At 40.1% G+C, this 128,286-nt stretch overlaps 7 protein-coding genes across 12 annotated transcripts; 2 read left to right on the top strand and 5 right to left on the bottom strand.

The window, feature by feature from the left end:
• Window positions 1–6,034: 6,034 nt before the first annotated feature.
• Window positions 6,035–17,146, bottom strand: sms (spermine synthase). Of its 2 annotated transcripts, XM_080040627.1 has the most exons (12): window positions 16,998–17,146; window positions 16,282–16,402; window positions 15,489–15,576; window positions 14,853–14,917; window positions 14,551–14,726; window positions 14,165–14,319; window positions 13,958–14,047; window positions 13,472–13,586; window positions 11,681–11,760; window positions 8,400–8,515; window positions 7,790–7,861; window positions 6,035–7,065 (listed from the first exon to the last, which is right to left on the bottom strand). In XM_080040627.1, exons 1-11 carry the CDS (start codon window positions 17,041–17,043, stop codon window positions 7,831–7,833), a joined length of 1,083 nt encoding a protein of 360 aa, XP_079896753.1. In that variant the 5' UTR covers window positions 17,044–17,146; the 3' UTR covers window positions 6,035–7,065; window positions 7,790–7,830. The 2 variants fall into 2 exon arrangements, with proteins under 2 accessions (XP_079896753.1, XP_079896752.1); XM_080040626.1 differs by having other exon boundaries at window positions 6,039–7,861.
• Window positions 17,147–36,454: 19,308 nt separating this feature from the next.
• LOC307260309 (ryanodine receptor 1-like) lies at window positions 36,455–84,126 on the bottom strand (the record flags this gene model as incomplete). The annotated part of the gene is made up of 107 exons (XM_080040511.1): window positions 36,455–36,688; window positions 36,812–36,863; window positions 36,963–37,063; window positions 37,142–37,206; window positions 37,335–37,491; window positions 37,586–37,720; window positions 37,809–37,955; window positions 38,043–38,103; window positions 38,189–38,316; window positions 38,404–38,446; window positions 38,574–38,704; window positions 38,784–39,059; window positions 39,830–39,916; window positions 40,031–40,190; window positions 40,511–40,572; window positions 40,704–42,025; window positions 42,124–42,205; window positions 45,800–45,904; window positions 45,989–46,117; window positions 46,497–46,585; window positions 46,701–46,781; window positions 47,866–47,883; window positions 48,693–48,766; window positions 48,891–48,967; window positions 49,058–49,137; window positions 49,258–49,357; window positions 52,032–52,118; window positions 52,221–52,272; window positions 52,386–52,495; window positions 52,693–52,789; window positions 52,891–53,003; window positions 53,555–53,689; window positions 53,786–53,845; window positions 54,364–54,534; window positions 57,021–57,035; window positions 57,523–57,615; window positions 57,715–57,802; window positions 57,950–58,190; window positions 58,298–58,618; window positions 58,723–58,853; window positions 58,938–59,019; window positions 59,129–59,240; window positions 59,366–59,492; window positions 59,595–59,655; window positions 59,872–59,921; window positions 60,149–60,270; window positions 60,373–60,440; window positions 60,568–60,683; window positions 61,163–61,286; window positions 61,386–61,461; window positions 61,543–61,620; window positions 61,707–61,847; window positions 61,942–62,031; window positions 62,273–62,351; window positions 62,443–62,606; window positions 62,698–62,838; window positions 62,937–63,027; window positions 63,118–63,338; window positions 63,646–63,815; window positions 64,239–64,359; window positions 64,454–64,565; window positions 64,673–64,859; window positions 64,978–65,113; window positions 65,192–65,286; window positions 65,390–65,522; window positions 65,661–65,775; window positions 65,880–66,153; window positions 66,673–66,816; window positions 66,917–67,028; window positions 67,519–67,719; window positions 68,006–68,557; window positions 69,102–69,540; window positions 69,984–70,210; window positions 70,324–70,410; window positions 70,499–70,661; window positions 70,772–70,932; window positions 71,617–71,746; window positions 71,849–72,204; window positions 72,315–72,523; window positions 72,631–72,805; window positions 72,895–73,100; window positions 73,257–73,404; window positions 73,502–73,661; window positions 73,783–73,866; window positions 73,955–74,058; window positions 74,142–74,246; window positions 74,322–74,538; window positions 74,637–74,829; window positions 74,977–75,218; window positions 75,563–75,696; window positions 75,813–75,931; window positions 76,304–76,399; window positions 76,524–76,659; window positions 76,752–76,938; window positions 77,165–77,286; window positions 77,411–77,575; window positions 77,669–77,825; window positions 77,916–77,990; window positions 78,288–78,384; window positions 78,476–78,575; window positions 78,664–78,776; window positions 78,893–78,971; window positions 79,123–79,197; window positions 79,465–79,485; window positions 79,610–79,708; window positions 79,812–79,931; window positions 84,082–84,126. The coding sequence occupies 107 exons, from the start codon at window positions 84,124–84,126 to the stop codon at window positions 36,593–36,595; spliced, it is 15,213 nt and encodes a 5,070-aa protein (XP_079896637.1). The 3' UTR covers window positions 36,455–36,592.
• Window positions 84,127–85,392: 1,266 nt separating this feature from the next.
• Window positions 85,393–97,930, top strand: nfrkb (nuclear factor related to kappaB binding protein). The gene is made up of 26 exons (XM_080041187.1): window positions 85,393–85,426; window positions 85,799–85,955; window positions 86,085–86,286; window positions 86,401–86,528; window positions 86,616–86,787; window positions 87,162–87,266; window positions 87,355–87,428; window positions 87,513–87,594; window positions 87,711–87,906; window positions 88,012–88,123; window positions 88,267–88,393; window positions 88,580–88,657; window positions 88,753–88,829; window positions 88,951–88,997; window positions 89,885–89,945; window positions 90,058–90,232; window positions 90,347–90,453; window positions 90,828–90,951; window positions 91,297–91,376; window positions 91,578–91,774; window positions 92,230–92,494; window positions 92,596–92,775; window positions 92,882–93,592; window positions 94,607–94,713; window positions 97,413–97,548; window positions 97,781–97,930. The coding sequence occupies exons 2-26, from the start codon at window positions 85,827–85,829 to the stop codon at window positions 97,919–97,921; spliced, it is 3,813 nt and encodes a 1,270-aa protein (XP_079897313.1). The 5' UTR covers window positions 85,393–85,426; window positions 85,799–85,826; the 3' UTR covers window positions 97,922–97,930.
• A 671-nt stretch (window positions 97,931–98,601) lies between these two features.
• tmem45b (transmembrane protein 45B) lies at window positions 98,602–103,066 on the bottom strand. Its single transcript, XM_080041188.1, has 6 exons — window positions 102,970–103,066; window positions 101,340–101,537; window positions 100,708–100,920; window positions 100,132–100,316; window positions 99,610–99,752; window positions 98,602–98,716 (listed from the first exon to the last, which is right to left on the bottom strand). Exons 2-6 carry the CDS (start codon window positions 101,527–101,529, stop codon window positions 98,605–98,607), a joined length of 843 nt encoding a protein of 280 aa, XP_079897314.1. The 5' UTR covers window positions 101,530–101,537; window positions 102,970–103,066; the 3' UTR covers window positions 98,602–98,604.
• Window positions 103,067–103,741: 675 nt separating this feature from the next.
• On the bottom strand, window positions 103,742–104,398 carry gng8 (guanine nucleotide binding protein (G protein), gamma 8; the record flags this gene model as incomplete). The annotated part of the gene is made up of 2 exons (XM_080041055.1): window positions 103,742–103,867; window positions 104,315–104,398. 2 exons carry the CDS (start codon window positions 104,396–104,398, stop codon window positions 103,742–103,744), a joined length of 210 nt encoding a protein of 69 aa, XP_079897181.1.
• Window positions 104,399–107,547: 3,149 nt separating this feature from the next.
• Window positions 107,548–119,609, top strand: brd8a (bromodomain containing 8a). Of its 5 annotated transcripts, none has more exons than XM_080040567.1 (20): window positions 107,548–107,615; window positions 108,440–108,536; window positions 109,059–109,128; window positions 109,246–109,295; window positions 109,466–109,588; window positions 109,718–109,798; window positions 109,975–110,039; window positions 110,791–110,933; window positions 111,675–111,866; window positions 112,740–112,830; window positions 113,051–113,209; window positions 113,427–113,569; window positions 114,006–114,438; window positions 114,561–114,607; window positions 114,747–115,012; window positions 115,544–115,636; window positions 115,768–115,836; window positions 116,442–116,727; window positions 118,090–118,134; window positions 118,394–119,609. In XM_080040567.1, the coding sequence occupies exons 1-20, from the start codon at window positions 107,591–107,593 to the stop codon at window positions 118,451–118,453; spliced, it is 2,538 nt and encodes an 845-aa protein (XP_079896693.1). In that variant the 5' UTR covers window positions 107,548–107,590; the 3' UTR covers window positions 118,454–119,609. The 5 variants fall into 5 exon arrangements, with proteins under 5 accessions (XP_079896693.1, XP_079896692.1, XP_079896696.1 ...); XM_080040566.1 differs by lacking the exon at window positions 107,548–107,615 and adding an exon at window positions 107,631–107,954; XM_080040570.1 differs by lacking the exons at window positions 107,548–107,615; window positions 109,246–109,295 and adding an exon at window positions 107,631–107,954.
• A 437-nt stretch (window positions 119,610–120,046) lies between these two features.
• Window positions 120,047–126,368, bottom strand: dnajc18 (DnaJ (Hsp40) homolog, subfamily C, member 18). The gene is made up of 8 exons (XM_080040509.1): window positions 125,909–126,368; window positions 124,945–125,113; window positions 124,286–124,431; window positions 123,451–123,657; window positions 122,857–122,972; window positions 122,427–122,536; window positions 122,168–122,340; window positions 120,047–121,710 (listed from the first exon to the last, which is right to left on the bottom strand). Exons 1-8 carry the CDS (start codon window positions 126,033–126,035, stop codon window positions 121,586–121,588), a joined length of 1,173 nt encoding a protein of 390 aa, XP_079896635.1. The 5' UTR covers window positions 126,036–126,368; the 3' UTR covers window positions 120,047–121,585.
• Window positions 126,369–128,286: the final 1,918 nt, after the last annotated feature.

The following is a 128,286-nucleotide window of genomic DNA, read 5'->3' as shown; positions in this document are numbered from 1 at the left end:
GATGTACCGTGCTGATCTGCTAATATCACTGGATTCACTTCAGGGGTGTCGGCTAAAACAGCCAAAAACGTCAGACTATGAAGCATGAGACGATGAGAGGAGAGGATTTATCCTGTTTATTTCCTTCTTTAACATGCACAGCAGCATACAGATCCCAGGAAAAGAACAATAGCAATATTCGGCTCGTGATGACACGCTAAACAGCTGATGCAACCGGCGAATCGCGGCCGTTTAATAACGTGCATAAATTACAATTTATAGAGATCGGGAAACTCCATGCACTTACTCACAAGTGCGATGCAAACAAACTCAGGGAGAGCACGTTTCAACCGTGGATTGATAGGTGGTTAGTGCGGCAACGTGCAAGCTCACACAACAGAGAGAGAAAGAAAAAGAAACTTCACTTAACAGGCGCTCCGGCTGACTGACGTGACGGCGCTAACTGACAGTTATAATGTCATCCACACTGAATAAAACACACCGGTCTCCTCACTAGCAGTTTGTGTAGTATGGAGCCAGGGGTGCGTTCGGATTACACAGTTTATTCAATCAATTCATAGTAACGCACCGCATTTAACGTTCAGTAACGATAACGGCGTTGTAACGACGGAAAAAGTAATTAGTTAGATTACCCCGTTACTGAAAAAAGAACGGCGTTACCTAACGCCGTTATTTTAAACGGCGTTATTCCCAACACTGCATATATTTCAGGGTGTTGTGCATCCCTGGCAATAAAAACTTTGGATCTGGAATAAACTGTTGAAGAAATATAGCTTTCGGAAAAAAAGTTGTCTTGATGCACAACTTGCGCCATTGATATATATCTCATAAACTGTAATGCAAGACAAATCCATTAGACACTCACTTATTTAAGGTGTATTTAAAGTAAATAGTTGACAAAGATTGAAGGACAATTTTCTTAAACAAGGCCTAGCAGATCTAACGGTTTTACCTGCAAAGCTCACAATGACAAAGTCACCATCATCATCTTTCTGGCCATCTGAACTCTCATCAGTGGTGTCGTTAAGTGGAATTGAGATGTCACTCCCTTCTAAGCTACTGTAGACAATCACTTTCTTTTGGTGACCAGCGTATACAGCCATGCCACTGGCACAACTCTCAGAAATGTACTTTGCACTAGTTGCTCCGTGCTTGTGGAACCAACTGCCACCTGACAAATGTGATTGCCCTACATTTCTGCCTTTAAATCAAGGCTCAAAACCCATATGTACACCCTGGTGTTTCCTCCCCATTAACTATCTTACCTCTGCACTACTATCTGTGTTTATGTGGATGTATGGGCTTTACATCTTTTATTTTGGTTATTGTTATTTTACCTTCATTGTTTACCTACTGAATGCACTATGTACAGCACTTTGGACAGTGCAAACTGTCATACATGTGCTTTTATAAATACATTTTACTTACTTACTTACTTATAACTCACCCAGGCCCTTTGGCACAAATCACCCCAATCCCAGACATTTGGATAATAAGCATGATGCAGCAGTTTAGGGCTGACATCGTGCTAACTGTATAGACTCAAAATGTAGCATATCAAAGCACTAAAACATGTGTCAAATGTTTTCAAACTTGTATATAATTGTTCAGACACAATAATCAAAAATCTTTGATCATGGAAATTTTACTTTGAAAGGCAAAACACAGTTTTATTTAGCTTAAATGTGCTTATATCTTATTCCTTGTGTCTCCCTTCTTTACAGGATGAGTCAAATGGATGGCTCTTCTTAAATATGTGGTCACATTTCCAATTTCTTCCACGGTTTTCTAGAAACAAGGGGTGGCACAACTTCCAAAATGCACAACTTAGGCCACTCTCCCCTATTTAGGTCTGGACCTTGACTAGGGCTGGGTATCGTCAAGGACTTTGCGATACGATACGTATCTCGATACGATATATCACGATATATTGCGTATCTTGATATATCACGATATATTGCGATATTCCATAAACAAGTTGCCTTGTCAAACATAACAGCACAATATATTGATAATTGCAAAGACAAATGAAGTCAAAACTATTTCATTCACAACTTCCTTTACTATTTTTCTTCCTTTTTTTTGGTTTTGGCAAATGATCAAACACTGCTGCAGCTGCCATAACATCAAAATAACAAATCCAATTCACTCTTGTACTGACTGTACAGGACACAATGAAAATGAAAACACATCAGTGTGCTTTTGTGACACAGTGAATCTTAAATGTTCTTATAAACAAAACTGATCTAACTTCAATAGTCAGTATCCTAGAGGCTCAGGCCTGACAGCAGACATGGGTTTGAACAGTACTCGAGTTGTAAAAAAAAATCAGGGGGGATGGTGGATTGGATTTAACATTTAGGGACAGATCATTTGTGCTGATGACAGCGCATATGATGGGAGACCAACGGTGTACCCTTATGATTATTGTTTAAGCACAGATAGAGATAATTGTTCAGTGCTTGAAATGGGGGGGAGGAGGGGGAGTGCCAGTAGCCTACCATAGATAGTAAATGGCCAGTACTCCCTTATTGACATATTAGCTTGCAAATCACTAAACCATTGTAATATTCTGAATCTTTAGTGAAGATGCAAAGATTCCACAGCCTCTCCATTCAGGTGTTGTGCTGGTACAAATAGGCCTAATAGGTTGGCAAAGATAGGCTAACTAAGATGTGAAGCAGGCACGCGAGCAGAATTTTTTTGCCCTTGCAATATCTTTGCGCTTGCTTTATGCCACAGTTACTGTAGGCCTATGTAAGGTTTAAACTAGAGGTGGGCATAGATTAATTTTTTTAATCTAGATTAATCTAGATTAATTTTGGAATTAATCTAGATTAAAATGGCTCATTTGAATTCATTCATAATATGTGTGTGCTCCCTAAATAATGACTCAAAGTAAGTCTTTGAGAACGTGTTTCTCAAGCCAGGTGGCGCATCAGACCAGGGGCTCATCTCCTGTGCAGGTGCACACCTAATGCATCAAGTTAACTTGCGTGCAGAAAGAGGATGTCACGGAACTCATGTCCGTTAGCTTTTCAATATAAGACTGTCAAAATAAAAGTCCCGCAAAACAATCGTTATTTTGGGGATTAACTTCTCCGCGTGAGAAATTTGAGTTGTAGGCTAGCGTGTGAGAGTGTGAGCTGGTTGATATGAGTGTGTCTGAGTCGAGGCTATGCATTGGCTTTGGCGATTTCCCTTGCCTCTTTTTTTTCTCTCCACACAAAGCTCTCCCATTGCACACACGCATGCCCCGGCCGCTTCCGAGAGCACAGACTGTTAGAACTCCTACAGTAAACCAATTCCGCATTGCACAAGGTGCAAACAACCTTGGTCTTGTCGAGGTTTCCATTGGGAAGCTTCTTAAAAATACATTTTCCCTGAAGCAAACCCGGCGGCTTCCTAGCTGCATCCATGTCAGCACGTTACGTTTGATGTGGTAGGCTACACAGGTGCGAAGTCGGACTCGTTCTGACTCGTGCACTACAGTGCAATTCGGCCAGGTATATATCCGCGCTAAAATAAGAGGAACAAGAGATTAACGGCGATATTTTTTTTATCGCCGATAAGAGTCTGGCGTTAACGCAGCACGTTAACGCCGTTATCGGCCCACCACTAGTTTAAACACATCAATATTGTATGGGGGGTTTACCATGATAGCACTGCTAAGCTTTCCACATCAGTACAACAACCATCTGCCACCTTCTATGAAAAGCAGAAATATTACATTTTCAAATGTTCTTAGGAAATAGTAGATAATTATGATGAGAGTATCTCTCAATCAAAAATCCACTTCTGCTGTCAGAAACACTGATATTAAGGAATGTTCCAGACAACTAGTAAAATTGCAAGAGGGAAAAATCTAATTTTTGTAAAATAAAACCTGTAGAAGGCAATATGCAATCGACTTTGATAGTCCCTGAGAGATTTCATTCTTTCTGTTTTGTTTCCAAATGTTTCATGAATAAAAACCTTTTTTTTTTATAAACATCACCCTTTAGTTTCTTTTTTTAATTCGCCCCTTGCATCAAACTGAAAACATTTACAGTAGGCTGCCTGAGCCGATAGAAGGGAAGTCCTCGGGGGAGCGCTTGCTGAGAGGAAGAGACAGTGACCCCGATGTTGCAGCAGCAGCATCGTTGGAGGCGGAAGCAGCACTAGGCTTGTTTACAGGCTTAAATAAGCGACACGCTAAGCAAAAAGTTGTGTAAGTCGGTTTGGATGAAGTAGGAAGTGAATAAGCTTTTGCGCACAGCATTTACTATCCGAAAGAACAAGTTAACGTGTGATAAAAGTCGCCGAGTAGCCTACTAACTGCCTTTGCAAAGGGGAGACTGCGCTCTGTGGACGTGATTGACGGTTGACCACAGGAAAGCAGGTGGTGATGCGATGGGTGATTTTGGAGGCGGGCTTTCGCCGTGTCCATCCAATCAGAAGCTAGGAATGGTAATGGTATATTATATACACATTTTTTTTTAATTGGCTGAAAAAAATTAAATACATTTCCCCTGCCCTGGCAAGCGCCGGAATCGAGTGCAGAGTGGAGTACCGGCAGCATATGCGCCGGTGTTGCTAAATGTTGAAATAATGGAAATATTTCCACATTCATTGATACAATAACAAGGGATGGGTAGGGGGGATGGCCGTTTTAGAAGGGGGATGATTTTGCAATCTTTATTTCCAAGGGGGGATGCCATCCCCCCTCATCTCGAGTACTGGGTTTGAATCTGACCCGTGGTTGTTCTGTGCATTTCATTCCCTCTCTGCCCCATTTCATATCTGTATCTCTGCACTGCCAATAAAGCATTGAAAAGCAAAACAATAAATACATAAAAAAATATAGATTTTTTGTTATAAAAATCGATACTGATATCGCAAAACTAAGTATTGCGATATATCGATTTTATGACACAGCCCTAACCTTGACTGGGCCATTCTAACACATGACTATGCTTTGATCTAAACCATTCCATTGTAGATATGGCTGTATGTTTGGGGTATTTAACCTTCTGGAAGGTGACCTTCCACCCCACTCTCAAGTCTTTTGCAGACTCTAACAGGTTTTTCTGCCCTGTATTTGGCTCCATCCATCTTCCTATCAACTCTGACCAGCTTCCCTGTCCCTGCTGAAGAAAAGCATTCCCACAGCATGATAAAAAAACGAATGCACCACCATGTTTCACGGTGGGGATGGTGTGTTCAGGGTGATGTGCAGTGTGAGTTTTCGGCCACACATTGCACTTTGCGTTAAGGCCAACAACTTCCTTTTTGGTCTCATCTGACCAGAGCACCTTCCTCCAACCCCTTGCCACAAGCCATGCTCATATTCAGATGAGACCAAGCTTGAAGTTTTTGGCCTGAATGCAAAACGCAATGTGTGGCGGAAACTAACACTGCACATCACCCTATAAACCCCATCCTCACCGAGTTGAGACTGCGGTGGCGGTTCACCTTCCAGAGGGACAACTACCCTAAACATACAGCCAGATCTACTATGGAATGGTTTAAATCAAAGCATAGTCATGTGTTAGAATGGCCCAGTCAAAGTCCAGACCTCAATCCAATTGAGAATCTCTGGAAAGACTTGCAAATTGGTGTTCACAGACGCTCTCCATCCAATCTGATGCTAAATCTGAAGCTCAAGCTATTTTTTAAAGAAGAATAGGCAAAAATGTCAGTCTGTAGATGGGCAAAGCTGGTAGAGACATACCCCAAATAGATTTACAGCTGTAATTGCAGGGATAGGTGGTTCTACAAAGCAATGACTTGGGGGGCTGAATACTTTTGCACACCACACGTTTCAGTTTTTAATTTATAAAAAAAAATGTAAAACCACGTTTCATTTTCATTCCACTTCACAATTATGCGCCACTTTGTGTTGGTCTATCACATAAAATCCCAATAAAATAAATGTACGTGTGTGGTTATAACGTGACTAAATGTCCAACATTTCAAGGGGTATGAATACTTTTGCAAGGCACTGTAGCTGTGAAATAACCAATATCATACAATGTTTTATGACATTGTTATCATGTAGACTGCTTTTGTTTATGTTTGATACCGAACAGCCAACATCATTTTTGAAAGATGTGATGAAGTGCTTGGAAAAAACTAAATTCTCAGAGACAATGCGATTAGATTTGTTCTATTTGATATGGCAACCTCTAAACAAGATACACACAGGACCAAGTCTAAAAAAAAAAAACCTGACCAATCAACACATATTCATGTTTGTCTTCATAGCTTATTACCAACTCGAATCTAGTTTTTTTTTACCTTTATTTATACAGGTAAATCCCATTGAGACCGAAGACTCTTTTGCAAGGGAGACCTCTTTTCCTTTCCCACGTTACCATTCACACACCATTCAGACACCGATAGCAGACTAACTATCGACATTCACACCAGGCAAGGTGGGTGAAGTGTCTTGCCCAAGGACACAACAACCATGACACAAGTGGCAGGGCGGGGATCGAACCTCCAACCCTTTGATCATCGGCCGACACGCTCTACCACCTGAGCCACAGTCGCCCCAAAGTTACATGTTCAGCAGATAATTGTCCCAGGAAACACACACAACCATGCTGTATCCATCTACATTGTTTCTTTGCTCACTATTCATACAGATAGGCTTTATCCAAAGGGTGACCTTCATTATTATGATCAATTCCATTTATTTTGAGAAAAAAAAAAAAAAAAAAAAGCCTAGCCAAAAACACTTTAATTGTATGATCACAAAAAATATGTCAAGTGGGACAGAACAGCATTTGGTGAAATTATATAGAATAAATAAATGTAACTCAGTCCCACAGGGTCGGTCACGTGTAAACGTGCTGTGTACTATATATGCAAGCTACATTCACTGTCCTTTACATGCACCTAATACAGTCTTAAAAAACTTAAAATATATCAGGAGAAACCAAAGGTGCTAATAAAACATGACATATAAACAGCACAAGCACAGAGGTGGCATTAAAGTGATGGAAATGTTTCCCTTTTAAAACACATTTGGACTTCAACACTTCCGTCCCACTGGACATGATCACATTGCCTTGATAAAACCTGAAAAAAAATCAAATCACATATAAGAGGCAGTAACAGAAACTTAAGAACTTAAAAGCACCTCAGTTCAGCTTTGCTGAGCCTATAGATTGCCCTATCACACAATTTGAGCTCAAAACTCAAGCGTACAGAGTAAACCTAAAGAAAATGAGATAACACACGCCTGTTGTAAGGAGTTACACCACATCATCAGTGTATCAAACCACGGTTTAAACATCTAACAGTTCCATCAGAGTACATGCAAATGGACATTCCAAGCAAAGTAACACCAACAAAATACAACTCATAAGTTGTAGCAAACAATGGTGAAACAAACTAAAACAGGGAGAGAGAGAGCAGGAAGATTGGGGTTATTTGAGAGGGGATTATTGTGCCACCAAAGACGTGCTCAGACTGAATGCAAAGATCATTTTCATCTTAATTCACACTTAAGTTACCGCTGGAGTGTTTGCAGTCCATGCTTATTACCAAAAATCAGCCAATTACAATACAGACGTTAGCTGTAGCTCATTAATATTAGACAGACTGCTTTGTGTGTGTGAGGAAAGCGCTGTGTAAATCTGAACTGCTCACACTTACAATGTGGCTAATTTGACCTTGGAAGGAAATAACCCCTTTAAAAGATTACATACCTGTAACAATGCATTCATTCAAACTTTTGTTTTGCTCGCGATCAGTCTGAACACACCTTTTAGGCTACAGCAGAAATAGGAGTAGCATTTACATTCCAGCCGCTGGGGTTTCACGCAGAGAAAAACTGGAGGTTTACTTCTTCCATATGGTGTAGAAAACCCATCTGATCCAGAAGAATGAAGGATTAAACAAAACCAAATATGAAACTATTTAACTAGATGAGTTACCAATAGAAATAAAGGGCCAAACCTAAACAAAACTGGATCCAGACCATAAGGTCGTGTTCACACCCAATAGTCCGCTTCTTTGGTGTGCACCAGTTGAGAGCAGTTACATTGTTTGGTTTTTCAGATGGTTCTGTTCACATTCACAAAGACAAAACTCAAACTTACCATACATTGTAAAGAAATGTCACGCGCCCACCTCTTCAAGCGGCGCAGAGTCTGGTTGTTTAATACGCACCAGTCTCGGACTGTGTTCAAACCAACCCTAATGATCTGCACCAAGGGGCTTAAACGCTCCAGGGTTAGTTTCAACCGCACTTAACACAGCTGGTGTGAACACGCCCAAAGCAGACGGTCAAATACTATCATGTAAAAACTATTTTATACGTATATTTATTCACTGTCGTTTGTTTTATATAAACATCATCACATTACACCATTCACACATCAAAACCCTTCAATCTGACAAAAGGATACAGCTCCAAGTAGGAGGGCACACACACCACCTCTTTGGAGAAGTCCACGGGACACGAGAGCGTTCCCAGCTGCTCCTCATACTGACTCAGTGTCTCTGTCAGATTCACACTGTTTCCCTGGTGACCAGTGGCAGAAAAGAAGAATGCATATTGTAGCTAAAGATAGTTTTTGACCATCACAGGAGGGGTTATGAGAGAAGTGAAGTGTACATCCCAATGCTAAGCCACAATAAAACATCTATGTTGCTTATTTCCCATACAGTCCCCTCCAATAGTATTGGAACGGTGAGGCCAATTCCTTTATTTTTGCTGTAGACTGGAAACATTTGGGTTTGACACCAAACGATGAATATGAGACAATAGCTCAACATTTCAGCTTTCATTTCCAGGTATTCACATCTGGATCCGATACACAACTTAGAAGATAGCATTTTTTGAAAGGGAACGCCAAATTTTTAGGCGAGCAGAAGTATTGGAACAGATAGACTTTAAAGAAATTAAAGTGAATAAACCGTAATATTTTGTCGCAAATACTTTGCTTGCAATAACCACATCAAGCCTGTGACCCAATGACATCACCAAACTTTTGCATTCTTCTTTTGTGATGCTTTTCCAGGCTTTCACCGCAGCCTCATTCAGTTGCTGTTTGTTTTGGGGGGGGTTACTCCCTTCGGTCTCCTTTTTAGCAGGTAACGTGCATGCTCTAAAAGGTTTAAATCTGTAGATTGACATGGCCAGTCTAAAACTTTCCACTTCTTGCCCCTGATGAACTCCTTTGTTGTTTTTGCAGTTTTTTTGGATCATTATCTTGCTGCATGATGAAGGATCTTCCAATCAGTTTGGTTGCATCTTTCTTTAAATTGGCAGACAAAATGTTCCTGTAGACTTCCAAGTTAATTTTGCTGCTGCCATCATGTGTTACTGTGTTGTTGTCAAGATGCACCTTTACCAAAGTGATGGAAAGGCTAAAGTTTAGAGAAAAAAAGAATCTGCTCATGATCCCAAACATACAAGCTCATCTGTGAAACACGGTGGAGGCAATGTCATGGCTTGGGCTTGCATGGCTTCTTCTGGGACGGGCTCATTAATCTTCATTGATGATGTAACACATGATGGCAACAGCAAAATGAACTCTAAGTCTACAGAAACATTTTGTCTGACAATTTAAGGAAAGATGCAACCAAACTGGTTGGAAGATCCTCCATCATGCAGCAAGATAATGACCCAAAACACAACAAAGGAGTTAATCAGGGGCAAGAAGTGGAAGGTTGTAGACTGGCCAAGTCAATCTCCAGACTTAGACTATAGAGCAGGGGTGTCAAACTCATTTTGGTTCGAGGGCCACATACAGCCTCTCTGATCTCAAGTGGGCCGGACGAGTACAATAATGGCAAAATAACGTACATCAACTCCAAATCTCTAGCTTTGTTTTTCAGTAATATGCTTTATCACTCAGTCTACATTTGTAACCTACATTATCACGGATCACAAGGGATCTCTGTACCCCCCAGGAAATGTCTTAGTAAAGGTTGCTGCTGGCCATGGGAATAGGAGGTGCGGCGCGCAGCGCCGCAGCAAAAATTTGGGGGGTATTTTGCTCAAAGATGCCAATACGCACTAATGAAATAAACAACTGTTTATTTGAATACACAAATACAACAGGCACTGACCTTACAGTTGTCCAATTTTGTTTACTATATGTACAGGGACACATTTTGTGCAAACATGCAGACAGTACAAAATAAAATTTAATAAAAGTGCAACTTCTACTGTTTTGATTTATTTTTAAATACAGAGGTTATTGGTTGTTTTGGAATTCGTTTTTCCCAATTTAAAACATAAAAATAAAGCAGCATGGAAAATTAGGAAATAAATCTTGTAGGCCTACACTAGCATGCTCCTGCTCGTTTCGCACGTGCAGAGCCGCGGACACATCGCGCTTGCTAGTACATTAATTGTTCAGCACTAAAAATAAAAATTGTTTTATTTATTTTTTATTTTTTTGGTTTTTACTTTGCCATAAAGCACTGGAGGAAACATTAATAGCGGTGAAGCAAGATTGCTATTTACCATTTCCCACGTTGCTAAAATGTGCTTTTTTTTTATTTAGGCTGCCCCCTAGCGGCTGGAGTGAGCATTTTGGTTATTTCTTTAAAAATTCATATCTCCTCACAGGAATGGGCTAGAGACTTACTTTTTTTTTTGAAATGCTCATAAATGTGTGCTCTACAAGTCGCGGGCCGGATTAAATCATCTCGCGGGCCGCATCCGGCCCGCGGGCCGTATGTTTGACACCACTGCTATAGAGCATGCATTTTACCTGCCAAAGAGGACACTTAACAGAGTAACCCCCTAACACAAACAGCAACTGAATGAGGCTGCGTTGAAAGCCTGGAAAAGCATCACAAAAGAAGAAGTTTGGTGATGTCAATGGGTCACAGGCTTGATGCAGTTATTGCAAGCAAAGGATTTGCGACAACATATTACGTTTTATTCACTTTAATTTATTTAAAGTCTATCTGTTCCAATACTTCTGCTCGCCTAAAAATGTGGTGTTCCTTTACAAAAAATGCTATCGTCTAAGTTGTGTATCGGATCCAGATGTTAATACCAGGAAATGAAAGCTGAAATGTTGATCTATTGTCTCATATTCATCGTTTGGTGTCAAACCCAAATGTTTCCAGTCTACAGCAAAAATAAAGGAATTGGCCTCACCGTTCCAATACTATTGGAGTTGACTGTAGGTGGCAATACAATATTACTGTTTGACAATTTGAAACTTCTTTTTAATTAAAAATTGGCCATAAAGTTTTGGATCCAAGGACAATCTCATCCCTCCCAACACATAACACTGACATTCTTTTTCTTGGATGATATTATACTGGTTCAAAGGTGGAGTCAGTGATTCGGGAGAAAGCTTGTTATCAAAATCACTTTGTCAAAATCAGTGAATATCTCCTCATGATCCGACCGCTACCTTTACGTATTGTGTGTGTGCTGAAAAGAAATCTGATGTAAATACACAGCCTGGGTTCTGTAAACTGGTATGCAAAATAAGGGTATATAAACAAAGGGGGCCCACCATACCTAGCAACATGCCCGTTCACAGAGCCTAGGCTGTGTATTAACAATGGATTTTTTTCCAGCGCACACAGATTTTTAGGAGATATTCACCGATTTTGGCAAAAAGTTTCTCGACAACAATCGCATATCGTCTCAGAAACGTTGCATTAGTTTTTTTAGGAAAAACTGGTAAAAAAGGACAAGAAGTACAAGACTCACCTGTGTGAAATATTTCCCAGCAGGATGCAGGACTTTAATTGACAGATCTAAGATGAGACGCAGGAACTCCCATGTTGAGTCTAAAACAAGGAGTTAGACAGGTTCAGACACAAGTTGAAGAATGAAAAGTGGTTTGCCTGGCTGCATTGGACATTGAGGATGTTGAAGATGTATACATCTTTGCTGGCATAACGGTGGGGATGCTTGCTTTGGGATTTGCTTTGTATGTCCTGTATCGCAAACTGAAGAAACTCATTGTTGCACAAGCGGAAGGGAGAGATGGAAGATGTACAGCTTCGAAAGATATGGATGGAACAAAACAGGCTATTACTGCTGTTCGGGAGGGGATAGCAAAAATTGTATCCAGTATTGCATCTATCAAAGGAGACATCACAGCTATCAAAGGAGAAATCGCTGGAATCGCGGACATCAAAGGAGACATCGTAAAAATGGCTACAGTGGAAAGAGAGAATAACGATGAGTAATTAAAATTCATCGGGAAAATGGAAAGCATGTCAGTTGTGCAAGGTCAATGAATAATGAGAATGAAAATTGACTGTGTATTGGACTGCAGCTGCTTAACGAAAAAAAAAATAGCAAAATCATCAAAAAAAAAAACAACAACAAAATTGTGTGTTTTCTTTCTTTTTTACTTTTATTTTCTGTAACAGTAAATGTGTATCTGAATCTGATGAAAATGGGGGCGGGACCCGATAAGCCTTAGGCTTCTTCCGTCACCCTTCGGACAACACAAAGTAAGATGTATGATGTGAAAGAGATAATTGTGTATTGTGTGGAATTGTCCGAAAGAATAATAAATAAAATAAATAAATAAATAATTAACAAATCTCTGTTGTGCACTTATTTAAGCCCCCAGGCTCGTGATACACTCGTAGGCCACTTTCTTAGGTACACCTGTTCAACTGCTTGTTAATATGTACTCAGTGAATCACATAGAAGCTAATCACATGGCAGCAACTCAAATGCATTTAGGAATGTAGACATGGGCTGAACATCAACCAAGCACCAAAGTGGGAAAGAAAGATAACTTAAGTGACTTTGAAGGTTGTGTTGTTGTCATTGCCAGACTGAATGGTTTGAGTACTTAAGAAATTGGTAATCTACTGGAATTTTAACGCAAGACCATCTCTACGGTTTACAGAGAATTGTCAAAAAATAATAATTCTCTTGACGAAAATGCCTTTCTGGGGGCAGTGTACCGGAGTATTGTTGCTGACCATGTCACTCCCTTTATGACCAGAAATGTCATCATCTTCTGATTAGGCATGGGCTGGTCCCTGGTTTCAAGGTATAAAACAAGTTGAACATTTTTCAAAACCACAAAGTTTTTTTCATCATGCCGTTCCTGAGGTATCAGCTGTTCAGCTGTTCAGCTGTCAGGTCACGACCCCTCTGGCTACCTCTGGCTACTTCCAGCAGGATAATGTGCAATGTCACAAAGGTCAAATTCTCTCAAACTTTTTTCTTGAACACGTTTCGAGTCAAACAGCCTCCACCGTCACTAAAAGTCAAACCAGTGGAGCATGTTTTGGGTGTGGTGGAACAGTAGATTCACAGGATTGCTGCACAGCCAAAAGCAGTTATTGGGATGCTGTCCTGTCAACATGGAACAAACACCCTCAGGAATGTTTCAAGCACCTTGCTTAATCTATGTCACAGAGAACTGAAGCAGTCAAAGGCTCAACACAGCACTAGCAAGTTGTACCCAATAAAATGGCCGGGGAGTGTTTTTATGTTTATGCATACAAAACAATAAACAAATACAGAAACCTTCTTCTGGCTCAGTGGATATTGGGACTGCAGTGAGGTCATTAATAACGTAATCAAACGTCCTTCCTTCCTGGACATACTTCTTCAGCACGGGGACACAGTCCTCAACTAGTACCTGTGATGCAAGAGACAAGAACAATCCACTTAAAATCCCTGTTTGTATTGCATTCTCTGTATAAGATGTTATTTTAAAATGTTCTGCTTTAGTTTAAATTCTTTCCACCTATGGTATGGTTTTTGGCGCATGGTTCTTCATAAAACATTTGCGCTATACAAGAATATTATATCTAGATGAACAGATTTTTTTATTTTCATGTATTGGTTACACAGCCATCTTGGGGCTTCACTCCTTCCTAGTATCATGAATGAGAAACCTCACAGCACTTTTAACACACTTTTGACAACCGGTGTCATGATACTGGTAATTCCGGGTCACTAATGTTGGATTTTACAGCAGTAGCATATGAATTTCTATTAAGCACTCACTTGGTAACAGTCTCCCTTCAGGTTGTCAAGGATATTGCCGCAAGTTTCTCTCATGTGCGTTCTGCACGCATCTATCACCTTCTGGTCAATGTGCGCACTTTGTTAAGGAACGATCATTCTCATGCAGAGAGAGAGAAAACTACTTTTGTTTTGGGGCAAAAATAAGATTTTAAAAGATTCAATAGGGCAGAACATATAAAAGGATATCTCCAACATGGTGATCATCTTTGGCTTTTGCTTGACCACCTCAGCAAGGATGCCTCCATCACCTCCTCCTAGTATCAGCACCTCTTTTCCAGCATAGTTCTCTTTTCCACTACCTATGATGGCTTTGGTGTAGGCAAAATCACTATCTGCCAGGTCTGCAAGGTAAAATAAATAATTTACACACTACAGTTCGTATGAATAATATACACTAGAATTGCCATTAAATGCAGTGATGGAACTTTCATTTAATACGTTGCAAATTTTTAGGTCAGGTTAATTCACTTGTTAGACATTATTTATTTACCATCAACTGATGGAGCCAAACTGACCGTTTTGTCTCAAAATAAAAAAATCATGCCGTGCACTGTAGTGTCGTATACACTTACTAACGTCTTCATCGAGAACTAGGATATTTCCAAACTGCCGTGAGTGCAATATTTTTATGTTTTGGTATGCAGAATCTTCTTCGTACACCACCCGGTCAAAGTCATACTCGATCAGTCGGTCATCTGCTGTGGGCAAGTAGCGGTCAATTTTTGCTCCTCGTACGAGCGCTGGGAGCCTTTGGGTGAATTGTGAAGAATGCAATTAGTTAAGGAATGAATACCACTGCAACACATACACTTAGCCAAAAACGCCAATCTCTTTCCAACAACGTGAGCAAACTCAGAATAATCCAGATACTCACCTCTTAACCCGTGTAATATTGCCACTTAAGAGAACTTTCAGCTTCTTTTCCAGTGCATTTAAAAGCTGTGGAGAAACAATTGAGTATGAAATATATCAAACACTTAAGTGCACAATCTTTTTCATCAGCAAACTGACACACTTTATTGGACTACACAGTCAGCTGCAACACAATAACATCAAAACACACAGGCAGTGAACAATTCAGCAGCCATATAATTTTACTGTGCTCTGTGTGTATTTACTGGTCTTGCACAGCAATTACAGTTCTCAGTTGTGTTTTTAAGAAGAATGCCAGATCAGGTCTATTGGGAAATGCTGTGTTTGGACCCTACATAGACAACAGGCAATGATGCAGGACACTGGCCCTTACCCATGAGTCTGTCACATATCCAAAACCTATGTAAGAGGCCAAAAGTTCTGTTAACACTGTTGTTACTATCATTATGTCCTTGCAATACTTTTTTTTTTTTTCACAGGAAATGCTGGGGTTTACAAATGAATACAAAAGATATTTTATTCCCCTGACAAGCTAAAGAAGCGAGCAACATCACATGACGTACTGCATTGTGGGAATTGCAGTGTATTTTTGCTTGATTATTATTAGTATTGTGTTTTGTTTTATTTAGTCACCTACATTGTCTAGTTGTGCAATGTTATCCTCTTCATAACACTGCAGATCAATGGTGACCAAACCATGGGAGTGCACACGCAGAATGACAAGCCTGAGAAATGAAACAGACAAGATAAAAGAGATGGGGACAAAGAAAGAAAGTGAGTAGAACAATTTATTTTATTAGATTTATACCACACCCAAAATTCAATATTTTCAACAAGCTCTTGCTCTCAAAAAGTGGCTGTAAGGTTTGTTGTTTCCTTGGAATAGGAAAGACTTTAGAAACACCACTCCAGTAGCCTAATCCACCTCTCTGGATACCTCATGATACATTTCAAATTACCCAGAAGCAGTGTATTTAGCGGTACTTCCGAATATAGCTAGCAAATGGGCCGTTAAACTGTTTTCAGTAGCTTTCTTCCATTGTCAAACTCTGTGGAATATAAACTTCAACGGCTGATATTTTCAGGATTGTTAAATCTACAAATGTTCAACAAAGTGCTTGTCACTGATTTTCCCACGTTCTCATTGTACAATCATACAACTGGGTCCGTAATATTCACGCATACAAAAAAAATTCCTATGTCTAAAAGTAGAGGTTGAACTCATCTTGACTACGTAAACCAGAAAAGCCAGTTTAGCTCTGAAGAACTGGTTTCTGAATCAGTTTGTGGTCACAGCCAACCTTTTTGTAATTTTGTCATGTTTTTTTTTCTTAATATCACTCCAACAGTGTCAGTATAAAAACAGTCCTAGGTCTTACATGCATCCCAAAACTTTGTGTGACAACAGTACTCTACTTTTTTGTTCTTACCGGCCATTCTTGCCAACAAAAGTAGCCAGATACCCATGCCCATCCGTCTCATGGACAGTCTCTGTCATTTCCTGCTCATGAAATATGGACAGTAGACCGGGAACTGTCGAAGCAGAGTCAACTGGGAGAAGGCAAGGGTTGGAACAATGAAATAATGCAAATGCTTCGGTAACAGTACAGAAGTAAAAGTACAAACACATTTGATGCATTGTAATGGATTAAACTGGGTGTCAACACACTCAGCATCAGCCCACTACTGGCCTTTACCATTGACTGTATTAAGAGTTTTAACCCACAAAACTACAAAAATGGCGGAAAAAGCGCTACTTCCTGTGCGACAGTGATTGAACATACTTTATTGGCATTGTTAGCCAGAGGGGTATTGAGCATGGTATTGAGCCGCTCGAGAGCAATTTGACTGAATAGACAAGTTTTAAAAAAGTGTAACGTATAACTACATACAACCTTTTCAATGAAATCAAAATTATGTCCTTTACTTTGAGCTTTAAGTCTCAAATAGTCAGACTCACATGTATTCGTGCCATGTTCAGCCATGCCCCACGGAAATCAATGCGGCATTACTGTTCTGAAGGGCAGTGACAGACTAGCAGGTTGATGTTAGCAGACTAGCCCGCTAGCTAGCATGCAGCCTTGATGCAGTGGCTGTAACCTGAGTGCAATGACTATTACTCAGCCGCGGCTCACGCTCATCTTACCTGGAGTAGAGAGGCTGAAGTCGAGAGTGTAATGTCGCAGTGCCATGTCTGAATGCAACCGTCATCCATGCCTGGAATAGACAGGCTGCGAGTATTTGGTATTTATATGCAGAGACAGAAGGAGGGCCCTGCTACCACTGCTGCTACCACTAGGCTACACACTCCACAGACCAGGCAGGCGTGGCTACTGTACTGCCAGCGGACCGGTGATAGTGCAGAGAGTCAAGAACGAGACGAGAGAGAAATCTCCCGGCGTTATCTTTGCAATGGCCTTTGCAGACCAAGGGGTGTCTGAAAGTTATCCCCGGAGGGATAACCACTAAATCGCAAAGCGACTACAGGGAAGGGGAGAAAACAAAAAAGCACAAAGCTGTAAAGGGCCACACAGGCTATACCTTTTAATAATACAAACTAAAGCTGAAAGGGTACACAAGTAAAACAGTTGACTTAACACAGAGCGCACTCGGAGACAACCTCTCACTACCGTAATGCATGGTTGTATTAAAGAACTACACTTATCTGATATATGGAGACACCTGAATTCATCAAAGAAAGAATTGTACTGTTACTCAAACTTTAAAAAATCTATTCAAGACAAGATTATTTTTTTAGTGTTCAAATTAAATGGATGCAGGGCTCAAACTTCCCACAATTTCTGGGAGAACAAATTTATATTCATTTTGAGATAAACACATCCCGAATCTTTGCCACAACAAGATTGGAAGCCTACAAGGCACATACAGTATATTAAGCCCAGTTCAGACCAAAGATTCGCCTTGCAACTGTTTGCAACTGCAACTCCTTGCGACGAGACCGCCGAAACGTTCTAAAACTGGACCTTGCGATTTGACATGTTAAATCTTCTGCGACGCCTTGCAACGGCTTGCAACACGCTGCAACGAGCAGTTCACACTGCTGCGATTTCTCCCCCGCGACGTTCTAAAACCGTCTCGTCGCAAGCAGTTGCAAGGCGAATCTTTGGTCTGAACTGGGCTTTAACAGTAAGAGGTAAAATTATAAGTAATACAAGTTCCCTGGCCAACCTTCCTCTCACCAGCAGTCAGATTACTCAACAGCTGCAACTCCGGACTCTGCAGCTTTTTTCACACCCCAGACCGTCTCATATCTCCAACTGTCACTTTTCCAACCATTTAAACGGGGGAATGTGAGCCATCGGGTAATGTGAGACACCCCCTGTATCTAGGCAATGGAACACATTTTTGGTCATGTGAGATATATGTTTTCAAGCCCTTCTCATTTTCCCTTGGCCATGAAAGAGAGGACCTCATGGTGATGTTGTAAGCATGTTTTTTTCACAAAAATGTATTTTTTGCATGTAAAAGTAAATTTTCTTGCTGTCAACTTAATCGATTGTTGTGCCAAAGCAAATTGATTCAGGTAGAAAAACTTCTATCATACATGTTGATGAACTGCCAACATATGAAACCATGTGATAATGATAACTGAAGATTAAGGCTGTTACATACTCCGCGAGAAGAAAGAACAAAGTTCTCGGTGACAGAGCTGCGAGAAGAAAATTACGTCATTTTCTTCTCTCAGCTCTTGTTTAGCTGTTCTCGCAGCTTGTTCTCGACACATCACCCGGGCCGAACTTTCTTCTCGCAGCTTGTCCGAGAACTATTGTGTGATTGGTCAGTCTGAAGTCAATGAGGAAAGCGAAGTGAAATCAGCTGGCGCTACTGAGTCAATTACCATGGTAACAATGCGCCGCGGTGAGGAGTTCGGCAGTTGAGTTCTCGTGAAGTATGTAATGTCAGACCAGAAAGAACTTCTCCCAGCTCTGTCACCGAGAACTTTGTTCTTTCTTCTCGCGGAGTATGTAACAGCCTTTAGTCTGATTTGCTGAGAGAGTTAGTTTTTTCTCAAATTGTGGCAGTGGGGTAAGGTGAGACAAATGCTGTGGGGTAAAGTGAGACAGTGATTGTGCCCTCTTTTAATGAATCCATTATATTTGAGGTAGCAAGGTGACTAGTTTGAAAAGACAAAAGACAATGTGGGCTGGCGGTGGGGGTTGATGGTTGAAGGGGTGTCAGCAAGGGCATGGTTTGGCACATATGTATGTGGGGGACAGGAGAGTGACCTTTAACATCAATTAGTCCAGGCATTATATAACCTGACCTCTCAAAAATTGCAACAGAAACCATTCCAACTGTTTTTGACTCATGAATATGTAATACATAACTTACTAAAAGTCTTAAGGAATCCAAGTGGTGGAAAGTTATTTTCTAAGGGTTTTCTTAACCATACCTTTATGTCAATTTTCGGCTTCCTAAAGTACCGTTTTATGGTAGAGGGGATATGTGCAAAATTGTTAACCCCTTCAGAAAAGCTTGAAACTTGGTACACTTAAACAGTTTGGGGCTCTGAACATTTTCAGATATTAAGCCATTGCAAAATTGAATCATGGTTGCCATGGAGACCATTTTACTTTCCGCCATAGCCTAATTATGCATTTTTCATCATAACTCCTGAACCAAACATAATACCACATAACTAGTGATGTCTAACCATATGTTTTCATGGTCAGGGATTACTATGATACCACATACAACATCAGAGACAGTTAAGGTCAATAGTAAAGGGTGAATCCAATGTTAATTATTTTTTTAATTCATACATTCTTTTCTGATATCCACACAAATCGTTCATTACTGTCCATATCAACCGACAACTTTGTTTAACAAGAGATATGGTACAATGTATGTGCAAATAAATGATTAACTATGAAGTCATAATATTAATTTGATTTAATTTTCTTGCCATACATTTATGAAACGTTTAAGATAACAATGTCAAGTTATTTTTGGGTAATTTTTGCCTTTATTAGTTAGAGAGAGAGATCAGAACCATATGACCCGACAGCAGACCTGGAACTCATATGGAAAACTGCCATCCTGTTTGTCTCACAAAGGCAAGAGGAAGTGATAATGATTTTCTATGCAGCCGTTGTGCACATTATGACAGGGAAGATGCTAGGATTGGATTTGCATTGAAAGAGTCCCTAATTGCCTGATTCTGCCCGATGCACTTGTTGTAACTCCCCATTAGCTGCAAGGAGATCCAAAATACTATGATGAAGAGATGTCATCAGCAGACGATACCTGCTGGAGATCGTTTATAAAACTCTGGTGTCAATTAAGTTGCTGCAATATATGCAAAGCTGATAGACGATGTCTGCAGAGAAGGCGTGCCATTCTGATGTGATTCTCAGAATAAGATGACTTCTCGAATGCAAAACTGAATCCTTAAAATCCATTGGTAGACATATTTTGCAAGGTTCTGAGAATTGGGAAACAATATCAGAAATGCTTCCTTTCATGGCAGTATCAGGGCATAATCTCTACACAAAATCAGCTCACATCTACAGTATGTGCAGACAGGGCCGCCCATAAGGGGTATACAAGTGTGAAAGCTTTCTAGGGCCCAGCCACTTGGGGGGCCCATGGTCTTTGGAAGCCAAGAACCTACCTAGATAACCTTTATTTTTAGATTTTTAGATATTTATGTCAATATCTATTCAAAGTTGGGTGTTTACACAGAGCCGCGGCTCCGCTTAAGGCCATTTAAAAAGCAGTAGAAAAGCTACTTGTGTCTGGGTGTGGTTGTGAAAAGTATTTGGACCCCATGAAAAAACAGGTTGGGTACCTTTTGTAGTTCTTCTACATTCTTATAAACAGGACAGGCTAGGCCCTGGAAAGCTTTCACACGTGTATACCCCTTATGGGCGGCCCTGTCTGCACATACTGTAGATGTGAGCTGATTTTGTGTAGAGATTATGCCCTGATACTGTCATGAAAGGAAGCATTTCTGATATTGTTTCAAGGTGAAGTTCCCAATTCTCAGAACCTTGCAAAATATGTCTACCAATGGATTTTAAGGATTCAGTTTTGTATTCGAGAAGTCATCTTATTCTGAGAATCACAACAGAATGGCACGCCTTCTCTGCAGACATCGTCTATCAGCTTTGCATAGATTGCAGCAACTTAATTGACACCAGAGTTTTATAAACGATCTCCAGCAGGTATCATCTGCTGATGACATCTCTTCATCATAGTATTTTGGATCTCCTTGCAGCTAATGGGGAGTTACAACAAGTGCATCGGGCAGAATCAGGCAATTAGGGACTCTTTCAATGCAAATCCAATCCTAGCATCTTCCCTGTCATAATGTGCACAACGGCTGCATAGAAAATCATTATCACTTCCTCTTGCCAGCATCAACCATAACATGCCCAATGGACCCCAACAACTAATATCAGTGTGGAAGCCCCCATGTCACTAACCTCTGGCTCAGCTGCTTTCATAAGAAATGCCTTCCACCAGTGGTTGATAAAATTTGATGATTGGGGTGGAATTGTGGCAGTGGGCATGTTCACATAGGAACTTACATGCGGAGTAGATGCATGTAGGGTCACTACGTCTCATATCAACCAATGGGGTAAACACAAAGGATGTTTTCCCCAGGTGATTGCCATGCTGTGCAAATTGCATCATACTAGACCATGCTGGCCTTTGTGAGACAAACAGGATGGCAGATTTCCATATGAGTTCCAGGTCTGCTGTCGGGTCATATGGTTCTGATCTCTCTCTCTAACTAATAAAGGCAAAAATTACCCAAAAATAACTTGACATTGTTATCTTGAAAACGTTTATGGCAAGAAAATTAAATCAAATGAATATTATGACTTCATAGTTAATCATTTATTTTCACATGCATTGTACCATATCTCTTGTTAAACAAAGTTGTCGGTTGATTTGGACAGTAATGAACGATTTGTGTGGATATCAGAAAAGAATGTATGTATAAATAAATAAAAATTAACATTGGATTCACCCTTAACTATTGACCTTAACTGTCTCTGATGTTGTGTGGTATCATAGTAATCCCTGACCATGAAGACATCACTAGTTATGTGGTATTATGTTTGGTTCAGGAGTTGTGATGAAAAATGCATAATTAGGCTATGGCGGAAAGTAAAATTGTCTCCATGGCAACCATGATTCAATTTTGCAATGGCTTAATATCTGAAAATGTTCAGAGCCCCAAACTGTATAAGTGTACCAAGTTTCAAGCTTTTCTGAAGGGGTTAACAATTTTGCACATATCCCCTCTACCATAAAACAGTACTTTAGGAAGCCGAAAATTGACATAAAGGTATGGTTAAGAAACCCCTTAGAAAATAACTTTCCACCACTTGGATTCCTTAAGACTTTTAGTATGTTATTAATTACATATTCATGAGTCAAAAACAGTTGAAATGGTTTCTGTTGCAATTTTTGAGAGGTCCACCCATATTTTCTCACAAAATGCCTGTACTAAATAGACTCTAAGGAATATGTCTTTATTTAATGAATGATCCCAATAAAACAAATGCAGACAAATATTAAGACTCAAAATATGGAAAATGACAGCTGGGTCTAGTCCTGTGTTCTGAGTCCCAGGCTGTTCTAGCTGGTTCTGATTGTTCTTTGCTCTGACCCCCAGACACTAGCTGGCTCTAAGGGTCCTGTGTTCTGACCCCCAGACTGTGTTTTAATCTAACTGGTTCTATCTGTCATTTGAATGTTAATTATTGAATATGAATTATATATGGTGTATTTGATCAGAGTTACTTTCAAGTGTTTAGATTTTTTTTTTGCTTAATTGACCAAACCCCATGATTCTGTTACTAGTAAGACATTAGTTTTGTAATATTTGGTTTTCAAGCTAGCTGTCAGGATTCTAACTGTTACAATTTGTGTTGTTATGGCAGTTTCAGAGTGGAAAAAGTAAGTGGATCAGTTTACCTATCTGGTCTGTCTCAGTTTACCCCACAGTGTGACACAAGACAACTTTTTTTAAAACAATCATATTTTCTCTACCCTTTGTCATGAATACATGCTGCTAATGCCCTTTTCTAGGAAACATCATGAATTAATGGGAAATGTGTAAATTTGACTGATAAATCATTTTTGCTCCCTTAGAGGGGAGCAAATGTAAAAAGTGCCTCACATTACCCCTTTCTCCTCTACACCTTAAAAGCGGTGTTTACATACATTTCAGAATGTCACCTTAAATATGCAAAGTGACTTTAAATCAATTGCTAAATGTTTCTCCAAATGTTATTTTTAATTATTCAATACCTTTGAGTTCACTAGAATCTTTTACAGTTGTTCTGATTGACTTGGGCGTATGTTTACTTATAGGGTCCTCTTGTTTTAATAGGTAACACTTTAGTTCGATAGTCCACAGTTGACACTCAACAAGCCATCAGTTGATACGCAGTTGCATGTCAACAGTGAATGAGTTTACATATCTCAACAGATAAGTAACATGAATTCAACTAACTGTAAGTTAACTATAAGTTGCACTATTAGTAGATGATTAGTTGATATTCAACAGAGCTTGTTCAACAGATAAAAAAACAAGGATTCAACTAACTGTCTGTTAACTATAGGTTGCACTATTAGTAGATGTTTAGTTGATATTCAACAGTGAGTAAGTTGATACATATTTAGAATGCATTCAACTGTCAGTTAACTATAAGTTGCATGTTTAGTAGATGTTGTTTTGTACACGTAGCATGCATTCAACTAACTGTCAGTTAACTATTAGTTGCATTATTAGTAGATGGTTAGTTGATATTAAACAGTGAGTTAGTTGATACTTAACAAAGCTTGTCATCAAATATGTAACATGCATTCAACTAAGTGTTAGTTAACTATACGATCATTTTATTTTGTTAATTTATTTTTACAAATACAGTCTGCAACAGACATTGTACTTTTTATTACATGTTCTTTACAAATATTCAACTATCAGTTGAGTGTCAACTTCTAGTAAGTTGACTATCAACTGCTGTTATCAACCAATTCTCAACTTACGTTTCATATGGATCAACTTTCCCCCACTCACAAGGAACACATCTAATGAATGAACATTCAACCCTCTGTTGATCATATATGTTCATTGTAAAATAAAGATGAGAATGTTTTATCAATCAATAGGCACTACCTGTAGGTGACTACCTGTTGATTGTCATATGACTGTCGACAAACTATCAGTCAATATTCAACTTAGCATAAGTAGACAGGTCTTGGGACTGTCAAATTAAAGTGAAAACAGTTTAGTGTCTACACACTATTAACAGAGCAAAACGGAGAAAATAGTTGATTCTCAACAAACTATCAGTCGACGTTCAACTAAGCATTAGTAGAGAGGTCTTAGGACTGTCAAATTAAAGTGAAAACAGTTTAGTGTTTGTAGACACTCTACAAACTAGTAACAGTAGAAAATAGAGACAAGTTTTGCTCAACTGATGAGTAACACTGGATGACCCCAAAGTAAAGTTAAAAAATATATAGGCAGCATATCTGAACAGGAAAGAACATTTATTTGAAGTAAATTGAACTTTTTTCAGTAGTTACACAACATGTAGGTACACAGCAAGTACCATCAATACCTCTAAAAAAGACAATAAAACTAATGCATGTATTTATTTAGGTGTCACTTAGGCAATTGTTTAACGACAGATCGTCCAAAAATTGACATTCAAAAAGCTCAGTAAAGTGTACCATAACACCCAGTACCACTAGTTATGATACTGAGCAAACATATGTAATATATAACATCAGTTCTCATGAAACGCTTTGTTATGGTAAGAAAAAGATATATAATTTTGTTATGGACCAGAATATCTGAAGCTCCTAGTAGCTCGGGAGGAAATGGATTAACAGCAATGGTGAAACAAGACACACTGATTCAGCAGTTAGGTTTGACAAGTAAATGTAAAATACTTATTTTCTACTCTCTCTTCCTTGAAGTGTATGTCATTGTTGATTCTCAGTAAAACATAAAAAAAACACAACAGTGCCATTTTTTTCATTATGGACTCAAGATAAAAACAACTTAATTATCACTCTCCTGTGACCAACCACTAGTTTAACCTGGTCCTGCCACTGTTATTTGACTGAGCACATTTGAATAATTTTTCGCTCTCTTTAGATCCAGTTGTTGGGTTACTAGCCACTCCAGGCCTGCTGTACTCCTCTTCAATTTAAGCAGTCGGGCTGAAGAATCCAGGAATCTTGTCCTATCACCCAGTTGATGAACATAGAAAGAAATGATCTGAGAATTACCACAAAATAGTTCAAATGCATTTTGATTTCCTTTATCTAAATCATTATAGCATTGTGGTTCCACATTCAAACACATAATGCTTTATATTGCTTTAATAAAATATATTTGGTACCCTAATCAAATAAAATTCTCACTGAACCTTGTACAGATTGAAATTATTTTTTAATTAAAGAAACATGTAATCTCTATGACCATTCTACACAACACCACATGCATAGACTCAGTTTTTGCTCACTTTAGACTGAAATAGCAATGTGCACTTTGAATGTGGAACATGCAAACATTTATTCAAATACAGTTTAGTGTCTATAAACACACTTTATTTAGACAGATACTTGTGAAGCTAGGCAGCGCTAGGCTCATGCTAACGTTGCTAATATAGCTAGCGCGCTAGGCGCGGCGCTAATGCTAACGTGGCTATGCTAGCGGGAGGCCGCGTCGCTAATATATATGACATTATTGTTACATACACAAAACGATATCTCACAAATACCTCAGTTAACTCACCAATTATTCCCTTTGGCTAATGGCAGCATACTTGTGACCACCACGGGTCTTCAGTGTGAGATGGATTGGTTGGTCAAGCGGTCTTTAGCATATAGCTGCTGCTTTTACTGACCAGACACACAACCTTCTCTATAGCTGCCAGTAAAGAACGAGACCTCTCGCTTAAACAGCCCTTACCAACCAAGCTGGGGGAGTTCAAGTGCTTGAAAAAAGTGGGAAATCGTAATGTCGATACAGTTAGAAATGAAATATGTTTCCTAAATAAAGTCTCTCCAAACATATTTTCACCTTCCCAAAGTTTAAAATACACATTAATAGATCAATATATATTTTTTTCATATACTTTCTGCTCACAATATTATCAATAATGTCCTACAGGTTATAGTTGTTATTTATCAGTAACCACTATACGTTCTCATTGTATTGCACACCACTCTATGTAGGCCTATTTAGGTCCTCTAATCTTGAGAGGTTTATACAGCCATTGCTGATATTAACAATTATATAAAAAAACTATCTATCTATAAATATGTATTTAAACTTTGGGAAGGTGATAATATGTTTGGAGTCTGGATTTTCGAATATTATCGACATTACGATTACCCACCTTTTTCAAGCACTTGAACTGCCCCAGTGTGGTTAGGGCTTTTTCGAGACAGAGAGGGCTCGTTTTACTGACCTGGGCAGCTAAAAAATGGATGTGTGCCTGGACAGTAAAGCTATGTGCTAAAAGCCAGCTTGACCAACCAATCCATCTCACACTGAAGACCCGTGGTGGTCACAAGTATGCTGCCATTAGCCAAAGGGAATAATTGGTGAGTTAACTGAGGTATTTGTGAGATATCGTTTTGTGTATGTAACAATAATGTCATATATATTAGCGACGCGGCCTCCCGCTAGCATAGCCACGTTAGCATTAGCGCCGTGCCTAGCGCACTAGCTATATTAGCAACGTTAGCATGAGCCTAGCGCTGCCTAGCTTCACAAGTATCTGTCTAAATAAAGTGTGTTTATAGACACTAAACTGTATTTGAATAAATGTTTGCATGTTCCACATTCAAAGTGCACATTGCTATTTCAGTCTAAAGTGAGCAAAAACTGAGTCTATGCATGTGGTGTTGTGTAGAATGGTCATAGAGATTACATGTTTCTTTAATTAAAAAATAATTTCAATCTGTACAAGGTTCAGTGAGAATTTTATTTGATTAGGGTACCAAATATATTTTATTAAAGCAATATAAAGCATTATGTGTTTGAATGTGGAACCACAATGCTATAATGATTTAGATAAAGGAAATCAAAATGCATTTGAACTATTTTGTGGTAATTCTCAGATCATTTCTTTCTATGTTCATCAACTGGGTGATAGGACAAGATTCCTGGATTCTTCAGCCCGACTGCTTAAATTGAAGAGGAGTACAGCAGGCCTGGAGTGGCTAGTAACCCAACAACTGGATCTAAAGAGAGCGAAAAATTATTCAAATGTGCTCAGTCAAATAACAGTGGCAGGACCAGGTTAAACTAGTGGTTGGTCACAGGAGAGTGATAATTAAGTTGTTTTTATCTTGAGTCCATAATGAAAAAAATGGCACTGTTGTGTTTTTTTTATGTTTTACTGAGAATCAACAATGACATACACTTCAAGGAAGAGAGAGTAGAAAATAAGTATTTTACATTTACTTGTCAAACCTAACTGCTGAATCAGTGTGTCTTGTTTCACCATTGCTGTTAATCCATTTCCTCCCGAGCTACTAGGAGCTTCAGATATTCTGGTCCATAACAAAATTATATATCTTTTTCTTACCATAACAAAGCGTTTCATGAGAACTGATGTTATATATTACATATGTTTGCTCAGTATCATAACTAGTGGTACTGGGTGTTATGGTACACTTTACTGAGCTTTTTGAATGTCAATTTTTGGACGATCTGTCGTTAAACAATTGCCTAAGTGACACCTAAATAAATACATGCATTAGTTTTATTGTCTTTTTTAGAGGTATTGATGGTACTTGCTGTGTACCTACATGTTGTGTAACTACTGAAAAAAGTTCAATTTACTTCAAATAAATGTTCTTTCCTGTTCAGATATGCTGCCTATATATTTTTTAACTTTACTTTGGGGTCATCCAGTGTTACTCATCAGTTGAGCAAAACTTGTCTCTATTTTCTACTGTTACTAGTTTGTAGAGTGTCTACAAACACTAAACTGTTTTCACTTTAATTTGACAGTCCTAAGACCTCTCTACTAATGCTTAGTTGAACGTCGACTGATAGTTTGTTGAGAATCAACTATTTTCTCCGTTTTGCTCTGTTAATAGTGTGTAGACACTAAACTGTTTTCACTTTAATTTGACAGTCCCAAGACCTGTCTACTTATGCTAAGTTGAATATTGACTGATAGTTTGTCGACAGTCATATGACAATCAACAGGTAGTCACCTACAGGTAGTGCCTATTGATTGATAAAACATTCTCATCTTTATTTTACAATGAACATATATGATCAACAGAGGGTTGAATGTTCATTCATTAGATGTGTTCCTTGTGAGTGGGGGAAAGTTGATCCATATGAAACGTAAGTTGAGAATTGGTTGATAACAGCAGTTGATAGTCAACTTACTAGAAGTTGACACTCAACTGATAGTTGAATATTTGTAAAGAACATGTAATAAAAAGTACAATGTCTGTTGCAGACTGTATTTGTAAAAATAAATTAACAAAATAAAATGATCGTATAGTTAACTAACACTTAGTTGAATGCATGTTACATATTTGATGACAAGCTTTGTTAAGTATCAACTAACTCACTGTTTAATATCAACTAACCATCTACTAATAATGCAACTAATAGTTAACTGACAGTTAGTTGAATGCATGCTACGTGTACAAAACAACATCTACTAAACATGCAACTTATAGTTAACTGACAGTTGAATGCATTCTAAATATGTATCAACTTACTCACTGTTGAATATCAACTAAACATCTACTAATAGTGCAACCTATAGTTAACAGACAGTTAGTTGAATCCTTGTTTTTTTATCTGTTGAACAAGCTCTGTTGAATATCAACTAATCATCTACTAATAGTGCAACTTATAGTTAACTTACAGTTAGTTGAATTCATGTTACTTATCTGTTGAGATATGTAAACTCATTCACTGTTGACATGCAACTGCGTATCAACTGATGGCTTGTTGAGTGTCAACTGTGGACTATCGAACTAAAGTGTTACCTTTTAATATTGCTTATTCTTTTATTAAAGCCTTACTAATGTTTGCTCTGTTTGGCTTTTTAAGTTACTGTTGAAATTGGACTGCCCTGGAGAAATACTGTCCATCTGCACTGCACAGTTTTGTTGTATGGTTAGAATGACAAAACAATTCTTGAAAATTTCAATTTACTAACTCAATATTTCAACTAACCATCTCAATATTTTGACTTGGTATCTCAAAATAAGGACTTTCTCTCTATATATATATAGTTGTATGCAGGCTGACACAGAACAAGATATGCTACTAGGTATTGTTGTGCACTCGAGTCAATATCACTGCAACATACCAGCAGAATCGTAAATACCGCAGTGACAGCAGGCTCATGACCTCAACTCGCTAGAGGCACTGCAGGAAGCACAGTCTAGGTCGATAGTTACTGATTTCTGTTTGCATGAATTACATTTTAAAATAGAAAGAGAAACTATGGAGAAAATCAAGTCAAATTGACCAATTTCTACACGTCAGTTTTATTCATAAAAGTTAAATGGACTCAAATAAACATAAAATTAATTAGCTTTTTAACCTAGCATGGATATAATGCAAAGCTTGACGTGTAAAATAAACACAGCACATACACAAAAGTAGTTAATGCTTTGAAACAAAATATGTGTCCTTAGAATAAGCATAATAGTCCTGCAACATTAGACATCCCGTTAGTATCCATAGCACATATGATTAATTCATGGCTTGTATCATTTTAAAACACATATAGGACAACCGAGAGTTCTAATCATGTAATTATCATAACACATAATGCACATTCGAGGAGTGGGCAATATGCACCAAATTAAATTTGCAATTACTATCACACAACATAGGTGTTACAGTATATACAAAATAAGTAAAAATGCAATAGTAACAGCTTGTTACTTGCCTCGTAACTTTTCAATGAAAGGTTATACGTCCTGGACACACAGTAATGTCAAATGTAACAACATTTGCAGTAACACTTTAAAATATAGCCCACAATTCGTTGTGTAAAAGCCCTCAATTTGCCATTGTCTTATTCTGTTGTATGAATCAGTACAAACACTTACTTGTTCCTAATGGTAGAACACCAGAAACAATGATGGACATGAAGTCACAAGTTAAGAAGAAAGGAGGAATCAATTATACTAATAATTTATCTAATATTCACAAACGGTCAAATTGAGTATAGGGCCTACTTTCAGGGAACAGTGCTGTTAGCGGAGATAAATGCTTGACAGCGCTGTACCTACATTACAGCAGTAGGAACTGGTAAGTGTTTTGTAGGCCTACTGATTAATAGGAGGAAATTACAAAGTAAGTTGCGTGCCACAGCCGTTGACTGTAAAAACAAGCCTTGTGTTCAAACAATGTAGTGGGATGCGTTGATGTGCTAGCTACGGTGATATAATGACATATAATCCTGGAAGTCTGGAGTTACATATTAATGTGTTTACTGAACACTGCTCAGCACCAAACATGCAAAGTTCAGACTAGCTGGTAACACGATGGAGCATTTAGCGGCTAAAGAAACAAGATATTTCCCACGGCAGGTGGACAAGACCAAGAACAGAGCAACTGATAGGCAATATCAACTTTTTTCCACTGCCTGCATGGCAGATATTGACTTGAATTCAAAGCCACTTTTCCCCCCTAAAATAGAATCTTAAGTTAGAGGCCAAATCATGATGAAATGTTCTTTCAGCATCATTAAAGTTGACAATGCCCATAGCCCCCAAAGAGCACACTATCAGAAAGTGAATCCACCACAGTCAAAAGCATCAAAATCAGAGTCTACCACTTCAAAGTTGAAGCTATTGAAGTGAGTGGAGTCGAGTGCTGGGCTGCAGGTGTGGTACCCTCCCACCGGTCTCATTCCAGACAAGTCTGTGTTGAGTGGCAGGTCAGGAGCTCTGGCCTCCATATTAGAGAGAGAGCATGTGCCTAGATAACCCATAGCAGAGGAAGCAGCAGCCCCTCCCATCAGCAGATAAACTGCTTTTGTTGCCTGGGTATCGCTGATAGTGCCATGACGCAGACATCCTACTGAATGTGCAACTCCTTTGTGATACGTTGAGAGGGGGGAATTCCTGCCTGTTGGGAGTGAATGGTTTGAAATAAGGTTATTAACACAAGCTCAACAATAAAAAACCTTATGAACAATTTGTGGCTCAATGAGCAAACATCTAGTTTCAGTTTGAAACAAATTAGCACATAGATCCTAGGCCTTGTCCACACGTACACAGGTATGAAGTATATTTAAAAACGTAGCTTTTTCTGTGTGAAGATGTTCAGACTGTTAGTATTCTCATATGGACAGGGTGAACTGCATTAGACGTTATTTCCCTTTCTTTTACGTAAGAGGGTGTTTTGTTTCACCCCTTGGTTTACATGCAGAAAGTGCAATGCCTGATCTGCTACTAGTCAGTTAAAGCTACTGGACTTGTTCAGGCTTCTGATTGGTCAACACACCTTTGGGGTCTAGGTCATGTTGCCATCTATAGGTATGGTGTGCTCCTAACAGCGCTAAACAGCATTTTTTTTCGTTTTCATATGGACAGAGATATTTTCTTTTTCTTAAACTTGCTTGTGTGTACGGTAAATTTTCGAAAATATAAAGAAATTAACTAAAACTTTTTTTCTGGACAAGGCCTAAAACTCACCTTTCTCCCTTGGGGAAGAACAAGTCATAGGCTCTGGGGAGGGTGCCTCTGTGTTGCTGACAGGTGGAGTTGCTGGATCTTTGTCCAGGATTGGCTTGGGCGCCAGATTTGGCAGGGTAGTACGTGGTGGTGGTAGCACCTGGTGTCTCTTACAAGGACTGAGAGGTGATGAGAGGCTCTGTAGGAAACAAAATAAGAATACTGTTAACGAAAAACATGGTATAGACTGCTATAATGCTGATGTTGGCATTTAGCTCAAAGCACTGTTGTGTTTAAGTACAGCCTCACAGAGCCAATAGCATGATTGAACACTCATGTAATAGGCTAAGCATTCAAAATAATTACCTCAACAAATACTTTAAATACACTTAACTCACCATTTTAACTTTTTTCAGCACATTTAGCCATTGACTGAAAGAGGGAAACAAAGGATTCCATTATTACCTCCATATAAATCATCCATCCATCAATACATCATTTAGAAACGCATAATAGTTAAATAAATGGGAATGTGCAGTATTTGTGCCTCTCAGTCTTGCTTACTTCCGACTGTTTTTGTTGCTATTTATTGTTGTATTGTGTACTTTCTCTTTCTTGTGAAATACATATTCATGTAGGTATAGGGGCTTGATGTGGCTACGAGGTGCAAAATTAAAGAAGTAATACATTTATTTTCAATGACTCAAATGAGAAAATTGGAACCACTCATATATCTGTTCGTTGAAGTGACAATCAGTAAGCTTTGCTAAGCATAAAGAACAGAAATAAGGGGAGACAGCTAGACTGGCTCTGTGTAAACATTATATCTCTTTTGTTTATTCTGTGCAGAAAAGTAAAATCTAAAATTTACTACAGAATATTTTCCATTGGGGAATACTCTCCTCTTCCAGCTTTACATTGCAGAGAAGCCAGGCGATGCTGCAAAATACTGGGACTTCCCAAAGTATGTGGTTTTGGAGTGAAGAGTGACCACCAGACCTGCAGCCTGCGGGGGTTTCAGCCAGCAGCAGCAGGTATTTATTCTGAGTGAAGATCAGAGCAAAGCAGCAATCTCTGCTTCCCCCCGAGGGTAACTTAGGCAGGTCTAAGATCTCCTTGCCTCCCACAATCGCCTCACAACTGCTCTGCAGCCAAACCAGCTGGTCTGGGGGAGATGATGCATCATGGCGCACGATGAGACTGCCCTCAGCTGTCAGGAGCAGAAACCTCTTCTTCCACTGTTTGAAAATAAAGCCACCTGGATGAGAGAGAGAGAGAGAGAGAAGCAGATTGGAACCAACAGATTTTATTTATTTTATTTTATTTATCCTTTATTTAACCAGGTTAGTCTCATTGAGATTAAAATCTCTTTTTCAAGAGAGACCTGGCCAAGATGGACAGCAGAACACAGTTACACATAAAACACAATACAAAATACAAGTTCAATATTAAGTACAGTTGTACAACATAAAAATAAGATTCTTAACTAAAAACATTCACAATTTCCGATGGAGTCCAACTTCAAACTCTTAACAACAGCCTTAAATTCGTTTAGAGTTAATAGGTCCTGAAGCTTAAGCTGCTTTTGCAGGTTATTCCATGACGACGGCGCAAACAACTTAAAAGCTGTTTTACCCAGCTCTGTACGAGCTTGAGGAACAGTCATGAGCACCATGTCCTGAGACCTTAACGCATGGGGGACACATTTTCTGGACGTATGCGATGACAAATAACAAGGGAGTTTACCTAAGATCGCCTTGTAAATAAAAACATACAAGTGACTAAGTCGTCTCATAAAAAGAGAAGGCCAGTTTACTCTTGAGTATAGTGTACAGTGATGGGTTAACCTCAAACAATCTAAAGCTGTGTGATCATATTGAACATGGTCACATTGGTCATGATGAGAGTGGGACCAGAGCCCATGGATTACATTACAGCATAAACACTGTCATCTGTGTCCTCCCCACATATTAGAGGTAGTCCGATGGTTGGAGGATCAAGGGCTGGTGGATGTGGGGCTCAACCAATCGGACACTCATCTGGATCGACTTAGTCTGTCATCCCATTTCTTCAACCAGCATTGGTTGCAAGTCAGCCAATGTGGCTGTGTTGGTAACTCTGGCACAAACAGCATGCCCAAGCCGATTCCCAAAGTGTTCAATGGGGTTGAGGTCAGGACCGCAGGCAGGCCGTAACATGCCTCTCCACTCCCAAATTCTAGAGTTTGGTCCCAGACTGTGGAGATATGGGATTGCCACTGGTTGCCTAATTTCATCTCAATATCTGCCTGCAGTCCTGGCCTCAACCCCATTGAATACATTGTGGGTTCAGTTTGGGCGTGCTGTTCGTGCCAGAGTGATCAACACAACTACATTGGCTGACTGTGTATGGTTCTTGTTACTGAGGCCCGTTTGTTAAATTAATAAATGGTTAAATTGCCAACATATCTTGTTTTGCAGACTTAAATCATCCAATCCAATAAACGACACCATACAAATGAGTCAATAGCAGAATAAGCTGTTTGGCATTGGCAGAGAAGATTTGGCAAGTTTTAATGGGCACAACCCACATACTAAACTCTGCTGCTCATCCTATTAATGCATTTTCCTTAAAAATGTGGCACCATTTAAAAGGGAAATAAATAGGCTTTCCAACGGTAGAAAATGTATTGCAAAGAAGCATTATAACAAAGAAATATTTGAGCAAACACAAATTTCCTTACTTTTGTGCTAATTTTATATATACTGTATATTAGACATTGAGACAACACATTTTTCACCATACAGGACAATCATTCAACATCATCACACCACCATGATGCAGAATACATTTCTGGTAAACTCTAATTCTTACTGGAAAAGGTATAAACTAGATCAGGGGTGTCCAAACTTTTTTCACTGACGGCCACATACAGAAAAATCTACGAAGGGCCGGGCCACTTTGCAAAAATAACACATTTATCAGGACATGTAGCTGCTCTGATGTTTAGTTTAATAGTGTCTTCGTAAATTGTAATCCTTCTTCACGGCAACACTTTACTTGCACATTAAACAGATACATTCCCCCTCTTGTTAAATGACATTGATACACCCAGTGTGTTTTCTGCTTTTGCGTCCAATGTCCAGCTGGGGGAAAATAGATTTTTTTAAGTTTTGAAAGTGAAATGCATGAATCTGGTGCACTTTGAGAGGGAAATTAAGAGGCTAAAGCTGAAGAATTTAGTATGAGAAAAAATGGAGACACTGTGTCAGATGAATTAGAAGCTATTGGAGAAAGACACATGGATTTTCCATAATAATAATATTAATTTAAAATAAAATATTATGCAGGGTCCTCTGGGATGGGCTTGGTGCTCTTTTTCTTTTATGGGACATATTTCTCTGTAATATAATGAGTGCATTTAAATTATTTTTTTCAAAGGGCCATATTACATTATATCTTTAAAATCGGATGCGGGCCAATAAAAAGCGGGCCGCAGTTGGCCCGCGGGCCGTAGTTTGGACACCCTTGAACTAGATGTTCATAAGAGAAATGCACAGCTATCATATAGCTACTTACATAAGAGGCAATCATCTTTGTTCACAAAATGGCACCATAATGCTGAAGAAGAGGAATAACTCACCGTACATCCTAAGCATCCCATGGTGGATCCCTGAGACGCTCATGTTACCAGTCGATGTGCTGAGGTCTTCTCTTGCGTGGTGCAAAATGTTTGAGCACAAAATGAATGAAGAGCACACAAGGCTCAGTTGAAATGCTCAGCCTTAATCCCTGATCAGCTGGGATGTTCAACAGGGACATAGTCCAACAGCTTGGTATACAAATGGGTTGAGACGAGATGTTACAAACGAACAGCTGTGGCGTGTGCAGAGTTAAGTCTTGTAAAAATGACCTTTTCTGCACCACTTCAACCGCTATTAAAAAGTTGTCTTTATTATCAGTTCAATTTTGAATACACATAATTAAAAGCCCTTCTTAAGTCAGTTTCACTTAACCTCTTTGGACAAATGGTCAATAAATCAACTGCTGAGACATGTAGAGTACTTCAATTACTTAATGTAATCAATCCATCACTGTGGACATTAAATCAACAGCAGCTGGGACAACCAGTCATCAGTCTTACACACACTATTAGGTCACCATAGTGAGTCCTTTCCAGCACCATTAAGTGTTGTGTCATCTGTAATGCTCCACATTATTAATTTGGCGTTTTTTTCCGTCAGGTTACTTGAAAAGAAATAAATTAAATTGCATAAATGGCAGATTTGTTAAAACATCAGGGTTGTAAATGTAGTATAATTGGACACTGACAGGACGCTGTAGCCTAATCACTACTCACATACAATCATTTTACACACAGTATTAATACAAATAGTGTCACATTACAATGAGGTGTATTCCAATAGAGTTTATCATCGCAGACTTAAAGTAACAATAAATAAAATAATTTAAAATCAAATACATATGCTACAATATCTGAAGAAAAAAACTCAAAGGAAATATATAATGAATTTTGAGTAAAACTATCGATTAGATAAAGACATTTAAAGTTAGTGAAGCTAAACTTGTAGCTACTCCAATCTGTTAAGTATGTACTTGTGTTATTGCTTAGGCACTTTATCACATTCTCACATAAACAGTGGTTTCATCCTCTCATCCTCAACGGACAACAAATTAAAACCAATTTCTGGAAACCCATAATGACCATAACTTGGTAAAAGAAGCAACATTTTTATGCAATTTTAAATATCAACATTTTAAATATTAAAATTGAATTGAATGACTGCACTTTAAACAATACAAATCCAGTGTACATTTCCTTTGCATATAAAAAATATCTGTCCTTACTTGCTGTTGCTTGCCATCTGCCAAAAGTGATGTTTATGTCTTAAAAATGGCTCTGTTTAAAGTTACCAAAGATGTGCATGTGGTTATTCCTCATAACAACATCTTGCATTTTCAAAAATAAAAATCCATTTGTTCCTGTCATTCGTCAGTGATATTGAGAAAGTTGGCAGTTTAAAAGATGTCATTGTCCATTCATATGTTTTCATCAGTCATTGGCTAGGAAAGTAGATCCTCATATTGCTTTCTAAAGCAGTCTCCAGCCGGGTAGAAGTCCCAACAGCGCTCCTGGTACATCTTCCACACGTAGGACTCCTAAAACAGATGTTAGAAACATTTAAAGGAGAACACTGCATGTACCACCCGCTGTGCTATCAATCAATGGGAATCCTTATAATAAAACCGTTTAAAATATATAGTAAAACAATTCAGACAGACCTGCCCAGTGTGTTCTGTATCATCTTTGTTGATAAGGTACATTAAGAAGAACCTGCAAAGGACTCACATGTTAATAACTTTTAGGTTGTGCATGTACAGTATGTATACCAACGCTCATAAACACACTGTAACACGGAGGGGGTGTACTCACATGTAATTGGCCAGGTTGTGCTCATCAAAAGTGTGAGTCTCAAAGCCATGTGGCGTTGTATCAAAGTAGTCACTTCCAATGCCACATATGAAGCATTTTGTCTGCACAAAAAATAGCAATGAGGATCTAATAAAAATAAAAACACATGTAGGCATCAACTTTCTAGTATTATACTGTACCTCCATGTCTTCCTTGACCTGCTCTTGTTGGTCTCTGAGTTCTCCAAAAGCATCAATGATCAGACCTACAGCAACAATATCATTAGCCGTTCATAAAGTCTTTCAGGTGCCAAACATACCTTAAAACCCATTTCCCATGGCAATCTTAGACATAACGTTTGAAAAGTGTCATCCAGGTCAGCACTGTCTTTACCCTGAATGATGGCCAGCAGAATGACAATGACGAAGAAGAAGAAGGTGATATCAAAGGCCACTCTGTAAAGCTCGTATTCATCTCCAGCGGGATCCCCAATCTCGTCCCCGATGCCTCCGCCAGCACGTACACCCACATACATGTGAAACAGGTAACACTGTAAAGCAAATACAATACACATCAATGGGGAAAGGGTGCAGACATGAACCTATCAAAGTTCCCTTTTTTCTTTTAAATTGACAGGGACTTACAGTCATCATGTCATCACATTTCATATCTGGCTCGTCTTCGTCCTCACTCTTGTCGTAAAACTTGCGGAAGAAATTGAAGGCAACCACAGTGTAAAGGTACACCACCACAGCCAACAAGCCCACGGTCATCATGAGCTAGCAGAGGCCAGAATGAATCAGAGTCAGTACACTCAAACAGAAGCAACAAAAAAATCAATACCGTGGAGTTTTTTCATGAACTTGCCTGTTTGCCATTGTGTGTGACTGAGGACAGGATAGTACTCAGAGTCTTGACGGCCATGGCGATATCCAGCAAGTGACAGGCGTAGAAGAAGTTGTTGTAATGCCCAAGCAGAGACATGATCGTGTACCAACAGAGATAAAGGAAAGTCTACAGAGAGATAACAATGAAGGTTATTTCAGTTATGTGAGGTAACACTGTGTTCAATATACATGAGTCGACATGGGTTTTGCTTACACCGTCTGTGAAAATGACACCAAATTTCCAGATCTGGTACTTGATGTCAATGGCTGTCACCCTGAAAAGATACAATGTTTCAGTTTTGAAGATCTATAGCTTAAGTGACTCACTGAAAATCTTTTTTTGTGAAATGTGTACTATACCACGTAGAGCTGTCCGGTTCCTCCTGTTTCTTCTCATGTTGTTGACTCACGTCCAGGGAGGCTAAGTCGACTCCAAGGAGTTCAGCGATTCTTTCTCTGCCATAAATGTCTCCATACTTATCCAGCACCTGGACACAATCATTGCATTACAAATTGACATGCTCTGCAGAGCCCATTTCTAAAACCAATAAAACATTTTTTTAAACATGACTGACCTTTCGTTTGACAAATTTATCCCAGTAGTTGTTTGGGAAAGAGCTGTCAAAAAAGGGGACAACATTTATTGACAGTTGGTATTTGACAGAGATTTCTTCTCTTACTACTAAATCTTGGTTCTATAAAGAAGTATATCGAGAGGGGAAAACCGATTTCCCTGTCCACATACGGTGTATTCAGGACAAGTCGGTCCCACTGGCCCTTAATGTCGTCATCCTCAGGCTGTTCAGTGATGTAGAGGCCGTCAAACTCCAGCTTTCTTGCAAGCTCTTTCTCCCTTTTGAAGATCACCAGTGGAATCTGACAAAATAAGTAGTATTAATAAAAAGAAGGTTCAAAACAATAGATAAAAAAAAAGATTACGCTGTGCCCATCATACCTTGAGGCAGTTGTAGCCGATGATACAGATGAATGAGATGACTGTGTGCAGGGCGGCAATGAAGGCCATGGTGGGCTGCATGTAGCCAGTGCTCTCCTCTATATAGAAAAACACTGGGACGTCTTCCTCATCCTCTTCTCCTCCTTCATCCATTCCAGAACCCTCAGCCTCTTCCCCTGAGCCTTCAAACAACCCAGAGCCTTCGAACAGCCCGCTTCCCTCAAACATTCCAGATCCTTCCATCTCGTCGTCCCCGTCAAGCGGCGAATCGGACACCTAAACCCAACAGAGCAATGTGGATACGAGACAGCTTGGCAGAGTAGAACCTCTGTGACAGCACAGAGACTTTATCTTGTGACTACAAGGAACTTTCAGTCTGTGTTGATTCTAGCGGCCCCCATTGAACAAAAGCGGTAGTGTTTTTACGACGCCAGCTGTTGTTCCTGGGTGAGCGTACCCGGACAAAGTCATTGCGGAAAACAATATAAAAATAGTGATCTTTGCACTGATGGTCTGATTTGCTGCTTCATGTGATTCATGATCATCAGAGGATCTGTTTAAAAAATATATTTAAAATGTCCTTTAAAAGGCCTATGCCAGGTTTCCATCTAAATCTAATCTAATCTTTTGAAACTTTGCCCAAAAAGAAAAAAGAAAGATACGCGAATTAGGTGGGTTTCCATCAAGTGGTTTTAGCGGATGAATTACACAGTAAGTTTTGTCGGAAAATGTCGGTATTGGCAACGTACCGTAACTTGGTAAAAAGTAGAATAAGTAGAGGTAACAAACTTAAAGTTGTTGATGAAGTTAGTATCCGCCATGTTTACTGCTATCCAGAGATTATGATGCACACAATGATGCACACAATGGCGGCAATACCGTGGAATAGAAACAGCTGATCAGTCATGTGAGTTCAACTTGCTACTTCATAACTTATTGGACAAATACGTTTCCGTCTCTCATTTTGCGCATTCACTCTTTACAAACAGATTCACAACCCTAATGAAAACCCAGCTAAAGTTAGGGATTTTCTTTTTCTTTTTTACCTTGTAGAACAGCAGAATGAAGTTCAGGGCAAACGCAAGGAACAGAGCCAAGAAACGCAGGTTGTAGAAGTTTCTGGAGAGGTAGTTCTATAAAGGGGAAACAAATATTTTTCAGGTGATTAGTCAGTTTCGTGAGTGCAGAGTGTCATTGAAATTATCCAAGCAAATGGATTCTGAAATAAATATTAGCAAATGGGTCACCATAAATTTCATTCTTTGATTTTCCAGCTCAGTCCAAATATTGAAGCCTCCTTCACTTTTCTGCTTCTTTTCTTTCTTCTTTGCACGCTTTTTCGGCTCTGGTGGCGGCCCTTCCTCCTTTACCGGGGAGGCTTTTTCTGCTTTCTCTCCGGTTTCAACCCTGACAAGCAAACACAGTGGGGATTATTGTTATATACTTGCTCTCATCAATAGCACTATCAAATCAGGGTGCACTAATGCTGTCACTGTGAAAGATAACACTAAATATTTATTGTACATTATATTGCTTTTAAAAATGTTGATTGCACAGTATTTTGGGTTTAAGCACAAGGAATTGTTGCCATTCCAAATTGTTGGAGGAAAATATTTTTATCTGCAGTCTTGGCTTAAAAGTTTAGGATGTTATCGTAAGCCATGACCAAGGGAAGATATGTTGGGAGCAAATTGATGAAGACTAGAAAAAAAACTAAAGTATCTTACTCAGCCTTTTCGGGCTCTGGAGGAGGTTCCGCCACGGGAACCGGTTCAGCCTCTTCTGTTGGCTATAACAAAAGACAAAACCACACCCAAACATATACACAAAACCTGCTGTCACTTTAGCATTCCCTCATGATGATATGATGCACACCGCGATTGAGCTATATCTAGTTTACCAAGAGTGTAACCAACTCACCGCTTTCCTCTTTGTTATTGGCGTTCCTTCAGGAGTTGGAGGTTCAACAGCTGCCTCTACACCCATGTCTCCAAGGCCACCTGGAGCATCAACACCTGGCATCCTCCCACCTTCTTTTTCCTGGGTATCCTCCTCTTCCTCCTCTCCACTCCCAGTCTCCCCAGTGTCCGTTACACCTCCCGTGTCTTGTTCTTCCCCTGTCCTCAGCTCGCCCGGTCCGTCTCCGTGCACATCATCCTGCGTGGGATCCGGCATGCTTGCTAAAATCTCCGTTACGGTGATATTTTTAGCTCCCTCCACCAGGCCACCCCCGAACAATGTTTGCCAGATGATCATAAAGAAGCCTTTGCACACATTGTAAATGAAGTGCAATATACCCATTAGGACGGTCCAGAAAAAAGTGGACAAAGCCACCACAATCTCCTTGATGGTCATCTTCCTCACTCTGCGATACTTTCTGCGAAGGTTACGGAAGGTGAAAATGCTGAAGAAGCTCAACATGCTGTTTATGAAGTCTGCAAAGGCAGAGCTTGACTCGGGCGGCGCCTCCTCTCCATTACTGTCCTCATCGCCCCCTCCGCCCGCTCCCCCTGCTGCTCCTGCCTCACCTGCACCTTCATCTCCTTCATCATCTTCTTCCTCCTTCTCCTCTTCCTCCTGCTCTGAAATCTGCGAAGCTATATTCATCTCAAAGATGGTGTCCTCACAGAAGTTGACAAACATTTCCATCTTCTCTGATTCACCGCCCTCATTGACCACATCAAAGATGAACTGTCGTTTGGACTCTCTGACTTGGGGCATTTCCCACTGTCTTCGGTTGACCTCACTGATTTCAAAGTAAATGCGCTCGATCTTTCGGCTGGCACCCATTATTTCAATACGTCCCAGGAAGGGTCGGAAGTAGTTCAGCACGTTCCCCGCTTGTTCCAGGAAGTTCTTTAGCCTGGCGTCGTGGGGGACGTGCTCAGAGAGGTTGGTGAGCAGCACCGCGATGTTGAAGCCGATGTCTTTGGCAGGTTCCTGGAAGCGATCGGCGAACTCCTCGTAGTGAATCATGTCATTCTCATCCGCTTCTGAGCAGGACAGAAGGAACTGGATCTCAGTAGAAGAGTACTGTTTCTGACTGTCCATGGCCTTCTGGAAGTCCTTCTTGGAGATCAGCCCTCGAGGGTCGGTGACGTAATCCCGGAAAGCATCGGAAGCCACGATGTCTTTCAGTTTGAGGAACATGTCGAAGAACTTAAGGATCATCTCCACGTTGCTAGAGGACTCTACCAACATGTCCACCATCTGGCGGGCAATTGTACCATTTACCACGTTTCCTGAATGATACAGAGTACATTTTAAAGAGAGGCTTGAAAAGGACAAGACACAATGAGATGAAAACTGTTTAAAACAGATTTAAAAAAAAGTGTTTTACCCTCTAATAGTGAAAGCAACATAACCACCATGTCTTTCTGTAGGTCAAGAAGCTCCTTCAGTAGAACGATCTGGCTGGAGTCCTGAGACCATGAAAAGAGGGACAATATCTTACAGTTATGACAACTGATCTTAGATCTTATATATTAAAATATGAGAGGTTTACATTGATGTAAAGAGATGCAAAAGTCTTGGTGAAGTGGAAAACACAAGTCAAATGGGACAGTAATCACACAAAATAATTTGAGCGTATAGTAACCCAAAGACTTGTTATGATGTGAGGTTAACATTCATGATACTGTGCGTTGCATACACTCACACTACAACAAAGATGGTGTGGCAAAAAAAAGTTAAATAACCCATTCATGCTGAGAGAATTTGCAAAAATGTCAAAGTCTAAACTAAACAGCAGTCAATGAAAAAGGTCTACAAGCAAAGAAAAAAAGCACTCCCTGGGTAGGAACAAAATTTCAGTTGGAAGATGATTAGAATTACATGAAAAACATGTTCAAAAACGAGTATGCTATATATTAATGTTATATTAATAGTGTTTTAAACAAAGCAATGCAGAAGCAATTAAGCAAAACAATGCAAGCATACTCCATTTGGTTAAGTATTAGTAAATGAAAATAGAGACAGAATTGTTTTCCCTGTTAAATGTGTGCACACAAAAGCGGATGTCACAGATTTTATATAACACCAAATAATCTCATATTAAAGTATGTATATACTCCAGCAGTGGAGGTTAAAGGTCAGTTCCTCTCTCAGGATGTTTGTACCCACCTGCTTTTTTTTGTTATGAATGGTGTCACAAAAATAATGTTTGTTAATTAAAATATTGTTGTTTTCCTGTTGCTGTACATAGCTCTTTTAATTACCAAGCCAAAACTCTGTAGTGAGGAAAATGTTGTTGTGTCTCGTGATTCATATCTACCATGTTAATCCTGAGGAGGCCTAATGTGGGATAGTTTGAATAAGCAGGCGAGCCACAAGATTTTACTCAAGTGTTTAGAAAAGATGCACTGACATGAACGTCCTTTGCAACCTATACCATTTGTCCTCGAATTGTACAGTAACCTGCTGTGCTTTGAGACTGACCAACAGACATGTGTAACTGTCAAGTGGGGAAAAGTAAAAGTGTCACAAAAATGTTTTAATAAAATAGTCTGATATATGAAACACAAGTGGATGTTTATCTCTATTTCAGTTTCCTACCTCTGAAATAGCAATCCTAAATAACGTTCAACAACAGTAAGTACTTGGTGGTATTGGCATTGTCACTACCTGGAGCTAGCATGAACTGAGCCTAGGTCAGTTTGAAGGTGGCAGTGCTGTTCAGGCTGTGATAGCCATGTGGTAGGGTAGGGGAACGAGTGAGTATGTATGTTTTTGTTCATCTCAAATTCTACAATAAGGTTATAAGTGGATGTCATCATCTACATGTAAATCGATGGACAACCAGTAAGCAAGCAAAAAAAAAAGAAAAGAAAAAGAACTAGTGCAATGGGGAATTTACATTATAAATAGTTATTTCTGTCACTACCTTGACAAAAAAAAGAGTTTAGGACATTTCTTTTTAGATTTTTAGATTTCTTTATTTAAAAGGGACAGCGCACATTAATAGACATGAGCACCAAAGTTCAACATGTAAATGTGCCATAAATTCGTGATCTGATGTTGCTATTCCAAAAGACACTTAGCCTATCACTCAGCTCTATCATAAATATTAAAATTATTTTACATGTGTATTTAATTCGTGTTGATTGACATCACACTTAACAAGTTGCTGAAGGATCTCACTTTTGTTTGGATAGATATTGAGCTCATCATAAAAAAAATAATCATTGGCATATATATATATATATATATATATATATATATATATATATATATATATACACATATACATTGCTTCATGCACTTCTTTGTAATGTATGTATTTAGTGTGTCACAAGGAAATTCTAAACACATGTGCACAGGACAATTCCGCCATGTGCCTCTAATGAATTAAAAAATTGATTTTCATTGTGACGTGACTTTTGCATACTAAAGATAGCAAAGCATATTGTATTAAACTAGACCTTCTATAACATACAAACTGAAACTAGATCAGACATTTCAAATCATGTTATCCTATTTCCTCTTTAAAAGCAGTTGGGTACAAAACAACGTGACAAGGGAAACCAACATTGAATAAATTACAAACTGGTAAGTAGATAAATAAAATGGATACATACTTTACCCTGCATTGACCATGTGGAAGACATAAATTAATAATTCAGTTGTTAAACAGTGACAGTGATTACATATTCAAATACTCTTGTGTATCACAAATATGTTTTGTTTGCTTGACAGTAAAACAATGTTTGGGCTTGTCTAGATTTACACACTACATTATAGATGACTACAATTAGAGTGTAGTGTTAGCACTTAAAAATTTAAAAAATTATATAATGTGCACTGGTTTACCATAGTATTTTTAAATGTGGTGACTGCAAAACAGAACAGCTTAAACTTGTGAGAAAATCAGGTCAAGAAGGACAGCGCATGGGAAAGTAATTTTGTTAAGTGCATTAAATGTGTGAGAGGATGCTGACCTGGGAACGTATGGATGAAGCATGGCTGGGCTTTTAACTTGAATGTGTGATTAAAGGGTTATGCATGCAATAGCTGCACCCACATAGCCTGAAATCATTGTGTTTCCACACCTCCTAGGTTTGTTAAATAGCCTTAAAATGCATTTTGGTTACTTTAGTGTAATTCAGAAACAAACAGTATAGAACCAGCTCGAAAAAAGTTATTTGATAATGTTGTATTACAATAAATGCATATTAAAGGCTTCTTTATACAGCAGACATTTTGATTTGTTGTAGGAAGAAAAGTACCAATGTTATCAACAGTAGGGTGAGTTCTTTTCACATGTCCGAGTAAACCACGACAGTGTGACATTGAGTCAGAATGCAAAACCAGGACACTATATCCAAATCAGCAAAATGGCATTAAGCCATCTTTTATTTTGTTAACCTTTGTTCTTCCTGCTGGGGCACATCAAAATGTCTCTTGTGAAAGAGGCATCCATTCAAAATGCATGTGAATGTGAAGAACAGCTTTGAAACCATGCATACTGGAGATACAAATAAATTGTTGATATACTTCTAGAATCAAGAAAACCAAAGTGACTTTGCTCTTTAAATGTAATATCCAGGCGTATTGTATGCAACATACAGTATACTGGTCACCTATTAAGCAAGCATGATCACTATTAGGCCTGTGAAATGATTGGATTTTTTTCCATGCACATGTAAGAGCCGTTCTTGAATACTGTCCCACAGTATGTCTTTGTACCCAGTAGAGGTAAACTCCACTGAGAACCTGCAGGAATACATCCCTGAAGGCAGTGAGAGGGTGATTTGGTGAATTTTTACTTACATAGTCCAGAATAAGTGCATTATTGACCTTCACGTTTTAAACTTGATAAAAACAGAGAGCCAAAAGGAACAATAGCCCCAGAGTACAACTGGGGTAACACTTAAATATGTCATGAAATCAAAGTTGTATTGATCATGTAAGTTTAGATTTGAAGTCAGACCTTATTAAGTTTAGCCGTTACATGTTTACATCAAATAAACATTTTATATATCTTTTATACTAAATTTAATTGAATGGTATGTGCGTACCTGTGCAAGCTTCATCATCATGTGGGCAAAGACATGAAGGAACCCGACAATAGCATCCCATAGCCTGCTGTGTGCCAGGGACTGCTGGTTGCCGGTGCATGGGCCCTGAGGAGAAGAACACATGTGTTTTACACACATTTTAAAACAAACAACCAACTTATGTGGATGCCAGATTTGTTCATATTTTACCTGAATATATTCCGTTAGACTGTTGAAAACCTGTTTTGCCACCGTCATAGCTTTGGAGAAATTCTTTTTGCCTGGCTCATCAATGATGTCCTTGCCAGAATAATACCAGTAGAAATCACTGATAGACTCCTTGATTGGAAAAATGGGAGGTGAGTAGAACGCTCTCATAGCATAGAAATGTGTTATGTAATAACATATTGCATACAGATCAAATGTTTTGGTAAATAGGCTCCTATTTATTTAAAACACCATCAAACCTATAATTCAAACACTATACACAAAGCACTAACAGGGAACTGATCATCTGGCTTTCTTGATTATTTGAGCTATACAAATCAAAACCCTTAAGCAAAATGACCATATATTTGCATCCAACACACCAGCCACTCTTTCAAAAGCACAACCTGTTACACACAGTTTTTGAAATATATATGATCCTTAATATTAATCAACGTTTTATTTTCAATCTTAAGTAACTACACCATCTATGCTACATTAAGAGTTGCACCTGGAGTCTGAGGAGGTAATCCACGGTACAGATGATGATGTTGATGGTAGTCGTGCTGCCTGTTTGTGTCCGCAAGTAGTTCTGGAAATCTGCAATAAAACAATTTTGAACAGAAAACATTTAACAAAGTCTTCTTCAATGTCATTCATAACTTGGTTTGAGTTGAATTTGACTGTAATTTTAAAGAGCACGAGTCATTCTCACCATTGTTGTGACCCTCACAGAGCAGCTGCAAGAAACGGAAGAGGTCGCAGGTGAACTCATCGTCCGACATCACTTTCTCATCTAAAAAATTAAATTAGATGAACACAAGGGTCGAATTCTACTCCAACATCAAGTTGAGCTCAGACTAAATACTGTACAATGGAAAAAAATACTTACTGTTGATTTCTGATCAGTTTGCCTGAGTGTAAACAACGTGAGCACATACTATCTTATTCTCAATTTACCACCATCTCTCAGAGGACTATTGTAACCGACACAGTAACCACCTCGAAATGAGTGTTGCTCTTTTTTTATTTTATTAAATTTTTTTACGATAAATTCAAGAATGAGTCACACTTAATTGTATGGATAATATTATTGGGAGGAACACATGACTGTGGTTTGACATATGATCAGATGTCAAACAACATACAGGTGGCGTTTGTGTCACATGCATGCAGTTAACGTGGAAACAAGTTGCAGTGAAAGCAGAACACAGAAATGTACCAGACAGGCAGTCACATTTAACAACATGTATAAAGTACACAGACAATAATATACACTGTAGAACAGATAGGAAGACAGCATTAAGGTTAAAGCATTGCAGTACTGAGGGGTGAACTGGTTATTTTGACTGGTGAGTTTACTTATCAACATCTAAATTTTTTTAAATAGTATTTATTTATTTATAATTTTTCAATATTTAAAATCACCGGTCCATGTATGCTGTTTATGTACCGTATTCCTTGATTTCTTTGAAAATCCCAGTCCACCACTGGCCATTAGGTACACACAAGCACCCACACACACACAGAAACATAATCAATACAGCACACACCAACTTTGCTGTAACGCAGCTGTTAAATGAGTTAGATGTCAGAGAGGTTGGGGCATCGTCCATCCAACTGTTGACGGGAATACAGTGAATGACAACGAACATCAGAGAAAGAGGTTTTGCATGAGCATAAAAAAACCAAAAGGGGCTATGGAGCTATGAACATGAAAGATGGACAGAGGCATCCAATCCTCTCTTGATGGAATTTCAGCATTAGATAGAAAAGAAGTGATGGAGCAAGAGGGACAGGGGAGAGAGAGACAGAGGGTGAAAGAGAGAGAGAGAGAGAGAGAGAGGACAGAGAGGAAGATGGACAGAAACATGATTTACCCCGCTCTAGGTTCAAGTCTGAGGACCATGAAAGAAGGGACAAGGGAGAGGTGGCAGTGATCGTGGGGAAGGGAGAAAGGATCAGTGTGTTGACAACAGTAGAGGACTAAGAGATGAGGAGGGGGGAGATTAACAACATTCCATGGCAAATTCATTCAGGTAGAATTTCAAAGGAACCCCCCGGTATTAGACGACAAAAGGTTGGTCAAAGAGTAAAGGTAAAGCCCAATCAACAAGTCAAACTACTGAGGCATACCAAAGAAGAGAAACATAGTCAAGTTAAATGAAAATCCAATTTAAAAAAAAAAGTCCAATCCTTTAACAGCTATGCAAAGTGTTAATAATAGTTAATGTTAGGAAATTAAACATTTCATTCAATTCAAATGTGGATGGAAGATGAATTAATAGATGCTCGGAATGGTATTTTATTAATGTCTTGTTTTTTAGAGATTCATTAATTTTTTATGTTAATGGTGATGTATAGGGAATACATATTCAGTCACTTACCAAAACACCACTTAACCAGCCCTTTTTTTATTTGGTTTACTACATTGTACAATTTTGATGGAGCATATAGTCGTCTGCTCAAGAAGTATTCCATTTTCGTTTACACAGTTCTCAAGTTAAATGAAGAAACCTCGATCTACTGCACATGTAGCACCTGTCTTTCAACCATATCAAATAAGTGTGATGTTTTTTTGTTGCATACTGATGCTTGCTTTGCACATATGTAATCTGAGCCTTCAAATAGTGCAGAATAGTATATTACATGATATTATTGAACAATAGTGTGATGTTTTGTTCGCTGTAAGAGTATGGAGACTTACTAGTGCCCTCCTCTGAAACCATGCCCAGCCCCTCCGCTTTGTTCTGCCTCTCAAAGGCATTTAGGTCCAGGACACTGTAGAGAACATAAAACCATTTTCAGAATGTGAACTCCCCCACTCCTTTGAATCAATACAGCTAAGTTACTTTACTATTCTAATACTGTAGTTGAAAATTGTGCTCATCGATTGAAAACTGACGAGCATGTCTTTATCAATGCCTGGACACTCAAAAAGAAGCCCACATCCTTCTTATCTCTCAGGTACTCCAGCATTTTCTGACAGAAAGAGAAAGTCATCCGTCAAAAACGCAACTTTAAGCTGAATATTCTCAATGGTAAAATAATGTGTTGCAGTTGAACACATACCTGTTGAACTTCACAGTTTCCACCATTGAGGATAGAGATACCCAGTTTCAGGGTTGTAGTCACCATTGTACCAGTTTCACCTACATGAAAAAAAAGAAAGAGAAAAAGAAGAAAAGGAAAACAGTTATTAACCTGGCCAGGGTAAACTGATTCCCAGTGGAGGCAAAAGTTTTGACCAAAGTTAGGGAGCAAGACTATACCTTTGCAGGCACTGATCATTTGCAGTACCATCTCTGCAGCACCACGATTATGCAGTCTGGACTGCTGGTAGAGGAGCCTTTGTTTTACCATTTCTTTTTCCTACGGCGGACATAAACATCATGAGCATGTTGCGCTGTAATATTTCTCACAAGAGAATTTGAATAGATAGAACAGACTCTTTAAGGACAGATATTCGACTAACTATAGTCTCAGAAACACCACTGATTGGGCTGCACCAGCTATTCATGAATCAATGACTCATTTTGACTGTAAAGGCCTTCCTAAGTTTTAAGTAAATCAGATTGTGCGCTGATGCAAACTTAAGAAATATCTTCACTAGAAGCTGTTTTAAATTTAGTAAAATATATAACATTTAATATAATGATATTATTGATATTGTTTATGTTGAATGAATTAGTTTGGGTGGTGCAATCTGTTTTAATGTATTTATACGTAGAACTCCACTTTGCAAACACCGGTGCAAATGACTCCTGGGGCTTAAATGTAGACAAAAAAGTTGTTTGTTCAAAAAGTAGTCCATTCTTTCTATTCATATCCTCAATTTCAATTCACATTCACTCTCTTTTGACTCAAGTCCCTAACTGTTTACCTTATTACTGTGTAATCAACTTACCCATTTCTTTCTCCAATGGTCTATAACTGTAGCAATAGGCATATATGCACAACGTTATATTTAAAGTCCATTAATTGGTATGTTCTATGAATTCCCTATTGATAAAAATTATTTTACCTTTCATTTGTATCAAAATATTCTAAATTGTTGCTATTTTTTAGTACTGTAATATTGTCTTTGTAAGCATTTGCATCATGGGTTGTTACTTTACAAGTAATGCACCTGTCTGATTCTTGGACACATTCTCTCACAGCACTTTATTAGTCATGGAGTTGTTACACTACTTATCCACGTTTGCTGACTGGAGCAAGCGTTAGACTACAGGAAACAGCCCTATTGGCCTTAGCATTTTAGCCATAAACCTTACCAAAGTATCTTTATTGCAGCAGCCCTGCAAATAAAGATACTTTGAACAAGAACTGTAAATCCCTCTGTATCAGAGATATTCATTTGGCATTTCATAGCCATTTGCCTTTTTGTTTTGAGAAAAAAATATCCATGCAAAAAAAAAAAAAAAACTTTGCTCTGGCTCCTTAAATTTAGAGCATCAAGCCCCCTTTGAAATGAAAATGCCATTCACAGGGCAGAGAGAAAATGGCATCAAATAAATATCTCTGAATGCAGAGGGTAGATTGGCTTTTTCAGCTCAGCCACATCACATATCAACTTGGAGAGTCCCACATTGTGTCATCATAAAACATCCCCCAATCCCTCCCTCCCTCCCTTCCCACGGCCAACACCACCCCCCCACCCCAGCCCACCCCCCACCCACGTATGCCTGGCCTTGCTCTACCCGCTATGTGTCGCGCAGCTGGACCTCAAACTTACACTGCACTCCCTGATTGTCTCATGTAAAAACTTAATGATGAACTATGTATGGTGCATGTGAGCTGACGTGTCTGCTCTAGGGGCTATGTGTGGCATGAATATTTAGCTTTTAAACACTGCATATTCTATACTGGCTTTCACTGTAGTCTGTCAGTAGGCTATGTGAGTGGGGGAAGGGAACATTGATCAGTAGCATTCAGTTTTAGTGAAGACCGGTGTTATGAGGGTGAGAGGGATTACATGGAGCGATGGGGACAGAGCCAGAGAGAAAGATGAATGGGACAGCTAGAGTATATAAACTGGGAGGAATGACATCACTAGTCAGTGAGATTGATCTTTTTTTCAGTCAGGATATGAATTGGAACAGCCTTAATAACACTTATAATTTAGTCTCCGGGGTTTTTGCACACTCATAGCATGTCTAACCCCCCAGTTTGATAGAAGCTTTTACACATTTTGGAGGGATTTTTTAATTTATAAATTTCTTTTAGTAGTTTAAAGCGACAACACTTGTGGACAAAGCACAACATTGTTTATAGTCACACAGACAAAAAACCTCCCGGAAGTTATTTAGCAGTTGCCTCAAGCAGTGAGGGTACCTGTGTGAGACCTGCATTTCCACTTCATTTCCAAGGGCCGTACAGCTTAAAACTAGAGGAATGCATAGTGTGCTGGGCTATGTGGTGTAAAAGAAAAAGCATTAAGCTCTATTTTCCTAACACGTGGCTCAATTTTTGTAACTCTATCTTAAAGTGGTTGATGTTGTACCTCAAGCTAAGGTGACAACTGATTTAAAAAAAAGTGAATTATTATTAGTATGATGAATATTATTTCAATTATTGTTATTATTATTGTTGATGTTAAATTAAATTAATCACATCAAATTAGACCCAATCCAGATACAGGGCACAAATAAAGGGTGTAAACAGGGCTGATACGGCTTTATAAAACAGTCAATTGTACCTTTTAATAATTACGGTGCCCGTTACAAATTGGAGTGCAAAATCCTTTTTGTTTCGAGTCATGGTGGGATTTGAAAAGGATTAGGGTACATAAAGTACTTGACACAGTTATTAAAAAAATAGTCTGGATTGGATCTTTGAGTTTCTAAGTCAAGCAGCAACACACAATGACAATGTACAAACAGAAGAGACAGAGCACACAGACTGAACAGAGAAAGGTAATGACAGGGCACAAAGAAAGATAGAGAGGGGGATGTGGTTGTGATGTTCCGATGATGAGGTCACTCAATGCTTTTGAGAGCTACCGCTCCACTGTGTTCCTGGTCCCAAGCCCCTGGCCGCCCATTACCAGTTCTGTTTGTCGCACCTCAAAGGACATCTCATCCTCAGCATTTTCCACCATTTCATCTTCTTCTTCCTCACCAATACGGCAACTCTAAACAAATTGAAAGGTGGTTAAAAATTAGGTGTTTTTTCAAAGCACATTGTTCACATTTCAAACCTCGACTCATAGCCAAACCCCTCTGCGGTGACTCACCTTTGCCATAATTTCGGCATATGCCATATAAAGATGATCTGTATCGAGTTTACTGAAATGGGAGACAAGAGAAGATTAGTAGTGAACCAGGAATGACAATAGTGTCGCCCTGTTTGTCTGTAGCGCATTTCAGTGGCATTGTATATCGCGGAGGGCCTGTCTAACCTCTTTTCTGTCAGAGCGGTACGACTGAAATGCAGAATAAGCTGATGTAGGGGATCTGGTTTGGTCTCCGTCTCCTCCTCTTCCTCTGCTTCCTCTTGCTCCATTGCTTTCTGCCATGCGCGGACAGAAGAAGGGTGAGAAATGACACAGAATTAAAAACAAATCAATTCAATTCAAAAAGTTTTATTGGCATGACTATTGTAAACAAGGGTATTGCCAAATCATTACAGATATAACAAAATATAACAAATTATAATAAAATAATAAAACTAATCCAGATCAAACGGACGTGTGAGACAACACTCACAGATAGGTCATCTATCATCCTGTCTTCAAAGGAGTAACCCTCAGATTTAAGCCAGTTGCGTTTATATCCCTCAAGGAACATGTTGGAAGCTCTGTGTCTGCAACGCACAGAAACAAAAGCAAAAACTAGTAAATCTTGTCAAAGGTATTTTTCAAGCAGCCCATCATTTAAATGTCAGTTCTGGCCGCTCTCTCTTACCGTGGAATGTTGTAAAGTGGTGTCATCCTAAAGCAAGCCACCACAGCCCTGCGTCTCTGCTTCGACAACAGTTTGTGCCACACCATCTTTTTGGATTTGAACGGGTGCTCCGTCTACACCACAAAAGAAGACATTAGCAAAGTGGCCGAAAGATTTCAGCAGGAAACAACTAAAATGTATAGTTGTTTATTTTTGGACCGATTTCCCAACCACATGTGCAACAAATTAGGATAATATTGTGTCCACAGGTGTACTAAAACATGTTTTTAAAACCTGTAACCTAAAAAAAGATTTCATAACAGTGTTACTGATGTTAAATTCTGATTTGATGATTTGTTTTTGCCTTTGCTTTCTGGTAACAAATGACCGAGGAAATTGAACTTATTGCTTAGTGTGATTTGAGTGTGCTCATTTAACATATGTGCTTCATATTGCCCTTCTATCAAACTCAAGAACATTGAGCAAGTGCTTCATTATTTTCAAATGCACATGATAGTTGTATATTCATATCTAATTCAGACCACATGTATGCAATTAGTTGGGTACAATCTTATATTTTCAAAGATTGTTCTCATCTCTGTCAGCGCCTGTCATGTCCGATATTCCGTGGTGCAGAAACTGCGTGCTACTTATACAGTTTGTGTTGTCAAGAACGTCCGCTCACCACTTCAAGGTGGTAAAGGACAGCAGAAACCTCCTGCACTCTCTTGACAACTTTAACTGGAGCGTCAGCATCTTCTGCCTTCCCTGCCATCATCTTGTACAAGGCCATCTGCCAGCGCATGGATGGGTTGTCCACCTTACAACAACACAGGGACACAGAACATTCTGAAATGGGGTTTTTCCAGCTTGGATCTAAATCTATTGGACCAACAGTCAATGAACTACTGTATACCTTGCCCTGAAGATGAAGGTTGTTCTGCAGGAACTCTCTTACTTCTTCATCAGTGTCTCTCTGTAAAAGGAAACGTATTATCAACCGTTTTCCTAAAAAGAATGGCTCAACACTACAGTGTATAACTTCAGGTCACCCTCACAAGGAATTCTAAGTAATTACAAGAACATTGTCAGCGCATCTACACGAGGTAAGCCTTAAGGTGATCAGGGATTAATTGTATGCATTCTGCTGTACATCCAGGGATTTTCTAAGCAGTAGAAAAACCAACTCAAACATTTCTTGGGCCATTCTTGGGATTTTTCCTGAGCATCTGCGCCAGTGTAAGAGGGTGACACCAGTTTGTAAATGCTGCCATAGTGAGGAATACAGAGATAGTTTTGTGGAGCTGATGAGGCTTAATCAACTTTGTAGCAACTTGTTTGGCGAGGGCTTGAATGTAACCAACATTTGTTTAAATGGAAAAGTTACGCACTGTAGCTTTAAAACCTGGTATGTAGTGGCTGCTATTCTGCAGCATGTAACACGATACAAATGTTGGCAAGAATCATATAAAGCCAGCAAAAAGATTAAACTACCAAAGAGTATCGAATCTTGGCCAGGTTGATAAGCTCTTGATCGGCGGGGGAGCACATGTTGAGGCCTATGGGGAGCATCTTTTTCAAGGCAGCGACAATGAGTGAAGTCTGCACAGAGTAACGATCTCCCCGTCTCTTCTTCTTGGTACGTTCTGTGTCGGAACCTCCGGCCTAAGAAATGGGACAATAAACCAAAAAAAAAGCATCCACGGTATCTCATAAAATGCCAGAGGTTTGTGTGACAGTTGTAGTTGTATGGAACAGATAACAGCCTTGATTCAATGCCAGGCAGTCACTTTCATGGATATAAGCCCTCATTAGTAATGAACTACTTTTTTTCTCTCACAATACTAGGAATGACAGCAACACTACAAGAAATAATGCAACTGACATATGTGTACATCACACAAAGTAAGTATAAACATGAAATGAGTGTTGCCAACACAGTCAGCATTCATTACATTTCCTGACAAACCTGAATTATCATTTAAATGCTAACCTTTGAACATCATCCTACCTTAGAGTAATGACTGAGCAGGTCTCGTCGTTTAGAAATAGCCAGCTATATTCACTGGGAGTCTTACTAAAAAAATTTACTGTCAGCATCAATGTGCAAATGAAAAAAAAAAGTGCCTAACCATATTTCCTGTTATTACCCAAAATCTAAATATCATGGTTTCTCTGAGCTCAGACTGGTAAGTAGAGGGCTTTGGGGAAAGGGCTAAAAGGAATGGGTCTTATAAGAAAGTAAATCAGTGAAATTACATTTATAAAACATGCAAAAAAAACAAAAACATCAGATTTCATTCAAGTGACAACCCATTTAGCATTCAATGAACAGGATAAACAGCTAAACCAAACTCAAGTTGTTGTTTCATCTAGTTGTGAATTTAATTATTGAACACCAGCAGCCCTTTGGTGAACGATTACAATATTAGATGACGTTACAGAACAAAACTCTTGAAGTTAGTAAGTCCTGTTAGTAGCAGGCTGTTAAAATAAACACACACAACTCTACTGTCAAACACGCTACGTCTATGGGACATGTCCCTGTGCTCCTGTTCTGTCTGTGAGAGTTCAGTCCTTCTGTTATCTGCTCTTTCTGGAGTCCTCCAAAATGTGCAAATGTGTGTGAGAGCAACTGCATTTTGAAATGTTACTGTTGTGTCATCTAAATGTATGCTATATGATGTATGATGTAGATCACAGGATCCCACAGTCAGGAAGAGGAGGAGGCCAGCCACAGTATTCTATCAACACATTTTGTTTATAGATGTTTGTTTGGGTGTCATTTTCAGAAATGTAAAAAGAATATAATCCCAGAGGCCTTAAGCCTCCCTATTCAAGCTAAATTAACACTTTCAGTGCTTGATGTACTAACTCAGTGCATCAGTCACAGCTTCTGTTTCACTTCAGTGCCAGATACAAGTGTGTTATGAATGACTAGTTTAGAGGAAAGAGGGTGCAAAGCATTTCAGGGAATCTTTTTAGGTAATAAGAGTGAATTAATGTATTGGTTAGGTTCATGGTCATTTTGAGCGTGTTTTTAAAGAGGGAACCCAACAAGTGTGCCAAAAGAAAAAATCCGCTCCGGTGATGTTAAGCATCAAGTCACGTGTTAGTGTGGATACTTGGGAGTGTGAAGGAAACTAAACCATGATTGTTCCATGGCATTTCCCGGGGAGGAGAGAAGAAAGAGCACAGAGAAGACTATCATCATCCCCTAGTGGCAAAACAGCTGTATTACAAGAGCTACAGGTCAACCATCCTTCAACGGAAAAGAAACAAAAGACAAGACTAGAAGAATACACCTCAACTACGATCAGAAAAGAGCAAACTCAGTGACAGGATGATGGCACTGTGCTCTCACTGCCACCGTGGGCTTGGTGTAAAGCCCAGTGCCATGAGCCTAACTCTACAGCTGAGTACTTTCATCAAACGCCTCCAGACTCCCCTCCTCACACACTGGCAGGACTGGGGATGGCCCGCAGATGGGGTTCGCCCTTTTTGTCCATTGATCCATTCTGAATAGTATGTGAATGTGTCTTTCTAGTGTGTATCTATTGCATTGTCTTCCTTATATATAATTATATATAATTTACATTAGTTAAAGTGTATGGGCACATAAATCAGTAGCTTTGTGCAAGATATGCACTGAGCCAAGCTAAGGCTGTATGTGCTGTGGCATGTACACTGGAGTGTAGCGATGCTAAAGACAGTGTAAGTGGATCCAAACTCCATCTGTTCCATCTCTCTATTAAGAAGCGTCTTGAGTGGGAATTCCATATTCTATTAATATAAAGAACTCTGTATTTATATTTATAGCTATGACACATTCCCAACAGAGTTTTGTTCCAGTCATGAAGGACTGTTAAGTGTTTCTGACTCAGCAGGAGATACAGCTGCATGTACAGAAAAAGAATTTGTCACTGGGACTGATTTAGTTGTCTTGGGTCATGTATCGCTGAATGGCATGTGCACGCATTTCTGTGTGTCTGTGAGCATCAGTGAGTAAGTTTGTGTGTTTCTGAACTTGCTAAAAAAGAAAACTAGGATAGGATCAGCTGTGCCAGTGTGCTGGAGAGGTTGATGAAAAGCTCCCCCAAAGTGAGGTGCCATGCGGTCAGCACAGCGGTCGTGCAGGAACAAAGTCTAACCTCTGAGTCCCCGCCCTGGAAACCCAGCCGCAACCAAAAAGAAGAGGACAGGGGACAACCAAAGAGAGAATATATCGTTAACACAACTGCTATCCTTCTCAGAATTTGCGAATTAAAGCCACACCTCAACAAATGTGTAGCTTCACAATGTTTTACCAAAACCCAATGAAATATAAATAATAGAATATTTAATGTACAAAATGTAGGCGCTGAAATATATCTGTACCTCGTAAAGATAAGTGCATTTCAGCTTAAGATTGCTTTGTTGGATTATAGTCAGTGATATAATATTTTTGAATTTCCTAAAGCTATATAATAAGGAAATACGTTTATATATTTATTTATGAACATTTATAACCTGCTGAAAAACTTAAAATCATGCTTAAAAAATCGAGGGCACAAAGAAAGGACACAGAAAGCTGTTGCACAAAAATGCCTGAGTGAGATATATGACACTACACCGGCCTCACAGCAGCACTGGCTCTGCCCTTCATTAACTCACCTTGCTCATTTTGCTCTTGCTGTCGGCAGTGAGGAATGACATGTTATTGATCTCATTCGCCACCACAAAGTTCTGTTCCTCTCGCTTGAAGTTCTACAATAAAGAGAGAGAGAAACACAGACACCATACAGTAAAGGATGCAAGCTTCTAGTAATGGCTGGATTAAAAAGGTCCAAATGGACATATACTCACATGCGACTTGGACCAGAAAATAAAGACCTCTCCGACCATTCTAAAGAGCTCTTCTGCATCTGGGTCCGGGCATGTCAGCCACCTTGCCCTGTAGCAGAACAAATTACTATGGTCTTGACAACTGATGACTAAATATAAAAAAGGTGCAAGCAATATGTTGCAATCTGTCATCACTGGATAGAATTGGTGATTTTGAAATTTTACAAAATGTTGTTGTTTTATAATTTGATTGTACCGGTTGTTGTCCACATAGCGAATGAGTAGAGGGTAGAGGGCATACAAGTCTCTACAGAGAACAGCAAACTCGTCACGTATAGTGCCGTCTTCCTCATCCCCCTCTGATTTCCCCTCCATGCGCAAATGGTCCTCTTCTGCCACCACCTTTGAAGTGCGTTTCTTCAGCTTCTCCATTGTTGGGATGAAGTGGGACTTGAGCATCTCTGGCTTTGCCCTGCTGACGATGGGCTGTGAAAACACTTGGAAGGGGAAAAAACAAATGGTATGTCATCTCACTTGGACATGAGCTCAATCAGGTGTAAACGGTGACACGTTAAAAAAAAAAGAGTATGAAACTTGCGCTCACCAGCCAACCTCTTCATCCAGGAGGCTTCATCAATACCCAAGTTGTTGACTACAATTTTCATGATGCTACCCAGCAGCTGATTGAGGCTTTCCGACGTGACATCAGTGCAGACCTGGCCCTCCAGCTCAGGGAAGTTCTCCAGTCCTTTCTCCCACCAGCGGGGCAGGTAGTTACACAGCATGGGCAAAGTGATTTCAATCACGTGAGGCATCTCCGTGTAACGAGCCCCGGACTCTGCCAAGTCCCCGATCTCCTTTAGCAGAATGTCCAGCTCTGGAATGTCTGGACATAACTCCTGGACCTCGTTGGGAAGGCCCAGTACTTCACAAGAGAAATAAGTGAGAGAGACAAGAAGAAAAAAAATCAGAAACAATACTTTGTTAGACAGAAAGTTAAATCTGAGGAGAGAATTAATATGCACTCACTGGCTCGTTCCCTGGGTGTCTTTGTGGTGTAGACAGAGAAAGCATTGAACTCATTGAGATGGGGCTCTAAGTAGGCCACTGGCATAGCTGCTGCAAGGTGAGCCAAACACTCTCCAAGAGCTGGTCTCTGCCTGTAAAAGTCATGGAAAAAGTGAAAAAAATAATAATTCCAAACTCCAAATGACTTTACAGATTGTAACAAATGGAGATTTTACCTTTCAACATGTGGATTCTTGACAGTCCCTAGAGAGTATATGCTGCACATGATGCGATAACAGGACATCTGTAGATCATCCACTGTATGAAGGCAACAGTCACAGATACATAGTTTATTTTCACAAATGGGACATCCATGTGAAATGTAGAAAAGATAAAAGAAGCCGCACTAATGTGAAGAAGCACTTACGCATGACATCATCCCCAAACTGGTGCTGAGCGATGTGATCGAACAGGGAGGTGAGCACCGGGAGCAGGGCAATGGTTGTGTAGTTGATGTTCTGGGAGACGCCTTTCACTTGCTTTTAACAAGAGAAGCAACACATGATCATGTACTCAGGATATATAAGGTCCAGTGTTTTCTTTGCGACAGTCAGGGACAGTTGCTATGTGCATGGCCCTTTAAAATATTGCCTTCTTCTATTACCTGATTGCCTTTGGATACTTTGCCCAGTTTAAGGTTTTCCACCATCTTCTCTATGTCATCAGCAGCGCTCTCAAAGAATGACCGCAGCCCTGCTTTCACAATCTCAGGCCCCGACTTCATCACAGTCCTATCAAAGCAAAAAAATAAAAATTATAATGAAAGAAATATATGGACATTCATTTTAAATGATGTAATGCATCTTGTAAGAAAATTCATAAAAATATCAAACCTCGCATCCAACGACCGCGCCAGAATGTGAAGACAGTTAACAATTGCTTGGGCGTCCGTTCCTGCACACGTAAAAACACGTTTGTGATTTTGAGGCCTTTTAAAAAAAATTAGACCACCACATATTGTATGGACATATAAAACAAGAGCAAATGCACTCCAATCAGGGGGGCTGAAAAAAACAAACATTAGAGCCAATGCAGTATAGCCATATATGAAGAACGCAGGTAAAAGTTAAAAGATTCAGAAAGACTGATGTTGAGAGAAAGAAATCTTACCAAAAAGAGAAACTCTGTGTCTTACCAGAGCAGACATTTTACAGAAGATACTACGAGGAAAAGAAAAGGAGAGGGAATGAAAGGAAATGCTGATAAGAGGGGGAAGCGATATATAAAAAGAACATAACATTTGTGTGTGTGTGTGTGTGTGTCTGTGTGTGTGTGTGTGTGTGTGTGTGTGTGTGTGTGTGTGTGTGTGTGTGTGTGTGTGTGTGTGTGTGTGTGTGTGTGTGTGTGTGTGTGTGCTATCTGAATGAGACAAGGACAGAGAGATCACCTTGCAATCATCTCCTTCTCCTTATTGGAGGAAAGCCCACCACTTCCCAGAACTTTAGCAGGCGTCGACAGGAAGTAGAGGCAGTGGTTTTTGAAATACTGGTTGATCAGAGGCATCAAGATCTGGGAGGTAAAGTTTTCAAAAGAGAGAGTGAGTTATCACACTTAGACATGTGCGTGCTCCAAAATTGTGGTGACATCTCTAGCTTTACTATATAGTCCCACCTTGGCAAAGAATTTGATTTCCTGCTCATGAGGCGACTTTTCCACTCGTCCACTGCTTACCACAGCCTCTGCAAAAACACAAATATATTATAGTTAGTATAATAATATCATTTGTTACAAAGACTTACTTGAAGTTACAAAATACAACTATAGCCAATGTTAAAGTGTCTGTTTGTCGTCAGTGCCCCACAGTACCGAGATGAGCGATGAACTCCTGGGCAATTTCCATCCATTTCAACAGCTTCTGCAGGAAACCATAAGCAAATCTCTTCTCGATGGATGAGATGTCAGACTCCATGTCTTTCAGTCCCCTGAAGTGAAACACAGTTTAACTCTAAGTATTTAGGTATGTACGTGTAGTGTATGCACGTAATAATAACATTTCAGGAGGCAACTTTCAGACCAAAATGTAAGTTCAACACTGTCGCTCTTGTACAATATATGATCATAAACATAAAGTATTAATTTATTTGAAATTTAAAGCACTGCTAAGACTTTAAACTGCTACACAATGGCACAGCTACACACACCCAGTCATTCTGTGTTGAATCAGTGTATTCTGATTTTACTTTAACTTGAACAGTTTCGATGCAACCTGCTTTGCTCTAATCAGGTTTGTGTCCTTTGAATTTGCAGGTGATCTAAGGCTAATATGTGCTATAGGCACAGATAACACATTAAATAGAAAATACTGTATGTTGCCAGATTGAATTAAAAAAAATTATAATATCAAAAAGATACAATTTCTTTCTAAATGTTCTAGATAAAATGTTCTCTTCTGTGTCATTACCTTGTGACGGCATATCCATTAAGCTGCAGGAACTTGAGCAGCTCGTAAGCTTTCTCTCTATCTCTGGCCTTCTCCTTTGCTGTCAGAGTATCATAGGGCACCAGCAGGGGATGTGTTCCACCTCCTACACAAGCACAAGCACAAACATTTGAAGAAAAATTAGCAAAAGCAAAATCTCTCCTTCTCCATTATGTTTAGGTCACCTCCTCTAGGAAAATTCTACCTTTGGACTGCAGCTCCATCTTTTTCTTCCGTCCCCAGGTGTTATGGTAATTTTCCGCTAGTTGCTCTGCCATAGACTGAATGAACAGACATGAACTATCAATATAGATCAGATGCTAAGATTGTAGCACAGGAGGTTCACACTTTTACCGCCATACCTGCAGGTCTCTTGAAAGAGCCATGTGTGTGATATCAATGGGCTGCGGACTGTAGCCATGGCTCGGGTCATAGGTTGCCTAGAATCAAAAGAGTTATTATTATGTACTGATATTACATTATCAATCAGGTATTAGTTACATTCATCCAACTCTATACTCTATACCTGAGCAGTCTGGGAGATTTTTCGTGATGCTGCCTTCTTCTTCTCAGACTCCTCTTCCTCTCTAGCTTTATCCATGGTCCACTCCCATGCAAGCATGGCTTTGACAGACTCTTTGATTGGCCAACGGTAGATCTCTTTGTCCTATCAGAAGTAAAGTCCGTGTGAACAAATGGCATCGACGGATGAAGTGAAAGCACACAAAGAGTCAGTGCACACGGCGGGAAGGTGAACCTACCTTCTCTGAGAAGGTTTTGTACGGTCTGAGCATGGGATGAGTTTTCGCATTTTCGTCCAGCACCTCGCCATATGACCAGTTATTCTGGATCTGAAACATAAAAATAATGCATCAAATGGGTTATCGTAGTGTTTCCTGCTTACAAACTTAACGGCTTTCATCTTACTTGCAGTTATACTGTAAACTGTATCTCTTTGGAATTACAAATCCTATGCTTCCCATCGAACTAATAACAGAAACTTCTGTTTAGAGCAACCCAAAATATTTTGAATTAGCTGAAGAATATAGAATACTGTAATAATACTGTAATACTGTGAGTGAAAGGTTCTACCTTTTCAAAAGCCCATCTATCATGAGTATATTCAGCATATTTGTTGATAAAGGGATCCAGTCTCTCAGGGATGATTGTGCTGTGGTTGGAAAAAGAGTCAATTTAGCTACAATTGTGTTTAACAGAAGGATAATTTATTTCAAGTAAGGTATGAAAAAAATCCTCTTTACTTTGTGGTCTCTACTGGTTTAGGGTCAAAGTTTCCCTCTGCATCTACTGAGGCCTTTTTCTCGGTTTTGGAGGAGTAGGTGGCATCTACATAGTCGGGAGGAATGGCTCCAGCAATGGCGCAGATGCAGGGCATTGAAATTTTGAAAATCTCAACATCAAATTTCTGGAAACAAAATAAAATAAACATATTACAATTAACCCGTACACGATCCAATATACTGAAAAAGAAAAATCTTATACTGCAGGAGCTCCACCTTGTGTGCAAGCGATTCAAAGATCCCCCAAAACAATTTGCGAGTCAGGTGAAGCTCCTCTTCTGATGCCACTCCAAAGTTGCCCCAACCGTTAGGGAGACAGTAGTATTTCCAACACCGTTCATAGTGATTGGTTAAAAGCTGTCGGAAGCAAAAAGGGAATACAAGTTCAAGCAGAAATTAATAAAAGGAACTCAAAATTATTTTAATCCTTTTAAAAGGTGTTAAAGTCCTCCTACCTTCAGTGGCATTTTGGCATACTCATTGAGAATGGGAACATCAAACACCAGCCGTCTCAGCAGGTGCTGAAGCATGGATGGACGTAGATGTCTGAAAGAAAGACAAACAAAGTTAACTTCAACTATAACAAACCTAGTAATACTCAATGGCATGGAAAGTTCGCCTTGAGTTCAGACTGACTTGCACAGAGCCATGAGGCACTCTTCAATGATGTCTCTTTGGGCCTTTGTGAAGGCTCGTCCACGAGACAGCCGATATATTGTGTGCAACATGGAGTCGATCATTATGGCTCGGTGGTCGCTGCCAGCAAAGAGTGGGGCACACTTGGTGATGAGTGGTAACACGGCACCGCACAGGTAGCGGTTCAATGCCAAGGCCATCTCAGTCGTGCAGAAAGCAGCCTGTTGGACAGAAATTCTATTAAGTCCAAGCACACAGGTGCATCTCCAAAAAATGTAATATCATGGAAAAGTCTATTCAAAAAGGGGACGCTTTCATATATTCTAGATGCATCAGACAAAGTGAAATATGTCAGTTCTTTCTTTTGTTTTAATTTTTATAATTACGGCTTACATCTATGGTATCCCAAAATAATAATTTCACTATACATGTGATGAATCTAGAATTTATGAAAGTTTATACCCTGCTCTGTACCCCTTCTCAGGGACAATACACAACTGTAGTATTGTAAACAGTTTAAGGGCTCACCGTGTCCAGAGAGGCAGCAGCCCTCATGTCAGGCAAAAATCCCACCTCCAACACATGGAGCAAGAAATCCTGGTTATCAATACCATACACTCTGTCCATGAACAGAACCATGGGAGCCTTGTGATCCGGCACAAAACTAGCTGACATCTTTGGTTCTATGATGCTGTTGTCTAAGCACAATAGAGAAAAAACCTTTTTAACAATATGCAAAGTTGGACAGAAGTGATCTTACAGCAGAGGAGGCCGTATACAATGTAGGGTGACCAAACATGTAGTTAACACATGAATGAGCACTCTTCAGAATACAAACATGTGTGTTGCATCAAATTAACAAATACTGTTTACCGCCACTCAAACTTCATGTTTTTTTATGAGCAAAACGTACTTCTTCTACTTCTAACATAACTGCATGTATCAGTATGTTTTAATGTAAGTGAATAACCTTTTCCTTTTTTTGTATAATTCTTTTTATTTTGCTTTTTTTTTTGTAACAATAATCAAACAAACAAACAAACAACACCAGACAATACATACAAACTAAGAAAAGACAGAAAAAAAAAATAAAAAAAGGACAAATGTGTATGTTGAATAACCTTTTCCAAAGGAGGGAATCTGAAGAGAAAGGCTGATGACTCCCACCAGATCCTCAAGAGGGACCAGGGACCTCAGGATGGCTCTGATCCTCAGAGCTTCACCCTTACCAGCCTGGATCACCTGTAGAGACAAAAAAAATCATTTTCAATGAGGTTTCCTTTTCCTGTATATCTTTATGTCTCAAGTCTAGTATGATAGCAACAAAAGAGCTTACGTGCATCTCTGGAGCACAACGTCCCAGCAAGTCAATAAGAGCAGAGTAGAAAGACATGATGGCATTTCCCAGATGCACCTTGTTCTCCTCATGCTGCTCCTCTCCTCCAAACCTATGACAGAATTAAAGATGGTGGCTCTACATCTTGACTCTTCAGCAACACTGGAGGAAAGAATGCACCTTCAGAGGGCCTTCAAAGCTATAGCTAAGAGCACTTACATGGGAAAGCGTCTGTCTTTCTTCACACTGGGGCCATCCCTTGCAGGGTCCTCTGATATTTTGATGGCCTCCTCTATTGCAGCCAGCAGACCGTTACCACCCTCCCCTCTCAGGGCTGGACCAAAGCACTCAGGCCTTCGAATGAGGAGCCGTACCACCACATTGGCATTCTCCTCTACGCTCTCTCCTACAGGAGGGAAAGTTACAAACTAACAGTATTAGATGTTATCAATAAGGGAGGAAAACAGAACCAATATGGACATTGCAATAAATGTTGCATCGTGCGGCAAATAAAAAAATCCAACCGTTGACAAATACGGCGAAACGTAGAAAGTCAAGGTATTTCTCTCCGCCGCAAGGATTCCAGCCGATGTCGGGGTAGCCTTTTGCCAGTAGCATTGGGCAGCTCTGAAGTCCACATCCAGCTAAATACTTCACCACCTGGAAAGATATGAGTGTACTGAAGTGATGAAGAATTTTGGAAAAGTTTTACTTTGTACATACTCATTGTATTTTTACCATTTCTAGGTCCTGCTCTTGGAGAGCCAACGCCAGCTCGTTGTTGTCGATGCAAGAGGCTGCAGCCACATCCAAGGGGGTGGAGCCCCGCATTCCTAAAAGACATGCACATAATGTCCGGCTTCAACACAGTTCATGACACTGATAAATAAATCATCAAGACTAATGCTTGAATTCAAACATTTCAAGGACAATCACCGAGGCCGATGCCACTGTTCTGGAGAAGGTAGCTGAGGTGGTCAAACATGGAGCGTTGGTTTTGACGACTGATGCGACAGAAGTAGCAGAGGAAACGGCAGCAGTTTGTCACCACTCGAGGGAATCTGATCTCCTGTTGGAACGAAGCATGGTACAAATGTTAAGTTGAGTACCATATAATGTTGTTCCTATTGTCCGTCTTTTAACAGCTGGTAATATAAAGCAAGTTTCTCTGTATATTGCGCATACAATGCAGTTATAGCTATATTACCTTTGAGTCCCCACCGCCCAGTACGTTTACCATGACCTCCATGACAGTTTCATGCATGCCCAGAGCTCGCATCAAATTGGGGTGCTGATAGAAAACTTTGTTACTCATGATGTCCCTAAAAGGAGGACAAAAATTAAAATGTGACACATTTCAGACACATACAATTTTCAAACAATTCCCTTCAAGGTAAGATATTCAGAATATATTAAATCTATTTACCCGATGCTTTGAATCATAAGCCTCTCTTCTTCTGGACCCATCTGGACAATAAGCAGTGAGCGGATCTGGCCCAAGCACTCCAGCAGATCCATGGTGTCGATAATGGACACTTTGTTGATGGTGTAGGCCTTGGGAAGGGCCCGCATGAGCTCACCCAGCCCGTCGTACTGCCTGTGAAGGAGGCTGAACATCATACGCACTAGCTCAGGGTTTTGGATAAATGCCTCTTGGGCCCAATGGATCATAGTGTGGGAAATCAGCTCCTGCAATGTGCCTAGTAAAGAGATTATAAAAAAGTTCAGCAATAATACAAAATATCCTATGTAATGCATTAAAGTGACTGTAGAGATGGCATAACCTGAATAAGCTACTATAACATTGCTGGACCGAAATTTGCTCAAATGATGAATTTGCTCAAAAACAGTGCAGGCTGACATCATACTGTCTAAAGACAGACCACATACATTCATGCAAATTCTCCATTTATAATTGATATTAGTTATACAGTTACTGCCATTTTTCTGCAACTTTAGTTGCCAAACAAGGGATAAACAAAGTTGGTGCTGAGTGTAAACAATAAGTACTTTTATGGGTTTGGATTTTTGTCCTTACAATTACGATTCATATCATGAGTTACATAGTTTCTGGCATGTGTTCATCGTGGGTTAAATTGCATTTCAATTTGAAAAGAAGAGAGAAGTAGGAACCAATGTTTTGTCTTTGATCACTTAACAATTATTCCTAATGTTATGGGCAAATGTTTTTTTTGCAGTCGTACAGGGAAAAGACTCACTTGGTTTTTTCTCCTCCACCTGCTCAGGCTCCACCACCACATTCTTCTCGCGGAATGCTTTGACTTTTTCCAACAAACGGCGCAGTCGTCCACGGACAGAATAATCCACTTCTTCCTCTTGTTCTTCTTCCTCAATATGGACACCTGGAAGTGTTTCAAATAAGGCACTGTTACTTCTTAAGGGTCAGTTTTAAATGGTGATATCTGTTGACTTGATGCTGTAGGCTATATGAAGAAGACTGACCACAGTGTACCAGCAGGTAATTGTGAAAAGCCAGCAGAGCGTCGCGGACCTCAATAGGAACTTGGCACTCTTCATCCTCAGCACAGTTTTTGAAGTTCATGAGCATGTTGACCTACACAACAGCAAGAAAAGGTAAAAGAAGGGATGCTCATTTTAAATTGATAAAAATGGCTCTTTCAAAAACATCGAAAACTACACACTCATCCCAAATATGAGTGACCTATGAGAGGAAGTGATGTTCGCTTTTTGAAGTGTTTATTGCGTCCCAAAAGGGGATTCTGGAAAATAATTGTTGTGTGATTTTTTTTTGTACGTACTGTTTGTGCACCGAAAAAAACAGCTAGGCTCTGTAGACGGGCATGTGTCTAGGTACAGTGGGCCTCCTTTGTTTAAATACCCTTTGTTTACATACCAGTTTACAGAGCCTAGGCTGTGTATTAACACTGGACACACAGGTAACGGATCGTGAGGAGATATTCACTGATGTTGCAAAAAGGGATTTTGTCAAGCGTTCTCCAGAATCGCTGACTCCACCTTTAACACAATTAATCAATCAACAGAGGCACCCTTCTCTCTTGTTATATGCATTTGTCTGGGTGTACCTGTTCCTGGGGTGGGGAGCGAAATTCACGGGTCTTGCGGGCAGTCTCGGCTGCGCTCATGGTGAAGGCCAGCATGAGTTCATTGTAGCGCATCCTCTGGTTGGACTGTATTTGGCCGACAAACTGGTCCGAATAGGCGGTGATGGCCTCCACTCTGTGACGGAGCTCACAGTCACAGAAATACTGCAGCAGTACACACATCTAAAGGACAAAAGAGCAAATTGAATGACTAACACTACATAAACAGTGGAAAGGAGATTCTAAAAAAGGACCATATTAGTTTAGTTTATTAAGATCCCCATTAGCTTCTGTCTGTACAAACATAACATAACAAAAGTCCACACAATACATCAAACAACAATCAACCCAAGCTCAAAACCCGTCTAATACTGTACATACAGTGGCCTCACATAATAATGTATCTCTTCAATAGTTGAGAAAATATGAAAAAAGCATGGATAGAAACCAGACACTGGACCAGTCATACCTGCAATTTGACAGACTCCGGTAGCTTCATCTGGAAAAGTCCCTGTTCTAGATCTTCTTTGCTCTCCTCTTTGACCTCTTTCTCTGTTTCCTCCGCTCCCTTCTCGCCATTCACTTGCTCCGCTTCTTCCTTCCCTTCTTCATGTGGCACGATGGCTTTGATCTTCTCACCTACTTCCTCCTCCTCCATTTCCTCTTCCTCCATTTCCTCTTCCCCCAAGCCGTCATCCTCGTATTCCTCTTCCTCGTATTCTTCTTCTTCTTCCCCCGCGGCTTCCTGCTTTTCTACTTTCGGGGATGCTTTCTGTTCCTTCTCCTCTATCTCCTCGACAGGCTCCTCCTCTGTCTTGCCACTGAAGACTGTGGGCTCCAGCATCTTCAGGATGTGCGTGACGTCTTCGTCATCGAACACGCCCATGATGAGGAGGGTGCTGATGAGTTTGAGGATCGGGACGAAATGAAACTCCACACTGCCTCCCACAGGATCCCTCATGGCTTGGCCTCCATCTTGCACAGCCTCAGTCAGCATGTTCAGGGCCTTAGTCTTTAGCGTCTGGAAAACACAAGCTAAACTCATTAGCAGTCTAACGTGCACAGGTGAGTAGGTGTCTTTTTTTTCTAAATCTTTATTCAAACCAGTATATTTAACCCGTCCAAGCTTGCCCTTAAATTATACAAAAGGCATTTGAGCAGATCAGGTGCCCTTCATAGTGGGACTTTCTACCCTAGAGGCACCTTAGGCTAAGTTAGGACTGCAAGTCAAAGTTTCCCAATTCCAAAATAACTTTGCGCATTATTCAAATCACATATGCTGACATCAGAGGGGCATTTGAGCTGCTGTGTTTTTCTGTCACCTAACTCAGCCCATACTAATATTCATTTAACATTCTATTCACTTCGATATCCAAGGACTGTCAGCAAACGTTGGCCTGCTGACCCCAATTGGGCTTGTGTTTGTTCAAATAGAGGAGGTGTCCCTTTTTCATTTGTTTGGCCCTTGCCCCTTAGAGAGAATGTGCACGCCGCTGCTCATGAGTATCAATGAACTTAAGGCTATACCCTAAAAATGCCAAACCTGTTCGACAGTATAACCTCACCTGTAAGGGAACGGCTGGACTCAGCGTGTAGATATCTTGATCTGTTCCAATGAACCCGACGAAAGAAAAATGGAGTTTGGGACGCAGACATGTCGTGAGGCCGACCCCGGGTAAAGCGTGAGCTCTGTCGGTGGTCAGAGTGATGCTGCGTGTTTCGTCCGTCATTGGAACTATGAATTCCTTGTTGGTTCCCAGGCGGTTCCTCTTGGCAGACTCCAGGTGCATGCTGATGAGCAGGTCGTAGAAGCCGCTCCTCATTGGTCCAGGCAGGTAGGTGTTCTCGATGGCGTAGAAGAGCTGTGATTCGTCCACGTGGCTGCACAGAGCGTGAGCCACGCGGTTGTTTCCCAGAGCGCACACCGAGCCGTACAGCTTCAGAGTGTGATAGTGGAACTTCAGCAGGTCCATACGCTCCGACAGCTCCAGGATATCGATACACCTAAAGAGAACGCAACAAAGGGGTTTAAAGGTGGACAGTCAACAATTCTGGACAATGCTGTTTGTCAAAATCACTTTTCCTTTTGTCAAAATCAGGGAATATCTCCTCACGATCCGCTATCTGTACGCATTGTGTGTGCGCTAAAAAAAGAAAATCCAGTGTTAATACACAGCCTAGGCTCTGTAAACTGGTATGTAAACAATGGGAATGTAAACAAAGGGGCTATAGCAAGCAACATACCAGTTTACAGAGCCTTGGCTGTGTATTAACACAGGTTGCAGATCTTGAGGAGATATTCACTGAATTTAACAAAAAAGTAATCTTGACAACAAGCGTTCTCCAGAAACACTGACGCCACCTTTAATTTTTTTGAAGTGAAAAAAAAACGCAACAAAACTCCAATCAATCCAAAGAGATAAGTGCCAAGGCTACGCTGCTCTGACCTGCTCTCCTCCGGGATGTGGAGGGCCATCATGGTGAGGGGCTCCTGACACTGCACAATCCAGCCAAGTCTCTCGCTAATGCGCCCCGTCTTTGGTGACAGGAAGTGGTTGGGCATTCGGCTCCAAATGACTGGGGTTAACATCTGGACATCCAGTCTGGGAGGGCACTGGGGGACAGGGTTCTTCCGTTCGCTCCGGAACATGGCGGTCGAAATTGGCATAATGTTCTAGCAAGACAAGAGAAAGGAAGACAAATGATGAGCTAGAGAATGACAGCTACAAAGATGGTAATGTGTAATATTGTGTTCTCTGTTTTCTGAAATTATTTGTGACCACCAACCTTGAGCTTGCCCAGTTCGAACTGAATCATATTCTGACTGGAGGGAAGGACAAAGACAGCTGGAAACAGTTTGGTGTTGGGCTCCACCTGCAAAAAGGGTAAGATAACATGGTTGCATTTAATAACCAGGACTTAATAAAGAACTGTATGAATACCAGACTGAATCTCAGCTGACCTGGTAAAACGTGTTGATCTCTTTTCCATTGGCGGTAAAGGTCATGAGTCCTGTGTCCAAATCGATTAGACATCCAATCAACAAATCCTCCTGACTGACCCGGGTCTGCTGGGAGCTGCTGAACTCCCCTCCACAAACCATGTAGCAGTTACCGCGTTTTATACTGAGAAGGACGAAAAACTCATCAGAAACCAGTATTTGTTGCATCTATGTATGCCATTTCAAATGCAAGCACACATTTAGCCTTGTTTTCACTATAAGAGGGAAACATACCTGTCATGAATGTTGCCTTTATCATCCCCTAGAGTGACTGTTACATTTCTCACTTTGCTGAGGTCAAAATGGAGGTCATACTGGTGATAGTCAGATGTGATCCAGCCCACCCACACGCCACTGGGCTCCTGCCCCGCAAACACTCGTACAGAATAGTAGTACTGGGAGAGAAGGCAGGTGAATAGGGGAAATTAACATTGGTTCAGTTTCAGGTGAGGATGTTTCCACACAAATGTCAAAGTCATAATAGGACTGACCCACACGTAAGTAAAAAATAAATGTGATAAAGGCAACATTGTTAATATTGTTTGTTAAAGATCCACTATTTAGCCAAATTCACTTCTGAATGGTTTCTCAACATTAAAGCTGGGGTGGAGGATTTGGGGAGAAAATGGCAGTTGGGATAGAGATTCAAATCCAAATACCTCAACTGCTCCACTTGTTCTCTTTGGTCCCTCCCCTATGGTCCCTCCCTGACACGCTCTACACCAACAACATTGTGCCAAAGTGAATGGACAGTCTCAACAGCCAATAAGAACAGAGAATCGGAGCCTCGCTCTGATTGGTCAAAGTGTACAGCTCATGTTAACTTTTACCAATGATAAATCACATACCCCAGCTTTAATATGGCGTGAGTGGAGACTCACAATGAATGTATAAGATAAAACAACCCTGTGTGTTAAAAAAAAAAACAGTGACATTTCTTTCCCATTATGCCATCATAAAGGGAGACCATTAGCATAATATGTGACCTTTAGATAAGAAGCACAAATGAGCAAAGTGTGCATGGATTCCAGAGGGTTAAAAAAATATGACAACCATGTAAATAAAAGTTCTAGTCATACGGTAGTGGTATTGAGGATGATGTCTACGTCATCCCTGTCATCTGGAACAACATCTTCCATCAAGCGCGGCATTGTGGGAACAACAGGGGGTGGAGTTAATAAAGCAGCTTTCTTAGCCTTGAACAGGAATCTGTAAATGACAACAACAATTCCTCACATACATGAAAAAAGTATATAAAACTGATGTTGCCTTATTTAATCCCATACACCCTTTCTAAAAGACAACACAAACCCTTTCTTCTTGCTTTTCTCGGTCGAGGCATCCTTCTCGTTCTCTCCATTCTTGGTGGGGGTATCCTTAGGCACAGAGGGCTCCTTCTTCTCCTCCTCCTGCTCTTTGCGAGTGGCCGACTTCTTGAGTATTTCAAACTCAGAGTCGGGGTCCACCTCCACCACGTCATCCTCAGGGATGGTCAGGGCACGAGTGAGAAGGGTGGTTCCCGCCGGGACTTTGAATGTCTCGTGAAACTCAACCGGCATGCTGAGCCTGAAGAACAGCAGGTCTGTGTTGGCGTTCTGAGATCCATATGTCTTGTGGGTCACTTTGAGACAAGGGGCATTTTCCACTGTCCCATCCACACGAGACACCTAGAGCATGAAAGAAAAGGGGGGTCAGTCGGGGACGTAGAAAATATAAACTTATTCATAATGGGAATTACTAAATATTTCCACCAAACACGACAGGTAATGCACAATACCTCCATGTGAGGGTGATCAGTAGGCGCATTGATGAACTGGGGAAGGCTCTTGCTGAACCACATGGTGATGTCTCTTTTCATGTTGATGGCAAAGGGTTCAAACCCCTCCTGCAGGCCACAGATGGTAAAGTAACGAAGACTGCTGACGTTCTGACCCAAGTTGATCCTGGAGATCTGGGACAGGCCCAGACTGCACACTGGTATGAAGCCTAGGGATGTTCAATACATGCATGAACGTGCATCAGAAATCGTAAACCCACATAATGCTTTTATCAAGCTGCAGAATTTCCTTTGCTGTAGTAGTTGCTCTACTTACCCTCTCCTATCTCAATGTCCTTGAATGCCATCTCCGAGCCCGAATCGCTGATCAACATTTCTCCGTTGAGTGTAAACATGATGTTGTTCTCCACCAGATCTATCATACAGCCCACCACATCACCAGAGAGCCATTGGCGACCAAATGGCTCATTTCCCACATGCCAACGTTGGGCCTGAAAAAAGAAAACTGTTAAGAGTTTTGTATGACAGTAGTGGCTTTGCAATCCTTTCAGATGCTGGTAAACTAGGTCTGGAGTCCCACCTTGAAGCCGTTGAAGACATACGCCAGCTCATCCGCCCCAAGTTCGGTGTCCGCGCGAACACTTGGCCTGGCCCAGCCCACTCTCATCTCCCCGACTGTCACAGCCTCAAACTCAAAGTACCACTTCCCCTGTGTGACGGCGTAAGATTTCTCTGCTCTGAACACTCGGATCTTATCCATACGGGAGTCGCCTTGTCCGTCCCCGCCTACATCAAACACAAACACAGAAGTGACCACTCAACCGAAAAGCTTTTTAAATTTTAATGAAGCGCATTTAACTTTTCGCATGAATCTTGAAGAACTACATACAAATGTAACAATATTCCTGTCATTATGCTTGTAGAGCACAGTGCAAAACTTACTGCAATCTTGGTCAGGCGGTTCTATGTTGTAGCCATATCCGATGAGAGTGCGAACAGCTGCGCAAACTGTTTCTCTGTTGGTCTTTTTGGTCTTTTCATCCAGAAGGTTGTACGGAACCAGACGAGGATTGCGCTTGTGCATTATATCCTATACAAGTAAAATTATATAAATTAAGAAAAAAAATAAACTTGTGAAAAGAAGAAAAACACATTCACTTCTTCATATCAAAGAGAAGCGGGGGTACCTGCACAATACTGTATGTCCAGCCCTGTCGAACCCGGTCTCTTGCCCACACATTGTGACCGTTTTCTGCCAGTCTCTCCACTAAAGTGTTCTGATTAGGAGTCAACTTGACATGGTTGAGGTCCAGAGGGGCTGGCTTATATCCGCTGCTCTGCATGTAACTAACAAACAATGTTTTGTGATCAGAATGAGCCTTTTCAAGGTCATTAACAGAATACTTAATAAAAGAGAAGCAACGTCACAAAATGAATCAAAATAAAATTAAAAATCTTAAAAGTTTACGTTTTGGGGAGTTTGTTCCTTTTCAGATTCTCCTCTGCCTTCTCATCTCCCATTCCTACATGGCAGCCTAGTGCCAGCAGAGTCCTTTAAAATGAATCACGCGAGGGATTAGAAAAGCAAAAGAGACTAATGGAAAAGTGCTATTCACTAAATGACGATGGCACTGACTTACTTTAGTGTCTCTCCTGACATTGCTAAATTGTAGTTCTTCTCTGGTTCGGGCAGACTCTGGAAATCTACCAAGCAGGGGTGCAGCTTCTTGTTGTCATCACGAAACTTGAAATTCATTTGGAAATTGTTAGTGTACATTAAAATGTTTTCTATGGGAAACATTTTACCAAGGAATGAAAAACACTCACATCTCCAAAGGTCCACCCTTGTTCAATGCGGGTCACAGCCCATAACTCGTGGCTGTTTTCTGCAAGCTTCTCACGAATGCGCTCCAAATGAGGAGGAAGTACAATCTGAAAAAATATCAAATTCAGTTTACAGTGGAAAAGATGAAATGTAAAAAAAAAATATTGAAAAGGATCTTATACCTGTATAGTGTCCACAGGGCAAGGGGTGAAGGCTGTATGTGAGAGGGACTGAGTGGGACCCAACAGGTTGCGGACGTTCTCAAAGTCATGCTTATACTCCTTGATGGGCTCAATCCGTAGGCGGTCCCTAGGCAGCACTGCCTCGTAGCATGGAGCGTAGCCCGGAGGTGGGAGGAACTTGAAATCCCCATGACGGCCTCCGAGAAGAAATCGCAACCTTGCAGTCAAGAGAGGAAAAATAACATTAGTCTCTTACTGTCATAACTGTACCACACTTATTCAAAAAATAATTTTTAATAATTCCAAATGTCCTACGTAACGCCTGCAGAGAAGCTGACAACAGGGAAGAACAGGCCGTCCAGGTTGAAGTTCTCAAACATGCCCTGAACAGGATGACCGTTGATACGAAAGGAAATGCTGGGCACGCTCAGATCCAAACAGCAGCTGACCACGTCCTCTGTTGTCAGGATGTGCTCATTGGGTGTCGCAACATGACGCGGAACACGTCCTGCAGATACATAGAGCAAATAAACTCCTCTTTGTCAGTGTACATTACATTTTTTAGTTTTAGTGTGCTGGATAAATTGTAGGGATCATGTGGGAAAACACTAGTGGGTATGGACACAAAGGCACAATTCATAAAGTCCTACTTTACCTGACCAGAGGTGAAGCCCGTCAAAACCGTAGGAGTAGAGGTCATCCCCGACCCCGTTGCCCCCCCAGCCTTCTCCTCCACCAGGGTAAGGACTGTAGCCTTCTGTCAGAGCCCAACCTACACGCAGGTGATACGGCTGGGCTGTCAGGAAGGGCTCCACCTGGTCCACCATAACCTCAAAATACCACTTCTTATACTGAGTGGACCCTTCGCAAGTTCCCAGGAAAATGTTGGGTCTCATGCTGAAGGAGGATTAAAAAAAACAGAAACAATACTCAGGGCAGATGTTTCAATTTCCAAATGATGCTCTACCTGTACATACTGTGTATGAGCTGAAAAAAAATCCAATGTTAATACACAGCCTAAGCTCTATAAATGGGCCTGTTGCTAAAGAGTGGGCCCCCTTTTTACAGATCTTTTTACAGAGCGTAGGCTCTGCCTACACCAGATGTCTTTCAGCGCACACACTACGTAAAGGTATTGGATCATGAGGAGATATTCACTGATTTAGAAAAAATAGCGATTTTGACAACAACTGTTCTCCAGAATCGCTGACTCCACCTTAAAGTGCAGACAGATGACCCACCTGGTTACATAGTTGATAATGTTGGTTTGAAGAAGAAGGTCACGACCTGGAAGCAGGTTCTCTGTGATGAGATTCTGATTTGACCTCACAGCCACCCCATTACACACACACAGGGAACAGAGCACATCCAAAACCTGGGGGGTGGAGAGAGAAATCCATGAAGATGTATCCATTGAATGGATATACACTATTAATTTATTCTATATATGATAGAATACATAAACTATATTCAACTCAGCATGTTCCAGACCTTGTGATTGCGTCCATGCTTATCCAGCAGAGAGATGATTGATTTGATGTGATTCTCCTGGATAATATTTAGCACCTCTGGACTCTCAATAAGAACACAATACAACACCTCCAAGATTCCTGCCGGGGGAAAAAAGGGACAATATACAAGTATCGTAAACACTGGCAGTATATGTATATAGGGTATGGTAGCAAAGCACAATAAAATACACCTTTTGGAAACATAGGGGACACATACATTTTTTTATTAAATGCAACAGTATGCAGCTTTGAAAATGGGAATATTGGTTTAAATTGTATCATACTGTCAAATGTTCAAGTTATTTTGATCCCGCCCTTGTGTTCCGTTTGTAATAAATCAAATTCAGCTTAAATGACACGGGGTTCACAGCAACACAGAAGCTTTACTCATTCAGTTATGTGGTCAGTCTGGGGAGAACAAACAAGAATACACACTGAACAATCAAATGAGCTTCCATATGTCTTGGTTACCTGAAGAGGCCTCCAAACGATCCAACTTGCTGACCAGCCAGTCAAGGTTATCACAGAACAGGGCACAGTTGGCACGGTTACCTCTGATCAAAGAAGCTTTCACAAAAGAGGAGAAGAGTAAATCATTTTCACATTCACAAACAAGAATGGTGATAGACGCGAGGAACATAAATGAGCAATCTAAAGTCACCATGAAAAGCGTACAACCCAAATGGCATACCTAGCAATTCGTACAGTAAATTGACTATCTCCTTCCATGATTCGGCAGCTTCTTCCCCGGCGTACTCTGAGAAGTGGGCTGCCGTGTTGTACACATTGAGCCGATCGACACAGTCCAGGACAAGAGTAATCATTCCCTTTGAAAAGAGAATACAAACTTATAGGGAACTGTAATACAAATATTGAATTAAAAAAAAAATACATCAACCAAAATAATATCCAAACATGCCTCTTCCTGGAAAAGGTTCTGTCTGTTCTTGAGGGAACGAAGCTTGAACTGTTTGTCCTCGTGGTTCAGGTCCTCCTCCGGGGGGCGGAAGTAGAAGATGAGATCCTGCAGCGAGAGCACCACCGTGTCCATGGGCAGAGACGGGGGGTTGGCCGATTTGTTTTTCCCATTTAGAGCATCTAGACCTCTGGATGCATGAAACCAATGATGAGAATAATGCAACAAATATGCTGTATCTAAAAGAAAACTAAAACACACACACACACTCACTCTCACACTCACACACACACACACGCACGCGTACACACACACACACACACACACACACACACACACACACACACACACACAAACACACACAACATGACTATTGGCTAAGAAGAAATAAAGTATGACTGAAGTAGTGCTAGTACTTGATGAACTGGTTAAAGAGGCCTGTTGTGCTGTAAATCATTCTGGCAGCTTGAGATTCCTCTGTCTGAGATCGCGCCACTGTGAGGGCATCATCCATGTGGCCTTCTTTATGGAGTATGGCCTAAGGATTGAACACAGGCACTCCTAAAAAATTGCTGCTGACTAATGCATGTTATTGTTTTCACAAGCACTTACTGGTCATTTATATTTTGTTGACCATGTTGATGTGTCATTTTGCGTCATACCTTTCTCTTTAGAGGACCCAGACGGGCAGATTTGGCATCAACGGCAGCATATGTGAGCCAGAGGCCATTTGACGCATGCTGTACGAAGCACATGGACTCCCCATACTTGATCTCAGGCGTACCCATGCCTTCCACATCTCGCTTCTGGGTAACTTCAATTTTTTCCTGTGGTTAAAGCCAAACAAATTCTCTATTACTGCTGCTAATCATCTCTACACTGAACAATATAGTCCCTAACATTTTCTGCATGACAGCGACCTTTGAAATTCTGAAGCAGAAGGCGGTCATCTTGGAGATAGCCTTCTCGGAGTCCACCAAAATCAGTCCCTTCTCTTCATCCAGACAAAGGTATCTGCCTGTTGTTATGTGACGAATCCGGAAAGACTGGCCCCATTTTATGTGACCTCCGCTCCAGCTGCCAACGGGCACACAAATTTATGAGCACCAAAAGTGAATGATTGCAATGCACGTGTTGTTCTTAAATGTAAGGAATTAAGACCCTCACGCAATACGTAGCGGCTCAAGTCTCCATAAGGATCGAGCATGACTGCACACGGCCCCTCCTTCATAATGAGCAACTCTGAAAAAAAAATTAAAAAACACAACTTGCCAGTCAACGATTTGCAACATGAATCAGTAAATTGCTTAAATTGCTTAATGACATTCAATAGCAATGTTGAACATTTTATGATAAGGCTTATTCAGGCAGACATTGTTACTTGGTTTTCAGAGCTATTAAGAATTAATGTATCATAATGAGACACGTGGAAAATGGTTGAGAGTCAAATAAATGGTAGCCTAAAGCTAAACCAACCAAAAGCTACCAGATCAAAAAAGTATTATTAGATGTAATTCACAGTAGAAAGACATCGGTCACCTGCGCTGGTCGTCCCCTTGGTCAAAAGCTGGGATTGCCAAACACTCGTCCATGTGACCATGGAACAGTCTGAGCACGTATCCTCCGGTCAGAAAACCTAAAAGGAAAAGAGTCATATCGCTAACAGAGAGTGTGGACAGGTTTATGGACAATGAGAACTTTTTTTTTTAAACAACAAAATAAAATACCTTCAGCTAGCTCACACCCAGACATCACAGGGGTCATGGTCCACAGTGTTTGCATGAAAGAGGCATCCACCATCAGGTCCCCGCTTGCGTAGGACAGATGCTGAAAAGAGTGCAGGTGGCAATATTAGTAAAGGCTGATTGATTACAAAATTGTCAGTCACGTGGTAAGAAAATAATATCACAGTTACCAGGTATCGCTCTGAAGAAACGCTGACAAGAATGAGGTCGTCTCCCACCCTGACCTTCTCACCTTCTGACCTTTGCTTGGAGGCCGGGTGGATGGTCCACCAGCATGCCTCTCCTGTGATGGACAAATAATACATTCAGAATACAGAAATCTACTTTGGCCTGTGTGTGTGCGGGGGGGGGGGGGGGGGGGGGGGGGGGGGCATAATATGCAGTGAAGTGCATAGCCACCTGTGGAGTCTTCTTGTAAGCCCACATCAAAAGACAACTTGTCTGTAAGCGAGCGTGAAGTACTCAAACAGCACAAGTACTGCAGCATAAAGAGAGAGAGACAGATGACAAGTGGTTTGACGTGAAATGACCGGATGACGTACTCCAAACACCTTTGATTAATAATAGAGGAGAAGTGCTTGCTCAGATGAGCCACATACAGTATTTGATTGTACAGTACATGTGCTCACCATGCTGGAGTGAGTGTGTTTGAGGAGGATGGCGTGTCCGTACAGCAGGGTTCGGTGACCCCCACCTTGTGATGACTGGGAGAAAAGGCAATCAAATGAAAGGAGGCCATTGTCATCATTCACAATTTGGGTTTTTAATTTTAATTTTCTAATATTGTCATTAATTCATTAAATGTTAAAATAGAAACGGAAAAGGCAGGAAGAAAAAGACATGAAAACATGATAGCACTCCTGAAGTTTTAAAAAGTAGGTGCAGTGTAGTGATGACACAGACTTTGAAGCAAAGCAGTGGAGGTGAACTGAATGAGACCATGATAGCGAGTGAAGAATATGCAAACATACCCATTTGTCCAAATCGACAGCCTACGGTTGGCACGTGGGAGTGAAGGACAAGTCAGAAAAGAAACAAAGTGAGCTTTGAATATATCACAAGTGAATCCCATGCAAAGGAGATATCAAAGAGTACATGGGTTTTTTGGTGTCTTACCTCATCCGGAGAAGAGTTGGACAGCATCTCCTGTAATGCCCGCACGGACAGGGACTGCTCCAAAATGAAGCAGCAGATTGCGAGGTCTGGAGGGACATTCTGAAACAAAGGAACACCAGTGAAACCCGCTGAATAGCAGCCAATTCATATGATCAAATAAATTAAAGAAAAAGGCATTAAGCGCTGTGTCCTTTCACTATACCTGAGCGTTTGAGGTGGTCTCAAGGAAACACAGACGATTCCCGAATCCTTCACAGGACAGACACAGCTTGATCTGTTCCTTCAGAATGGATGCAGTGCACTGCAGCACCACTTGATCATCCTGCAAAGACAAAGCAGGTCCAATATGAAGGAGGTGGATTTATTTTAAGGAGCAATTTTTTGCAGGAAAACCCAAGCTTTTTGGAGCTGGCTGCCTATTATCAAACAATACATTGTTTTATTTGTCTGAATGTAGGACTACTAACAAAAAAGCTGTGAAAATGTATAACCTTTGTAAGAGTTACCAGATATTTTTTGAATATTCCTTTTTTATTACAACCCTTGACCGCCCCTGGCGTGTTTGGTATTGTAGACTCAGAATATCCACAGAATATATTGTTCAAATATCTGTATATTTAGTTTAGTTTAGTTTATTTCCACATACTTTTATATTTATATTCATAATTCTGTGAATGAAGAAAAAGAAAAAAGTAAAAAATAGTAGATAATAGGTTTTTTCACAGGAAAGGATTGCAGAGAGCCATAGACGAACTGACATTCAACAATGTTCTAATGCCCACTAGCTAACTTTAATCTTAAAGGAATACTCCACCAATTTAGCTTTGCACTTCTACAGTATATCACTGTCAGATTCAGGATGAACAGTGAAACAGAAGTATCAGAAATAGCAGAACCAGAGACATTTTATCCCATGTATTCTTCTTCCTTCTCAAAACCTGGCGCCTACATTGCCCCCAATGCAACTCAACTGTTGACAGTTTGCTTTGGTTTTGGGTGTGCTATGCTAGTAGTGGTGTAGCCTTGAGCTGCTGGCCTCAAACAGAGATGAGGAGCAGCATTAGTAGCACCTTCTACACCACACGTGACGTTGCCGCATATGACATTAGTGGAGGCAGTTTATCAGACTTTACACAGCTCCCTTCTTAGCCACAAAAGCACTGTAAGTAGGCTACTGTAATTGATACTCCCAAAGACCTGTCAACAGACCTTAATGTGTTAAATCAGTGGAGTTCCCTTTCGTTCTGCTTATTTCCTCATGTATCTTACAGTTCAGTGGTTAGCGTATCGAATTGCAATTCACGACTCTTAACAGGTCAAATCAATATGACTGATTACGACCTATTTACGAGGGTTGACATTACAAGCCAAACTCATTTAGAGGTGGTAAGGACCAAGAAAGAAGTTAACAGTTAAAAGAACTAACTGTCTCACCACATAAATTACAAATTTGTCTTGGCCATCTAACATTTAATCAAATACAACAGTGTTGACAATATACAGTAGATAACAGAATCTTGGGGCAATGAATCAATAAAGGCAACTCGCGAAAAAAAGCTGCGTACCTTTCCCTAATATTCACTTGTTTTTGTCCTGTTAATGTATTTCTCTGTTCCCATCACTGACACAGCTTTAATCTCCCTGTCACTCTCTGGCTCCGAAACACCCAGCCACTCCTTGCCAGCTCTCTATTTACGGCCGCTGCACCTGCTGTTCACACATCCCTTTCTGGAGCGCAACAGATATTTGGGATTTGTTGGCCAAAAAATAAATTGCTCTACACTTGCAATGACTCAATAATGCAATTAGTCAGCTTAATTAGTCAGCTTGCTGAGGAGATGAATATTTTGAAATGAATTTGTAGTCGCCGCAGACCAAAACCTTTTACGGTTTTACCTGCAAAAGCCTTTGGTCCATTCATACACATGCCAGCATAACACAATGTAATTTCAGTTCATTAAACATAGTGTAAAATCCATGTTAATTTGTGTTAAACAATAATGTAATTTTTTTTTTACATTGGGCCTGATAGATTATAGTTGTCTCTGAAGCTGTAAACTGAAGACATATACTGCAAAGTATAAACTGCTGATGGGTTGGAGGATTTGAACAACTAATAAAACTAATGTAACAATGTGTGATCTTTCAGTGTTGGTACTGTCTGTTTCCTTTTCATCAATCTCTTGTCTTGAACTCAAACGTTTCATTTAACAATACAAATGAAACCAATATGATATACAGTCCTGCCGTCGTCAATCCCAGCAAGTCATAAGTAAGTTTGTCACGCCCTGTTCCTAAGTTACTGTGTACACAAGAATCTGTCAACAGACTGACAGACGGCTGAAAGACAGGTGCCATCCTGATGACAACATGAGGCTGCTAGCAAAGTGTTAATCCCAATCTCCACTTGCTCTTGCCAGATAGTATACCATGTAAAATTACTATTAAAGTAAAATTAACATAATGTTCAGAAACCAGCATCGGATAATAAACACCACTAGCCACTAGTGCTGCTTTAATATTCAAGTTCCCACAGGGACTGAAGTAAGCAGGTGCTGAATTGGGCCAAGCTTTGAACTTGTTAATCCTCACACACTAAATATAGAACTCAGCTGTGTTCGGGGGTGAACAGCAACAGACTCACAGTACTCAACTTTATGTCACATTGCTAACATATTTTGCTTTGATGCTGTTTACACAACCATGAGATAATGGCAACTAAAAAAATCGTTCATAGATTTCATCATAGATTAAATGTAAACAAAAAAGAAAGAAAAAAGAGCTACTGCAGTCACACTTCGAGTTGGACAAATTGAAATCAAGTGTCTGCATGGGAGTTGCAAGTGATACTCATGCATATTGCACTGACTGCATGTCTATGGATAATGAGTGTCTGGCGTATGCTAACATCAGGGCTAAAGTTACCACGGCCAGGGGAAACCCAAGTGGCACCATTTGGCACATCCACAATAGCCGAGCATAAACGCTGACTATCCAAATAGAGGGTGTTAAAGACACTTGACTCCTTGCAAGGCCACAATGCCCTTCTGACGTCTGTGGCTTAGACATCTAAAAAAGAAATATAATAGCTCAGCGGTGAGCAATGCAACAAAAATAAACTGATTTAAACTTGATTTAAACTACATTTTACAACATAACATTGCACCGAAACAAATTCAAATGTATCAGTAAAACGTTAAGATGTAGCAACGATGAGAATAGAAGCCTTTATTGTCATTCTATTCAAAATCCAACAGAAACCTCCCCAAGCAAGATATTTATGTTAAAAAGGCACATACACAAACTGAGGCTGGAGAACAACAAAGACCTGATAACAGACTGACTCTCTATGGATTCATAAAATTCGCTGATATTAAATTTTGTTGTTGGGACATAATAATTGACATCAGACACAGAAAGTGATCGATTACATTACATGTAGTCAAAACAGAACTATCTGTTTTGTATTAAAAGGTTGATGGCAATGTATTCATTAAAGGACTGGTCTGGGTAAAATAAATTCTTCACGCTAATACAGATGAAAGCACCCTACCAAACATACGGCAAAAGGTAGCTCCCTCTTTCATTCTCTCCAAAAGCGAAATACCAGCCGGACAAAGTATGTACTAGTATGGAATAACATCAAGCGACAAACATGCCTATTTATCATTACAATACTGCAAAAACAGAAAGTTGGAGAACTGTGGTCTCATTGTCCAAAGCTTTACAAACATACATCAATAGTATGCTGTTGTAGATTTTCAACCTACAAGTCGAGAAAAAAAAACTTTAAAAACCAATCCAAACATCTAAGCTATTATAATATTCAATAAGCATGGTACAATTGAGCCCACTAGTTCGCACTTTCATTCACTATTAATGAACAATCAGTTCTAGCAGCACGCTTCAGGATGGTTATGTTTTCACAAATATCGACTAAACTACCTCATACACAACTTTCTCATAGAAATTCAAACTGAAGAATGAAGCCATTGGAAGTTATTGTGCCTTTAGCCACAGGTGCAACGTTAAAGCATTACAATTAACCCAAATACAAACTACAGGAAACAAAGTATGTTATAACTCTTAATTAATTATAGCGGCATCGGTGTCAAAATGTAGTAATATTTTCATGTAACTGTATATAATTGCTTTTTGTAGTCTGTTACTGTATATGCCAATGTGTGCTCTCATCTGGCACCATAACTTTTCTTCTCTTTGACAACACAGTAACACACAAAATACCCATTGGGATATAAATAGATAACAATGCAGACAAAACCAGCCACCTGTTCTTGCCAATCTGTGCTATGTCTATGTAAAGAAAGTAACCCAACACAGCAAATGTGTGACTGTTATGCATTATAACGCCACAAATCACTATACAAAAAGTTAAATGTTGCACATCATTGAATGAAAAAGTTTGCCGTTAGTTGTAAACTACTTGAGGAGAGGCAGACAGCATCACTCACCGTTCGCAGGAACTGAATCTCTTCCTCTTCTGCTCCTTCTGCCATCCTGCCAAGGCATTAACAGCAATACCTTGAGAGAAATGGGAAAACCGTCACCCCTCAACTCCTGATTCCTACCTGCCCTATAAGCAAGACAATGTTGGTGAAAGTTTCTGAAGGGCAATGTGGGTCCTGTGCCTCTCTCTCTCTCTCTGTCTGTCTGTCTGTATCTCTCTCTCTCTGGCTGAGTTACGAGGCAGAGGGACTGACAGTTCATTCCTATTCATTACAACATCATGAAGAGGTGGAGCAAGCTGACAACAGCCACAGCTGAAGGCATGGTCAAATGTCCCTAAGTTATTGTTCTCTACATTCTGGAAGAGAAAGGCAAATTTCACAATTCAGTTCAAGTTTTATTCATTTATCATGCACAACAAATTATTCTCATATTCAAACATAAACACACACACACACACACACACACACACACACACACACACACACACACACACACACTGTTTGCCGTCCCACATGCACAACAACACTATACTACTAAAATAATAAGGGTTCTACTAGCTTTCTCGGCATAAAGCTAATGTGTGTAGTTGGGCAACATAAAACCTCTTTTGAGGAACTTTTCAATGTGTAGAAAATATGAAACAGTCAAATTTTTCGTCTGATAATCATAAATGACCTGTCACAGCAAATGAGAGCATCAGGGAAACAACTCTGTTTTTATAGTCCTTAAAATAGTCCTTTATTTGCAATGCATTTGCCTGGGTACATTTCCCAGGAACTTCCTAATATTCTATGGCAGGCAGACCAACATCGTGTTTCCCACACCATCTTCATAACTATTAAAATTTTAAATAGTCACATATTACCCATAGATAGTAAATAATAGGCTACCTAGCCGATAATAGGTGCCTCTGGGTCGGCCACAATTCCTCCACCGAGGTAATAGGCTACCGATATTACCTCATTGCGATGCATCCTGTAGTTAATGTTTCACTGGCTTCCGAAAACAAATGCAGGTGCTAGCAAAAATATTTAGGACAACAGATGCTAGTGTCAAAACACTACACCTTTTGTCAAAGGAAAGGGGGCTGGAATAAACAAAAACTGAAAATTCCTCGTAGCCACTTTAAGAAAAAAACATATTTAGTAGTAGGCCTATATATACTATAATTGCTTTCATCAACGTGAATTACCCAAATTAAACTGTATAATGAAATACCAATTGACTTCCTACAGAGGGCGGTATAGCGCTCGGCGGCGTCCCTTGGGTTGTCATCCAAATTGTAGTAGAAGAAGAAAACGGTGCGTCGGTGAAACAGTCCCCTGTTCATTTCCCAAACACTGTCAAGTAAGAATTTTTAGCATTTTTTTTTTTAAAACCAGCATAATCAAATTCGTCACAGTTTGCCGCACAGAAGTACTATTTTCTGTTTAGGAAGCCAAAGGTTATAATGGCCGGCTCTTTAGCTAACCTTGCTTCAAGCTTGGCTCGCTAAGCAGCGCTGAATTACTGCACACGGTGGCTAATGTTGTTGACATCGGTGAACGTTTGCTAATGTCAGTCGTTCGTAGCACTGAACTAGCAGACCCTTCGAAAACTATAAAAAGCCAAACATGTTTGCAAATTGAATGACTGGAAGCACCTGCAGCAGTCGGTGTCGGTCCGTAAATTGAACGGTTTCTGTGACTGTGTATCCCTGTGTGTCTTTCTGTTGCAAAGACTTCCAGGTCTGCACAGAGAAGGAAGAATGGATGCCCTCACCCACATGCTCACAGACCCCCTCGAGCCAAAAGAAGAGGAAAACGATGGACAGATTACAGAGGAGTGTATGCTGGGGAACTGTAGAGTGAACCTTCCAGAGGACCTGCTGGAGGACGTGAGTTATTTACCGCTTGGGGATGAAATGCATCTCTCTCCTGCCTTGCTCGATTGTTTACCAGTTTTAGGCGACACAATGCACGTGATGCATTACATTATTAACCTGTTTTACTTTGGTTTGCAACAGCCCGACATTTTCTTCTCTGTGATGAGCGAAAGCACCTGGACTGAAGTGCTGTCAGATTCCCAGAGGCAGCACCTCCGTCAGTTCCTGCCAAAGTTTCCTGAAAACAGTGTTGCGGAGCAGGACAGCACCGTCACTGACCTGTTCAACAACCAAGATTTTAACTTTGGAAATCCCCTTCATCTTGCACAAAAACTATTCAGAGGTACCTCCTAGTAAACCACTTATTTCACCCACCAACACGCCACTATGTATATCCCTACACATTCTATTGAAGCACTTATTTTTATATATAATGACTCTCTTTATCTCAACCCAGATGGTCACTTCAACCCGGAGGTGGTCAAGTACAGGGAGCTGTGTGCCAAGTCGCAGAGAAAGAAACGGCTGTATTCCCTTCAGCAGTATTACCACAGACTGTTGAAGCAGATCCTTGTCTCCCGAAAGGTACTTTAGTGAAATGGTTTGAAGCACAAGGCTCGCAGCCTCTTGTAGTTAGTCTACTCTTAACGTGTCTTTTTATCGCTATTGAAGGAGCTGCTGGAGTTTGCAGTTCACAATGGTCTGGACTTTCCACCAAAAAGGAAGCTAGCGACCAAGGAACATACTGAAATGCGGGAGCCGCGGGTGAGAAGGAGATTGAGCCGCATATTAAAGGAGGTCAAAACTGAGTGTGGAGACAGCAACGCTTCATCTGATGATGATGGTAACTCTATTCTTTCAAAAGTATCACTGCCAATATTGATATCTATATATTTTTTAAAGCTTTTAACGATTTTAATCTTGCATTTTTTACATATAAATATTAATTGGTATGCACTGTCACTGTTTTACATAAATAACATAAAAACACATACTAAATGTGTATCTGAATCTGAATCTGATGAAAATGGGGGCGGGACCTGATAAGCCTTTGGCTTCTTCCGTCACCCGTCGGACAACACAAAGTATGATGTATGATGTGAAAGAGATAATTGTGTATTGTGTGGAATTGTCCGAAAGAATAATAATAAATAAATAAATTAAAAATTATTTGAATTATTAATGTTATTACTATGATTGCAAATGCTTGCCTTGTAGACATGTCATTATGGAATGCGGCACCACAGTCCCCTTCCTCTCCGACACCCACTGTGTCACTCAGAGTTCTTCCCAGCCTCTCCACCCAAGACATGAAGACGACTGGTCAGTCATATTTTGCAATATCAAGATGATGTTCCTGTGAACGTCTGAGCATAGTGGAAAATGAAAAAAGTACATTATTTCTTCACAGACAAAATAGAGCTAGGGGAGCCGGACCTAAAAGCCATGCTGCAAAACCATCGGGAAAAGAGGAAGCGACAGCCAGTAAGTAAAGGAAAGAATAAACACGGATGTGTGGTTGAGTGTTAAAGTTGTACAGTTTATCACTAACGGAAATGATTTACTCAGGACCATCCAGACTTGATGACATCTGATATCCACCTCGGAGACATATTTTCAAGAGCGAATATTGGTCGGAAGGGGACTTTGTGTGAGTAGTATCAATTTAGAAAAATAATGATTCAAATCTTAAGCCAAAGTCAGCCACTCACTTGCGTTGATTTAATGACACGTGGTTGAAATGTGTCCTTCCTGTTTTCCTTCCAGCTCTCTTCGATCTGTCTCTGCCCAAGAAGAAGATAAAAGAGGAGAGGAGGAAGAAGAAAATGAGGACAATAAAAGTGGAATGTGAGGATCCCTGTGAAGCTCTTGCACCTTCAGACACACCAGCAGTACCACCGGCCAACATTGTCAACTCCCTACCAGACACACCGTCGACTCCACTGCCCAACATCAAGGAGGAGTGAGTCTACTGTCGAGAATATTTACCCAATTTGTTGTGTGTCAAATAGATAGATATTGACTCCTGGTAGCCAAAACTAACCTCAAGGAACCATCATTATTGCAGGATTGTGGAGGAATCCCAGAGCAGCCCGGTTACAGTTGAGGAAATTGCTGTCAGTTTCTTCAGCTTATTGGAAACCATATTAAGGGCAGAGAACCTCGTCAGTACTTCAATGGTATGCACTCATGACAACGGTCTTAAGTAAACAATATTTTAGATTTTTTTTAATAAGAAGTGCTCTAACCACTTCCGTAAACATTATTAAACTGATCAACATTTGTGACTGCACATTATAACGCCAACATATTCATCTCTCAGTTGGAGGATAAAGTTCAAATGTGGCAGTCCTCTCCAGCCAGCTCCCTCAACGTGTGGTTTTCATCCGTCCCGTGTTGGTCTGACTTGGTTCTTCAGGCCCTGCAGTTTCTTGCTGGAGAGACTAAAGGTAAGATATATCGTTCTTTATTTTAAAAGGGGACAGTGTACATTACATTGGTAATAGGCATCCTAAAGTGAAAAAAATATCAAATAAAAAGCACATTACATAATAGTCTTAAAAAGTCAGCCTTTCTTTTCTCCTACCCATGTTATTCATTTGTTTTTCCCAACACTTTTTGTTATTTCAATTAAGATGGCATGATGGCCCTCCCCAGTGGCTTTTCTCCATTTGTGGAATTTTCTGACGAGTCTCAACATTGGAGGTGGATAGGTAAGAAGGACCCACATATTGAAATGCCTTATAGATGCAGTGCCTAGGATTCAGACTGATTGTATTCTTTAAGTTAACTCAATCATTCATCTTAGGCCCCACTCAGGACACGGAGAAGGATCTTAGTGCACTCTGTCAGCTGTGGTTGGACTCCAAAGATTTAGTGGTCAAGGTAGCACAATTATTCTCTTACAGATAAACTTTTAGCACCGACTCCACAATTTAAACTATGCTATGCTACTATGTTTATGTTCACTATTCGTAATACTTAACAACATTTTAAACTTCTACAGACGGAAAATGAAGACATGTTAGAGATTACAACTCCCACACCAAGAGTGTAAGTTTTAGTGAACCATAAGGCATTACAAACATGATATAAATGCAGAAATGTTAACGAATTAGTTTGTTGACCTACTGGCATGGATTATTTTTATTTAATTTTTTTTTACAACTTGTTGGACTAACGGCCTCCACACACATCCTACCTCTACTGCGCGTCTACCTCGCGTCTGCGTCTGACTTTTTGTAACTGACCGTGTAATCAACCTAGAGCGAGCACACATCCAACCTCAGACGCACTGCTGATGCACGTCGGAGGCACGTCTGCAGCGACGCTCCCGTTTACCTCAGGAGGCTCGCCTATTTTTTTCTGAGAGCCGCGCGTCTCTCTCGGGTCTCTCTGCTTTAACTGATAGAGAAATACTCTGCTGCGAGTCATATTGACTTCATACCGGCAGCTTTCGCTGTAGTTTCACCATTTCCTGGTGTGTCCCTTTCAAAATAAGACTTCCAACAAGCGAAAATTAAAAAAAAAGAAAAAAAAAGAAAAAGGCAATGGGGCGCACGGATTACTGTCCAGACTCAATATTAGACTCAATATAAATCATATGCATCATAAATGACACGAAAGAACTTCATTTTTAATGGGAATTATCTATGAAAACTCTATGTAGAAATATAGGGCTTTTAGCTGCTGCTGAGACGTTCCATGTGTGTCCGAGAAAAGTCCGAGAGACGCAGCAGTAAGGTAAGGTGACGCGCTCCAGAGGTAGACGCAGGATGTGTGTGGAGGCCGTTAGCCTGCCTTTTTTCTAAACTGGGTTTTGTGGATTCTAAATAGCAAATAGTTCCTTGCTTAATCAAAAAATCAATAAAAGTGAGAAAGTTTGAGTTGCAGTATCACCGTTGTTGAAGTTAACTGTGTTCTATCTTCTAACCAAACAGTTCAACTGATTATGTGGTGCGGCCAAGCACTGGAGACGAGAGACAAGTGTTTCAAATCCAGGTTCGTTTGTGCTGCCGGAATAGTTTATTTATTTCTCTCACATTTTGCCTCCTTTGCCTAGACTCTGTGAACTCTCTTGAGCCGACAAATCTTTTGTGTGTTTTTATAATAGGAGCAGCAGAGATACAACCAGCCACATAAAGCGTTCACCTTTAGGATGCACGGCTTTGACTCGGTGGTGGGGCCTGTCAAGGGCGTGTTTGATAAGGAGATGTCCCTCAACAAAGCAAGGGAGCACACCCTACTCCGCTCAGACCGACCGCCATACGTCACCATTCTCTCTCTGGGTTAGACTTTCTCTTTTATTGTGTTGTCAGAATGTGGGCGACCAGTTCTTTAAGCATAAGCAAAGGAAACCCCATCACACAAGCCTGACTTCTTCTGTACTATTTAACCCATAGTGCGGGATGCAGCAGCACGGTTACCCAACGGAGAAGGAACAAGAGCAGAGATTTGCGAACTGTTGAAAGACTCACAGTTTCTTGCTCCAGATGTCACCAGTGCACAGGTTGGATATATTTAGCTTTTTTTTTTTAATGTAATTTATGTATTTATTTAATGATTTACGGTAGTCATTTAAAGATGGGGTGAGTGATTCTGGAAAATGTTTGTTGACAAATCACTTTTTGTGTGATAAATCAGTGAATATCTCCTCATAATCTGCTACCTTCCGTGCTCTGTGCACTGAAAAAAAATCAAGTGTTAATAAACAGCCTAGGCACTGTAAACTGGTATGTAAACAAAGGGAATGTAAACAAGGTGGGCACCTTTTTTAATTTCCTTTTGCCGAATGATTTTAGTATGGGCCGTCTAAGGGCCGCTTTGTTCTGTTGTTTTTATAGTGACTTTACTTGTCATTAACAAGCTTTCTTTGCCATCTAGGTGAACACTGTTGTCAGTGGGGCTCTGGATAGACTTCACTATGAGAAAGACCCATGTGTGAAGTATGACATCGGCCGCAAACTCTGGATTTACCTGCATCGCAGTCGCAGTCAAGAGGAGTTTGGTAAGAAACCATGATGAACTTGATATAAGGGTTAAGCTATCCACCCTTGTAGTTTGTTCAGAAGTGTAAAGAAAAGTCAAACCTGTAGTTTTTTGAGTGGAGGCAGCCAACAAGGAGCCATATTTCTAGTTTGATCACCTGCAAACATCTGAAGAGATTCAATGTATTTCTTATAAGCCTTGTCTATCTGCTTGAAACAAAACATTTTGATGATTTTTATTTATCTACGCTATTTTCTTTAATCCTTTCATGGCCTTCTTTAATGATTGCACTCCCATGTAGATGAGCATAATCTGTGGTATGGTCTCAATCTTTTCTCAATTATTTTTCGTTCTCCCCGCTCAGAGAGGATCCACCAGGCTCAAGCTGCTGCTGCAAAGGCAAGAAAAGCCCTACAGCAGAAACCTAAACCAGCATCCAAGCCTGTGAGTCCTCCGATTCCAAGCCTCTTGAGTTTTGAGATGTTGTTGTTTATGAGTGTAAAAAATATATTTATGTGGAGGCTTCAAGTAAGCCCACTGGATTTGTTGGCCTCTCCCTGCTCTGTGTTCAATTGTTATCTTTGTAATTCTGTAAATTTTAAATTGTGCAAATAATTAAAAAAAAATAAACCTTTTTTATTTTAGAAGTCTGGCAGTAAAGACGGAGGAAGTAAAACCCCTGGCTGTGTGGAGGCGGGACAGGACATTTGCTCCAATCCCATGTCACCAACCCCTACTACGCCCACCACAAACACACCTGGAACCCCCAGGTCACCCTTACCTTGCACAGTCACCACGCCAACAAAGACTGGAAACCCGGACACAATCAAAGCCAGCCCAGGGTCAGTGAGACAACACATTTATTCCTATTACTAAAGCCCCCGGAAACCTGGTCTAAAAGTTTTTTTTTTTTACTGTATACTGTTTGAAATGACTGTGTGGGCGTGGACATGTCAAGCTGTCTCCATATCCATTTTTTAGACCGTTTAAGCAGAGAACTGCCATGATTGGTTCTAAATAATTATTGCGTAATAAGAACCATAGCATAGCCCGCCTCATCTGAGCCGACTTTCTGTACACTTTTATCAAACTTAAATTACAATATTGTTTATTTGGATTGATAAATATGCCTAACTCTGCAAGTTCAAGCAACTATGCATGTACCATAGTTGTAAGGATTTTCTGGATTTGGGTTTACAAGGGCTGTAATACAACCATGTTTCATCTACAGTATGTAATTAAAAACATTATATTCTATTTTACCTATTGTTTTTTCTTCCTCTTCTTGCTCTCCCAGTGTTCTTCTTGTATCCCCTCCGTCGTTGCCCCAGCTGGGAGCCATCTTGCCCAGCAGTCAGTCTGGTCCAGTGGTTTCACAGACGGTCACATCCCAACACGCGGCTCGCATTGTGAGTCACCTGGCAGCAGGCTCCCTCCCTCAGGTACGGGTTGTCTCCGCTCAGCCCGGTCTGGGTTCCTCTCCGGGAAGTCAGCACCTGCTTCACCACACCCCTCACCAGATCAGGATGCCGATGTCTGTGGCAGCCAAGGGCATTTCACAGGTAAACCAGATAAAGAGCGTTTTTTTCTTTTTCTTTTTCTTTTTTGCATATTGCAGAAACGTATCATTTATTCTGTCTATGCTTACTGTGTATTTCAATAGACAGTGGTTTCTGTGCCTCTGAGGACCAAGTCTGCTAGCAGTCCAGTCCATGCACCGACCACCCTGTCTGTGTCTGCTGTAGCTGTGGCCAAACCTCACAGTGGATCGCCTGGTAGTCCGGCTAAAACCCCCGGTTCCCCTGGTATGCTGCAAGGAGTCGCCAGCCAAAATATCAAACAGGTAAAATGTTTGTTTTTAAACTTGGGTATTTGATTACTAGTAGGTCTTGAGCTGCTTGGACTGACCCCAGATCTGCTGCTATGTTAAATTGTTTTCCCTTTTAAAGGTGTCAATCACGGGCCAGTTGGGAATGAAGACTGTGGGCGGAGCAGGAATTCCAATCACGGCTACAAACCTGCGCATCCAGGGTAAAGATGTGCTACGTCTTCCACCGTCCTCCATCACCACAGACGCTAAAGGCCAGACGGTGCTGCGCATCACCCCGGACATGATGGCCACTCTGGCAAAATCTCCTGTCGCGACCGTCAAACTCACCCCGGACTTCCTGGGCACCGGCACCGCGGGCAGCAAGAGCATATCGGCCACTCTCCACGTGACGCCTACCTCCTCTGTCTCCAGTCCCACATCCTGTACGGTTGAAGCACAGACCAGTAAAACCGTTGGTTCCACCTTGTTGAAGGCGGCGGGAGACACGGCCATACGTCTCATGCCCACATTGGCCGTCTCTGTGGCCGACCAAAAATCTAGGACCTTCTCCACCGTGACTTCCCCGGACAAGAGCGGCGCCACCATTCGCATAATGCCCGGCCTCGGTGTTATTCCACAGAAACAGGGTCAGACCATCACCATGACCACAACCACTGGCAGTAAACCGCTCATGTCTTCATGTGCTAATGTAGTCACCATGGCTGCCAGCGTGGTGGCTGGTGCTAAAGGGATCACAGTGGCTCCTGGAATCTCATGCTCAACCCTGACGCTAGGAACGGCTACAGCCACTATGCGGCAGGTCCCTGCTACTGTGGTGACCACGCAAACGGTAAGAGGATTGTTCAGGTTTCTGTACATATAATAAGGATATTGCAGAAATCTTAGTCATTATTATACTGGTTTTTCGAGCCCTACCTGCAAAGGTGTGTAGCTCTAACAATTTCCTTTTTTTAAGATAATTTTTTGGCATATTCAATGCTTTTGGGGGAGAGAAGGGAACAATATGCCATGGGCCGGATTGAAACCCGGGTATGCTGCAAAGAGGACTGAATCTTATGTGCGCTCTTAACCTTCTACACCACAAGCGCCCCAGCTCTCACAATTTCAAATGTTGTCTGTCAGGTCAAACTGTTTTCAGGACACACATGTAAGAAGAAGCATTGCCTCAAGGGGCCACTGTTGGCCTGTTAGATTCTTGGTTTTGTTTCACTTTGTTGGTTCCAGGGACCATTATGATAAATGTGCTCCTTAAATACCAGCTGACTAAAGCCGGTTTAACATGTGATATGTGTTTTAACACCACACACAAACTACAACGATTGTTTTCTTTTTTACAATGATAGATCATTTTACCATATCAAATAAAGGTGTTCTCGGTGTTGCATGACGTAACCACAGTCAGCTCTGTTTATATAAAGCAAATCTCCCACGAGAACTTGACATTTGTCTATGCCAAACAACCCGGACATGTTTTTAATGTGAGCCTAGGGAAGATACCAGATAGACACGGCTGAGAGCACACTTTACTTGTTTTGTTTTGGTAGTTATTTGAGAAACATTTGGATGCCAGGGTTTAAGTGGATGCTGTCTCTCTAATGTCCCTCTGAATAGTGGGTTTTTAAAATTTGCACTCTTCAGCTTTTTCTTCAAATTTACACACTTTATTTTTTTATAACGTAATATTTTGTAGAACATAAATGACTGCTTTGATGTTCTTATTGAGCCCGTTTAGAACGCTAACTCTAACTACTTCACTAATATAATCAAACTTGTCTCTGTACCGCACTTTCTGAAAGTTACACGACACACTAAAAAACCCTCCTCTTCTTGAATAACACTCTAGGGGAAGTTACCTACCCGGATAACTGTGCCCATCTCTGTGCTCAACCAACCTCTGAAGAGCAAGAGTGTTGTGACCACGCCTATGGTGAAAGGAAGTCTAAACGCCAAGTAAGTCTTATCATTTGCACCTTATTTATTAAGTATACTTTTCTTATGAAGATGGAATCAACAGAGAATTTGATTGAAAATTCTTATGAATCAAAGAATTCTACTTTATATTTGATATTAATGTGTTTTTAGATTGCAATTCTTTGCGAGTATTAACCTCTATTAGGCTAACTATTGATCTCTACTGGTGTTTTTTTTTGTTTACACAGTAGTACCAGAAGCATACATTTTGGGAGCATCTGGACTATTTTTTTGTTGATGTTGGCTTTTCTTTACGTGCTCCTTCTTCACTGCCCCCTTGTGGGTCAAGTTTTAAAAAGTGAGCATCCAGAAGCTCCAGGTTTCTTATATTGATTTTATGCATATAATATTGCTTAAAAGCCAAGGTTGTGCAGTGCAAGTGAAATGTTTTGTAATGTAGGAGTCAACACAGTCCAAGCTCTTTTGAGAAATCTGATTTATGATTCTTAGAATTCTATTATGTTGCTACTTTCAAATTATTGTCCCAGTATAGTCCCCAAAGGGAAATTCTTTTTCACAAAAATTTACTTTATGGGAAGAGATAATTTAAACCTGTTTGTAGATTCAGGAAAATTACAGAGTAACTAGCCTGTCCTGTTTATAAGAATGTTGAAGAACTACAAAAGGTACCCAACCTGTTATTTCATGGGGTCCAAATACTTTTCACAACCACACCCAGACACAAGTAGCTTTTCTACTGCTTTTTAAATGGCCTTAAGCGGAGCCGTGGCTCTGTGTAAACACCCAACTTTGAATAGATATTGACATAAATATCTAAAAATCTAAAAATAAAGGTTATCTAGGTAGGTTCTTGGCTTCCAAAGACCATGGCCCCCCCAAGTGGCTGGGCCTTAGAAAGCTTTCACACTTTCTACCCCTTATGGGCGGCACTGTCTGCACATACTGTAGATGTGAGCTGATTTTGTGTAGAGATTATGCCCTGATACTGCCATGAAAGGAAGCATTTCTGATATTGTTTCAAGGTGAAGTTCCCAATTCTCAGAAACTTGCAAAATATGTCTACCAATGAATTTTAAGGATTCAGTTTTGCATTCGAGAAGTCATCTTATTCTGAGAATCACAACAGAATGGCAAGCCTTCTCTGCAGACATCATCTATCAGCTTTGCATAGATTGCAGCAACTTAATTGACACCAGAGTTTTATAAACGATCTCCAGCAGGTATCATCTGCTGATGACATCTCTTCATCATAGTATTTTGGATCTCCTTGCAGCTAATGGGGAGTCACAACAAGTGCATCAGGCAGAATCAGGCAATTAAGGACTCTTTCAACGCAAATCCCATCCAAACATCTTCCCTGTCATAATGTGCACAACGGCTGCATAGAAAATCATTATCACTTCCTCTTCCCAGCAGCAACCATAACATGCCCAATGGACCCCAACAACTAATATCCGTGTGGAAGCCCCCAAGTAACTTCTGGCTTAGCTGCTTTCATAAGAAAATGCCTTCCACCAGTGATTGATAAAATTAGATGATTGGGGTGGAATTGTGGCAGTGGGCATGTTCACATATGAACATGCGGAGTAGATGCATGTAGGGTCACTACGTCTCATATCAACCAATGGGGTAAACACAAAGGATGTTTACCCCGGGTGATTGCCATGCTGTGCAAATTGCATCATACTAGACCATGCTGGCCTTTGTGAGACAAACAGGATGGCAGTTTTCCATATGAGTTCCAGGTCTGCTGTCGGATCATATGGTTCTGATCTCTCTCTCTAACTAATAAAGGCAAAAATTACCCAAAAATAACTTGACATTGTTATCTTGAAAACGTTTAATACATTTATGGCAAGAAAATTAAATCAAATTAATATTATGACTTCATAGTTAATCATTTATTTGCACATGCATTGTACCATATCTCTTGTTAAACAAAGTTGTCGGTTGATTTGGACAGTAATGAACGATTTGTGTGGATATCAGAAAAGAATGTATGAATAAATAAAAATAAATTAACATTGGATTCACCCTTAACTACTGACCTTCACTGTTTCTGATGTTGTATGTGGTATCATAGTAATCCCTGACCATGAAAACATATGGTTAGACATCACTAGTTATGTGGTGTTATGTTTGATTCAGGAGTTATGATGAAAAATGCATAATTAGGCTATGGCGGAAAGTAAAATGGTCTCCATGGCAACTATGATTCGATTTTGCAATGGCTTAATATCTGAAAATGTTCAGAGCCCCAAACTGTATAAGTGTACCAAGTTTCAAGCTTTTCTGAAGGGGTTAACAATTTGGCACATATCCCCTCTACCATAAAACAGTACTTTAGGAAGCCGAAAATTGACATAAAGGTATGGTTAAGAAACCCCTTAGAAAATAACTTTCCACCACTTGGATTCCTTAAGACTTTTAGTATGTTATTAATGACATATTCATGAGTCAAAAACAGTTTAAATGGTTTCTGTTGCAATTTTTGAGAGGTCCACCCATATTTTCTCACAACATGCCTGTACTACTGTGCAATACCAGTCACTTATGTGGAAGTGGTATTATTGCCTTTGTTTTATAACTTGTATGTGTGTTGTATGTCTTTTGAAATGGACCTTGATTCTCTTCAATAAAGCGAAACAGTTTACAGCTTGTACATCGGGTTGGTAGAATGACAGTATTTTGTACTTTTCCCCTCTTTTTCTGAGCAGTCTCAGCAGTCTGGGCCGGAACATCATCCTTACCACCATGCCAGCCGGCACCAAGCTGATAGCAGGGAACAAACCGGTCAGCTTTGTCACAGCACAGCAGTTCCAGCAGCTTCAGCAACAGGGGCAGGCCACACAGGTTAGCTTACGTTTAGCTTGTTTATGATGTCGCAAATTAGAAAAGGATTGTTTTGTTTTTGTCGCTGTTATTAATTAACCACCAAACCCTACAGAGAATGACTTGTCAGATTGCTAAAGTGTGAACTTGTGTATAATATTTCCCATACAGTGTTATAGGACTTCTGCTTTGTGGTGAACTGAAATGAACACAGCGTCTTAATGCTAACTATCCATTCTCCTCCGTTTTTTAGGTTCGCATCCAAACAGTTCAGGCACAGCAGCTTCAGCAGCACCTGGCAACAGGCTCCCCCAAATCTGTTTCCACCGTTGTTGTCACAACAGCACCTTCGCCCAAATGTGCACCCGATCCCCCGCCTGCACCTCAGCAGTGATCCTATGTCGATTATTTTCTTTGTTTTAGCATCATTTGACTTGTTTCTATCATGGCAAGGCAAGTTATTGTTATCACATAGTGTGATATGCCCTTTAGGACTTTTCTATTTGTACAATAGGCTTACCCATAAAAGCCATAAACACAATTTGTGCTGATCTGTGCAAAGTTATTCTCTATGTTACAGTTCACCAGACCGTTGCCATCAACAACCAGTACGGGCAGGTTGCAGTCTTTCAGTTAAAATTCTTAACTTTTCTTTCAATTGTTTGACAAACTTAAAAAAAAAAAAGTCGCTCTGTTGATATTTCGCCTTAATATAACACAAAGAATTTCAAATTTCTATATGACTATCAATAGGATGTTCTGTCATTTCTGAATGTAATTTAATATTAGCAAATGTGAAGTGAGTGGCATTTAAGTCTTTGATTCATTTGAATGTTGTGAAGTGTAGATTTGTTTTAATACATTTGCCCTCTTTTCAGGTGTTTTTATTTTATTTGATAGCAGGCCATACACTCGAGCCGTACATTTCAACGGACCATAACAACAATATATATTTAAACATTTGTTTTTGTTTTTACTACAAATCGTGCATTGTACAAAAGAGAAGAACATAAACACAGACCACTAACATAGAAAATTACATCAAATTGAAGTAAAATTTGAACTATAACCATGCATTCAGTCTTCATCTGATTCTTCAAGCAAAGCTTTCTGGGAGCTGGTTTTGGAAGATGTATCTCGCATTCCAATCTCTATGTCCCGTCCCTTTCCTGAGAATCGCTTCAATGTGCTATTGGAGAAAGAAAAAAAAAGGCTTTAAGGAACAAATAAAGCACAGAAATATTACACATCTACAGAAGAAACTGTCCCAGCTAAACCTAACATGTTTGAGAGTAATGTGATACACATTTCTGCTGACTAGTAATGCACCAATGCAATTTAAATAGGGGTAAGTAAACAGTACAGGATTAAACACACAGACTTTGCAAATGTCCGAAAGGCTTCGTAAACATTTCTAACGTGTTTTGTAGGCCTTGAGGAGAAGAGTTAAATGTAAACAAAACTGTTGATTATAAAAACTGAACAGGGTACCTCGGAAATACAGGTTCGGAGATCAGACTAAAACGGCTTTTGCTGTTTTCTGTTCAAATTAAGCTAGAGATTGTCATGACTAACATTTTCCAACACACTCCTGAGAAAATCTATATTTGGTCCAATTCTGTATTCCTGAGTATGTTGATCTACTGTACAAGATAGCAGGAAAGTGCTTGTAGCCTATCACCAGGGCTTCACAAATGTCTTGAGAAGTAAAACAGATTGAATTGTTGATCGATTGTGTCTATTTTTTCATTTAAGTTTCTAAATCTTAAACATGGATACAACTATGAGTGATGTTTTTTTGCTCCAGGAAGTTCCATACTTTGTTTCATCCCTGCCACGAGACGGAAAAATCTTATTTTTCTTTCTGCATTCCAGCAGTGGTTCGACTTGTTATTGTTACTTGCCCGTGAAACCATCACCTAGAAAGGAATTCTAGCAACATATTTTTATTGAGAAGTGAACTTCAGCAACCAAAATATATGTTTCGATCACACAACATACAGAGACGTGTGTTGAAATATGAAACAGTTTATTGTGGATTTTATCTCTGAAACTCACACAGGTAAAGGATAGGATACTTACAACCAAACCACAGAAGAGGTGCAGGCGACTAAAAGCAGGGCCACAGCTAAATGCCAGCAGAAGCACATCGTGACAAACATGATGTTGCCATGCTGTTCCAGGTCCCACTTTGGTCCACTTAACGGGTAAAGAACAAATCCAATCTGGAATGACAAATAGCGTATATAAAGAGACAACTCCCTGTAATGTTAAGCTTAGTATTTGTTAAAGTTCACCAAAAAATAATTAAGTTTTTTATTAGCAGGAGACAGGTCTGGGGTTAGTTTGAGATAGACATTACATGATATGAGCCCAGTTACTACAACTTGTATAATGTACAAGTTGTAGTAACTGGGCTCAAACTGTTAAAAGTGCGCTATGGTTCTTTGAAATATTCCTTTTGATATTGAGTATAGTGTAGTATAATAAACAGTTGCTCTTTGGTAGGCTACCACAGATATACATGTGTCAAAATCACACTGTGTTCCATGAAAATCATTTAACACTTGCAGTCATTCTCAGCGTCATTATATTGCTCATCACCTCGTAGAACCATGATCCCTGTAGGATGAACAGGCATGCCCCCAGCAGCTCCAGAATAATGTTGTCTCTTATGAAAACCTCCAACATGATGCTGGCCGACCCACCGAACACCGCCACTAGCAGCAGGGTGTGGATGTGAGCGTCGAGAGGGGGCCGATTGTGCAAGTGGTAATAAAACAGAAACCCTGGGTGACAAGAGAGAGTCGAACACAAAACAAAACGTAAGATCCAATACGCATAAAGAGAACATACAGGTTCATTTTCCCCCATAACAAACTTTTCAGATGGTTGACATGTATTATAAATCCTTTTTCTGATTGGTTTGATGTAATATTCATATTTTTTTAATTACTGGACTTCTTATTCCATGAGCTGTAAGCCATGATCATCAACATTAAAACAAAAGAAATAACTGGCATAATTCACTTTGTGTAATGAATCTAGACTACTGGTATATGAAAGTTTCACTTTCTGAATGAACTTTTCCATGATATTACATTTTTTTTCAGATGCACCTGTATTTGTGGTGTGAAACCCAAAAAGAACAACTAAAACCTAATTCCTTTTCCAGCTCACCTTCCACAAAGAGGGCCACGGACAGAGTGAGGCGGTCAACACCTGTTGGCACCTGTTTGGATGCTGAACTGGCCACCAATGCTATTCCAGAGATCCCAAAGAACAGATACATTGTGCCGTGCTGCCAGTTCATGAGCTTGACCCACGAGTCGGTGTCTCTGTCGTAGAGGTGGGCATGAGGCCCATCCACCACAAACTGCTCAACCATAATACCTGGGATGGGACAACGGCAGACAAAATAAGGTGAGTCTAGAGCAGGTTTTTAGATAGTTTTAAAGGTGGATCAGCGATTCTGGAGAATGCTTGTTGTCAAAATCACTTCGTATAATAAGTGAATATCTCCTCAAGATCTGCTACATGTATGTAGCCTACTGTGTGTGCAGAAAATAAATCTGCTATTAATACACAGCCTAGGCTCTGTAAATGGGTATGTAAACAAAGGCGGTTGCTCATCGTAGATAGCAAACATAGCCGTTTACAGAGCATTAGGCTGTGTATTAACTCTGAATCTTTTTCAGCACGCACACAGTATAGACAGGTAGCAGGTCGCCAGGAGTTATTCACTGCTTTTGACAATAGGTGTATTTGACTCCGCCTCTAAGTGTGCAGCTGGATCGAGGATCAAGACTGACCGACAAATGAAGCAAATATTTGAACTCCTCCCTCGATGTAGTCCATTCTCTTGAAGAAAGGCGGCATGATCTGTCTTCCTTTGGGCTGGTTTGACCTCCAGTAGTGTTGTAGAATATGTTTGACGGTTAGCCAAAAGCCAAATAGCAGGAAAAAAGAGCCAGGAATGGCATGTCCTCCAAAATTGGCCATCGTTAGGCCTAAAAAATTTAGGAAATATACCTCAGTAATCAGCATACATTTGAGAGAAACACAATCTTCTATTGTTTTGACTTAATGCTCTTATTCCTTTGAGGCTGAGAGGACTCCACTGAGGTTAAAGTACAAATTCATATAGCTTTACTTTATGGTGTTTTTTTTAGCCACATAATGATAACAAGCAATCAAGTGTCTATTATAGGAAACATGATTTGATTATATAGGCTTTTTCAAGGTATAAGGTCATCCAGATGCAGTATAAACCTGCAAAATACTTGTGAAAAGAATGAACGGATTAAGGGCTGAAAATGTTTTAAAATATATTAAAACATCACTTGTAATATGAGAGCAACATTTAGATGAGACAAGTAAGAGTTCATTTTAAGCCAAAACATCAGTCTTATCTGTCGCTAGTAGGTTTCATTCTCACTAAATCCTGAAAAACAATGTCAAGAAAGCTCTATTCATACAATGAAAATGTAGAAACATTGATTACTATGCGCTATATCCTGTGTTTTTATCTGATCGGAGAAGTGCAGCCTTTGATCTAGACTGGAACTGCTCATTTGTCTTGCAAAGATGAAATTCAAATCAGACAAGGCAGCCCTGGGAATGTCCTCCAGCAAAGTAAAAAGAAATAACTGCAACTGGGAATATCAGTGTCTTATGGAAATATCATATTTTAAGAGTTACTTTGCCCTGTCAACTTGAAATTGACCGAGAGAGCTCCCCTCTCCCTGATGATGCGTGATACTTTAAATCAGAAACTATGACCAAGATAAACTCAATAAATGGTATATTAATTAAAACTATATAGGCGGAACTGGTGTCAAAATGACCCCAAAACATTTGTATTTAAAGAAAAAAAGCAGAAATTAGAAGAGAATCAGAATAATATAAGTCATGAAGAACAAATTGATTGACAAAGTCATGAAAAATTGGAATGATAGAATAAAAATTACCCCAGTCGCAATATGAGGGTTAAGGTTAAGTTCTTGTCAAAGCGGACCCGGGTTCTGACACTGGCTCGGGCCGTTTACTGCATGTCTTCCCAATCTCTCCCGCCCCTGTTCAACAATATGCTTAAATCAATTAAAAAAAAGTTTAAAAAACACCCCAACATTACCCACATATATTCTGTCATTTGTAAATCCCTTTCATTGTTCTCAGTATCAGTGGGGATGAGGCACAGGTGTGCCAAAGGTCTGCATGGTGAGTCAGATTAGTTTTTCTGGTCTTGCCCTGTCTGATATGTTCCATGTTGTTATTCTACACATTTCCTCCTTTCCCACTTCCACGTCTCACACCTTTATACATAAATTATCAGAAGGCTTGCTCACTGAACACATTGGTGAGCTCTAGCAAATTGTTCCCTCCACAGGCACTAAAAAAGCCTTTCCCTTTCCCAAAAGAAATAAAAGAGGATATACATACTTTGTGCTGCTGCTTATTCCCAACAGATCTGTGAATCTTGTCAGCTGTCAGAGTCACAGCACTCTGCTCTGTGTAGACTGTGTGCACCTGTTATCTGCGGCAACCTGTATTGACATCACCACATAGGCCCCGCCCTTGATTTGCATTGGTTTCTATGACTAAAGGGACATCCTACTGGGAAACAGGCTGTGACACAAACAGACGCAGGAAAACAAAACCTGGACGAAGATCAAGATGTTTATACAGCTATTAGTTTTCAAAAGAAAAAATATATTCATCTACACATGCCGGTGTCACTTTGATGAAAAGTATTTTTAGCAAGCTGTGAAAATATGATGTAGAGCTGAGTAACAGCAAACTGAGTTAACAACACATATACAGTATAAGTAATTTGGCTTGTTATACCTTAAAGTTAGTCAGTCTTAAACCATAATGAAAAAAAGTTCCGTAATTGAGTGAGAACTTGAGCTATGGCATGCAATCAAGTTAATGTATAATCTAGACTAGGATACAAATTGTGTGCACAAGGAGTGGCAGCTGTGCTGGCCTGTGGAAATGAACTTTGCACCCATTTTCAATCAATCTTTATTGCCGTCATGATCAAAAAGATGGTCATTCCTCAGGTGAAGTGACTCACCAAAGAGAAATGTTGTAAAATAAAACGATGCATGAATAAAAAAACAGGTTCTTATTGTGTTTGTCATTAAAGCGGCCAATGAATTCACACATTAAAAATATTCATGAGTAGACACGCTTCCTGTTCACTTGGGCCTTATAATATTACACAGAATAATTTCTTTTCTCGAAAGGGGTTCTCAGAAGGTACTGGCGTCACCAGAGGGTCCTCTTTGGCATGACTTTCACAGTAGGCCATCAGATCGGCGGCTGCTTTGGATATCTGTACAAAAAGGTTGTGTTAGAGAGTGAGTGAGTGAGTGAGTGTGAGTGTGTGTGTGTGTGTGTGTGTGTGTGTGTGTGTGTGTGTGTGTGTGTGTGTGTGTGTGTGTGTGTGTGTGTGTGTGTGTGTTTATTCCTTATTTATTTAATTTTCAAGCATTGATTCAAACACCCAAAAAACACCATACCATACTTGCAATAACATCACCAACATCATTCTCAAGTGTAAAACTGATATCAGTAATAATAAAGGAAGTCCAATTGTATGTGATTGCCTCCATTGTGATTGTTCAAAAGTAAATCTCTCGTGAGACCGTAATGTTGGCCAAGACATTTTCCATTCAGGAATACTCCATATTACAAGACTTACACATATTACAACGCTTAACAATTTGTAAAAACTTTCCCATTCATGTTGGCAGTGTAGTTCCACAATGGGCAGACTCACCATCATCCTCTCTATGTTGACCTCCAGCTTTAACTGTTCCACCGTCTTTCGAGCGTCTGCAATTTTGGCCATGTTGTTGGACATGCTGTGTCTATCCCACCCAAATCTGTTGAGTTATCAGACATGATTATCATGTATGTATCAATGATATAAAACAAAAAGTGAAAAAATAATCAATCATGGTTATACTTCTAAAGTGCACACATAACCATTCATTGCGGGGAGACTGTGCCATGGTTAGAGTCTGTTTCAATTTGCTCGTTAATTCTGCTCCCAGGGTCTCAGCTGCAAGTGGCACGGGGTGGGTCTCAGAGGAGGAGGGCAAGGGAGGGGGGGCAGAGCAGCTATCCCCCTGGGGAGGGCATCCTCTAGCCGAGAATGTAAATACACCTTACATTAACAATAAAGTGTTGCCTTTTCAGAATTCTGCAGAATTTATACAAGAATTTGTATATTTGGACTTGTATATTTAGAGAATTGCTGAACCTCTCAGGGATCAGCAAATTAAAAGTATCACTAGACAACAAAAACAGACATTCTTTTATTTGTCAGTATCTGCAAAGTGAAATTCACTTGTCAATGTTCTACATATACAGATCATTTTCACTCACTAATATAATCCATAGTTGTTTAATATGATGCTAATACCGGCACACATGTAGAGATACTGTATGTTGAGATGTATGGTTTGAAAATACGCTGTTAAAATAAATCTTAGAAAAAAAAGAATGCTAATTGTGCATTTCTTCAAGATTAACTTTAACTTGTAATATTTGCAAGATCACTCACCACAAGACCAGCAGCAACTGTTGGGCTCCTTTTGAATGTAAGTCCGCTTGTCTCCAAAAGGGTCCCCCGCATCAGCTTACAGTAACAAATGAAGTGACTTAAATGGCAAAGATGAGGAAGAAGGCTTCAATAGGTTCCCTCCTTCAAATAATATGCCGCGGTTCAGCCCCCCAGGATAGGCTCAGTGCAGCAGTTAAAGGCAACATGTGGTGCGACCTTCATCCCTTGAGTCTCCATCACTCGGCCACCTGTAATATAGCAATGCTGCAATAATACAGAATCTGGTCTCCTATAGAGAGAAGTTTAAAAAAGAGCCCTGGATATGAATTAGATGTAATAGCTGATAATGTATTTAACACAAAGACATACAAAAAAACATTTTCTCATGACACCTGCTAACAACATAAGAAAGAGTTTACGATATAATGAGGAAGCTCTCAAGAGAATAGGCGAGTTGTTTTGCACGCCCTTAATTCATTTACCCGTTTGTAATTCAATTAAATGTAATACTTGCATGCACATTAAGCCAGGCACACTTTTTGATGACAGGAAGCCTCAATAAGGAATAATTTGTTTTTTATGACAAGTTTATTGTGTGGCACAATTGAATGTTCAGATTATTTTACAGTGTAAAACAATTTATTGTATTTTCCTAAACAGTTACACAAAATATGCAGGTTTTTAATGATTACACTGATGCATTGCTGTAAAAAAATTGTATTTCAACTGAAGGTCAGATTTAATCTACGGATATTTCTGACACCGATAATATACGCAACGACTCTTTATGCAAAACAGTTCACATGTAATACATTTTGTATGAAAAGGGTCTTATCAAGCTCAAAGCAAACACTTAAGAGCCCCTTTTCTACAACAAATACACACTGCAATGTATCCAGTAGTATGTTTACAAGATAAGTGATGGAGTTTCATGAGACAGTAGAATTATTATTCTAATGCCATAGCCCTCCTGTACAGGGCTGCCAGTCTTTCCTGCAGAGCTGACAGTTATTCCACAAAGCAGCAGGGGGCAAAGTGGTAGTGTTATGGAGTTAAATGTCAAGAGCCTCATTAACATTTGTTTCCCTGCAGTAATTGCTCTCTCTCTCTCTCTCTCTCTCTCTCTCTCTCTCTCTCTCTCTCTCTCTCTCTCTCTCTCTCTCTCTCTCTCTCTCTGTGTAAAGTGGCGGGTCATGAGAGTAGAAAGAGCTGCTGTGTCACCTAAACCACCTCTGTCACCAAGGGGCCCAAACATATCATTTTCCTGGTGTTGTACTGCATAATTCAAGTGGGGAATGTTCAGATTCTATGATTCTGCTTATTAAGAACTTTATTGTTGCCTATGCTAGACAAGTTTAAACTCTCCATCCAGCCAGCCAACCAGAATATCTCCTCTCTGAATTTATGAGGCCCCATCTTAGGACCATTAAACAAGTTAACATTTACAGACATCTGTCTTTGAACGTGCATACTTTACTTCCTCACATTAAAGTTAAAAAGACTGTAGGCCTACATCAATTGACCCAACTTTTTTTTTGTAAATGTGTCTTAGCTAACAAACACAAGCTGCCAAAAGAGATTTTAAAGTTTACAAAGAAAAGCACCTCATTGAGATAAATTACAAAAATAGAACATTATATCCTCTACAGCAGTTGTTTAAAATAAAGAAGGGAGATCTGCTAATTAGGTTATAGTACAGTCAAAATAGCCTTAAAAAAAGTTACGATCAAAATTCTTGTGTCACAGTTTCGTCAGTCTATAATTGCTGTAACTTGATGTAGGCTACTAACATTAGGCTACATTGTCAAAATGTTCACTGAAATCGAAAACCCAATTGTTCCCTGAGATGTCCTCGTTTGTTTTGCCCACATAATCACAAACCAGTTTTTCTAGTCTGTTTTCTTGTGCTGACACGGTTGGTATTGGTAATGTATGAAAAAGACTATTAGCATTTCACAAAGACAGAGTAGGCTACAGTGTTTCCTTGCAACTGCATTCCCCCCAGTTTTTTATGTAGCCTATATTTAATGAGGCATTAAAAAGCCATGTCACAATTAACAATAGGCCTACATGTCTCAATTGTGATAATCAAGCCAAAAGCTATCTAGTCTACTTTAACACGTGTTTCATGTAATAACAGTTAACAACAGTAAATAACTCCAAAAGAAATATGCCTAGCCTACTATATTGTCTGGTATTTTAAATCTTCCAAACAATGAAGCTCAACGTCATTAGCTAGAATATAATACTGTAAAGTAGCGGTTTTAATATTTTTCCAATGTAATAATGTACGACTTAGTTTTGTTGTTGTTGCATATTTTTCTTTTATTGTTTACTCCATTTTTAGCCAAACACAAAAGCGCTATCAAATATCCTCCCTTCATTGTAGGCTATAGCCTGTTAGTTTTATTTTGTTTTTTTAAGAGGTAGCGTACCATCATTGAGCTGTTGAGGTGGGCGTGTGCGAACAGCTCTCTGCTAGCTACAATGATAAACAACCTCAGTGACTACAGTAAGCTATATTTTCTCGTCTGTTGGACACTTGGTAGCCTAGCCTGAACTCTTTAAACGAAATTAACTCGGTTTTTCGAGACTCCACTGAGCATTGTAGCAATTAGAGCTAGCTAGTTAATCTTTTGTGTTACCAATAGACGAGGTGATTCGTCGGGCTAGCAAGCTAGAGGAAAAATCGCGGAAGCCATAAACGTTTAATTCATTTTATGTTAACGTGACGTCCGTCGCTTCTTGTATAGCGTTTTCGGATTTTGCCATTATTATTAATTACTGAGTTTCTGTGTGCCAACATGTATGGGATGTCGGGATGACAGGAAGATGGCAAACGGGGTTGGAAGTGAGTAACGTCGGTAGATAGCAGATTATCATGACATGCTATTATCCCTATCCTCATCACTAACTAACTTCCTGCATGGCAGCATTGTGGTCCCTGCAGCGGAGACTGGCTGCGAGGATTAGTGGCTGTCATCACAAATTGACAGCTGTCAAACACAAGTGGTTGGTTTATGTTAGCCACCAGGAATGCTTTTTATTGTGTGTGTGTGTGTACGTGCGTGCGCGCGCGCGCGTGTGTGTGTGTGTGTGTGTTGATGCCATGCATTTTCTGTGCATGTCCATACACAGTGAACTGCTGGCATGGTTGGCAGCTTTGAGGTAGCATGCAAAATGATGCCAAACTCACTGGATTCAAAATACTACTGTGATGCCAGACCTGAGAATTGGCCTGACTGGGTGATCAGTTGAACATGCAGTGCATTGTTAAACTATATACAATGTGTATTGTTTGCCCCCCCCCCCTCTCCCCCTACCACAAATCTGCAGAACACAAGCTGCTTGTGATTGGACCAACAGAACCATGGTCAGTGAGGGAGAAGCTGTGTTTGGCCACATCGGTCATGAAGAGCGGAGACCAGAACTGGTACTGTACAACTGCCACTTTATAGTTTGAACATACAGAATGACTTGTCAAAGGTCACATGCTATATGGCAATTCATAAAGGGTTAATGTTTTTGTTGTTTGTTTTAAATATTCATCCTTAGATTTAAGATTACTTTTAAAATTACCAGATTAGATTATTATCATCAAGATTAGCTCTGTTGTTGCCATTGTCAGTTGTGCTCTCACTGCCCATAGACATGCAAATAAGATGTAGTAACCATAGCAAGTAGGGATGCTGCTATTTTGCTATATCGGTGTTATGCCTGTGATAGACATCCACACTATCCATGATGTTGCTCAGTGCGTGCTGACTTTAATTTTGCACACATTTTGCATGAGTTTACAACTAAACTACTTATATAATAATAAAGAAATACATTTATTAGAATTTAGACGTGGTGAAGAGGGACATGGTTTTAGGACTGTAATTAACCCAAGACAGAAATAGTAGGCTGTTTTGGAGCGTCTTTAATGTGTTTTCTTGGATCGTCTTCTCAACAGGGTATCTGTCAGTCGTGCCATCAAACCATTTGCAGAACCTGGGCGACCACCTGACTGGTTCTCTCAAAAGGTTTGACAGAAAATCCAACTCACTTTAAAATTGATAGTCTCTGCAGGATGTTTGCCATGTTATATTTTTTCTCCTGACACAAAGCTGTCGTTGATTATTTGTTTTGCTCTTCAAAAGCACTGTGCCTCCAAGTATTCTGAGCTCCTGGAAACAACAGAGGCCCCAAAGTAAGCCTAGTACCGCTGACTTTTATCTCAAGCATGCTTTTGTAGAATTGCAAGCTCAAATAAATGACAAAGCCTTATGATGTTTGACACTTGCATTGTCAGTATACAGTATATGCCAGAAAAAAATTATTTAACTACACTAATATTATTAACCCATTCGTTACCTTCAGACGGAAGCGTGGCGAAAAAGGCGAAGTGGTGGAGACGGTGGAAGACGTGATAGTGCGCAAGCTGACCGCTGACAGAATCAATGAACTAAAAAGGTTCATCAAGGAAACACAGGAGAAGCACAGGTACACACATACACACAGGGCTTTTGACAACACAAAACACCTTCACCAGTACTGTGAAAATCAAAGGAGTTGAGGTTGCATCGTAAACCGCATCGATGAGATTGGCTGAGATGGTGCTGTTTTCCATAGGAGGCTGAAGAGCGACGCTGAACTGATTCAAGCAGGATATAAAGATTCCAAACTTCAAGAGTTGTGGGATGAAATGATACAGTAAGAAGCGACAAACCCTCTATCTGACCTGTTTGTACAATGCATTAGTGCATCTCCTTTTGTTGTTGTGTGTAAGGCGTAGGCTGGAGAAAGATATATCATCATATGTATGTGTGTGTGTGTGTGTGTGTGTGTGTGTGTGTGTGTGTGTGTGTGTGTGTGTGTCTGTCTGTCAGAAAGAAGAAACTGGAGGAGGAGGAAGCAGAGTTGAAAAGAAAAAACACAGATGCTGCTTATGAAGGTATCTCCTTTTTATTTAAAAGGGGGTTTTGTGTGTGTGTGTGTGTGTGTGTGTGGGGGGGGGGGGATACATCAATATACAAATATGTTTCAGATTTCAGTGTTGCTCCATAAACAGTGAATATAAATATAGTGGCATTACAATAGGCCAGGGGGGCCTTACAACATGTAATTGGCCATAGTGAATGTATAATACTCGAATAGCAGCTGTTAATTTTTAGAAGTTATAACTGAATTTTCTGGAACATAACACATATAAAACAGTCTGTTATTTTTATTCCATATTAACTTTAACATCAAAGTTATTCAATCTGTATTTCAATCCCTACTCAAGAGGGACAATGTAAATTTTTGAACATTTATAAAATAAATGTAAATTTACTAAGTTATAGGCAAAAGGCTATTTTCCTTTGGCAGTCCCTCTGTCAGGAGGTACAATGCAATGTATCCTACTGAAATGAGTTTCATTACAATAAAATAAAAATACAGGTTCCAGAAACATCATATAAGTAATAATTTCATAAAAGTACAGACTGGCATTCATAATAGGCTTACCTTAAACTATACATTTAAAAACACATAGTAAAAGTGGCATCAAATATTCTTCCTGAATAAACCAACCAATGCAGAGACATCCTGCTGATAGTGCTTACAGTTGATAATCATGCCACCATATTCCTGTATTAAAAACATCTAGCTTTTGGGAGACTGATAAAGAAACTGGTCTCTATGCTCCCTCCTCCCTCTTCTAGCCAGACAGGCAACAAAGACCACGCCTAAGCGAGTGTCCAGCATCACCATGCATTCCCCCTCAGACCGCAGCTCCCCAAGCCAGGAGTTCTCCCCAGGTGACCCACTCGACAGCTTGATTCTGGATCTCCCATCCCCAAAGAATGTAAGTCACTTACGATTGAAAGGTATTTAAGGTCTGCTCCACTTTTAAATAGTCACTCATCCTCTCTGGAGCACTTACAATGCCTCCACGCCAGCGATTGTGCGTCTGTACATACTGTAAATCCGTCTGTCCAGGCCATTCTTGTGAGTGCAATATCTCATGAACGCTTTGAAGGATTTTCTTCAAACTTTGCACGAATGTCCACTCTTACTGATGGATGAACTGATTACTGTAGATAAGATGAATTGATGGAGTTCAAAGGTCAAGGTCAAGGTCACTGTGACCTCATGCCTTGTGAAATCAAATTTGTCTCAAATTTATCTAAGAGGATAAACTGATTACTTTTTGCAGGTCAAAGGTCAAGGTCACTGTGACCACGCATATTGTGAATGCAACATCTCAAACGCTTTGAGGGATTTTTTTCAAAGTTTGCACAAATGTCGACTGACTAGAAGAGGAACTGAAAAAGAGGACTATGTTGGTGACCTGATCCCAATTCTGGACATTTCCATACCAAAAGTTCAGAGACAGCGCCTTCTGGTGGCTAGATATAACGAATGTGACAACCAACCCGTGTGACATATAACCCTGTTCTCCCCTATCATGCAGATTAAATTGGATTTTTAAAAGTGAGTGACACATTAGGGACATTTAAGATCAGTGATCACGGGTTGATAATTGGAAGCATTCCCAGATTTAGTATGAAAATATGACTTTACGTTCCCCTCTCTTTGTCTCGAGGCTTTGGGCTCAGCCAGATTAATGACTATTCCTGAGGGTTTCGGACCTGGCAATGATGACATCATCCACGTATCACTTCTGGATGACCCCACCCAAAAGAAGCTCCTCAGCCAGAGAGCCACACCACCACCATCTCCCCTCCTGTCAGAGTTACTAAAGAAAGGCAGTCTCTTGGCCACACATTCCAGACTGGTATGTGGAGGGGACTTACAGTGTCAAGCTCTGTGATAGATGTTTCAAGTCTGTGGGGCATCACATATCAATCTTATCCTGTCTTACTGTGCGTTTATGAAATATTTAATAATTTGGTTTTTCTTTCCTTTTTGTTGTATTGGTAGCTGTTGTTGGTTTTTAATCATTTTTGCAAATGCATTATTCTACTTTGCATTAGTAATAGAGAAATATTGTTGGATTTTTAACACCCAGTCTGTAAATTTGGGTGTATGGATGAACTCTCCGAAGGTTTGCCCAGACTTTGTAAGGTTGTATGGGATGCATGTGTGACTGACCGCCTGTCTTCAGTTTAATTTCACTCCACGTTGAATGGGGTTCACGTGTGGTCTCAGGCTGTGCTACCCGAGGTCATTCACATTCCTGTGTGAAGCCATTCAGAATATGCTCGCTTGTTGTCCTGTTATTACTTTATCATGTCTTCTAAAGCGTATACTTAACAATGTCCTGTGTTATGAAACAGCAGTTGTTCTTTCTGCACTTACAAGTCTTAAGAGGCTACTCTACTGATATATTCAGACAGGAAATCATTTTCGACTTGAATTAAGTTGACTTGAAGAAATAAAAATGTATCTCTTGTGGGTTAACACATCCCATAATCTACTTTTTCATTTGTTTTTGTGAATTCAAGGCTATAATTTTGTTGGTTGAACTTAAGTTTCATTCCTAAAGCATAATATATCACTTCCTCCAAACCTGTCATATATAAGTAAACAAATGTATTGCATTTACACAACTCACTTCGACATAATGGCTAATTTTGTATGAAAAAGCAGCTTAATTTCTGAATTAACTATTTTCTTTTTCTTTTTTTCAATCCACAATCCACAAAAGATTGGGGAGGGGGACATGTCCACTGGTAATATGGCAGGAGCACATGACTTGCAGCTGGCTCCGCCTAGTCAACTCCTTTCTCAGTCAACAGGTAACGTATGCACCCCATATCAGTTTTTCCTTCAAAGCAAGACAATATTGAATAGGAAAAAAAAAGTCAGAGTTTTAAGAACATGTTTTTTATTTGTGTAATTCTGTATGCTGCTATTGTCTACACAGTGTTTGCTCATACACTAGCTTGCTGAAAGCCTTTTTTCGCTGCTTTGTGTGTGTACTGTGTGTGTTAATGTGTGCCGATGCTTGCATGGCAGGTGCCCCAATGTTGTCTCGTCTCCTGGAGGCAGGTCCCACCCAGTTTTCTGCCCCGTTAGGTTTCATGGTCAGTGCGGACCCAGCCTCCTGCGCTCCTCTCTCTGCTGCTGCTGCTGCCACTCCTGCTCCTGTTGACTCCACTGCCTCTGCAAGCACAGGTCTGTCAACTCTAACCCTGTATCCAACCCCCCCCCCTCCCCCCCAACTAAACACCTCCTCATGTCCCTAAAGCTTGAGCCGCGTATGCCGGGAAATAGATATGGAAAATGTTTTGTTTTTTTGTTTTTTTTACAAAACTGCCACTGCTACTTCTGCTACTTTGATAATTGAACAAAGGAAGAAGTAGAAAATCAGTTGTTGTCTTTCTGTGTGCAGAGGTGGATTTCATAGTGCCGACTGGACTTCACACTGTCTCTACAGAGAATAACATCAGCGAGGAGGACGTGACTGTGTCCTACATGGGAGATGAGCTTGACCTGAAGACAGTCGGGGACATTATAGCCATCATTGAGGACAAGGTGCAAAACAAAAAAGGCGAAAAGTACAATATATTTTCACAGCACTTTAGATCAATGCGGATGAATTATGCTATTAAAATCCAGGTACCTTTATGTTAGTTTTTGAGTTATGGAACCAGTTTAGAAATGTAATAGAATGGAAACCTTTATTTTCATTATACAATGTACAACAAGTTCGAAATGAGCTTCTCTTTAAGGTGCATTGAAAAATAACAGATATCCACAAACTACATTCAACCAACATTCATACCAATAAAATGTTGGTCATTCCAATTATATTAGAACAGTTTCCACAACTCAAAAACGAATTTAAGGTACCTGAATTTGAATTAACTCACTGCTAAGATTTAGGGACACGGCAGACTATTAAAAAAAACAAAACAAAAAAAAACTATTATTTTTAAAGATGTAGAATCCTATCTTTTTCCTATCACAGGCAGACGAGACTGCGGAGGCTTTGGACGCCGCTGCAGTGGAGGCTGCTCTGTCACTGTGCGAGGAGAACGGCCATGCTTTGTCTGGGGCCTGGGAGGCTGGGCCCTTCCAGCACCACCATTCTCACACCTCGTCTCTGCACAACAGCCTGGAGGGGAAAACACAACAAGCGTTAGAAGTTGAGGGTGGGACTTCACTCTCCTCTCTGTGCAGCAGTCAAGATAGCTGTCTGTCAGCTTTCCCCACTGGACTAAGAGGCCTTCCTCCCACCTCCTCATCCTCACGCAACTTAAATAGGTTGCAGCACTGCCACACTGGAGCAACTCCGCTGCCTGAGGCAAGGAAAGAGGCCGACAGAGAGACGGTGAACCAAAACAGTCCAGTTTCAGAGAGAGAGAAGTGGGCTCAGCACAGACCTGATAACCCCCATGGAGGTATGCACACTCGTACTCAACCGCTAGTATGCACTTGCTTCATAACATGCAGTTTTTGCATGCAACTATGCGTTTTGCATAACCATTTCCTTCTTTATTATTCATCTTTACTATCTCGGCAGACTCAGTATTAGAAGATAGCCTGACTCTGACAGAAAGGCATCCCAAGGTATAGCACCCGACGAGGAAACAGAGCGTTACATGATGATGCTTTTGATTGCTGTACTAAAAATGCAAAGTGTGTAGCTCCACAGTATTTTCCCACTCTCTGTTTTGAATCTCTCTGCAACTCTTTTCCTTATTTGCAGGAGATGAACATGGGGGATGGAATAAGCGTTGGGAAAGCCTCTGTGACTAAAGTGCACAATGAGGTCAGCGGGCCGGAAGTGTGTGGAGAAGAGGAGGAGGAGGGTGACGGGGCGGAGGGATCTATGTCTGAGGCAGACGGGGAAATGGAACTAGAACCTGCTGCCAGTGAGAGTGAGGATGGATACAGCCTCGTCACGGCCTCATCGTCCCTGCAGCTCCACACCACCGCAGACTCCCTCCCCAGCAGCCCCGCCTCATCGCAATTGTGAGTGAACCTTCTTAGCATTCAGGCTAAGCATGCCGAAGGAAACAAGTTGTAGAGGATATTGTGGCGAAGTTGTGCCTTAAATTGTGCAAAGTATTTTTTCTTTATTTATTTTTTCTTCGTCAATTGAGAATTGTTCACCAGGCCATGCTGATGATCAGGCTCTGCTGTATAATACTTTTCTCATTATGACAGATAGGAGGAAGAGTTATGACAAAAAAAAAGGAAATATCTAATTCCAGGCACTCAAGATTGGTTAAAAAATAATTTAATCCATATGGCAAGACACATTAAAAGTAAACCAACGTGTGTCGGCTTGAGCCTTCTTCAAGGTGTAGTCAATGAATTAAACGCCTTTTTATATTTTTTAAACCAGCGTGGGGTGCCTAGACATAACTCTTCCTCCTCTGTCAACTGTATTCCCTTCCATGTGGTTTGATGGATACCAGAGGCACTCCTGACATTCCTTTCTTTTCTTATTATCTTCCTGTTGTACCAACTCCCTTCTTACATAGCGTTATTGTGCATCAGTTCTTTGTGTAGTGAGGACCTGGAAGCTCTACAGGCTCACAAGATCTGGAAGAAAGCCATTATGCTGGTGTGGCGTGCAGCGGCCAATCACAGGTCAGAATATGAAGCTCTGTAGTAACACTAGCCACCAATGCTAAGCCTCGGATATATTTACATTTACATTATACATTTTTTGATTCTTCGTATCATTACTGAAACATAGAATTTGTGTCAACCTGTTGTAGGTATGCAAATGTCTTCCTACAGCCAGTAACAGATGAGATCGCACCTGGGTACCGAGGTATTGTGCACAGGTAAGCACAGGATGTATTCGATGGAGAATGTAAAAGTTTATTTTCTTTTTAATAATAGTTTGTTTGGTGGTTGCTTGTCATATTGCTTGTGCAGAGTAGAAATCATAATCTTATCACGTCAATGTCAGATTCTACAAAAAACAACCTTTTTTTTGCTGGATTGAAATTCTTTATTTGAAAAACAGTGTACATGAAATAACATGCTTGAGAGAAAAAAAAGTAAATGCGTCATAGGCCGTCCCTTCACCTGTTGTTAACAGGCATCCTAAAGTGAGAAAAAAAATACAAGACATCAAGTAAAAGCACATTACATTATATTCTAAAATAATTTATCCATACATATATATAAAACTGCGTATAAAAGGAATATCAACTGGATCAGTGTTGGCTAAAGTATTGGATTACATTGAAATGAGTGATGGGGACTCTTAATTGATTGTGGTAATGTATTCCACTGTTGGAGAAGATGGAATGAGACATTTGATTACTCTCATTCCCCAGAAATCCCAGTAAATGACTCACATCACCAGACCATACCGACTACAGTTTGTCTTGTAACCTGCTGTTCCTTCTCCTTCTCTTGCTCTGCTCACTCGTACAAACAGGCCCATGGACCTGGCCGCCATCAAAAAGAGCATCGAGACCGGTTTGATCCGGACCACGGCCGAGTTCCAGCGAGACATCATGCTGATGTTTCAGAACGCCGTCATGTACAACAGCCTGGACCATGACGTGTACCACATGGCTCTGGAGATGCAGCGTGACGTGCTGGAGCAGATCCAGCAGTTCTTAGCCACGCAGCTCATCATGGAGACCTCAGAGTCCGGTATCAGCGCCAAGAGTCTGAGGGGCCGCGAGAGCAGCACACGCAAACAGGACTCCACTGACAAGGTGCTTCACTAGAATTTTGACAAAAAGGCAGAGAGAGAGAGAGAGAGAGAGAGAGAGAGAGAGAGAGAGAGTACAAAAGAAGAGAACAAGGGTGAGACAACAAGGCTTGACTTAAAGGTAGAAGATAGTAGTGACCCTAAAGTAGATTTGCTTGCCCATTTTCCAAAGCATGACATTATTATTATTATTATAATTATTATTATTATTATTATTATTATTATTATTATTATTATTATTATTATTATTTATTTTTTAAATAATATTCTTTCAGCACGCCAATGTTTTTTTCTATTAAAATCCGGTCAGGTAATTTATCACATTGAAAATCTTGTCAGGAATCAAAAAAAAATTAATATCATTTTATGCAAGAATCAACCAAATATACATTGTCCTTTTCAAAATGTCCACATTTGTTTATTGTTCAGTTTACCGCTCTAACTCTTCAGACATCAGTTAATGAATGCAATACTTGTTTTGACCCGACTTTAATCTTGGCTGGAGGATTATCTTTGACCCCATTTTCTATACAAAAATAGCCCTTAAAAATACGATCCATTTTCCATTTGTTTCACATGTGGTGATAACTGTGTGTATGCTAAGTTTTAAACCAATGGTTGACTGAATAAGCAAGAAATAAGCATTTGGAAAATGGTAGTCAATAATGCAAGTTTAAAAACAGAAAGAACATAACTGAAAACCATTTACCAAAGCATACAGCAAGCTTTTACATGAATGTTCTATCTTAAAGAAAGCTATTGTTTTCCATTCATTTCACAATGGTTTCGAAAAGGAAAGCACAACTTGTATTTATATCGGTTTTTGGTTGTCAAAGATACATGAAAAACTGCTTATGTTGATAATGGAGATTTGTACTAGAACTAATAGTGACACAAAACAGCACTTCTAAGACAGATACAGCACATTATTTAAATGACAAATGAGCAATCTGAAGCAAGTTTTCAAACATTTAAAGTTGATATATCATGGCGTACTGAACAACTAACAGTTGACTGGAAGGTAGGAGATGATTGTAAAAATGTCACGTGGCTTTGCTTTGAAAAAAAAAAGGTTGACCAGAATATATGTCTCCAGTGTGTAGTTAATGAGCCACACGTGCTGGCATTGTCCTTAAAACATCTGAAATGGATGCACAGTTTCATTGCAGGGCAAGCAAGGAATTGAATAGCAAATGTGTAAAATAGCCAAGTACCTTTATACAACGTAATGTAGTTTTTATTGCCGTTCTCCTATTTTCAACCTTTCCCTGTGCTGAATATTCTGTGTGTTGCACCTTTTCTTGCCGTTATTTTGCTTCCTTCTGAGACTTTCACTGCACTGATGTGCATCGTTTTCCTCTCACAGGACACTGTCTCCATGTCCTCTCCTGCCTTCCTCCTTTCTCTTTTTGTAAGTACCCATCCTAAGGCCTTTTGAAACTTTCCCTTTTGTTTTCCTCAAGCAAACAGAATAAAAACAAACGTTAAGAAAATCTCATTCATATAGAATTTAACTTCGAACAAAAATGATAGAAGTCATACATGACCAATATCACAAAGTGCAACTTGTTTTGTTTTTTAGGTGAAACACAGGTGTCAGTTGAGTCACATACTTTGAGTGATGAATTAGCTTTGTCTCACAGGTTGTCTCTGCCTCTCCCTCTCTGTAGGATGGAGGCACAAGAGGGCGCCGTTGTGCCATAGAAGCTGACTTCAAGATGAAGAAATGAAACTACAGTATGAAAGAAAGCTTGTCCAGACAGTGTCCCTGAGTTGAAGGGGAAAGATGGGATACCATGAGACTGAACTAATTCCGTCAGTTAAGTCACTGTGCAGCGTAACCTTCACTTGAGCTCCAGATTGAAAAGGAAGACTGTAATTTGCGGTATGAGCATTTCTTCTGAGACGGCCATACGGACTGGATTACATAGTGTAATCCCAGATTACAATGTGGCATTCAGAAAAGACTGGGTCAAACCTTTTCATAGACGTACATCTGCACATCGCTAAAGATTTATCCTTATCTATCCTTGTCTCTTTTGCCTACCCTGCAAGAGAGATGAAACTAAGCCAACAGAGGGAACGGGTTGAGTGTGGGTGATTTTGGTACACATACCATGTCGGTGATAATATTTTAAACCCCGAGGCCAAAGAGTATTTTAAACCTACATTTCTGAATGATGAGGATTGGCACGTTTTATTTATTTTTTTAAACATGTGCATTGGTATTCCTTCAGATGAGTCTTGTTTTTAAATTTTTCTAGTTTTAAAGACGGTCAGATCATTTTTAAATATGCCTGTTTTGCTTGTGATGAATTGATTTTCTCTATGCTTAATTTACTGAGACACAGTACCACCTACATACATATTCCAATAATAAAACTGTTTTGTGGACTTAACATTTTCAAACAATGAAACTTAAATGTAAAAAACGCCACTGTTGAAGTGCTCTTTCTCCTAACCCCTTGCCCTCTTGACGGTGATGTTTTAATGCACAAATGATTGTCAGTAGGGAAAAGCGGGCACATTTCCTTAGGAATGGGTGAAAGCAGCAGTGTAGCCATGTGGCATGATGAAGCTATTAAAGAGTTACACATTTCAATATAATTAAGTTCCTGGTGTTCTGTTTCATAGACTGTAGTGATGCCTACACACAAATGGGGTCACGTCTTCCTCAAAGCTCCAACTCTGGGGTAGGATCAACGATGAAGATGTGTTTGCATTTGGCCATTAGGCGTATTTAGTGTAATGATCAGTAAATAAATGTTATCAACCAAGAGCTTACTCATTTAGAGGGTGCACGTTGTTGTCATTAGCAACTACCACTGATTCAATACAAATTCCCTTGTGTTGATGTTTTCATTCTGACCACGTCCCCATGTTACTTTAAAGAGGTAAAAAAATCTTAACATCACTCATAATCAAGGAAAAAAGGATTGTGTGAACCGTAGTGAATGGTTAAGACAGTACATTTTTGGTGAAAGTTAAGCTTTTGTGTGATATTTTACAATATTGTAAGTGCCTGAGCCTCCAGAAATAAAGAGACTAAAAAGTCCATCATGGACAAAGAGCCCAGATTATTTGACTAAATAAACCGTCAGCCCGATTTAAAACGTTTCCTAATGATGGTTTGGAACAATGATCACTGGATGTTGCACATACAGTTGTGTTAGCTGCATCTTTCAATTCCGAGCTTAATGATTTGACCAAACACATATAGCCTTAAATGCAGTCAAATGATTATTTCATCACAAATGAACCAATCAGACAGGCCCAAACATATTCTGGTTATATCTTTTAATTCTCTCGTCTTTCTGGCTGAAAAGTAAATTTCTCAACTGCAAGTCAACTGCACTGCCACCCTGACCCCTACCAAAAACCTGATTTTTGTGAATTACAGTAAAGTTTTTTTATTCTTTTTTTTTTTAAACGTGAGTTACAGTGTGGCCCTGGAAATTTGAATCATATTGCGTGTTAGCAGTCATAAAGACGTGTTTCGCACAAAACGAAAACAGGTAACTCATAAAAACACTTTCTCACTAGGGTGCATGCAACAGTAATGACATGGAACAGGATTAAATATTAACTTAAAAGTGCATGAGATGAACCTGATGATTGTACAAGTTGTATGAGGATAGCTGAGGCATTTTGACAGTCTTGCACAGCCACAAGTATTAATGTCTGTGTGGGATTCCAATGATACTGGGGATAGTGTAAACAACTGAAGTTAGCAATTCCACAAACTGACCACACCTTGCTGTGGGGGGAAATTGTTCAGATATTTTAATAATTTCTGAACATAATTAAATAAGGAGGTTCAGTACACAATTTTTTTTAAATATGGGCCAAAAAGCTTGTTTCTGAGAACATAATCAGTGAAGCTTGTGCATGGTTTAGGAAGAAGAAGGTACTGCCTGCCCTGGCAACCTTCCATATATCATTGTCAAATTAAGCTTCCCATATATTCCAGATCCGCCAGAATACTGTAAAGGGGCTTTTCGGTTGAAATGGACTATCAAACCTCAAACATACGCCTTCACATGAAACAATGGTTCCTGAACGGCAAGGGTCAGTGACCAATGCAAAAAAAACACTAATGTAAGCAGTAGTGTAGGGAGCGGGAAGCTCATTTTACTTGGCAAGTGCAAGCTTTTATAGTAAGGATATTTCTCCAAAAGATGTGGTCTACTTTGCATGTTATTGCTACAGTGCAAGTGGTCAGATTGCCCGATTAACCAGAGTAGATGTTAAAGTATTTCCTAAAGTCTGATTCCTCTATGTTTAATAATAATTAAAAGGTCCTCTGTTGTTTCAAAGTACAGAAGCTCTCAGATTTGTCCAAAGACTATTGAATTATTTAAGTCATCACATTTCATTATGTTCCTACGGGAAAGAAAAAAAAATACGAGCCAAGATGCTCAAGTAACATTCAGCCTATTAACTATTAAATAAATACACTTAGAATTTCATCAAGGACATGTTCAGGAAAATAAATAGAGGTAAACCTACAAAACCTAAACAAATATAACATGTCCGTGTGAACATACAACTGCCTTCTTAACCTCAAATGGATGTCATGCCATTTTCTATAAGAAAGTTTAAAGGCTCTGAGACATCATACACACTGCCGCAGTCACTTTGCAAGTGACGCTGCTACCAAGGGTCTGCAGCTTAACATGCAACTCTTGTTTCCTACCATCAAACAGGAGAGAAGGCACATTGTTTCCAGCGGCATAATCTCCCACTGTCTGCACTTGTACCTAAAAGTGATTCCTTTACAAAGTGGCCTGAAGTCACACACTTGGATGAAATGCATTGTTGTAAAGTCCATAAAGAAACGTGTTCTCCTCTCAAAACAGTCCTCATTTGCCTCTCTGACGGCCGATCAATCGATGCAATTTGTCACAGTTGTCGAGCCTCATGGACTCTGCCTTCTGCTTTAGCCGCTCGTCTCGGTACAGCTGTCCGAGGTTCGCCAAGTCTGACTCTGAAAAAAGGAGAACGAATAACTAAAGAGTAGAAACATATCACAAATATATATAAAAAAATAAAAAATAATGTTTTTCCATTACATTTATAGTACCTTTCTGAGAAACGGTTGAAATGATCAACAGAACTATCATATACTGTACAGTAGCCTAAATATAAAGGTACAGTCAGTTAGCTTAGCATACAGACTTGGAAAGACAGCTAGCCTGGCTCTGTCCAGCGGTTAAACAATCCACCTGGCAGCACCTACAGATATTTTTGTAGGTCTTATTTGTTTAATCTCTACAAAATTGAAGTGAAAAAAAGAATCACTGTAAATTGTCTGGGGAATGTGAATGTGAGGGTTTTCTTACGTCACAGGAAGTAAAATAAAAGATTTAATATAAATCAATACTTGATCCTTTGACCAAAACAGACTCCCCCTGTCTTGATCAAATGAGCCTCAGCCAGCTTACTTTGCTGTTTCTCCTTCCAACAGCTGTTCTGCAGGTGTTCGATATAGTCACTCTCAATGGTTTTCTCTAGGTCGTCCAGGGCACCTCCACGATATTCCTTCTCAAAGGTTTTATCCACATAGTACTGCACCCCCATGTGCTGCGTTTCCCTGGACACCACCAGCCCCATGGCCCTGAAAACCAGACACCCAGTCATTCAGAATTCGGTGAAACTCTTGTGTCAATTTGTGAAAACATGTTATTGGCATGCCACACTCACGGCTTATAAAAGAGGCTGTAGGGCGGGTTGGTGGCCATCATCTGAGTAAACACAGATATGAGGATGAGCACCAGCACGGGGAGAAGCTGCAGGAGCGCTGTGAAGGTGTTCTGTGGGAAGATAAAAGCCAGCAGAGATTACAAAGGGTTAAGACTGTATGTAGGCTGCACTGACGCAGTGTGCTACTCGTGCCAGAGAACTACTTTAGTTTCTTTGAGGCAAACCACCTTCTTCCAGTAGCAATGAAGGCTCTTGGGTTATCAGGAAAGTAAATGAATGGCGTTAAAAATCAATCATTATGGGGAAACAGTCACAGTCACTGCAGCCATGTTAAATATGTACAGAAAAAGTCATTTTCTCCATGGTTCTCCAGTGCATGTTAATGATTAGAATAACAAGGCTTTGTATTCGTGCTTAGTGAGTCACTGACCTGACTCTGGTTTTCCTGCACCACCTCCTCCTCGCGTCTCTCAAAAGCGCGTCGACGACGAGGCTGATAGAACTGCGAGTAGGAAGCCCCCTGGTTGGTGTACACGTGTATGTTTCCTGTAGAGAGACACACACAGTTCTTTAGCATCTACACTTCCACCATAAGATTGCTAAACTACAGCCTACAGCAACAATGACAAACAATACTGAGAAAAATTATATGATAATGGGTTATGAATATATTACATGCACCACTGCACTTTTAAAGGTGGAGTCCAGGGAGTCTAGAGAAGGCTTGTTGTCAAAATCACTTTGTCAAAATCAGTGAATATCTCCTCAAGATCCATACTAGTTTACAGAGGACAGGCTGTGTATTAACACCAGATGTTTTTCAGTGCACACACAGTACGGACAGGGAGATATTTACCGATTCACAAACTGATAGTGACAACAAGCATTTGCCAGAATCGCTGACTCCACCTTTAATAGTGACGTTTGCAGTAGATTTTGTCTTTCCTTATTTTAAACAAAGAAGTCAGTTATTGTAGACAATGCTTCATTCAACCAAACATTCATACTGCACACCACCACTCACCGGTGGGGAACCTTCCTCCAAAGAAAATGTTGAAGAGTTCCTCGGGGGAAATGTCGGCCTCAAAGTCTTTGTGGAAGTTCCTGTATGGTCCACGGCGACTGGGACCGGAGGGTTGAGGTGCATTAGATGCTGCTGACTGGTCACCGTACTGATCATACTGCTGCCTCTTCTCTGGGTTGCTCAGCACTGCGTATGCATTGCCTATCGCTGTTTGGAGAGGGAGATGGAAATATTTGATAAAGTCCTGGAGGCAAATAGTCTCTCAAGTTTTGGGAGATGTTACCGGAAGTACAGTATAACATTGTTATTTATTCTACAGTATATTAGTTGAGATTTTGGCAAATTGGAACCATAATGAGTATGCTGCTGAATACGCTTTTTGCAGTTCCTGTTTGCAATGTATCTAAGGAAATACACATAGTTCTGGAAATAGATAGTGCACCTTTTTTTAACATGATTTCTTAGTCGATCAATGCACATCGATGTCCATCCTCAGACGGTGCCACTAAGTCGAAAAATGTGTGTGTACTGTGATCATGTCAATGTTCAGATTTGACTGACTCATAGGAGGAGAACCAATTCTGATGCACATTGTGATAGTTGGGTGCCATGGGTTTTAATGTACCTTAATTGTCTCCATGAGTTTTGAGTCACATCAGTCACTACTGCCTGTCAGTGCTCACTGTGTTGGCACATGGGCCATATCAGCCGGCCACACTATAGTTACTAACTTTAAAGACCAAATGACAATGAGCAGTAAAAAAAATAAAAATATTATCACCATTTTATTTTTCACGGAAAGCAAGCAGTGAGTGTGAACAAAAATAACTGTTACCTTTGAACGCATCTGTGGCTCCTGGAGCAAAGTTCTTGTCGGGATGAAATTTGAGGGCCAACTTCCTGTACGCCTTCTTCAAATCTTCTTCGCTGGCGTTTTTGGGAACTCCGAGGATTTCATAAAAGTCCTTACAATTCTTTATCCTGCGTAAAAAACGAAGCATAGATGATGTCACATCACAAGCCTGAAGCTCACAGCTGAAAGAGGCACTCAGTTACAGGTATGTTTTTTTTCTTTATTACTGGTTCTGTCTGAGAATTAAGAGGTGACATGTTACAATCTCTATTTTAGTGGAGGTATGTCTTTGGGCATACAGGTGGATTCAGTGTTTCTGGAGAATGCTTGTTGTCAAAAACAGTGAATATCTCCCCAGGATCTGCTAACTGTATGTACTGTGTATGCACTGAAAAAAATCCAGTGTTAAAACACAACTAAGGCTCTGTAAACGGGCATGTTGCTAGCTACGGTGGTCTCGCTTTGTTAACATCCTCTTTTACAGATCCTAGGCTGTGTATTAAAACAATTTATTTCCACAATGCACAGACAGTACTGAGAGGTAGTGGACAGTGACAGGATATTCACTGACATTCTCCACAATTGCTGACTCCACCTTTTAAGGAATGTAAACGGTTTTCAGTGATTGATTTCAATTGCACCTTTGAACACCCTGCCGCTGATCCCCGGTGTAGCTCTTCTTTTCATCGGCGCCCGCGTTACTGGTTTCACCATTTCCAATGTCCTCGTCTCTCCAGCCCGTCGGCGGGGGCACGTGATTTGCCTCTGGAGCAGCGGTGTCGCCGTTCCTCACTATGGCATCTATCAGCACTACAAACAAGGACACAGTGTCTGAGGGTCAACCTGGGAAGTCAGGTGGGAATGCCAATGGCGAAAGGTTTAACGAGAACAGTGTTGGTATCTGTTAAAATCACAACGGAAATGAAGGTTGCAGGCCAACAGAAATCTATATGTGTGAGATATTGAAGATACAGATCGCGGGCAAAGTAGAAAGGAAAAAAACAACATTAAGTGTCTTGGTAAGGCGTTTGGCAGCCACAATATCCTGACATATAATAAATGCATCTCTGAAACTCTGTAGGACTGGATGGGACACAAATCTTCCAAAACACTTCATTAGGACTTTCATAACTTTCACCAGTCACTCATTTAGGTTAGAGAAGAGTGGCATGTATTGTACATCAAAAGTTCTTCACTCCTCCTTGCACAACATGTGCAATTTAATCCAAACTGCTGTAAAATGGACACTGTGGCTTTAAACTGCCTCTTGCACAAGAGCTAAAAGTGATGACACCTTAGTTGTGCTGTCTATGATGCCATTACTGCAAAAGCAATTAGGCAAGGTAAAGTAAGACAGTCTTTGGTCTATGAAGGGGGAAGGGAAGGAGTCCTGACTAGCTCTACATTTCAGCCTGCAGTCTGGACTGACATTAAGTATTAAAGTATAACAGCAACGTCTGAGCACACCCATCTAAAAATAGCAGTAGGCCTACCATGCACCTTTCCTGCACACATGTCTACCGTTAAAAGACTGGGATTGAGTTAGCTGGTTGACCCACGTTAGCTTGAATAACTGCCATTCGAATGTGCGTCAGCTAATTTTACCTCTGGCCCGGGTGCTGGGGTAAATATTCTGGGATTCATAGAGCAGCTGTAGCGCCCGATCTGTCCGTCCTGACCGTAAACACAGTTTTGCCTTCTCTATCAGCCGGTCCGCTTCCTCTTTCTCCATTTCAACGTCACGGGTGGTTGTTGTTTGTTTGCAAATTCAATCTCCGTGTGTAGAGCTCTGTGCCTTTGTAATATGCGTCTATAACGTATTGCACGGCGAGCAGCTACAGCTAACGGTAGGTAGGTAGCCGATTAGCTTTGGTTTCTGACAGCTGCGTCGCTTTAGCGAGGCGCGAGCCCGCAGTCACTCAAACTCCGCCGCTGTATCCGATACCCAGGTAAATGTCCGGCTGCAAACAGGCCCCCAGAGGCTGGGCCATTGTTTTTAAAAAAAACTCTGAACGTCTGAACAAATGGTTTGTTTTTGCTGTCCAGTGTTTAAAGGGCCACCCTATTAAAATTAAACTGAGCTGGAGGAGGGATGGACTGCGTTAGTCGACGTCATATCCGGTGGTGTGTGAGCTCTGAAAGCAGTAGAAAACCACTTTGATGCAATTGTACGTGGTTTATAGTGTGTTAGAAGTTAAGCAACATTTTATTTTCTACCCCCTGCTCACCTACATGGTATTATCACCTAACTAACTGTAGGCCTACCCAGAAGGTTGAGTAAAATCAGCAGGTGCACAGAAATCCTGCTGCTGCGTTCTTTCTGTAAAGGTGTAGGCTGTGATGCATTCATGTGCCTATAAAGGAGAGTAATTCAGTTTAAGTGCACCTCAGATGGACTTTGACTGCAGTGTCAAAATGAGAAGAAAGCTGGAATGTAATAAATATAGGCCTGCGTCATCTATTGCAGGCTTTATATATATTATTGAATGTTATTTTATTAGCCTTGCATTTTGATTTTATTCATCTCTACATTTTATTTAAATTATTTAATATTTTTATATGAAATAGCTAAGCTAAAAAACTACAACAACAAAAAACGCATATTTATCTTATATGGATTATAGTAGAATTCGGCCTACATTAAACGGCAAATATCTGGCCTATATGTTCATGAAATGAGTGCACACTTGATATTATAGCCACTAGGTGTAAGACACTGTAGAATGATCACAGCAATCAACTTTAAGTGTACACAAGAAAGACACTCATGTCAGTGAGATAGAAACTATGCAACACATTTTTGTTCATGCATATTTTATTCAATAGTAAAAAAATGTGATTTGTCCCATAGGGCATGCTTACAATATGTGTATCATTTAGGAAGTCAAATGCCAAAACATATTTCCATAGATAATAAAAAATGTTGCAAGATAAAATCCATTATATTTGTTTGTTGAAATATGCATGTAGGTCATACAAGAACCAGAAACAGAGGAATGAAAATAACCATTAGCTAAATTGTAACAATAATAATATCAGCAGTAAATATAACCAGTACAATGTTTCCTGTTAAACGTAAGTGCGACACATGATTTTTGCTTTGTGTCCAATTCATGTACATCTGAAAAACCATGCTATCATGCTTTGGCAGCCTGAAAGTTGCTTTTCACTGAGATTATATTCATTCACACTATTGAACATTTTCTGTACATCAGTACAACAGAAGAAAAATAATCACAAGGCGTCACACCTTAGAAGGGCATCTCTGCATATGACAAATAAATATAAAATTAAAAGCAGTGGTAATAAATAACAGAATGAAAAAATGGACAAAATCTATCAAAGGAAGCCTATTTATAAAAATGTATAAAACAAGACAAATCAAACTACAAATATAAATAAAAAATAAAATAATTCAAGTTTACTATTTGAAACACAACTATCACAATTTTAATCTCACATAACAATTAGGAACTTAATTGCATGCATTGATGCGTTCCGTACCATAGATGCTGTGTTTAAAAAAAATCACTTTTTGTCCATCCTTAATTCACATCCCTTCATCATTATATAGAAAGATGGAATATAAAGTAGAAAAAATAATTATGTATGAAAGGAAATTCTAGAAATGTATGTGATAGTATGTGTCGCTTGAGGTTGGGGATCTCCCAAACAATTTATTTTGAAAGAACCAGAATATTTCCTGTTTGAATTTGGTTTCCTGTACAGTGCAACATGGCATTTCGGGACACAGATGGACTTTTCATCAATGTGTTTTGTCGCAATATTCGGACATGGGAATAGATGTTTTATTTTGATCACAGTGTGGACGTACTTTCCAGTGATGTTTGTCTCTCAGCCTAGATTAGAGAAAATTGATAGAAACCTTAGAAATGATATATGATTAACACACTTAGATACAATATGGATGGGATCATGAACCTAACCTGGTCTACACACCGCTCAGTTTTCATCAAGGAAGT

The sequence above is a fragment of the Ammodytes marinus genome (assembly GCF_949987685.1).
Source record: "Ammodytes marinus genome assembly, chromosome: 14".
NCBI lineage: Eukaryota > Metazoa > Chordata > Actinopteri > Uranoscopiformes > Ammodytidae > Ammodytes > Ammodytes marinus.
Note: the sequence above shows the minus strand (reverse complement) of the source record. Positions and strands in the feature narration are given on the sequence as shown.

Bases quoted from the DNA above. Each gene is read 5' to 3' on its own strand.
- nfrkb (XM_080041187.1), top strand. From the start codon at position 85,827: ATGGATGCCCTCACCCACATGCTCACAGACCCCCTCGAGCCAAAAGAA. The intron at 87,267-87,354 runs GTCAGTCATATT...ATTTCTTCACAG, and splicing joins CCAAGACATGAAGACGACTG to ACAAAATAGAGCTAGGGGAG. The intron at 91,775-92,229 runs GTCAGTGAGACA...TTGCTCTCCCAG, and splicing joins ACAATCAAAGCCAGCCCAGG to TGTTCTTCTTGTATCCCCTC.
- brd8a (XM_080040566.1), top strand. From the start codon at position 107,912: ATGGGATGTCGGGATGACAGGAAGATGGCAAACGGGGTTGGAA. The intron at 107,955-108,439 runs GTGAGTAACGTC...ACAAATCTGCAG, and splicing joins GATGGCAAACGGGGTTGGAA to AACACAAGCTGCTTGTGATT. The intron at 116,728-118,089 runs GTGCTTCACTAG...TTCCTCTCACAG, and splicing joins AACAGGACTCCACTGACAAG to GACACTGTCTCCATGTCCTC.
- dnajc18 (XM_080040509.1), bottom strand. From the start codon at position 126,035: ATGGAGAAAGAGGAAGCGGACCGGCTGATAGAGAAGGCAAAACTGTGT. The intron at 124,432-124,944 runs GTGCAATTGAAA...TTTTTTACGCAG, and splicing joins CAGCGGCAGGGTGTTCAAAG to GATAAAGAATTGTAAGGACT. The intron at 122,537-122,856 runs GTCAGTGACTCA...ATCTTCCCACAG, and splicing joins TGCAGGAAAACCAGAGTCAG to AACACCTTCACAGCGCTCCT.
- sms (XM_080040627.1), bottom strand. From the start codon at position 17,043: ATGGCACTGCGACATTACACTCTCGACTTCAGCCTCTCTACTCCAG. The intron at 14,320-14,550 runs GTAAGTGTATAC...TTTACCTTGCAG, and splicing joins AGTTCTCGATGAAGACGTTA to ACCTGGCAGATAGTGATTTT. The intron at 7,862-8,399 runs GTATCCTTTTGT...CTTCTGGATCAG, and splicing joins GTGCCCTCCTACTTGGAGCT to ATGGGTTTTCTACACCATAT.
- tmem45b (XM_080041188.1), bottom strand. From the start codon at position 101,529: ATGGCCAATTTTGGAGGACATGCCATTCCTGGCTCTTTTTTCCTGCTA. The intron at 100,921-101,339 runs GTCAGTCTTGAT...GTCCCATCCCAG, and splicing joins AATATTTGCTTCATTTGTCG to GTATTATGGTTGAGCAGTTT. The intron at 98,717-99,609 runs GTAAGTATCCTA...TTTCTCCAATAG, and splicing joins ACCTCTTCTGTGGTTTGGTT to CACATTGAAGCGATTCTCAG.